Raw genomic sequence first — 144179 nt, forward strand, 5'->3', positions numbered from 1 at the left:
TACTTTGGTGAGCAGATACAGAAAGGTATATGGTTCCTTCATATTTATAGGATTTGAATACTGTAGGATTTGAACTTTTTTTGAACAGATTTCTCATGTCCTTTCAAATACCCCTGTCTGATACACTCTTCACAAGTCTTTAATTTGGGGAGTGGGGGGGGGGGGCGGGAATTACAAGGATCTTATCCCCCCCTCAATGTGCTCATACAACTCCCATTAGTGTTAATGGAAATTTTTCTCTAATCAAAGCTAGACTGGACCTTTTTTTGTCTCTGCTTTCCATTTTGGAGAGACCCTTTCAGCCTACAAGTTATTACAAATATAACAACAAATGGCTGTGTTACAAACCAACAACAAACATTAAAAACAAATTATGCCCTCAAAAACAGAAGAGTGCTTATTACCTATTTTGAGGGCATAATTTGTTTTTAATGTGTTTTAAACAGTGAGATTTATTTCACATGGGTGAGACTTATTTTCACATCAGTAATGTTACCAGACTTCAATTAAAATTTACTTTTAAAGTACTCTGTATAAAGGGTCTTGCATAAATTCAACCTCTCCTTAAGTAAGCCAGGCTAGCATAAAGAGAATTAAATGATTTCCTTTAGCCACTTATAAAGGATAACTGCTGGACTGTTAGCTTCACAGAATTCAAGTGCTTATATTAAACTACATCTTTAAAAGGTATCATAATTCCTTCTTTGCAATTACTTTCATTCTTTCCCTTATCTCAGTGCTTCTCAATCTTTTCCAAATCAGGATCCTTTTTTCTATACCAGGACCCACTTCTCATCCAGGTGAGATTTAGCTAGAATTCCTCCCTCCTTCTAATTTAGCATTATAGTAAAGACAGAGTTAATTGCAACCACCTGACACATGTCAATGACACCCAGGCTGAGATCCTGCCTTATCTTATGGCTTTAAAAAGATCAGGCTAACTGGGGTGAGAAAGAGAAATTGTGGAGCCCATCTCTCCCTGCTGACAGAAAATAGTCAGAAAGAGGGTGGTGGACTCTTCCAATCATGGGAAGGTGATTGCGGGGGGAGGAGAATTCCTTTCTTATATCATCCAGAAGCAGAGAGGGGTATAAAGAGAGTGGGCTGTTTCTTTTTTCCTCCCAGAAATTCTTGGGATATTGGTGGAAGCTTCATATTTGTTAGATACCTGATAGTCATGGTTGATGTGAAATATGGTATTTTCCAGTCAGGCCCCTGGACAGTGTCATGGTCACATGCACAATGCACCGTTAGCCCCTAGATTTTTTCTTAAGGTTAAAATTCAAGAAATTCAACAACTGTGCTCCCCCATGAGTTATCGATATCCAGTGAGGTGATAAATGAATTACAAAAGCAATTCCAGTCATGCTAAAACAGTTCAAACTTCATGTTGTTTGTTCATGTTAATTCTTTCGGTATGCAATTCTGCCTGCAAAGCAAAATTTATCACTTGAACATGGGTTATATTACATAGTTTGAAAAATTCTTGTTTTGCTGGATATTAAAATGGCATGGAAAACTGCAATCCTTTTGTAGCATCTATTGAACCAAACCCTAGTTTATGCACTTCCCCTCCAGAAATGCAAGGGGATTGGAAAAAAGCTCAGTGAAAACTGGGCATAGAGCATGGAAAGGGGTGGGGAATAGCAGTTGCACAGCACACTTTCGTCCATGGCAGGAAAGGAAAGTTTTTTTTTTTTCCAGAAGAAGCATGCGGAGATACAAATGGACCTGATTTCAGAGTGGTAACCATGTTAGTCTGTATCAGCAAAAAAAACCGAGGAGTACTTGTGGCACCTTAGAGACTAACACATTTATTTGAGTATAAGCTTTCGTGGGCTAAAACCCACTTCATCGGATGCATGCAGTGGAAAATACAGTAGGAAGATATATACACACAGAGAACATGAAAAAAATGGGTGTTGCCATACCAACTGAAACAAGACTAATCAATTAAGGTGAGCTATTATCAGCAGGAGGAAAAAAAACTTTTGTAGTGATAATCAGGATGCCCCATTTTAAACAGTTGACAAACAGGAGTAGCCATTGTCTGTGGCATTCTTCCTTCCTATCAGAATGGCTATTCACACAAAGGGGATTATGTAGCCTGGGAAACCACAAACATAGGAACCACTGCAATGGAGGGAAGGGACAGACAACACTGCAGAGAGATTATCACACTGCAAGGTATTTCTTTCTTCCCCATAAATCTCAGCCTCAGAGGCTGTGCCACCCACCTTGTCTATAAGCCTTTCGGATGCACAATGTGTCCCTGTAAGGAGTCTGAGGGATTGTCCAGTAAGGCACTATAGTCTACAAGATACTAGCAAATACACGAGAAAATACACTGCACAATCCTGCAGTGGAAGAGGAATTGGCCAGATGATCTAGCCAAACTTTCCCATCTCTAATTTTGATGAATCTAGGAAACAATTTGGCTCTTCCTTCAGGGCTGTGCTTTTTTTTTTTTTTTTTTTTTTTGAATAATGGAAATCTGTACTGTTAGGTACTGTATATTTTACATGGAAGTTGAAACTGAACATAATGCAATCCACTTAGGGCTTTATTAACTAAACCAATATGACTTTTATTGATGAATAGAACAAGGTCTTTGCAAAAAAGAAACCAGACATATAATTCTGACTTAAATAATATAGATAAAAGCAAAATGCTGAAAGTGGAGAATGTCACATAAAGATAAATGAAAACAACCCTCCTGTAAAGTCTATAACAGAAATCATAGCATTTATATCACATGCCACTCCCCACCACCTGCCCTCCCCCCACAAAAAATCTTCTTTAAAAAGCTGTGGATGGAGAAAAAGAAATAAAGACCCACAGCGGAAGAGAAAACCACTGATGAGCAATTCCTTCTTTTTTGAATTGTAACCAAAATGTGGTGGTAATAAAATGATCTTTCCTTTATTTTGTCTAAATACACTTTGCTATGCAGTTTTAGGAAAACCAGATGATGATTTTGACTCTATATCAGGAAGAAAAAGGGGATAAAAACCTCAAACTTGACCATGGTAAATTCATCAGGAGATCAGATTTTCTGAAATCATTAGCATTAACAGTCTGTGAATGGTGTCTTATACATAGATGCTATTTTTGGAACCTGAACGTTAGAAATAACAGTTTGATTTTCAGCCTTTATAAACAGAATTATGTAATTTCCTACAACCTACTAAAATGGATAATGAATATAGACTACAAACATTTCCTCATTCCCATGGTTAAATAAACTAAACAGGAAGCAGTGATTTAAGGGTGCTAATTTTAATCTTTTGGAACATAAAAGGCTGAACTAAAAGGCAGGTTTTAGTGGACCATTTGATAGTCAAATTATTCATGTGATCAGTTGAACTACAGTATGCTAGTAGGATGGTATAAAGGATCTGAAAACCTCAGCATTATCCCTCTTTATAATGTGGTTACTCATCATAGCTTTAATTGTATAAGAGCTGCCTTGAATTCGATGATTCGTAGGGGACAATGGGTGAGTGGCAGCTTTCCCTGTCCCAAATGTGTCTATAATTGATGGAGAAAGGTCTTCATAGATTGCACCACAAACACACACAATTTTTAGCTCAATTTCTCTCCTTCCATCCTTAGCAAACATTATAGATATTTATTGAACTGTTGTACTTTTTTATATCACACACATCTTATTTTTATATCTTCTTGATACAAATGTACTGTATTTCATATGATCTAAAATGAAGAACTATGATGTGTCTATCATATCAATTATCAACGAGAGATGGAAGATAAATTAATTTGACTAAGAGTTGTTAGTGCTAGATGTTTGAAGGTATGCTGAAGTTCAGTCTTCTTCCTATTTCATAGGATCTCTTTCTGCTGAAAGTTTCTCATTATAGTCCATATTGTGCTCAGTGCTGTCCAAGATCCGGATTGCTTCTTGCTATATGTAATAATGTAATGATTTCCAGAACCTGAGCTAGGAATGGCTGTTTTTATCTTTTCTTTTCACATTTACTGTTAGGTACTGAAACTCTCCAGTTATGTGAGTAGCTAACTGGAGATAAAGTATACCCACAAAACCTATGAATAGGATTACCAGCTTCTTTGGCAAAGTGATTCGGCCAGAAAATACAGTTATCACGGGTCCTATGGTCTTCTCCTTGCAAGACCATGTAAAGGACACTAAAGACCATGCCAGCCAATTGACTGAAGAAGCCCACACACATTGGTTCTATAGACTGTCATAAATATAAAGGGAAGGGTAACCACCTTTCTGTATACAGAACTATAAAATCCCTCCTGGCCAGAGGAAAAACGCTTTCACCTATAAAGGGTTAAGAAGCTAAGATAACCTCGCTGGCATCTGACCAAAATGACCAATGAGGAGACAAGATACTTTCAAAGCTGGAGGGGGGTGGGAACAAAGGGTCTGTCTGTCTGTCTGATGCTTTTGCTGGGACCAGATCAGGAATACTCTTCAGAACTCCTGTGAAAAGTTAGTAAGCAATCTAGCTAGAAATGCATTAGATTTTCTTTTGTTTAATGGCTGGCAAATAAGCTGTGCTGAATGGAATGTATATTCCTGTTTTTGTGTCTTTTTGTAACTTAAGGTTTTGCCTTCTCTGTGTTTTGAATCTGATTACCCTGTGAGGTATTTACCATCCTGATTTTACAGAGGTGATTCTTTTACCTTTTCTTTAATTAAAATTATTCTTTTAAGATCCTGATTGCTTTTTCATTGTTCTTAAGATTCAAGGGTTTGGGTCTGTGTTCACCTATGCAAATTGGTGAGGATTTTTATCAAGCCTTCCCCAGGAAAGGGGGTGTAAGGCTTGGGGTGATATTTTGGGGGGAAGACATCTCCAAGTGGGCTCTTTCCCTGTTCTTTGTTTAACACGCTTGGTGGTGGCAGCATAGGGTTCAAGGACAAGGCAAAGTTTGTACCTTGAGGAAGTTTTTAACCTAAGCTGGTAAGAATAAGCTTAGGGGGTCCTTCATGCAGGTCCCCACATCTGTACCCTAGAGTTCAGAGTGGGGAAGGAACCTTGACATAGACACTCTCTGGCCTAGGGGGAGAATCTCTCTCCCCTGTGCTTCTGTTCAGCTGGGTGCACACTCAGATTTTATACCCAAAACATTGCTGGTGAATTTTGAAAAATTGGATTTTGTGTTTAAATTCTCAACTATAATACTGAAGTGAGAACAAAGAGCAACTGGGGAAATACATTTTTATCCCTAACTTTGCACAAGCAATGTTTGTTGGTTTGTTTTATTTGTTTACTATTTTTGCAGTTGAACTTGCCACAGAGTTATTTAGATTTGTTTGTCTCCAGGGAGTCTAGAAGAAGGGATGTAATATTCTTCAATTCAAGACTCTCCCTAATAGATGCTAAAGGTAGAAGTCATGTTGCTTAGGTCATTCTCTGATGTAAAATATCACCTCTGACAGTAGTAGAGTCATTAATGAGTTTAGTGTAGAACATGCACACTGATTGACACTGCTGTAATATCATTTTCTGGCCTACTGCTATCCAGTGATGAAATTATTGGGGTGGGGGGGGGAAGACTAAAATATGGCATCCTTCTTTAATGCAGGGTGCCACCATCTTTGATCATATTTTTAGGGATATTCATTTCTGCATGAGATGCTTCAGAGTGACCTCAAAATATGGAATGATACCACAGGTTAGACTTGGTATTTCTTGTGAACTTGCCTTTTTTTCTGAAAGTAAATCTGAACATTCTAAAATGTACAGGTTTGGTAGATTTGCTATTTTAAAAGGAACAGCAAACAGCTGAAAGAGAATATACCACTCAAGTTGATGAAACAGGCTCAAAAGTAATCAATCTTGCAAAGAGTTGCAGTAGGTGTACTACCGATAAATAGTAGCTTGAAGTCTTTAAAGGTCATTTGCAATTCATATGGAAACCTATATCTGTATTCCATGTACCTTAAAAGGTTGTGTGCAACAAAGCAGAAAAAGAAATTATTTAAATCTGCTAAATGTGGTCCTCATACTACCTTCTGAGACAAAACATATGAAATCAGTGCCTATGGGATTCAAGTTGTTCTGTTGGCCATTATTTGCTTATTTCAAATGGACACTAAGTATTCCATATTTAAAATGTAAATTATTACCAACAATAGTATTTATGGCAGAAAAGAATCCTAGACAGCAGGCAGGTGATTTGAATTTCTAATAAGAAAATGTCCAGAGTGATATTTTGTCATTCTTTTGAGAATGCTTCTAAAGCTTGTGTCTTCTAAAAACAGAATTTGGTCCAATAAAAGATATTACCTCCTCCACCTTGTCTCTAAGTTGTCCATAGCCGGATTTCCCCAAAATATCACACTCCGCTGCCGTCACAAGTGTCAAGAAGTCAATGCTGGTAAATATTTAGATACCAAGGACATTATCTGGCCCTGCTGAGCTTTGCTCATTGAAGGATCAGGCAAAGGTTGATTTTTGAAGCCAGACAAGAACTATCCCAGTTCCCAGAATAAGTCAGAGCAGCCCTCAAACTGTTCGTTTTAGCACCTGGTTAACAAAGGCCACTAAGGGCTAATACAACAGCTATGTATAGGAGGAGTGCAGTTCATACTCTCTTGCCCTGGGAATGCTCCCTTTGCTTGGACCTGAGACAGAAACTAGTAGAGAGCTGTTGTACTGGCTCTGGATCAGATAAGCCAGATTTCTAGCTGCTTTGTGCTGATGTAGTGGGGCTCAGAATCTGGCCCTGCATTTTTGATTACAAGATTTACAAAAAATGAAAGTTTGAAAGTCTCACACATGTACATTACACAGACAACCCAGTGATCGTGACACAGACATAAATGCATGCCATATTTCAATTTATTTTGATAATTTGGTTTCATTATGTTTTAATTGAATAATACTTCAGCTAACACTTGAAAACTGAAATTCCTAATTTTATAGGAAGCCATCTCACAGTGGAGAAGTCTAAAGCTATCAACTAATTAAAAGAGAGTTTTGAATGTCAGGCATTATGTTAATGAAATTAATAACCTCTTTAACCTGCTCTTTTAGTATGGTATTGTGAACTGTGTCCAAAGCAGTGCAATAAAGTATACTGAATCTCTATAGTAGAGAAATATGTGTACATAATGATAATTCTTTTGTTCTTCTATCTCTACTGCAGAAATACTTCAGATGCCTGCCTTGAAGGTCAGATTTTTTTTAATGTTTACATTCATCAGTAAGGTGAAAGCAAAACTTGAGGGGGTTTATGACACTTAAAATCTTAAGAGTTTAAAGGTTTTATTTTTTTATGGCTCTTATCCTGCTTCCATGTTTATGGCTAAACTCCCTTTGATGTCAATGGGATAAAAATTGGTCCATATGTATTTTTTTGCTTTTCTCCCAAGTTTTTGTCTAATTTTCTTAGACTGAAAAGCTTTCCTGACCACGAAACTTCTCTGTTTTTTGAGTTTCATATCTACTTGTTCAAAATATATGTGTATATATAGAGAGAGTTCTCAGGTAGTCGTTTCAGGCAACAAGACAAAAATGTGCTTCTACTTGTTCATTCTGCTTGATTCTTCTCTTTTTTTCTAACTGGGCTTGATCTGAAGTCCATTGAAATCATGGAATTCAAGCCCATGGAGAAGACATATGTGGATGTCTAACAATGACACAGATTTCAGGAGGAAAACCCTCCAGATAGGATACTGTACAGAATCCCAGAAAGAAAGTGGTGTCACATTCTGTAAAAGGAGAAAAAAGTTTATAATCCCAACATGGGGCTAAAGTCATTGTTGGTGTAAAGGGTGATAGGAGTTGCATGATGGGGTTAAGTTAATCAGGAAATAGATATAAACACCAAAGTAATCCAAGTTGCACCAATCTTTAGATAATTGGTTGTACCCTATTGGAAATTACCCTAATTTCACTTAGTCGTGGTAGGATAGATCCTCAGATAGTGGAAATTATTGTAGCACCATTGAAGTCAATGACAAGTTATACTCGCTGAGGATCTGCCCTTTGGGTTTGTATAGATTAAGAACAGCATCTGAAAAAGGGTGTGTAATCAGTCCAAATAATGACATTCTGGGCTTGAATCAAGGGAGGTAATTCAACAGTGATGCAAGCAAAGCAGTCAAGTGACTAGGAGGAAGATATTGAATTAAGCTCCCCACCTCTTCCCACACACTCACTTGAACTTATATCCACTTCACCACAGACTTCCTTAATATTCTTGGAATCACAGGCAAAGTCCCACACAAAACCCACAGTATTGTGGGAAAGTCTGCTGTCAGAAACAGGTTTGAAATATTATGAAACAGATACCCTTTTATAAAACTTAAATATGTGGCATATATTGTAAGTGTAGGAATCGTACCCATAATTCTGTATTTTGTATAACATTAATTGATACTATGTTGTTCATGCACTTGCCTGATGTAACATTATTTTGTAGATGTTTCTTGAGTGAACATACTATTAATATTATACCTATATCATTATATAAACATTTTAAATCAGGCTTATGATAGAATATTTGCGATCTGTTATTCAAACGACAGTCACAATTTTATAAAATGGGTGCCCAAATTTAGGATTCTAAATCTTTATTAAGTGAATAAAGTGGCCTGATTTTCAATAAAAGTGAAATAAGTGGCCTGATTTTCAGAAGTGCTGAGCACACAGCAGCGCCTACTGAAGTCAGGCTCTTAAACTGTTTTCTATCTTTAGGCGCTCATTTATAAACTGGTTATAAATAAAAGGATGAAGGCCTGATTTTTTTTTTCAGAGACATTGAGCATCTATAGAACTCATTGCCTTTAACTGGAGTGGTAGGTTCTGAGCATCTTTGAAGATCTAGCCCTCATGTATATTCAGCATATTTTTTCTGTTAAATCAATAGAACATCAGCATCTCTTACGATCAGGTCCTTTTTAAGTCTGTTCTGTCCAGCTGATTCCCATTTGGATTTACATCCTTGAAAATGACAAATTCACACGTGTCATCTTGGTTTACACCCTTTCATGCTACTCCAAGCATTCACATTTTTGTTTTTAATTTCTAGTAAAATTTTTAAAGAACCACTTCCTCTGTTCTTGTCCCTACACCCCTGAATAAAGGATTAAGGAAAGGGAATCTAGAGATTTTAGTTCTGCTGTTGAATAATACATTCTAGTTTTGTCAAAAATGACATGGATAAGTCGAATTGGAATGGAAGAAAAACCCATGAAGAAAATATGTAAAATCCATAAAATCATAAATGCTCACCCCTACTTTTAATCTGCTTAACATCAAAATCCATGACAGGTGTAATACATGGCTCTAAAATTTGTCTTATGTCTTGTTCCTATGTCAGCTCCAATATGAGATAGTAATGAGATTACATCTCCCTCTACAAATATTTATGGGAATAAATTAGCTTTTACAAATGATTTAAAATTTTTTGGCTCCAAAATGTCTAACATGAAAAGACTGGAGGCAATTTTCTTTTTATAGATAGTTCAATTCACAGCAGAATGCAAAATTTCTTCTGTACACGTAAAAGAGTACTAAACACAATCATTAATTGCAAAGTAACAGACTATATATTAACAAAGTATTTTTCTTTCTGTTTTCCTTCCATATGCATTTCTCAAGTGCTGTCTCTCTGAATCAACACAAAGTTCCACTGCAGACCAGGTTGATCCTTACCCACCTTCTCAGAGAGTAGACAAAGCCCTAAGACTGCAATAGCCCCCTTGCTACTGCACACGGGAGAATAACTGCTGGACCTGCAAAAGTGCATGGTCTTACCCCACTGACATCAACAGGAGTTTTACCAGTGGGTGCAGGATCAAGATCTAATTGTAGATATACTAGGTCTGGGGTAGAGGGAGCGCTCTGGCTGGGATCCCCCAATCCTTTCCCTACCCTTCTACTGGTACAGACCCTTCATGACTGCAGAGAATGGTTTAAGATTTAACCTTAAATTAAAATATCTCACCGTACTTAGAGTTGCAAAATTGATATTCAAATTAGGATAAGGAGGAAATGTCTCATGTGATAGGTGCTTGTCAGAGGTGATGGACACCACATTGTGCAAAGTCCTAGTTCATGTGGCTTAGATCAGGCTTGACCCGGGCAATGGTCGCTGAAATCAAATCAACAAAATGCAAAGTTCAGACACGTAACAAAACCCTTTGGTTCTTAGGTGTTTCATCAACATCTCACTCCCCTGTGCTCTGGGAGGTTCTAAGTCTCACAGAGTGTGTCTACACAGCAATAAGAGCCCAGAGTTATGGGAACTCAAGTCAGTGAACCTTCAAGAATCCAGGGCTTGAACGTCTACACTGACTGCTGATCCAAGGCTGTGAATTTTTGAAGATGGGCCCCAATCTGGCATTCTAACATTGACACTGCAGTATGCAGGCCAGAATCCAACCAACCATATCCCAGATTTCCTGCCCTCCAGAAATGTGGCCACTCTAGCCCTTTGCTAGTGGTGCAGCGTAGGAAAACATGATTGTGCATCCTCTTGCCTGACAAGAAGTTTGAGCAGCCTGCCAACACTTCCTGCTGAGCAGTCATTTTGGTTCAAATGCTCCCATCAACTTGGAGGAGTCACCATATGAAGAACTTCCCTCTCTAGTTTTTTTTTACTCTTGTTTAAGGAAACAAGCAAGTTTCTGAAAGATATTGGTGGACATTCCAGTGGAGTTTTCTGAGCCACCTGAGAGAGCCAATGATGGAGGAGGATGACAACTGAGGACAGATGTGGCAGAGTCAAACTGGCTGATGCTGCTCATGACACTCAGTATAGTTGCTGATGCCCCCTATATAAACGGTGGCCCTCCTCCAGAAACACTGAGCACAGACTGGTGGGACCACATTGTTATGCAGACCTCTGTGGAATGGAATGAGACCACTTATGCAGGCTAGCACTGGCTCTAGAACTTTACAGGAAGAAAACTATATTTCTGGAGCTTTGTCAGCAGCTTGCCCTGACCCTCCAGCATCAAGACAAAAGCATGAGAGCAGCCATGCCAGTCCAGAAGAAGTTGTTATAACTGTCTGTAAGCTGGCTACTCCAGACTGCTACAGGTCCATTGCCAACAACTTTGGTGATGGAAATTGAAAGACTCCTCTATCATTTCAGGCATTCCTCAATTTGGAGGACATAACCATTCTTGTGGTTCCCAAATGGCAAAGAGAGGTTTTATTCCAACCTGCTGTGTATGCCACCAAAGTATTCATCTGTGTGGTGAGTTAACAACAGATTTACAAGTGGAGTGTCTGTTCAGCTACAGAGGTGGGCCTTAAAATATGTCCTTCTTTGAAATATGACTACCTATCTGGAGTTCCTGCTACAGGAAGAGTTTGCAAGTATCAGCACCCGGGTTTGGGTCAAAATTCATGAAAGAATCAACAAGGTGCTGTGTTAGGATTTGTGGCTTCCCACAGCTTCTAATACAGCCTGTTATGACTGCGTACAAACACACAGAACTCCACCAGCATCCCCTTTCCTTCTCCCTGGCACACTTCTTGACTGCATTCAATCCCCCAGACATATTTCAGACACATGATTTCATTGTCAGATATCATGTGGACTACGTTTAACTGAAATGGACTGAATTTGAACCTCCCCCTTCCGTAGCTGACTGTCTGTAGGTGACTCATTACACTATTGCATTGGTACGGAGAACCAAGCTTACAGGAAAGGCAATAAAAAGTTGTTGTTTTTTAAACAAACTGGCAAAAAAAAATTACTTTTCTAGTAAAGCTTCACTTTCAGAGGCTTGTTTCACTGTTAGTACGTCCCTGTCTCCATTTTGATTTCCACATGGTAGTGTTCAGGGGGAAGGGGACAGGAGAATGCCAAGGTGCAGGTGTTCAAACCACCATTCACAGATAAATGCTGCTACCTGGGCCTTGTAATAACTTTTTGAATTGGTAGCTCCTCAGGGGCAGCGGGGAGTGGGGGGTTCAGTTCCATCACCAATCACTTGGTGGCCTCATCCGGCACCTGCAGCTGACTTCCATGCCTTACACAATAGATTCACCTAAATCTGGCTCTGGTCTTGAGGCCATGCACTTCTTCTAGTCAGTGGCCATTGCACGCAGGAGAAGGTTCACTGTGTTGAAACTCAGTACTCTGAATTAAATGGAAGGGTTAAACACCAAACTTTACTTGAATAAAGGGGGTTGCATTCATTTCCTGGGAGTTGATTGGTGACTTGTGGGAAAGAAAGACAAAGAACACCGGCCAATGGGATTGTGGGATAACATTGGCAGACTCCCATGCAGGGCCGGTCCTAGACCAAATGGCACCCTCTCCATTTGTTAAACTTTTGAAATACCTTATTTTTATTGCATTTGTAGACCATTTTACAACATATGCATGCAAATTGTACATCAGATTTTTCCTTGTCCTATAAATTTGCACTCTAGGATCTGTAACTCTGTATTTAGTCATGGCATATATAAGCAAATGAGAAAAATTAATTTCCTCTACCCTTCTGGAAACTTTTTAATTTTAAAAATAACTGAAATGTACTAACATCAAGAAACTGAACTGTGTACCAACAGCGTTAGAAAGTTAACCCGAGTCCTTTATTTCACAAGTTCACTTTTCTCGCCTTTGCCCTTGCCAACTGAAGCACAGCGTCAGAGAGATTCAAAGACTGGCCAATGGCATTTTCAAGAGAGAAAATACCAAGCAATGTCAGTCTCTCATCAGCCATCATCAATTGAAGATATATTTCAATGAGCCTGAGTTTTGAAAAGCTCCACTCACCCCTTGCGACTGTGACTGGCAGTGTAAGCAGAATGCTCAAAGCTACCCACACATTAGGAAAAGTGTCCTTCAGCTCTGCATCATGAATTAATTGGAAAACTTGGAGTGGAGAGTGCTTCTCTTGTTGCAAAACAAATGGATGTTGGTCAATTTGCCATAGAGGTCTTTATCTTTGACATCTGAATATTCTCCATGTGTCAGCGTCTGGTGAAGATCCATACAATTGTTAAAGACTGTTCCCCTGTCCGCCTGCCACTTACTAAGGTCATACAATAAAACCAGGTCTTTTTATGGTACTTCATTAGTCCAAACTTTTCTTTGAGGACACTTGAGCAGTGAGAATGAGTGAGCAAACAATCTCCCTCTAGAATATTTCTTCCAAGCTTCCCATCACCTCATCTCTGTCCTGATATCCAAACTGTCTCTTCTTCTGATGAATATGAGTTTCCTTGAAGACCGGCTCAATTCCTAAGTCTTCCACCATTTCTTTGGCAGCAGTGATGGCATCTTCAAATCTGTTGTCTCTGATGAGAAGCTGCCTTGATTTCATTGTGGCCTACAAAGTAGTAGTGGTCACAATGTCCATCGACCTGAGTTTGTAGTGCTTTGCTTACAACATTTAATTGGAACAAGATATTGTGCCAAACCACAGTTGAGACCAGACATTTGAAGTCAGTGATCTGGTATGCCAGGCTTTGTGCCTCATGACTGATTCCAGCTTCAGCTTTACTCAACTGCACCAGTTCCAGTTCAGGGTATCATAAACCTCAGTCACTTGGTACCTCACTGGCCTTACACTGTCAATGCAGCTCTCCCAGCTAATGTCACTTTGTGGCTTCATGGTCAGATTGGTAACATTGTCCATGAGGATCTTCTCCCTGATAGTTGTTGATGAAAACAGAACCTATATCTTTTCAGTGCTCCGAAGACAGATACTGAATCTAAAGAAGATGACGCTGCATCTGACACAACCAGGTTGAGGGAATGGCAGCCACAAGGCAGGAAGAAAGCTCTTGGATTCAGCACACAGATCCTTGCCTGGATGCCGCTGTTTCTTCCCTTCGTGTTCGTGCCATTGTCATAGCCTTGGCCGCAGCACTCCTGAAGCTTTATTTTATTCTCATTAAAAATGTTCATAAACTGTTCTGTTACATCTTTTCCAGTAGTGGTCCACCAACCAGAAACAGGTAGTGTTCCTTTACTTGGATACAGCCATCCTCATTGTCAACAAAACTTACTGTAAATGACATCTTTGTTACCTGGGTTGCCTGCCCCTGAATCCGGTCCTGCTCCCAGGGCCTGAGTCTGGCATGGCTGCCTCCACGTTCCAAAATGATAGGGCTTGATCCCTGGGTCCCAGCTGGACTTGGGGCTCTGTTCCTCCACCAAGGTGGGGTCCTAGGTCTCTAGGTCAAAGCCTGACTCTGAGAGATTTGTATGTAGAAAGAATTGGGGGGTTGGAGGAGACGGGACACTAGGGCTAGATCCTGAGTCTGGGCCCAGGCTTACATGGCAGTGTAGACATGCCCTGAGTCACATCTACACTGCAGCTGGGAAAAGGCTTCCTAGCTCACGTAAACAGACAAGCTTGAGCTGTGCTTGAGCTAGCTTGTTAAAACTAGCAGAGTATCCAAGGAAGCAACTCAGGGTAGCTATCTGAGTACAAACCTGCCCAGAATCCTTGGCTACGTATTTGGGCAGCCTGAACCCTTCCTGTGCTACCCCTGAGCTACGTTGCAAGTTTTAGGATGCTAGAAGGAGTAGAGTTAGCCTATGTCTGTCTTCCCCATTGAGAAGCATGCTCCCAGCTACAGTGTAGATGTACCCTTAAAGGAACCCTGCTGTTAGTTCCTCTGGTAGAGAACTGTTGTTTTTTTGAAGTCCCAAACTCTTCTACCCCCTTTCTTTCTGTTTCTCCCTCTTTATAGTTGGGCTTGCCTTTATTAGCTGCAACAGCTGGGGGAGGGAGGGGGGGGTCTCTCCATCAATGACATTTCTCACAGCTGAGCTGGGTTGCAGTTGGTTTTGATGTCTTCAGGCAGCCTGTGTTTTGTGTGGCCCCTTGACAGCGCTGTGACCCTTGAGTTTTAAATTATATTCCAATAATAATTTGATTTAATCCTGCAATGTGCTGGTCACTCTGCCCTGATCTTCCACAACACTTGGGCACTTGCTTAAGTTTAAGCAAGTGAGTAATTGCATTTACTGAGTTCTTTATGGGGTTAGGGCAGAGTGCTCATCATCTTTCAGGATCAATTTCTTCATATTTAGAAAGTAGTCCACATTAGGGATCATTTGTGCACAGGTCAACATAACTGGTGTATCTCAGAGAAACATGGAAACCAGTTGAAATGATATGTACTTGAATTATGCATGTTTGAAACCTTCCTTTTTCTCTATATGTACATTTTCCTCATTTTTTCTATCCCTTGGTATAATAAGGGTATAGTGTTTTGTGAACCCCAGGGCATGTTATCTTACCAAAACTATGCTGCCCAAATAGGATACTTCATCAAACTAAAAGTTTATTATTAGTTCAAGCTGGCATCCTCAGAACTAGATTTAGAGTGATTTTAGGATAGACCTTTGATCTCTGCATCAGTGTTAATTTGTGACTAATAAAGTTGACAATCGATGCTGGCTGCTGCAAGGAGCAGCACCAGATTTGAAAGAAGCCAGCTGTTTGGAGGGGTATTACCAAAGACGAGTAAAAGAGTCAATGAATGTATAAAAAGAGTCCACTGCAAAATACTTCTTTACAGAGTGACATAAAGTCAGGTGCTAAGACTGTCTTTTTAAGACATTAATAATATACACAGACCTCTGTCTCTCTGGTTTGGTCCCTTTCAGGTCTTATCCATGCTATCTTTTGCTGGTTCCTTATCCTGAAGCAATAGAGAACTATTGAATGGTAGCTCAAACTCCTGGGAAGTTGTTACCTTCAAGTTTTGTTGGTGTTTGTTGTTGACAGAAACATGCTAAAAAGCATATATTAAAATAATTCAGGAAGCATATATTTGATCTGCGATTTTGGTAGGTAATTAGTGGATCAGATATCAACAAGTAGCGTGTAATTGTTAGCTATGAAAAGGATGCCGCAGACTGCACTGCCTACATCTTATATAAACTACATGCTAGTGATTACAATGAACATTGATGTATGGAGGATTGGACTTCCAAACAGTGTGTGAGTAGGAATCTTAGAGACATGGTGAGCATGAGAGCAAGACTCTGACATGATTATTAACTGATGTTTCACCTATTCTACCAATTTCTCCAGAGCATGTGTTTCATCTGTGATGTTCTGCTGAATGTCTTTTGTTTTGATCATTTCACCCTTTTGATAGCTGTTGAGCAGAAAAGGACTAAGGCTGTCAGTACACAAGCCACTGTGACGTCTAGAATTTATGGCTGAACTCTGCATCACAAATTTAACTTTAGTATTAACTATACAGATTTAGGTGGATTAAAAACTGCATGCGAGAGAGACACTTTTTAGTTTTCTCCAGAAAAGAGAAAATCAAAAGAGGGCGCTCTGGGCAGGCAGAACTAAAGCACTAATGAAATAAAACATCGATCAACATTGTCTTTCGGTTACCTGATATCGATTGCTATGACAACCAACAATGAGACATAATACAATGAAAGTGAAACTGAAGGGAGAACTAGCTAAAAAACATCTTGCATTCCAGGATCCTCTTGTTGTTTGCTGGATTTAGCAAGGAGGGAAGTTAGGGAAGGATAAAAAAAGAGGGTGGAAGAAGCAGCAAAGAGAGTTTGAGAAATGTTCTGTTTCTATATTGCATGTCTATCATTAAAATATACCCATATGCCTGAAAATCAGGCAAAGGATAGTCCTTTTAGGCTTGGATCCTAAATCAATTAAAAGGAAAATAAAACCCTTCTATGGGGCTATATGCTTGCTCATCTGGGTCCTCTGTGGATTAGTTTCTTGAAGCATCCTTTTAGCCTCTGGTCTTTCTAGGTAAGAGTTGAATTAAAACTTTGGGCAACAACTATAACATCAATGAACTTTGCTAAAATCACTTGTCTTTTTCACACAGGCACATATGAAAATGTCCCACCATCCTAGCTCTTTTTGCTACACCAAAATAAGAAGGCACTGCAAATTTCCCTTTAAATACATGGCAATAGTTCCATTATTCATGTTGAAGGGTTCCCCTCTTTCCAACAGGCTATTTGTGATAGGCCTTGCTCACTTGCTCCCAATAGGTCATATTTACCCATTGCATCTGCCAAGATTATCTGAGATCAGTGTCCCAGGTTCTAATTTTACTACAACTGGATATGGAAAATACAGATTAAGTGCAGCTGGTGACTGCTGTCGCTGAAGAATGGTTGTAATTAAACATGAATTGGATTTCAGATTATGCATTAGCTAAACTTTGATTAAATCTTCACACAAATGATTATTAATTGCACCACAGACCCTTCTTCAGCATTCTAGAAACTTGATTTGCTCACACCAGTTTGAAAGGCACAGCAGCTTCAATGTCTTTGCATGCTGTCATCCCCTAGGGCCTTCCATGCCACTTCCCCTGCATGCTGCTTCAACCCCTCTTTCTTCCAATGGCAACTTTATCAGGACCATAAGTCTTCACGGAAGGCTCCTTTGTTCCTTCCCATCCTTGTAGTAGGCAGTGGTACTGCCCATCATATTTTGTTATATTTTGGAGGCTTCTGTTGGAGTGACATTCTACAATTCAAGTATGTTTGAGAAGCTACACGATTGCAGCTGATTGGAAATTTTCCAATGGAATGTTTTTCCATCAGAAAAAGCAGATTCGTCAAAAGCTAAATAGTTCATGGAAATGTGTGACCTTTAATGAAAATTTGTTTAAAAAATGGTGGGGAAAGCATTTCAATAGTGTAATAACATTCCATTTTGGAATGGAATGTTTTGATTTTCCCTTTAAAAATGACTTTCCATTTAATTTTTCTATTGTAAAATGAGTCAATTTTGCCTAAACAAAGCAAATTGCAATTTTCCCATAATTTTCGATCACAGGAAATTTTAATTCTTTTGGTTCTGTTCTGGAACAGAAGACTTTTGAAATTATGAAACTTCCCTTGAAATAATAATAACAATTATTATTATTAATAATAATAATAAAAGCTGTTCCCACACAGTCTTATGTGGAATATAAGAGATTTGGTACTTTCCAGGTATACTACATACTCTCAGGTATCTCTGGTTGGTAAATTTCAAGAGCACAGAGTGAGAGGAACAGGACTACTGAAGATAAATCCTGCCACCAAAATGTAACATCTTCACTTCTGAACCTCCGAAAGTTTTACATTTGGTTCAGTTGAAGGAATAAGGGTTAAACTCATTTGCCCAACACAACATTAAATCAACTTGTAGCCATAATTTTAAAGATTAGTTTGAAGGATTTGATTATGTGGCGAGGGCCCTAAAATCTCTTTCTAAAAAGGATAAATTTCCAGGAATTATCAAGGAGCACTAAAAAGGACAAGGTTGAAATGTTTGAGAACTAGGTTTGCTCACATAATTTCCAGCTTATTGGTTTTCTGACTGGGGAGGACCTGGGGAATTCTTTGAAGAGCTGAATTATAAAAATTCCTAATCTAAAGGCAGACATAGACTCTATCTCTGTGGAAATTATTTACAAAATTCTCTTGAGAAAATTTAATGGCACCAGTTGGTGGAGTATGTGTTCTTGTTTTAAAATGGTGCCATCTTTGTAAAATGGAGAGAGTGCATTCTATAGGTGAGTTCCTACACAAACTGAATCCCATCTTTAATTCCCCTTGATGCTTATGAAAGCTTTGGTGCTACTGAAGCAAACCCACAAAAGAGGGCTTTTCTGTCATGCTGACATTAGAACCTTTTCTGTATTGCCTTTAAAACTTAAGGCAGTGGAATTCTTCTATGACCATACTCAATAGCACTTCTCAGGATGAGAGTCTGCAGACTATTTATCTCTTTGAGTCAGAGGGGGATTGAAATGCTTTGCTAAAATGTTAAATGTTCTGTTTGCTTCCTTTTAGCTTTTTAATTGTATTTGAAGTTATCCAAAGCCAACAGTGCCTGCCTGGGCTCTAAACTAGAAAATGCTAAAGGTGACACTCAAGGATATTGGCCAGAAGTCTGCCTTGCTCTAAAAGTGATTTAATCTGACTGGAGGAAATGCTCTGTATTCCAAATATCTCAGGATATTTTCTGTGAAATTTACATTTTCATTACTGTACAATTTAAAAGGAAAAATACAATAGCCAAAGTTTTGTGGACTCTACAAGACCAATGATTGGTGCTGGTTCTACTGGCAGGCTGTATAGGAGCAGTTACTCTATATATCTCCTAGATCTCTGATGGCATCCTGATTCTGGGGCATTGGTCAATCTGTTTTGGCATAAAGAGAAGCTAAATAAGTTGATGCTCTTTTAAAAAGGCAGCTATATCAATCTACACTCACAGACAACCTCAACCTCAGTATTTGCCCATGGAAAAGGACATAAATTGCAAGGTTTGGGGAAGGGTGCAAAAAAACCGAAATAAAACTGACTAAATATTTTCAAACTTGATGTTGTTGAGACCAGCTTTTCATCAACTTGTATTCTAAGTCAAACCATTTCCTTAGTTAAACATTTGGATTTGAAAAATCTGGTTATTATTTTTAAACTGCATTTTAATAATCAATCCTGTTGAAATAACTACTGATTGGCTTTATTTTGCTCCATGTGATTCTATTGCAGGAGACACTAGAAAGTGTTTTCTTTCCCTTTTAGATTGAAGGATGAACAATTGGAGATATCCATGATAACCAACCCACAAATGGCAGTTTTACTAATTACATGGTACCTTTGTCAAACCACTGAAAATTTTACAGATACTTGGTCACGTGTTTCTTTAATTAGCAACAAAATGCAAAATAAATGTTTAGGGCATTGCATTTTGTAGTCCTACAATATTTTAAGAAATATACAATGATTGCACACTGGGGCAGCCCTAATGGGACTGCCTCACACAGTGACAAACACATTTGTTGATAATAAACAGACTTATTCCATACCCGCACAATATTTATGTTCCAAAGAACACTCCTTGCTCCCCTTGGGATGTTGCAATAATAATCTTCTGAGTTCAAAGTACATTAAACAAAGAGGGTCCAGTTTTTATTCCAATGCGGTGTTACTTCAGTGGAGCTATTCCTGAATTACCTTGATGTAAGGAAAGATCAGCATCAGATCCAGGCTCTCTAACACTTTGTACATTTGGCCCCTAGACCTTGTGGGCAGCGAAGTCTTCTCTGCCAAGACAAAGCTTACTCCTCGCAGAACCCAAAGGTCTCACTCACAGATGAAACATTTCCTTTAAACACCTTTTCCCTAAAAAAGCCACAGCAGTCAGCCATGCCCTTTTACACTCTCTTTAGAGCAAGCCAGATAAGTGTTTTCTTTCCTCCAAAGTACCTTGCTGGTGAGGGGAACATTCAACACCATTACAATACCCAACAAAAAAGTGATAAGCCACTAGGACATTGATCTGAGTGTGGGAGGTACACTCATAAGCTTGAAAATGAAGTTGCACCATATAATACAATATATACGCCCTGCACAAACAGAAAAACACATTTATTCCTTAATGTTTAAGGACAAAAAAAAGCCCTGGGTGAAATGATAGAATGATTTTTTCCCCCCTAGTCAGATGCACAAATAGAAAAAAATGGTACAACAACAACAAAAAAGGATCATAATTATTTCTGAGTGGAAGGAGTGAGTTCATCTATCACTTATTATCTGAGGAGATTTAAGTAAAATTGGCTTCTGCATGCAAAACTTCAGTTTCATAGTTTGTTAGCTTCAGCAGTGCATACATAATACAAACAAAATCTGTTATTAAATGCAACCTTTGAGAATGAGATTTATGCGGTTATGGAAATAGGGCTTATGGACTTCTATTTATTGTATTCCAGTGTGCAGCTATACCCTGAAAAATGATTCTGTAGATATAGTGTTATAGGTTTCCATTGTTTCTCAGTGGCTTTCAGATTAAACTTGTTAACTTTACAAGTATTAAGATGTGGGTTGCTTTTAAACTCTGACACTCCAAACTCCATTTGGGATCTGAAAGACAATCTGTGGGCTTTGTGATTCATGCATTCTCACCAGAAATGGAGCTTCCATAACTGGAATTTCACTGTAGCCAAGAGTTTTAAAGTGATGAGTCAGGCTCCAAAAAGACATGAGAGTGGCTTAAAAATTATGAGACATAGAAGATTCCTCCCCCACCCCCCAATTTATTATTTATTTGTTTTCTGGTGTTTGGAGCCTTTAGAGTTCACATTTTTAAACTCTTCTCTGCCTTCACAAGACACACACACACACACACAAAGCTGAGATTCTCAAGTAGTAACATGATTCTAGAAGCTAGGGCTTAAAAAAAAACCCAGTAAATATTGTGACACTCACAATAAACCCGCAAGAGTTGCAACTCTGGCATTTATATAATTTTGCTAATGCACAAGTCAAGGTACACTCTTGCTGAATGTGTCTCGGTTCTGCAGTGCTAATGCAAGTAAAAGGTAAAAGAATGTCCAAAGTAAACAGATTACATATAATATATGAATAGATGAAACTGAGAGCAGATCCTTTGACTAAGAAGATACTAATTTCCACAGTTGTAATTCCAATCCTAATCTCATTTTAACCAATTACTGCAGGATTCATTGGTGTGTGTGAGAGTGGGGGCTGCACAGGGAAAGGCTCCATTACAGTCCAGGCATTCTGGCTTCCTATGCCTGTAATGGTGGTGTACTGAGCCTTTGTACAGAAGTGACCTGTGACAGAGTTCTGGGCAACAGACAGCACTCTGGTCACTGCAGTTCTAATTAATTACTCCACAGCAGACCTCATTAAGAAGAGCTGTGCCTAATTGATGGGCTGAGCAGAACTAAGATGCTAATTAGGCAGATGATACAAAAGGCATGGGAAGGAAGTGGGGAGAAAGTGGGGGTGTGAGTGTGAGGATGTGAGTATTGCCATTGCTTTATTGCTCTTCCCTACCTGCTCATGAACTGAGGGCTCCATAGGATGGTAGGTATAAGGCTATATAATGGTAGGTATAAGGCTATGTACAAAGGTGGTGTAAACTAAAGTTGTAAATAAACTGCATGGGGTGATTTGCTAGTGAAAAGACCTGAGAGCTGTGTGTGGACTTGAGCAGAGGCAGGAGCGTGCAGGTCCTGCCACATAGCCTCTATGGTGTGTGTGTGTGTGTGTGCATGCAGTTATTGGTCCTCTTTCTTCTTGGCAGCTGTGGGGAACATGAATGATGATTAGAGCAGATTAAAAAACAAATTTTTCATGTTGTTTTTGTCAAAAATGTACAAAAATCCCTTTAGTTTCTGTTGAAAATTTCCATGGGCTTTCAGAAAAAGATCTTTTGGGTTTTGGCCAAAAATGACATTTTTTTCAATAGAAAACGAATTTAAACCCATATTTCTACTGAAAAATAGCTTTGATGGTAAATGTTCCCCCAGACTCACTGACTACGCTACCTGCAGAGCTTGCCTTCAACAGCTTCTCTTCAGGCCTTATGCCCAGTCTTCCTCTCAGCAGCTGACACCACCATAGTCATAGAAACAGCTTTTAAACAATTCCACTGTTCCCATCTTAACCCCTCTGTATGCTCTACGTTCCAATGCAATACTTTCCTCCAGCCCCAGATGCAACAGCAGCAGCAGACCAAGAGAATGCTGAGGGTGCATGAGTAGCTGAATGATTCAGTGACTGGGACTAAATATGGATGACTGAGCATTGCTGGATATATACAGGGTCTGAATCTGATCTCATTTATGCCAGTTTTACACTGACAGAGTGCCATGGATTATGCTGTCCAAGAACATTGTTGTGAACCAAAAAGTTATATATGTACAATCACAAATCCCATCGAAGTGTGTGCTTGGATTTTAATAGAATGAATGCTCACAAATGCTGTTTGCTATATTCACCTTGCCCAATTTAAGAGACTTAGGCTATGTCTACACTACCACTTATGTCGCTCAGGGGTGTGAATATTCCACACATGCTGTCGTCCGTCCCCCCCGTCCCTCCCCGAGCAACATAAATTACTCTGGCATAAGCAGTAGTGTGCACCACTCTATGATGGCGGAATAACTTTTCCTCCTGACATAGCTACTGCCGCTCATTGGGGGTAGATTAATTATGTCAACAGGAGAGCTCTCTCTCCTGTCTGCATAGAGCAGCTTTATGAGAGACCTTAGAGCAGTGCATCTGCATTGGTACAGCTGCACTGCTGTAAGCTCTGTAGTGAACACATAGCCATAGTGTTCAAAAGCAAAGGTAGAGTTTAAATAGACACTTCTTTCTAAGTGCTACGAGAATCTGAATTATGTGGCATATTTAGTTGCTGAAATGTTAAGCCATTGAATTAGTTACTGCACCTTTGAATTTGAGGCTGCAAATGTGAGTAGCCATTCTGAATTCAGTCCATCACAGGCCATCAGACAGGAGAGAGACACTGTGTGCTTCCTTGTGGAGACTTTACTTTTGTTCATTCTTATTTATGTTGTTTTTTACATATAATACTTTAAATCAGAATTACCTTTATCAGTCTGATCTTTATGTACAAGAAAACATACATGTACACTTCTTCTGCAGCAAATTTCCTTTTCTTATTAAATCAGTACTTCCCTTGGGCCCCAGTAAGGGTCTGAACCAATAGGAGCTATACAAAAACACACAAAGACACAGTACCTGCCCCAGCTAGACTCATATTCAAGTGCTGGTATATCATTTTACTTTTCTGTAGAAATGGGAAGTTTCAAAACTTACCCTCATAATGAAAAATCTAAGAATTTCAAAGACATTAAAAACCTCCTTTTGTTCTGTGTTATTTAAGTGTATAGCAGGGGCTGAAGAAACTTACTGAGAGCTTCCCTTCTTATCCCACAAAAAGTGAGTTTGTTTGAAGGATAGTGCTGTTCATTATTGCAGCAAGTAAGTTGTACCACTTCTTTGTTGGGGATAAGTGGGGAAGTCAGCCGATATGTCTATATGATATAGCCAATGCAACTGATGAGGGAAGTAGTGAAGGATTGATGTGTGTGATCATTAGCTGAAATGTACAGTTGCAAATTACTCAGATTATAAAATCTGATTTCATATTTAAGGGATCTGATTCTGAAAATCTCACAATATTTTTTTTTCTGCTTTGGGTGTACATTGCTAATCTTTGGTAGCAAAGTAAGGCTGGGGATGTTAGTCTGATCTATTGAGAGTGAACGAGAAGGATTCTCTGGCAGTGGGAAATAAGTTGACTCCATTGATGGTTCATTTCTAATGTTGGGTTTCTTGTAAAGACAGGGCAGTTTTGGTTGTTGTCTGGATTCCACTGAACAAGCTTTTCACCCTTAACCCTCGTTTGTCTTGTCTTGTTTTGTTTTTTGTCTGTGAGAAATTGATAAGGCAAGAAAGTAGAACTGAGAAAGAAACTCATAAGTATTCAGCTGTTGATAGATAACAGACAAATCAAATATCCAATATAAACACTATCCATGAAACACAAAGGGTCCAGTTCAGCACACGTTTACCCAGGTGCAACTTCAGCTGAGGTGAGGAAAAGTTGCATCAAGTAACTGAAGACATGATTGGATCCTTATTAGTTATAGGATGGGCCAGAAAAAGAATTCTGAATCCAAACATCTCCAAACTTTTCAGACTGTTAGATGTTTACAGCTGGCATCAAGTGGAATAGATGAGCAATGGGCAAACAGAATGAGTGAGGAATGGGCAAACACATTTGGCCTAATCTCGAAATCCCTCAGATATTGTGGGTTCAAAAGAACACTCAAGCTCATATTGGGTTTGTGGTCTGACTGGAGGAGGGTCTGCCAAATAAAAGAGCAGAGAGAAAATTCAGGGAATTAGCAGAGTGACAAAATGAAGCAAAGAGTGGGCAAAGTGAATACATTCAGATGACCAGGTCGTCAAGTCCTGAATGAAAAGCAGTGGAAGATGATTTTTTATATGAAAACCTCACCAAGGAATCCCTTTATACAGATTACCTCCCCAGCCTTTGTCCCATCATCAACCTACTTGGGAAAAAGCCACCTCCAAACCTGGTGGATTCCATGAGCCATGTGGGAATCCAGCTCCATCATAAGGAAGCCACATACCCCTATACTGATTCTAACCTCCAATAGCCTCCATCCTTGCTCCTTTGTATTTAGGGTCTGTTGGAACCTTCCTTAACTGCAGCAGCTCTCAGCAATCCTGATGTGGTTGGAAGGGGACTATTGGTCAGTTAATATAGGTTAGAGCTGGAAGTAACTTTTCCAACTAACTTTAATGGGGCTGGAAGAGAATGATGTGTTTGTTTCCTTATCTGACTTTGCCCTGTCTCAGCTCCGCTCCACTCTGCTCAACTCCTTCCATCCCCATGCAGACTCTGGATTGTGCTGAAAGGGCTCTGTGAGTGATGAGGGGTGGAAGGGAAGGTGTCAGGGAGCCAAAGTGGAGAAAGGAACATCTGTGTAGAGGACCCCTGCACTGGTGGATCTAGGGGAGACTGACCTGGCCTAGAAAGACTGAAGCAAGAAAAAGGAGTAGGAAGAAACTGAGTAAAATATTGTATGTACTGTATATAGAAAGCACCTAATTGTCATCCTGGCTTTAGGGCTTGTTTTCCTATCCCAGTTACATAAAAGTAGGGTGAGGGGGGGAAGGGGGTTGAAAGACACTAAGTACTCTTTAGCAAGAAAAACACAGTTTTATAAAAAACAGGATTATCCATGGGAGGAAATATGAGTTTAAATTATAGAGAGGTGGAAAACAAGGTCTGAAAATTTAAACTTTTTTTTTTAACCAAAAATGTTGTGAGCGGTCTTTGTGCACTCCTAATATAAACTTCCCAACAGAGTTGCTACTGATGCACTAAGACAGGCTGATTGCTTTAGAACTGTTATGTTGCCACTACACATCTGAAGCACATGGAGAGTGCTACTCAGCTTTTCTCAAGGGTTTGAAATGAATAATTCCTATTAATTCACTATTATTAATGTTATTACCTTAGCACCTAATTGAATTCATGTCCTCATTGTGCGAGGCACTGTACAAACACATTTTAAGAGACAATCCCTGGCATAGAGAGCTTACAATTTAAATAGATAAGATAGATTTTTCACTTGAAGCTGGTAAAAAGACAACAGTAAAAAGTTTTGGGGAAATACTTTGATTTTTTTTTCAAAATGCTGAAATCTGATGAACATTGGCAACTACTGAAAAATGTCTACCAGCTTGATAGTGCCTCGAAAATCCCTGGAACAACTTGCTGTATGTGTTTAGAGAATTTTTTCCAAAGATTTTTCCTACACTCCTCCTCCCCCGATATCTAATGAATAAAATCACAAAGAAAATTGGAAACTTCTATCAGCTCTAATCTTCACCCTTGGCTCTTTCTCCTTGTCCTCTACACGTTTGAGAATACAATACTCTCTCTTAAGTGTCTAGATTTAATAATTTAATATCTCCATATGACTTTCCATAGTCTTCAATGCCACTGTCATTTATCTTCGTACATCAATCTAATCTGTTTTGCTTTCTGTGTTACTCTTGTCAGTGGTGTAACAGGGTAAAAAGAGTGGTCTTTATTTGCTGCTCTTAATTCCCTGGTATGAAGGGATGGTCTGGTGGATAAGTTACTTGGTTGGGACTGAAGATAGCTGAGGAGAGATTTGGCTTTCTTTGCCACAGACTATCTGTGTGACCTTGGACAGTCATCTGTGGTACTCAGACACCATGCTAAAGGGAGCTACAAAATACCCAAAATAAATGGATGTCAAGTGTTATGGTTACAAAATATTTTCCCCAAATTGCAGGGGTTACTACCCAGCAACTATTGCAGTTTTGCCAATTACAAATGTTCAAAAATCAAGAATCAGTTCATCAAAAGTCATGAGATTGGCTTAAAAATCACAAGATTTTTAAAATAAATATTAGATTCTTTTTATTTACCTTCTGGCTTTTGAAGGTTTTTACGGTTCACATTTTCAAGGGTTGGTTTTTTTTGTTTTTGTTTTTTCCCTGCAACAGTGAGGGCTAGACAATGCATAGCAACAGAGCAGGCAGATGAACCTGAACACAATAACTTCATTTAGAAAAGATATAGAATCGAGCTATATCCTGGAAATTGAGAGAATGGTGATTATGCCATAATGCTTGCAAGACATTTTAGTTTTCATATATTATGTGACAGCTGTATATACTTGTTCAAAAGAAAATGTTTTTCTAAGGATACATATTTATTTATGATTTTCTGTTTCAGAGCATGGAGAAATATCTTTAAACAGTGAGAAGAGGGGATAAAAGGCCAGGGAGCTAATGTGGTGCAAAATTATAGTGTTTGACAATATTCTACTAATGAACAGGGAAAAAACCCAACACCCTTCAAAAGACTTACAAAGGGACATTTCCTATCTATTCAAATTAGGATCATGTGAGGAATGATCAAGCTAGCTTTCCTACTGAGCACACAATTTGTTAAATGGAACAGATTGAAAATAACAGGGCATTTCACACAGGCATAGGGCATGCAGATCTATTCCAGACTAAATGGGATCACAAACAATTTGAAAATACCATGTCATACATTTTGTCATCCTGGCATACACACTATCACCCTGAGCAAGTTACACTATGCATTGTTAACTCAGTATAATGGCTTTCCCTTTTCCTGAATAATATTGAATATTTTATATTCCTAGAGGCTGAGGATCTCTATTTCCAATCACCAGAAAGTTGTCATATAACTTGGAAGCCTAGCAGCATTTTGTGGTGATGCCAATTTGGTAGGAAAGGAATATTTGCACCATGTGTTATTTACAAAAATAATCCAAACTGTCTGGATTCTTTTCTGCACCAGATTTAAAGCCTTGGGAAAATAACTGAAGCAAAATCAAATTACAAGAGCTAAATTTGTGAAAGTCATGCTCTTGAGAAATTAGAAAGCCCCAATGCTTCCCCTATTTCCCCCCTACTTGCTATAAGGGGTGTGATTGGCTACAGACTTTTCCCAAAAGTAAAGTACTCTCCACCTTGCACTGGCGGTCTCTGCTGGCTGACTTATTGTGGTGGAGTCAGGGTCCTGTCCACTCCTTGACCTTCTCTGCCCCATCCTCACCCACTTCTTCAGGGGTGGAGGAGTGCCAGAAACACAACCGCTGCTCGCTGTCCTCATGCCTGGACCAAGGATCTTGGGAAACCTAAGACAACCATGTTGGGATACTTAATTGACATCAGGTACAATCTGGTCCTCTGTCATGGGGCTTCTGTAGTAATGGCCTACTCTAAATGAATAAGAATGGCGGAATGTGGACCACCGAGTTTTGGTCTCACACAGTAAATGCTGCTACATTCACTGCTAATTGCACATTAACCTCCGCTACTCCTTTCCTTGGGAAGAGTATCTATTGCTGCAGCTACAGGAATGCATCATTACCTCTACTGGACTAGTTCAAATAAAACCTCCTGCACAGAATTCATCACCATGAGATATGAAGAATCACAATCCTAAAGAAGAGATTTGCAGAGAAGAATGGTTAGGCTAGGAGATGGGATTTCTGACATTCCAATCCAGGAACACTCAAAAAAGTAATCTTCATATAATGTCAGAATCTGTGACTCTTGATGGAAGTTAGTTTCCTCATTATGGTTTGAGTTTTGTGGGCATCTAGTACGCAAAGAGTTTCTTATATGTTCACTCCTATTCAGAATGCTGTCTGCAAGTAGAGTGCATGATGAACTGTCTCGAATTGCTGTGAAAAGTGATAAAACTTTATTACCTCACATCTAAAGTTAGTTAGGGAAGTCTGTCATAGCAAACTGAGAGAAAGACTGAAGTTAATGAGCTGCTTTCAGAATGATGGGCTTTTTTTGAAAGAAGCTGTTCTTCCACATAACAGTACCCTTGGAACAAAACAATCACAGAAGCTGCAGGAGGCATCATAATTAATAAAGGGCAACAACACAATGCTGATTAATCTAACATGATGATTCTGAACTGTAGAAAGTAGCAGCATGGGATTTCATTTACAAAGCCAGTCTATCATTTACTCTCCCCATAAAATTAGGAAGCATCAATCTCATCAGAATCTGAAATCATCTACCACTGCCAAAATCAAAATACTTCACAGCCATGCAATAAGGGTTCAATAGTCTTGCATAAACAAAAAGTAGAATAATTTGTTTTGGTTTTCCTCGTGCCTGTATTTTTCCCTTGTATCTGTTCGGGATTGATTGTATTGTTGCACCTGTTTCGTACCTCAATTTGGAACAAGGTTCTGATGAAATTGGCCCAAAGGATGAGCACCAAAGTGAGATTTAATGTTAAATTGGTTAAAAGTTACTGCCAAAATGCTCTGAACAAGCAGGACAGCAAAGTAAGAGCAGTTCCCAAACCAAGCATTTAACAGCAAGTGCTTTATCTAACATTTTATTTTATCCCACATGCTGCTGTCTGTGCCCAGTTGTTTCAAAGGACTGAATAGTTACTCAGAGATAAGAACAGATTTCATAAGAGAAAAAAACGTATTAAAACCATTCAATAAAGTGATGTCCCACTTATGTCTATGAATATCAGCCTTCTAATTATACATATATGTGGAAAATGAGAGAATGATTCATGTCCTTCTTGCTCACGGACACCACTTTTACTATTGCAACACTGACATTAGTTCTATCAATGAAACTATAGAGAAAAGTAAAATTCTGTGTTTTTTAATTCCATTTCATTTTATTCAAGCAAGAAATTTGGTGATGGGATGGGATAACACATGTTTTCCATTATTATTTGATAGTGGAATAGAATGTTAAAATGTAGCTCTATTATTATTTTGGAAGCTCTAGAGAGGAGAAAGACCCTCAGGACCCAAAAGGTCTGCCTCCTCAGAGGCCTGAGACACAAACAGCTTGTGGGAGCTTGACATGGAGACTGCTTGATGTGCTATGACTACCAGCTGCAAATGGCTTGCACTGGTCAGATGACAGGACAAAGGCAACAAAGTTATTTTGAGGTATGGTAAATTTTGTACTCTTTGTTGTTGTGTTAGGCAATTTACTTCTAATAATGTTTGACTAATACAAAGCCCACTGACTTAATGGAAGTCTTTCCATAGACTTCAGTGGGCTGTGGGTCATGCCCAAAGACCATATAATTCCAAAATACTATGGAGTTTTTTTGTATTCCAGCAGAAGATAAAAATGTGCTAAGGGTTAATTAAACTACTACATGTTAGAATGATGCGACGGCAACTCTCCCCCCATACATGTAGCAACTGAGGAAATAAGATACCTTGTGAGCCCCACCTTATAGTCCCTATCCAGGCAAAACTTGAAATAACTTTCACCCACAAGAAAAGGAAGTTAACTCACCCCCTTTTGTTTATGAAGCCTCCAAAGACCTCATGCTTTTGTAGAACACAGGGAATGTCAGATTGTAATAAAACATACACAGGCAGGTGACTCAGGCTCATGGATATTGGGGCTATAGAACTGTAGTGTAGATGCTTTGGCTTGGTCCAGAACCAGGGCTCTGGGACCCTCCCCCATCCCAGGGTCCAGAGCCCAGGTTTCTGTCCAAGGCCGTATGTCTACACTGCGATTTTATAGCCCCTCAGGTGGAGCTCCACAAACTCAAGTCAGCTGATGTGGGCCAGCCTCGTCATTTTATTAGTGTAGACATACCCTGTAGTGTCTGTTCCATATTACATAAACCAAATCATAGAATCATAGAATATCAGGGTTGGAAGGGACCTCAGGAGGTCATCTAGTCCAACCCCCTGCTCAAAGCAGGACCAATCCCCAATCAAATCATCCCAGCCAAGGCTTTGTCAAGCCTGACCTTAAAAACTTCCAAGGAAGGAGATTCTACCACCTGCCTAGGTAATGCATTCCAGTGTTTCACCACCCTCCTAGTGAAAAAGTTTTTCCTAATATCCAACCTAAACCTTCCCCACTGCAACTTGAGACCATTACTCCTTGTCCTGTCCTCTTCTACCACTGAGAATAGTCTAGAACCATCCTCTCTGGAACCACCTCTCAGGTAGTTGAAAGCAGCTATCAAATCCCCCCTCATTCTTCTCTTCTGCAGACTAAACAATCCCAGTTCCCTCAGCCTCTTCTCATAAGTCATGTGTTCCAGACCCCTAATCATTTTTGCTGTCCTTCTCTGGACTCTCTCCAATTTATCCACATCCTTCTTGTAGTGTGGGGCCCAAAACTGGACACAGTACTCCAGATGAGGCCTCACCAATGTCGAATAGAGGGGAACGATCACGTCCCTCGATCTGCTCGCTATGCCCCTACTTATACATCCCAAAATGCCATTGGCCTTCTTGGCAACAAGGGCACACTGCTGACTCATATCCAGCTTCTCGTCCACTGTAACCCCTAGGTCCTTTTCTGCAGAACTGCTGCCTAGCCATTCGGTCCCTACCACTTATCTCAAATGGGATGAGATAAGTGGTAACCTGAGTGTAGAATTTTCTTGTTTACATTCAGACCTCTTAAATAAAATTGATTTTAAGAAGTAATTTTGCATTTTTCTTGAATTTAAGTTTTAAAACATATTTCCTACACAATATTCCAGCTATAGTTTTGGTTTTGAGTTAGACATGGCACTGGAAAAAGCAGGGTTTTTTTCGATTTCGGTGTCACAGATAGCTAAGGTGACCAGATGTCCCGATTTTATAGGGACAGTCCCGATATTTGGGGCTTTTTCTTATATAGGTTCCTGTTACCTTTCACCCCCATCCTGCTTTTTCACACTTGCTGTCTGGTCACCCTACAGATAGCCAGTTCTGTGACACTTCTCTTAAAATATTTTTTGTTATGATTTTCACCGTACAGGTTGTATAAATCTCAAACTCAGTAAAACTCATGAGGTTTCTACCATTTTTGACCAAACTGTGGTAATTTTGGCATCATCAAATGTAAATCAGCAGCAAAGCTCTAGTCGTCACTTGGACCTGACTTCAGCAAAGTACTTAAGCATGTGCTTAAATTCACTTTAATGTAGCCCTATTTAGTGAAGAACTTAAATGTATGCTTATGTATAGGCTATGTCCCATTGAAGTAAATGGGGTTAAAGCCAATTCTTAAGTACTTTACTGAATAGAGATACATTTCAATTTATGCACATGTTAAAGTGTTTTCTGAAATAGTGCCAATATTACTACTTAAAGTCTTACATAGTAAGCATATTACAATGTATAGCATGTACAGAATTCTTACAGGGGAAAAACACTATGGAAAGTACAAAACAACTTCAAATTCAATAAATACTTTTCAAGTGTAAACCATTTCTTTGTAAATAGTAAATAAATAACCTTTAAGGAATACTGCATATTTCCCCATTTCTTCACAGACAAGATCAGTTCCCAGACTGCTACACTGGGCACCACAGTATGGGGAGGAGGTTAGCAGCCTCAATGGTGAAAGAACAGGTTAAGGGTTATTTAGAAAAGCAGGACATGCCCATCTAATGCATGCCAGATCTAATGCATCCAAGAGTGCTGAGGGAGTTGGCTGATCTGATTGCAGAGCCATTGGCCATTATCTTTGAAAACTCGTGGCGATCGGGGGAGGTCCCAGATGATTGGAAAAAAGGCAAAGATAGTGCCCATCTTTAAAAAAGGGAAGAAGGAGAATCTGGGGAACTACAGACTGGTCAGCCTCACCTCACCTCAACCTGGAAAAATCATGGAGCAGGTCCTTAAAGAATCCATTTTGAAGCAGTTGGAGGAGAGGAAGGTGACCAGGAACAGTCAACATGGATTCACCAATGGAAAGGCACGCCTGATCAACCTGATTGTCTTCTATGATGAGATAACTGGCTCTGTGGATATGAGGAAAGCGGTGGGGACATGATATATCTTGACTTTGGCAAGCTTTTGACATGGTCTCCCACAATATTCTTGCCAGCAAGTTAAAGTATGGATTGGATGAATGGACTATAAGATAGATAGAAAGCTGGTTATATCATCGGGCTCAATGGGTAGCGATCAATGATTCGATGTCTAGTTGGCAGCCAGTATCAAGCAGAGTGCACCACGGGTTGTTCCTGGGGCGGGCTTTGTTCAACATCTTCATTCATGATCTGGATGATGGGATTGCACCATCAGCAAGTTTGCAGATGACACTGCTGGGGGGAGAGGTAGATATGCTGGAGGGTAAGGATAGGGTCCAAAGTGACCTAGACAAATTGAAGGATTGGAGGAAAAGAAATCTGATGAGGTTCAACAAAGACAAGTGCAGAGTCCTGCACTTAGGAAGGAAGAATCCCATGCACTGCGACAGGCTGGGAACCGACTGGCTAAGCGGCAGTTCTGCAGAAAAGGACCTGGAGATTATAATGGATGAGAAGCTGGTTATGGGTCAACAGTGTGCTCTTGTTGCCAAGAAGGCTAACAGCATATTGGGCTGCATTAGTAGGAGCATTTCCAGCAGATCGACAGAAGTGATGATTCCCTTCTCTTTGGCACTCGTGAGGCCACATCTGGAGTATTGTGTCCAGTTTTGGGCCCCTCACCTCAGAAAGGATGTGGATAAATTGGAGAGAGTCCAGCAAAGCGCAACAAAAATTATTAGGGGGTAGGGGCACATGACTTATGAGGAGAGGCTGAGGGAAATGGGCATATGTAGTCTGCAGAAGAGAACAGTGAGGAGAGATTTGATAGCAGCCTTCAACTACCTGAAGAGGGGTTTCAGAAGGATGGAGCTAGGCTGTTCTCAGTGGTGGCAGATGAAAGAACAAGGAGCAATGGTCTTAGGTTGCAGTAGGGGAGGTCTAGGTTGGATATTTGGAAACACTATTTTACTAGGAGGGTGGTGAAGCATTGGAATGGGTTACCTAGGGAGGTGGTGGAATTTCCATCCTTCGAGGTTTTTAAGGCCCAGCTTAACAAAGCCCTGGCTGGGATGATTTAGTTGCTGTTGGTCCTGCTTTGAGCAGGGGGTTGGACTAGATGACCTCCTGAGATCCCTTCCAACCCTAATCTTCTATGACTCTATGATTTCTAAGACAGAGATAATACTTAACCATCTTTCTAAAATACTTTGGGAGCATCATATAAAGCGTACTATCTAAGGTTTTATTTTTATTTATTATTCCTTGAAGAACTATTTTTCACAAGTCAATTGCTTTTGTTCTGGAGCTGCACTAAAGAGTATCTGACACCTGACATTTTACATTCTATTGTGTTTCTCAATAAAGTATGGCCTAACTGTTGTTTAAAAAAAAACCAAAAAAACCCAAAACAGCTTCTAAAGAAAACATCTAGTAATCTAGGCACTTGGTGAAAAAGTTTAATTTCAATTCAGTCATTTCAAATTACATTATATTAACCCCCTGGAAAGTGGGGTTAAGGGTGAAAATATCAACAGACTTGCACCACAATGGCACTACTGGACTCATGGCAGGGTTCTAATTAATTAGTTTCTAATTACAGATGGTTCACACTAATAAAATTGACTCTAATCCAAGTGCTATCATGTTTCATAATTGTTCATACTTGTAATAATTGTACACCTCCTGCATTTTTTGAAGGTATTAATATTCACAATAGCCACTTTTAATTTTCAGTCACCTCTGTAATTATCCTGAGTAGTGGGAGGGTGTTTAACTGAATAATACAAACAAACAAAAAACCCTTATTTTAAAACAATATGTAAACTTAAAATGTATTTTACATAAATTTACAGAAGTAAGGACTGAGTTGAAGATGCCATTTTGTTTTTACTAACAGCGTTTCATATAGATATTGTGGTATACAGACTGTTTGCCACTAAAATGTTGCTATATAAAGTCAGAGTAATTAACATTATAGCAATATTGGATGTATTCTAAATCACACACAGAAATTCCTGTTCTCAGTCTAGCAATCTATTACTAATTATAGTTCACATCTCAAATATTGGGGTGACGCTAATTACTTTCAAATAATACATTTCTTCCTCAGTACTTCCATGAGGCCAAAAGGTCTAACAACATGACAGTAACATTTCTTGCAGTACTTGTGGCACCTTAGAGACTAACAAATTTAATTGCGCATAAGCTTTCATGAGCTACAGCACACTTCATCAGTTGCATGCAGTGGAAAATACAGTGTGGAGATTTATATACACAGAGAACATGAAACAATGAGTGTTACCATACACACTGTAATAGGAGTGATCAGGTAAGGTGAGCTATTACCAGCAGGAGAGAGAAAAAACCTTTTGTAGTGTTAACCAAGGTGGGCCATTTCCAGCAGTAGACAAGAACGTCTGAGGAACAGCAGGGGGGGAAATAGTTTTACTTTGTGTACTGACACATCCACTCCCAGTCTTTATTCAAGCCTAATTTAATGGTGTCCAGTTTGCAAATTAATTCCAATTCAGCAGTCTCTTGTTGGAGTCTGTTTTTGAAGTTTTTTTGTTGTAATATTGCCACTTTTAGGTCTGTAATCGAGTGACCAGAGAGATTGAAGTGTTCTCCGACTGGTTTTTGAATGTTATAATTCTTGACATCTGATTTGTGTCCATTTATTCTTTTATGTAGAGACTGTCTGGTTTGGCCAATGTACATGGCAGAGGGGCATTGCTGGCACATGATGACATATATCACATTGGTAGATGTGCAGGTGAACGAGCCTCTGATAGTGCGGCTGATGTGATTAAGCCCTATGATGGTGTCCCTTGAATAGCTATGTGGACACAGTTGGCAATGGGCTTTGTTGCAAGGATAGCTTCCTGGGTTAGTGTTTTTGTTGTGTGGTGTGTGGTTGCTGGTTAGTATTTGCTTCAGGCTGGGAGGCTGTCTGTAAGCAAGGACTGGCCTGTCTCCCAAGATCTGTAAGAGTGATGGGTCGTCCTTCAGGATAGGTTGTAGATCCTTGATGATGCGCTAGAGAGGTTGTAGTTGGGGGCTAAAGGTGACGGCTAGTAGCATTCCCATCAACCTCAGCCTGGACCAGTCCACACAAGAGATCCACTAGTCTGCAGTTTTGGCAATAAGCTTTCTGTTAGTCTCTAAGTACAAATCTGCTCCAGATTTCCAAAGAGTGGAATTTTCACTCCTGTTCCTGGGTTTCCTCTTTTCCTCTGCAGTAGTGAATTTTGGAGTGGATTTTCGAGGGAGTAATATTGAGGATTGCTTTTCTTTTTAACCCTTCAATACTACTTTGTCAAAATTGTTTGTTTCCATATTGACTTGCGGCTCCAATGCATCTATTTCCCACATTATTCCATGTTTCTCTCCCCTTTAATAATGGAATTGTAGGATGGGAAGGGACCTTGAGAGGTCATCTAGTCCAGTCCCCTATACTCATAGCAGGACTAAGTATTACCAGTGCTTAATAACCCTGACACTTAGGAAGTTTTTTGTAATGGCCAACCTAAATTGCTGTTGCTGCAATTTAAGCCCATTGCTTCTTGTCCTGTCCTCAGAGGTTAAGGAAAACATTTTCTCCCTCCTCATTGTAACAACCTTTTATGTACTTCAAAACCGTTATCATATCCTAGGGTGACCAGCTGTCCTGATTTTATAGGGACAGTCCTGATATTTGGGGCTTTGTCTTATATAGGCGCCTATAACCCCCAACCCGATTTTTCACACTTGCTGCCTGGTAAACCTATCATATCCCCTCTCAGTCTTCTCTTCTCCAGATTAATCAAACCCAATTTTTTTTCAAACTTCCATCATAGGTCATGTTTTCTAGACCTTTAATCATGTTTGTTGCTTTTCTCTGGACTTTCTCCCATTTGTCATCCTCTTTCCTGAAATGTGGTGCTCAGAACTGGACACAATACTCCAGCTGAGGCCTAATCAGTGCAGAGTAGAACGGAAGAATACGTCTAGTGTCTTGCTTATAACACTCCTGCTAATACATACCAGAATGATGGGGGTTTTTTTTGTTTGTTTGTTTTTGCAACAGTGTTACACTGTTGACTCATATTTAGTTTGTGGTACACTATGACCCCCATATCTCTTTCTGCAGTACTCCTTCCTAGGCAGTCATTTCTCATTTTGTATGTTTGCAGTTGATTGTTCCTTCCTAAGTGCAGTGCTTTGCATTTGTCCTTATTGAATTCATCCTATTTACTTTGGACTATTTCTCCAGTTTGTCCAGATCATTTTGAATTTTAATCTTACCTTCCAATGCATTTGCAACCCCTCCCAACTTGATATAATCTGCAAACTTTAAGTGTACTCTCTATGCCATTATCTAAATCATTGATGAAGATATTGAACACTATCGAACCCAGAACTGATCCCTGTGAGACCCCACTTGATATGCCATTCTATCTTGACTGTGAACCACTGATCACTACTCTCTGGGAATGGTTTTTCAACCAGCTATGCACCCATGTTATAGTAGCCCCATCTAGGTTGTATTTCCCTAGTTTGTTTATGAGAAGGTCATGTGAGACAGTATCAAAAGCCTTACTTAAGTCAAGATAGTGAAAGGCACAATTTATAGAAACCCCATTTTCTAAAGGGCTCGGTAGCATCCATTTAATAATTTAATTACTTTTTAGTGCAGATTACCTAGAAAATCAGTCTTTTCTTTGCATCCTCCTGCAGTTAAAGCATATGGGGGAATGCAGAAACATCCTTTGCTATGACAGGTTTCAGAGTAGCAGCCGTGTTAGTCTGTATTCGCAAAAAGAAAAGGAGTACTTGCGACACCTTAGAAACTAACAAATTTATTTGAGTGTAAGCTTTCGTGAGCTACAGCTCACTTCATCGGATGCGTTCAGTGGAAAATCTCCCCACTGTATTTACCACTGAATGCATCTGATGAAGTGAGCTGTAGCTCACAAAAGCTTATGCTCAAATAAATTTGTTAGTCTCTAAGGTGCTACAAGTACTCCTATCCTTTGCTATGTATTATATATGATGTAATCCTATATCTATTATACCCATATATGAGATTTTTTTGCTGCCTTTCTAACTGAGCAATAAGACCCAGGCACTGAATGCATTTTTATATCACTTGAGTATATTTACAAGACAGGCAGCTGAGGTCCAAGTGATTTCAGTCATCTGAGTGGTGAAATAATCGCCCAGGAAAAAAATTGCTCAGAGTCTCTGAATGCTATTGTGAAATAGAAATAATAAAAAAGAGAAAAAAATCATACCTATGTATTCAGCAGGAGTTATTGATTTGGATCTGACATCTCTGGCAGTAAATCAGAAAACTCCATTTGTATCTAACATGTTCTTTCTTTTCAGGAAGTTAGTTAATTCTCTATTGACAGTCTCAGGCAGAATGCCTTATTTCTATATCCCACTGGATAATGAAACTACAGTATGCAAATATAGCCCACAAGGATCCAGGCAACTTCAACAAAGAAAGGAAGACACAATGATTATTTGACTGTCACCAGAATTGAAGTAGGGAGATTAAGAAACGCTCTACTTTGACAAAATACATTTTATTTAAAGTCTTTGTCCCCAGCTGAAGTTCCCTGTGACTAAGCCAAGAAGTTAAAAGTTCACTCTTACCCTGTAGGGAAGAAACAGCCAAGTGATGCCATACATTCACTTCAATATGATTACAGATAAGGCTAATAGCTGGTCAATATTCTGAGCTGAAACCTCTTCTCTGGACTTAAAAGCATGGAGTGTGAATATTATGCGAATCCAATGATAATAAAATGACTTTCCCAGTTACGAACTGAGCATACTGCAAATAGTGAATGTGGTAAAATACTTGTGAATGATAGAGGCATCAGACATATTAAAGCATGTGTGTAGCTATTTGAGATCACTTCCCAGTTCTTGGCATAGTCCCATGGAACTGTTAGCCAAGCTAGTAACCCAATAAAATAAGCATGTTCTAGTCAAGCTGATGTCTTAACAAGAGCAAACAGAGCTATTCTTTTATTATTTTTTATTATTTTATTATTAACTGATGTAACTGACAACTTTTGTTACTCAGGACTGTTAGTCTCAGTGACTGGACTGTGCTGCACTTTTTTACAGTTGATAATTTTCTTGATTAAAAATCAGTCCACAGAACAGGAGATTCTTAGATAATCTTACTTTGTCCTGACCAGAGGCCAAGATTTAAACAACCAAACAAACTTAAGTGGAGGATCCTAAATTTACTGTTCTCAGAAACTTCCAATGATAGGAATTTCAGTCTCCCTAAATAACTTGTTCCAGTGCTTAACTATCCTTATAGTTAGAAAGCTTTCTTAAATGTGAAACTTATTTTTCCCGCTATAGTTATTGACCCATAATGAATGAGTGTACCAAACTTCAAAACTGTAGCCAAATGGACACTTGAGAGGTTAAAATCAGATCACAAAGAATGATGACCTTTTGGTGACCTTTAGTTGTAAAGTCAAACGTCAAATTATTTTTTTCTTGTTCTCAGTGGACAACAATCAAGCCATATGACCTATTTCAAGACATTAGCACAACAGAGACATAGAAAATAATTATGTCAATCGGTCAGTCACTCACACATTTTAAAAAGTATGAATTTAGACAGGATACTTATCTGGAATCATAAATGTGCTAGGTTGCTTAACACATAAATAAAAGATGTGATCCCTACTGCAAATAGCTATAACAAGAAGAAACAAATAATTGGGGTGAGGGAAGGGAAAGAGGAGAGTTATACCTGAAGAATATGAAAGAGAAGAGTGTGAAAAAGCTGTATTAATTATAAATGTCTGTCTATACACTGTTTGGTGGTTATTGTGTTGTTGGCTCAAGAGTAAATGAGGGTTAAATCAGTCTGTCTTAGCTTTGGTCTGTAGAAACCACAGTCAGTGGCTTTAGACAGCCCCTATTGCTGATATTTAAATAGACATTGTATGTGTGATTTGCTTTTAAGTTGACTTCCACCTGTGTAGACAGGATTTGTGATGATTGGACCTACAAATTTACTCCAATTGGGAGTTGAACTTGACCTCACCGTTTACAGTTAATAAAATGTTACAATCACATATATCAAGAAATGTTGATGGGCAGGGCCAGATTTAGGGGCAAGCAACCCAGCTGACCACTGGAGTTCTGGGCTTGGGGGCACCGGGCTTGGGGTGCTGGTTTTTGTTGTTAGCGACAAAAGGGAAAATAGAATGATTGAAGTAAAATGTTTCCAGTATTCTGTGTGTGGATTCATTTTTCACTAACCTCCGAGAATTTTCTGAACCTTTGTAGAATCTCATGGAACCTTCCAGACTTTCTGAAAATTACATTTTCCTTAAACTTCTTAGAATGTTGTCAGTCATGCCATTGCGGGTATATAAGGGGTGACGCATCAGCAGTCAGTCAGTGAAATATAAGAACCAAGTGAAGTGAAGTGAGAGCCCAGCTGCAATAATGTGAACCTTGTTTTATTGTGTAATTGTGAGTTTACTTGTGTTCTAAGACTTGAAGAAAGTAAGTAGAGACTAATAAAGGACATATTTAATGAGATGCCAGAGATATCTATCAATGCCCTATCTACTCAACAGTATACAAGAACTATTGTTACAGCGTTTGCCATGTTTAACACATAATATTTGATGACTTTTGAAGACTGCAGAACATAAACTTTTGCTCTCCCTAAGACAATCTGCTTTTCCTCCATAGAAAATAATAGACGCCCCGAAGAAGCCTTCAGGAGCTCAGTATAGGAAGAGAAAAGCTTAGTTGCAATCTAGTTGAAGCAAGGGGCAAATCTGATGGCAAAGTATCTGAAACTGAACAACACAGACTGGGCTTTAAGCAGTAGCAATCATCCCAGGGCAGAAAAAATTGAGGAGCGAAGTGTAAATGATGGAAGTCCTATTACTAAGGAATTAGCAGATTTACCTAAATATAAAGAATGGAAATATGAGGAAAGTGATGGAGAATTGTCCAGTTTTCCGGGCGGCCTAAAGGAGAGTGATGATAAAGAAGAACGTGGCTCACATGAAAAGGAAAGAAGGCCTAGCACTTTGTATTATCTCAGTCTGACTCCACTAAGACTTCTGGAAATATTTAATTCACGCTGGATGTGCTCTGAGGCTTGGCAAAGGCATCAGCATTGCCATGTGATAAGTCATCTCTGAGCCTGATGAGTCTTTTGAAATAATTACCTGCGAGTCTTAAGGGTCCAGCCAACCTACAAGCAAGGGTCTACCAGGTGACCTCAAGGCAGGTCTATCAGCTCCTAATGAAAGCAGCCACTTCAGTCTGTTCAATATCACTAACTTGTTGGAGATGTTACCTAGTAGGTCTGACAGACTGGCCCTGCTCCAGATGCAGCCTGAGCTTTTGCCTGCTCCAGCTCATGCCTGAACCTGTTCCAGCTCAAGCCAAGGCCAGCCATTCAGCTATCCTGAGAGTTTGAGCAGACTTCTCCTGTGGGCTTCAGATGACCTCCCTGGCATGTTCATCACTGAGATGACAAAGCTGGTCCACAACCTTCACGGTCAACTTGTCCTGCTTCATCTGGAGAATGCCTCTCTTCACTCACAAATCCTGGCAGCTCCAGCACCTCTAGTACTGCCAGATACAGTCCCTCTGGAACATGGCCTCAAGATTCCACTGCTGGAAAGATTTGATGGGAACTGCCAGAAGTTCTGTGGTTTTCTTAAGCAATGCTGCCTTTTGTTCTTGATGCATCTCATGATGTATATTGATGACCAGACCAAGGTGAGGCTTATCAGTTTTATTGACCAGTGAAGTCCCAGACTGGGCCTCTGTTTTAGAACAAGCAAGCCCAATTCTTACTAATATTGATAAATTAGTCCACATCTTTTCAGTAATATTCAGTTATCCTAACAGCATTCATACTGTTAATGCCATTTGGGCAGTTCCTCAGGCAAGGCCATCAGACCATCTTGGCATATGCTGCTCATTTTCAGCATCTGGTTGCCAATATGGCATGGAACAAGGCAGCCCAGATTGCCATTTCTGGCAGGGTCTGAACAATTATGTAAAATATGAATTGGTTTGGGTAGAAGCACCCACTATTTTGAACTTGTATCAAATTGTGCATCCGGATTGACAGTCTATCTCAGAGACACCAAGAAAAGAGGAGGACATACCTGCAACCATAGCCTAGCCCTGCTCCATTTTGGTCATCTTTATGGGCTGTTCTAAAGCCAGATCCTATGGAGACAGATGCAACATGAAGGCACATCATGAATCAAGAAAAGGATCGTCTGCAGCAGAATGGCCTTTGCCTACATTGTGGTAGACAAGGCCATTTGGCTACTGATTGTCCCCTTAAATCCAGGCCCTCTGCAAATCCAGGAAGGCATTTCAAGGCATTCTGGCTCAATGAAACCATGGAACTGAGTCCTACACACAAGCCCCCACTTCTTCCAAGGTGTATCTTTGCAGCCGTGAACAGTCACCCTCCCCATATTCAGGTCTTGCTCCTCCTCTGCATCCCAACTGCATCTCAGGTGAGCTGCACCCAGCTTGTGGAGTCTGGTTCTTCTAGTAATTTTATGAATGTAGGGTCACCAAAGCTAACCAATTGCAACGTGGAAGAAGCTCACTCAAGACCTAGTGGAGTTGATTGATGGTAGCATGCTGTTCTAGGGACTAGTCTCCCTTGAAAACACACTGCTCCAGGTCAAAATAGAAGACCATGAGGAAACTCTGCCATTTAATGTAATAAACTCGCTACGGTTCTCATTCATACAGTATTCCCTGGCTCTCAGTGCAAATATCTCTTGGAAGACACAAGGGAGATGATTTGAGTTGAGCTACTGCTGACAACTGTGGTTTGCTGACTCAGGTTCCCAGAAAATGAGAAGAGGCATGGTAAAGGTCACTGCCATCGGTGATCAGCAGCTTCAAGGGAGGCAACGGCTCGTTAATCCCTGCGAGATTTTGGTGATGTATTTGACAAAAGAAACGCTGACATCTTATCCCCATGTAGACCCTGTGACTACACCACAGGCCTCTAGCCAGGGGCCAAAATTCAATTCAGATGGATTTATTCTTTATCAGAAATAGAACTCCAGGCTTTAAGAGAATAACTTGACAAGAATTTGCAAACAATTTCATTTGTCCATCCATATCTGCTGGAGCCCTGATTTTGTTCATTAAAGAGAAAGGTGGTTCCTTGTATCTTTTTGTAGACTGTCACTATGCACTGAACAAAATCACTACAGAAAACAATAACCCTAGCCTTTGACAATGGGCTGTTAGACAGGGTCAGTTCCGCTAAGGCATTCACCAATTCAGTCTTACAATCTTGCTTGCAATAGGGAGGGAGACGAATGGAAAACCATATTTTGCACCTGTTATGGCCATTTTGAGTACACAGTTGTGCATTTCTGTCTCTCTCCACTGCTCCTGCCATGCCCCAGCACTTTGCCAGTGATATTCTTAGGGATGTTTTAGACCAGTGTGTGGTAATCTAGCTGGTTGACATCCTCAGCTTCTCAGAAAATCAACTCCTCAAGACCAGCACATCTGCCTAGTATTAAAACACCTCCAAGCAAATGTCCTGTATGGAAAACCCAAAAAGAGTGAGTTTGACCACCATTTTGTCAAATTCTTAGTTATGTCATTTTCCCTGACAGGATAGATAAGTTACCTGGGTTTTCTCATCTTTTATTGGCAAAAAGAAAAGGAGTACTTGTGGCACCTTAGAGACTAACCAATTTATTTGAGCATAACCTTTTGTGAGCTACAGCTCACTTCATCGGATGCATACTGTGAAAAGTATAGAAGATCTTTTTATACACACAAAGCATGAAAAAATGGGTGTTTACCACTACAAAAGGTTTTCTCTCCCCCCACCCCACTCTCCTGCTGGTAATAGCTTATCTAAAGTGATCACTCTCCTTACAATGTGTATGGTAATCAAGTTGGGCCATTTCCAGCACAAATCCGGGGTTTAACAAGAACGTCTGCGGGGGAGGGGGGTAGGAAAAAACAAGGGGAAATAGGTTACCTTGCATAATGACTTAGCCACTCCCAGTCTCTATTCAAGCCTAAGTTAATTGTATCCAATTTACAAATGAATTCCAATTCTTGTTAAACCCTGGATTTGTGCTGGAAATGGCCCACCTTGATTATCATACACATTGTAAGGAGAGTGATCACTTTAGATAAGCTATTACCAGCAGGAGACTGGGGTGGGGGGAGAGAAAACCTTTTGTAGTGGTAAACACCCATTTTTTCATGCTTTGTGTGTATAAAAAGATCTTCTATTCTTTCCACAGTATGCATCCGATGAAGTGAGCTGTAGGTCACGAAAGCTTATGCTCAAATAAATTGGTTACTCTCTAAGGTGCCACAAGTACTCCTTTTCTTTTTGCGAATACAGACTAACACGACTGTTACTCTGAAACCTGTCATCTTTTATTGGAAACTCTTCAAAAGTGGTGACCCCAATTACCCAGATTCTGCAGAAGAATACCAGAATCCCAGTCCACTTCTGATCAATATAAGGAAGCATTTAAACAGTGCCCATCTTGGAATATCTGGGCTGGCAATACCCTTTTTTGTCAAAGCAGATGCCTCTGATTATATGATCAGAGCAGTTCTGTCCCCATGGCAAGGGCCCCAGGGTTTGTTCCATCCTAATGCATTTTATTCTCCGAAACTGATGCCCATGCAACAAAACTATGAAATCGGTGACAAAGAACTGCTAGCCATCAAGGCCACTTTTCAAAAATGTTGACATCAATGGGAAGGCATACTTTTCCCAGTCCAAGTGTATAAGGATCACAAGAATCTAGAGTCCTTCTCTTTCCCTCCCCCTCCCCCACCCAGGTTTGACTTCACCCCGATTTATAGCCCAGTACCAGGAATAATAAACCTCACACTTAGTCCCAGAGGCGTGAGTACCAGGACAAAGAAGATGGGACTCCAGGACCTGTCAGTCTTGAAACCCTGTCATTTCACTAACCTAGTGGTGAACAACTTGCTGTCTCTCAAGAAGTCCCTCCTACCCCTTGATCCATTTACAGCAAAACTTATGTCAGCTGGTACAGACTTAGCCCCATCTTGAAATTCTCACTCAAGAATGAGATCCTCCTCTTTAAAGATGGACTCTCTGTCCCTGACAGTCAACCAGACTTAGCCATACTCTAAGTGAAAGTTCACCCCTGACTGGCCATTTCAGTCACTGGAAAACATTGAAGCTGGTCTCAAAATTTCAAGTAGTCAAAACAGAATTTGTTCATATAGAGTCCTACATAAACTCCTGTGACCCGTGTGCTCAAACAAAGACTGCCCATATGAAACCCCTGGGCACTTGGATGACCAGAGTTGAGATGGAGTTGGTAGTGGAAAAAATTTCCATGGACTTTAACAGTGACCTTCTCAATTCCAAGGGCCACAAGAATGTGCTAGTCATTGTCAACCTAATTACAAAAATGTTCCATTTGTGCCATGTCTTCAAATTCCCCCACTGGAGGTAACAGCCCAACTGTTTTTCAACCATGTACTCAAACTCCACGGTCTACCATGTAATGCTACCTCTGATTTAAGGATTGCATTTCATTTCACATTTCTGGTGAGAGTTGTTAAAGCTCTGGAATGTGGATTTGCATGTCTTCTCAGCTTATCACCCCTACACTAACAGATTGATGGAAGGAGAGAACCACATTCTTGAGCAATACCACTGTTACTTTATCAATTACCAGCAGAATGACTGGGGTTTTCCCCTCCCTTTTGCCAAATTCATGTACAACAACTCTGACCACAGATCAACAGTCCTTTTTTAAGATAACTACAGACTCTACTCCTGATTTCACCTATCCATGCCACAAGTCTCCTAAGAACCCACAGGCTCCAGCCTGGTTGAACACCTTCACTATGTCCAGGAGGAGTTGAAAGACCACCTGGAATTGACCAACAGGGATAATAAATGCTACTCCAATCTCTGTTGGCAGGGAAGTCCTCACATCACTATTTGAGATAAACTATGGCTTTCCAAGCAGCACCTTTGATCTACCCAACCTTACGAATGCTGGATTAGCAATACCTGGACCCATTTTGGGTCATCCAGCAGATCAACATTGTAGCCTTCAAATTCCAACTGCCCAAGACAATGAAAATACAATCAGTATTCCATGTTTCCTTGATGGAAAAAAGCAAATTAATTAGTTTAGCCACCACTGCCATCCATCCCGTTCCAGGTGAAGCGGATCTTAGAATCCAAAGTATGTGAAGGAAAACTCATTTATCTTGTCAAGTGGGAGGATTATGGTCTAACTGATCAGTTGGTGGAGCCAGATGCACCCGCTCTACTTTGAGTATTCCATCAGTCACATCCCGATAAACCAGGTCTGAGGACTTGTCGAAGGAATCTTTTTTCAGGGGTGGGGGTGTCACAGAGTGTCTCTCTCATTACTCAGTGTACTGCACTCCCTGTCTTGTTTCTCAAACTCTTAACCGCATACACACACCAGCTTGTTACCCTTTCACCATGTGTGTATTCTTCATGTTCATGGTATAACAGAATGCATAGAAGGCTTATAGAAGGAAGAGACTTCCACACAACCTTCTCTCCTCAACCCAGGGTCACCCTCTGTGCTTCCTCTGTTCCTGTTTCTCCCACTGATATCCTCTCAGTTACAGAGCCAATTGCATCATTAGCCCAACAGTTGCCACCCAAGTGTCAGTAATTCCCAACAGAGACTAATTAATTGGCTTCAGTGAAGCCTGCACTGTTCCCAGTCCTGCAGCATCCTTAGTGACCAGGGTTCTACTAATAGTGCCCTGTCACTGGGGGGTACTGTGATGAATAGTCTGAGCCTGATGAGTCATTTGAGGTAATTACCTATGAGGCCTACGGGTTTAGTCAGTTTGCAAGCAAGGGTCTAACTAGGCAATCTGAGGCATGTATATGGGGTCATAATGAAACAGCTACTCCAGTCTGCTCAGTGTGGCTACCTTGTTGCGGATGCTCCCTGTTATTTGGTAGTTCTGACAGACTGCCTTTAATGAGGTCTACAAACCCCATACTGAGCTTAGGCAGGAGGGGGTGAGGAGCCTCTCCTGTCTGCAGGCAAGCAGCTCAGCCACACCCACATGCAACTGCCAGTCATGGAGGCGGGCACTCACAGTTACACCCAATGGAGGAAATAAGGCCTAATATCAAGAAGGGAGTACAGAGGAGGAGGCAGAAAGGTCCAGGACAGTGTAGGGGCAACAGACATGTTCCAGGCTGTCCCACTAACCACAACTAAGCGACTGAGGCACACTTCCAGACTCCGTCAAAGTTCAGCATCAAAGAACCACCCTTACCAGGAGCAAACTAAGAGGGTCCCAGCGGGGGCAGCAATGATCCTCCATGGGACCCAGAATCTGTGACAACATGGTACCAGAAGTTGAGTTTGTGTGCAGTGGACCCTCTCTGCAGAAAAGGGAAGCTAGGAGAAAAATAAAACCTCCTCTTTTCTTTTCCTTCTACTTACACCAGAGAACTATGGAAGTGAATCAGCTCCTGCAATAGCTGGCAGACTCACGAGAGGGTAACCACGGCTTCACACTGGTCCCCAGCCCAGTGGGCAGTCTGTCTCACCCCACTCCTCATCAGAGAAGCCAGTGCAGCATATCGGGGACTGGATGACATGGCAGCCATATTAGACATGTTAGGTCTAGATGAAGAGTCCTACCATCAATGTTTCTGCCATGCACAACCTCAGGCAGTTGCCCAGAGGCTGAAGGACTGCTGCTGGTGATGGTTAAAACCAGAACCTCAAACAGAGCCCCAGGGAGCTGAACTCATAGTCCTAGAACAGTTCATACATATTCTTCCACCTGCTGATTGAGACCGGCTTTGCAGACACTGTCTGGTAAACCTTGCTGAGGCTACCTGCCTCATACAGGACTATTTTCAGAGTAGCAGCCGTGTTAGTCTGTATCCACAAAAAGAAAAGGAGTACTTGTGGAACCTTAGAGACGAACAAGTTTATTTCAGCATAAGCTTTCATGAGCTACAGCACACTTCATCGGATGCGTTCAGTGGAAAATACAGTGGGGAGATTTATATACACAGAGAACATGAAACAATGGGTGTTACCATACATACTGTAACGAGAGTGATCAGGTAAGTTGAGCTATTACCAGCAGGAGAGCCGGGGGGGCGGGGGGGGAGGAACCTTTTGAAGTGATCATCAAGGTGGGCCATTTCCAGCAGTAGACAAGAACGTCTGAGAAATAGTGGCCGGGGGTAGGGGGGAATAAACATGGGGAAATAGTTTTACTTTGTGTAATGACCCATCCACTCCCAGTCTCTATTCAAGCCTAAGTTAATTGTATCCAGTTTGCAAATTAATTCCAATTCAGCACTCTCTCGTTGGAGTCTGTTTTTGAAGTTTTTTTGTTGAAGAATTGCCCCTTTTAGGTCTGTAATCAAGTGACCAAAGAGATTGAAGTGTTCTCCAACTGGTTTTTGAATGTTATAATTCTTGACATCTGATTTGTGTCCATTTATTCTTTTATGTAGAGACTGTCTGGTTTGGCCAATGTACATGGCAGAGGGGCATTGCTGGCACATGATGACATATAGCACATTGGTAGATGTGCAGGTGAACGAGCCTCTGACAGTGTGGCTGATGTGATTAAGCCCTATGATGGTGTCCCCTGAATAGCTATGTGGACACAGTTGGCAACGGGCTTTGTTGCAAAGATAGGTTCCTGGGTTAATGGTTCTGTTGTGTGGTGTGTGGTTGCTGGTGAGTATTTGCTTCAGGTTGGGGGGCTGTCTGTAAGTAAGGATGGGCCTGTCTCCCAAGATCTGTGAGAGTGATGGGTCGTCCTTCAGGATAGGTTGTAGATCCTTGATGATGCACTGGAGAGGTTTTAGTTGGGGGCTGAAGGTGATGGCTCGTGGCGTTCTGTTATTTTCTTTGTTGGGCCTGTCCTATATTAGGTGACTTCTGGGTACTCTTCTGGCTCTGTCAATCTGTTTCTTCACTTCAGCAGGTGGGTATTATAGTTGTAAGAACCCTTGATAGAGATCTTGTAGGTGTTTGTCTCTGTCTGAGAGATTGGAGCAAATGTGGTTGTATCGTAGAGCTTGGCTGTAGAGAATGGATCATGTGGTGTGGTCTGGATGAAAGCTGGAGGCATGTAGGTAGGCATAGCGGTCAGTAGGTTTCCGGTATAGGGTGGTGTTTATACGACCATTGCTTATTAGCACCGTAGTGTCCAGGAAGTGGATCTCTTGTGTGGACTGGTCCAGGCTGAGGTTGATGGTGGGATGGAAATTGTTGAAATCATGGTGGAATTCCTCAAGGGCTTCTTTTCCATGGGTCCAGATGATGACGATGTCATCAATATAGCGCAAGTAGAGTAGGGGCGTTAGGGGACGAGAGCTGAGGAAGCGTTGTTCTAAGTCAGCCATAAAAATGTTGGCATGCTGTGGGGCCATGCGGGTACCCATAGCAGTGCCGCTGATTTGAAGGTATACATTGTCCCCAAATGTGAAATAGTTATGGGTGAGGACAAAGTCACAAAGTTCAGCCACCAGGTTTGCTGTGACATTATCGGGGATAGTGTTCCTGATGGCTTGTAGACCATCTTTGTGTGGAATGTTGGTGTAGAGGGCTTCTATATCCATAGTGGCTAGGATGGTGTTTTCAGGAAGATCACTGATGGATTGTAGTTTCCTCAGGAAGTCAGTGGTGTCTCGAAGATAGCTGGGAGTGCTGGTAGCATAGGGCCTGAGGAGGGAGTCTACATAGCCAGACAATCTGGCTGTCAGGGTGCCAATGCCTGAGATGATGGGGCGTCCAGGATATCCAGGTTTATGGATGACTGGTCAAGCCATTTGTGGGCCCTCTATGGAAGCCTTTAAGGGGCCTTCTATGCCACATATTTTTCTAACAAACCTTAGAACTACACTTGCAGAATAAAGTATTACTCGATGTAAGTAGACTCATTAAAATCAGCGTGTCTACTTGGGACAGTAAGGCCCTAAGGAAAAATACATCAATCCATGTATGTCCCATCATCTTAACCCTTCCCTCCCCAACACAGTTAATTCTTATCCCTTATATACATTTCCCTCTTATACATCCCTCTTATACATTTCTTCCTTTTCCAAAACTTTGTTCAGCTTCCTCTTTGATTGATGAACAATATTTACTTCCGTTGCTAACTCCAACACTTTTTCCCCATCACATTAATTCAAGGAATAAGGAGCATCTAGGAACATCAGGAATATTATTAATTGAAGGATCTTTCTGCTTAGCTCCTAAACAATTTTAGTAAAGGTATTCTGAGATCTGAATAAAATAGAGGGGGGGCAGGGAGGGAAACCTAATTACTGTCTCACTTTTTTCTGGGTAATTTGGTACATGTAGTCAGCTCACATTTGTATACAGAAGGATGGATTAAAGCATGTTTATTGGATCTTGAAACATAGGCTTCTGGTCAGATGGGTCGCAGCTGGAACTGTGCAGTAGAGACAGAATAACAGTGATAGTGCAATAAATAGTTAATGGGTTGGGATATTTTATTGGTACCAGAATCACTGATTCAGGAGTGGGAATGCAGTAAGAACATGCAGGTGGAAGCAAACTCAGCAGGATTCCCAAGTTAAATAGGATTTCAAGTTTATTTGGTGCAACCAAAATAACATTAATGAGATATGACTCTGGTCACATTCCCTTCATACAGTTTAAAAGTTCAAGCAAAACAAAATGAAAACACTATAAACAGAAAACATCTCATATGTCTTCAGAGCCCATTGTTCTAGCTTCCAATCACTAAATCCTTGTTCGTATCCCTGCAAGAAGCTCATCCCATTTGTATATCTCTGAGCTTAGCAAGGCCCAGTCATCCTGGATTACCTCAGGTGCAGTTAGGAAACTGGTATTTAATCCAAAAAAATCTTATTACCACATTTTAGTTGAGTAGGGCTTCTTCTTAGGTATTATTAGTTATGGGGGATACCCATGGCTCCAAGCCCACTTCACAGGGCAGTAAAAGATAGCTACATCCCATTATAAGGAAGGAATAAGATAAGGATCTATCTTGGCATCTTAGAAGGTAGAAATAGGGTCTCGGATAGGGAATGACAAAGGAAAAAATTGTTTTTGGAGGGCTCAGATTGTGGCAAAGGATTTGGGGGTATAAGAATTTGATGGATCTGGACCAAATAGCACCCAGATGGATTATTAGCATTATCATTGTATATCAGTGGTAGTCTGTGTAGGAATGTTTATTTTATTAAGACACAAAAGTAGAAATGTCATGCCCAATACTGTGGTTCAGTATATTAAAGATAATAAGACTAATTAGCTAAAGCTATGCTATTCATTCATCTCTGTGTTCAAGCTCTATAAATTATTGTCCATTTAAAAATGGAATGGATGTTTTCAACCTTTCTGCTTGCTTGTGTTCTCTGCAATACATTATTCTGACATTAAGAGCCACAGTGACATCATATAACCACCAGTCATATGTAATGAATATTAGGCCTTGAAATACAGCTTAATTTGTCTATGCTGTGCTGCTGATAAAAAGGCTTCAAAGGACTGATCCCAACCTACTCATGAAGGGCATCATATTGTATTAAAATGTCAAGTTTCTTATTTTTCATTTTGTACATTAAAGGAATTAGACATAGCAATTGTTCCCTCTGGGCTCATTGGTTTAAGAATTAATACCAGCAATAAACATAATGGTATTTCACAGGCATTACTATAATTTGTTTTTATGATCACTTCTATTGCCATTTTATAAAAAATAAAAAATATTAGTTTTTACAGAAGAGTTCAGATAATTGATTCTGTTTTCAATAATCATTACAGATGGAGAAACAAAGCTCCATGTATCATAATGATAATAATAACTAGCTCTTCTACAGTTGTTTTCATCCATAGATTTCAAAGTGCTTTTTAAAGGATCATTGTTGCCATTTTCCAGGTAGGGAAACTGAGCCACAGAAAGGGGGAAGTGAGTTACCCAGGATAACCTGGTAGGCTGGTGGTCAGCCCAGGGAGAGAATCCATTAGGCTCCACTGCCTTCAAGCAGGAAGGGTGCAGAAAGGTCTCACGTTAGATTGGATATGTGAGCAAATGAACTAAACTCCCCATGATCCTCTGTACATAAAATCCGCAGGATACTTTGTGCATGAACCAAAATGTTTTTATCCAAAATTCTAGGGAGTCTGTACTTTGGTTAAATTTAGCATGTGATCAAATTGTGAAATGTATATAATATTTTACCCTGTTGGCCCCTGGGGAATGTGTCCAGATGTCCAGGAAGGGACCACTTGCAATTGGTAATGAATACATGTTATTGCAAATGCGTTTGATGGTCAATAACAACCCACTGAGATGTTTTAGCTCGTTAGGAATTAGTTATTGTGCTTTTTCTCTAATAAGGATATGGTTGCAGATATCTTTAGCGTATTGATTAGAGATGCTGAAGCAGAGTTCCTGGGAGTGAGTTAGAAATGAATAGAATTGCTTCTCCAGTCTTCAAATCATTTTGGTAAATCATAGCCTTCCTTTCTGTATTGTGTTATGTTAATCTTTCACTAACAATCTTTGATTGATTAATTAATTGCAAGTGAGCATGATAATTTGACCTATGAAAGCAACAAACCTAAAAAATATTTGGAATATATATCTTGCTGGAACTTCATACTTCCCTTTACTTTGATACCGTTGCCTTATTTGGTGTGATTTTTGTACATGTGCTCAGAGCTTTTTGTATGTAAGTGCATTTTTATCGGTTGAAAAACAAAGTACTCAAAAGTCCAATTCAGGAAAGCAATTATGTGATTAACTACCATTGACTGCAATACATAAAGTTAAGCATGGGCATAAGTGAGCAAATTTTTTCGATCGGAGGCCTAACAAAGTTTGCTGTGTAGACATAGATAACATTCCTACTGAAATGTTGTGTCAGAATTTAATTGGAAAACTATAAAATCCTAGCATTCTTCAAATATTTTTCAATTATTCTGTTCTATAATGTCGGCACAGTTTTGTAAATATCACACAACAACTGATATGTCTAACTAAGAAGTAACTAGATGAGTCTGATTCTGCAAACTTTTTATTCCAGCTACTCAAGCAAGCAAAGATTATTCACTTAAGGCAGAGTTTGAAGGCTTGGGTCCTTACAAGCATAATTTGTTTGTAATTTAGTTTAGTGCTATACAGCTACAACTGAACATATTTTTTTTCCTTTAGCCAAATATGTTATGTACTAATGAGTGAACTTCAAAAAGTGCAGTTAGTTCAGTTTAGATTAAGCGTCTAAAAGTTCAGATACTTATCCAATGATCTTCCTAATGATGAGATTTCATTCCATCCATGCTGAGAGTCTCTGGATTAAGTTTAGAAATGTGAGCAAAAAGGGTGATGTCGTGGTGGGAGTCTGCTATAGACCACCGGACTAGGGGGATGAGGTGGACGAAGCTTTCTTCCAGCAACTAGCAGAAGTTACTAGATCACAGGCCCTGGTAATCATGGGGGACTTCAATCACCCTGATATCTGCTGGGAGAGCAATACAGCGGTGCACAGACAATCCAGGAAGTTTTTGGAAAGTGTAGGGGACAATTTCCTGGTGCAAGTGCTGGAGGAACCAACTAGGGGCAGAACTCTTCTTGACCTGCTGCTCACAAACCGGGAAGAATTAGTGGGGGAAGCAAAAGTGGATGGGAACCTGGGAGGCAGTGACCATGAGATGGTCGAGTTCAGGATCCTGACACGAGGAAGAAAGGAGAGCAGCAGAATATGGACCCTGGACTTCAGAAAGGCAGACTTTGACTCCCTCAGGGAACTGATGGGCAGGATTCCCTGGGAGAATAACATGAGGGAGAAAGGAGTCCAGGAGAGCTGGCTGTATTTTAAAGAATCCTTATTGAGGTTGCAGGAACAAACCATCCTGATGTGTGGAAAGAATAGTAAATATGGCAGGCTACCAGCTTGGCTTAACAGTGAAATCCTTGCTGATCTTAAACACAAAAAAGAAGCTTACAAGAAGTGGAAGATTGGACAAATGACCAGGGAGGAGTATAAAAATATTGCTAAGGCATGCAGGAGTGAAATCAGGAAGGCCAAATCACACCTGGAGTTGCAGCTAGCAAGAGATGTTAAGAGTAACAAGAAGGGTTTCTTCAGGTATGTTAGCAACAAGAAGAAGGTCAAGGAAAGTGTGGGCCCCTTACTGAATGAGGGAGGCAACCTAGTGACAGAGGATGTGGAAAAAGCTAATGTACTCAATGCTTTTTTTGCCTCTGTCTTCACGAACAAGATCAGCTCCCAGACTACTGCACTGGGCAGTACAGCATGAGGAGGAGGTGACCAGCCCTCTGTGGAAAAAGAAGTGGTTCGGGACTATTTAGAAAAGCTGGAAGTGCAGATGTGTCCTATGTGTCCTTGTGAAAATATGGTGCTCAGAATTTTCAGTACAATATATACCAAGGACAAGTGATAACTCTTACTAATACATTCACACATCTTAGCCATCTAAGGCACTGATCCTGCAATTGACTTTGCATAGGTATCCCCAGTATCTGGGTGAGCTCTTCATATTTCCCAGCAACTGGTTTCTGAATGAGGAAGGAAGCATCTTATGGGAAAGGAAGCAAACTGTGGCCTTAAACTTTCCCTCCCCACCACGTATTTTACTCTCCTGTTCACTTATTTGCCACGTTTGGAGGAAGCAACCCAACCTTCACTGGCCTTCTGAAGATGGTAGCTGGAGAAGGTCAGCATAATCAGGAAAATGAGTGGCACACCTGTTTTCTTCATTCTTTGCCAGGAACCCCAGGACTGAACTGCTGCTGCTGCTGGACTGGGCTTTACTGGTATCTAGGCCTGAAATATCCCAGACTGTACCACACAACCACCATGTTTAATTCTCATGCTATTACTGAATACTTGCTTAGCACATGAAGATGCTGACCAGGGGCCCTGGGAGCAGGATGGAACAAGCCTGTATCTTTCAGTGCCCCAAAGTAGCAAAAGGCTTCTGCTGTAATATTGTTGGAGGGAGAGTGACTACTGGCTCTCAAATAACATGGGAAAGGAAAATATACATATATGTCAGGTTGACAACTGTCATCTCTTGTTAGATCCCTGTAGGGACTGGTGGGTTGTTTTTTGTTTTTGTTACTAACAAGCAAAAAAACAAGAAGAATTAAGTGTTGATCTTGGCTTATTTCTTGTAAGTGTCAAAGCAAAAGACTGTGTCTTGGTCCGTTTTGTATAGGTATCAGGGGAAAGTGGTCCAGTGAACCATCTCAGGAAGCATGGCACAGAAAAAAAATGAACTGGTTGTGGAAGAAGTAGTTGAAGGGGGGCATGAAGACTGATGCCATTGGCAGGACTGACAGCAAGTCCAAGAAGCTTAAACTTGTTGTGGTAAAGAAGGGGGAGCCAGTGCAGGGGTTCTAAAAGTGGCACAGTATGGTTAAGAAAGAGGATAACATTAGCTGCATTTTACATATAGATTAAAGGAAGACCAGTGTGAGTGTCACAGAAACCAGAAAGCAAGAGGTCACATTAATCAAGATAGGAGATGATGACGGCAAAGTGAGAGTTTTAGCAAGGTGGACAAAAAGGAGATGATCACATATTAGAAATGCTGTGGAGAAAGAAACAGTAGGATTTGACATTAGATTGTCTGGGGTGGGGGAAAAGGGAGGAAGGAATCAAATATGGTCTCTGGACTATGACCTGAGTGACCATTAGGATGGGGTGTTAACTGTGCCAAGAGAAAGGAGGAAATGGAGAGAGGTTTGGAGGAAAGATCAGTTCTGTTTTGGCTGTGCAACATTTGAGTCACTCAGAAGGAGAAATCACAGGGACAAGCTGAGGTGCGGATTTGCGGGGATGGAGACAGGACAGGGGTGGCACTGTAGAACTGCAAATCAGCTACACAGGGAGAGCAGCTGAACTCATCTAAGTGGATGATGTCATTGAGTATTGACTATGATAAGAACTGTACCAGTAGAGACTGGCAGGATCACATTTTCAGTGAAACACCAGGGTTCATTATGGCTTGATACAATAAATACCAAATTTAATTCACACTGAAAGCATGTCCAGACCAAACTCATAGAGTTTTGTTCTTATTTACATAGACTGTTCAGTGAAAAGGAAATCAAGAAGGATCTTTGAACAGAAAGTGGATTATTTATGTTCTGTTGTCATGCAACAAATATTCACCCTGTAAACTGTATACAAACAGTCCATTTGGAAAATGATGCTAACACTGAAGCCATCTATGAAGGGCAAACACCTCTGTGACTTAGAATAACTTCTACAAAAAAGGGTATTCCTTGTCATACTAGAAAAGAGTGGTTTGATCCTACTCTGATTGAATGTGTATTCTACCAAATGTAATAAAGGTTCATACAGTAAATCTGGGCTCCCTTGTGGTAAGATTATAACCCTGATTCCCATGCAAAATTAAGTTTATTTGAACATGTTTTGTATCACAACAATTATTTGAATTCAACAATGTGCTTTATGCCACCTTGGTGATACTGTGTAATTGGGTGCACTCCATCCTCATCCTCTAATACTCCAGAAACCTTTGCCTCTCCAGTCAGTGGCAACGTTGGTGATAGGAGTATGAAAAACATTACTCGTCTGCAGTATAAGCTCACACAGCAAAGTATTTATAGTTGCTGGCCCTTGGGACATTTCCCCAAGAGTCTGGGAGGAACAGAGATCTCCCTTCCTTGGGATCTCAGGACATACTGGATTCAGGTAGGCCTAGTCCTCCCCCCTCACTTCCTTCCTGTCTTTTTATACCCTTCAGCTGATGGCTAATTGGTTCCTCAACCATCACAGCCAGATCAGCTAATTAGCTGCATATTCCCACTCATCCTTCTCTAGGGCAACGGATTTGTGCCCAAGTGATCAGAATGCTGGCTCACTTGTTACCTTTTAGCACTGTTCATGCTTATGCTTTTGTTTCCTGCCCCAAAATCAAGTAAAGGGACCTCTTACTACCTGTGGAGCGTGAGGAACCCTAGTGGGCCAGCCTGTATTCCACTTTGATTCCACGGCCCGCTGGGGATATCAGCTGATGGCTTCTTCATGGAGCTGTGAGCACGAGCATGTACCTGGCGCAGTTTACCCCTCTCCCCGACACCTGCTCCATTCTGTGACATGAGAAAGACCCTGGCACACATTTATCTCAAGTTTGCCATGTTGAAGCCCCTTTTCTAGCACCTTCATAACGTTCTCTTAAGGTTATGGCTGCACTTTTCCCCACACCTCCTAATTCATGCACACCCTTTCCATGCCCCATGAAGTCATGAGACCTCATCAACCTCTTCTGGTATTCACCAAAGTGGCCATCTATAAAACCAGGAGGAGGATGCTGGACAGGGAAGTACTCTGCGACTGTGGGGCCTATTTCCATTTCTCCTTCCAATCACACGTTTGGGCAGAGTTCCTCTGGGCAGCATCCACCAGCTCCCTAAACACCTTTGAGGAGCAATGGGTGCTGTCCAGGGTTCTCTGCTTGGTGTCCCCTCTGGATCCCTAATTTTGACCCTGTAATCCTCACGCTTTTTCCCATTTTATCATTTGTTGTCCTCCAAATTTATTTGAATCCTTGGTTTAGTAACTCCTCCCCTTCGCCTGGGGGAGGGGTCTTCAGAGATGGGTGGGCTTGTGCCCGCCCACCCCCAGAATGCAATAGGTGTTAGCTTCTAGCATTCTATCACATACTGTCTTTATCTTTAAATAGGTCCAAGTGAGAAAGACATAGTGTAATTTTTTAAATGTATTTTAGGAAACAGAAAATGAAAAAATATTCTTAGTTAGCTTTAAACTTTGCTCATTTATTCCAACACAGTCTGCTGCTTGACTAAATTAAGCATAATACTCTACAGAAATGTTCCAATCTACCACGTAATTACTTACTTAATATAACATACAATGAATGTATTCTTAATTAGTTTGCATCAAAAAACAGTCTTCTGGAATATATTACTATCCTAACAAAAGTGAAGGGCACCATATATTCAAAAAATCTGACATAGTTTGTGTGAAATAGTTTTGTAGGTTATAAGCAAACCTTTAAATTATAAAAGCACAAATACTCTCCATTCACATTCTCTCACGTGGTAGCATAAATAGTTTAGCTTTATTCCTGTTGCTAAGATTGGAATCCACTAAACTTTACTTTATTAAAATTCCCTTCTGCATGTACATTTAAAAATTAAGTTGTCTTTTATTAGCATTTTCTTCTTTAAACTGCCTGCATGATTCAGTCTAATGCACAAAATGGAGGAGTCTTAAATTAAGTCCAGAGGATTAGCACTTCTGAGTTAGAGCAAAGGCAATTTTAGCCTAGCTTATTCTTCATATTCGCTCAATTAACCTTGTAGAGCTTTAGAACAAAAGTCAGCGTGATGAGTGTCATTTAAATTGAAAAAATGCCATCTATCTATCAAGGTATTGACTTACATCAACCACTCCAAGCCAAGACCTGGATTTGAAATGAAGTGGACAAACTATGAGGCAATAGGAGTTAATTTTTTGGCATTTCAGAAACCTTATGTTACAGATTGCATGATGCTTGGCATTTGATAAGTACTTCCCACTCATCTGCAGAGGCAATAACACTTTATAGGCTGAATATCATTTGCAAAAATAAGTATTTTATATTTTACTGTGCCCTTGTTTGCTGGAGATAGACACCTTCGTTTAGTGAAGGATGTCACCAACAGTTCCTAACTGAACAGAATGTCGCTGTCATTACATTCAGGGCATTCATTTGTACAGATTGGGAAAAATGTTACCATTAAAGCATGGCACTGTAATTAACTTTCCATTCAAAATTCTAGCTTTCCAAGAGACTTTCCCTATATATCATTGCTGTTTAAACCAAATAAAGGACTTAACACAAATTAACTGAATGCTTTCAGTTTTCCAGATGCCACAATATGTTGCTCCAGCTATGCATGCAAAAACTATTTGCCTGGCTTGGTTGCCATCTGATCGCACTTACAGAGGAGATTGAATATACCAAGCATTTTGTTTTGGGTTGTTAAATATATATACAATCAGATGATGAGATGCTGGCTCCACTGAAGTCAAGAGTAAAACTCCAGTTGACTTCAACGGGGCCAGGATTTCAGCCTTTCCTTCCCCTTCACAAGCTTCACTCCATTTTGAGAAGGGAGACCTTAATCCATAAATTGCCTCAGAGCTCCTCCTTTCAAGCCCTTTCTTCTGGGGTACCAAGGAGGAATGGAAATGCCCCGCATTCACAGTATTGCTGAAGATATAGGCATGTTCTGATTGTTCACTGCAGAATAAGAAGATGGGGTGAATGTTTGATTTTGTTGCTAATAGTGTATGATGTAAAAATGAGGTAGCATTTTCTACAGGTTAAAAGACCTCATTGGGAGTCAGGAGACTTCCCACTTCCAACTCCGGCTTTCTCTATGGGTTTGGGCAAGTCATTTAAGTCTAAGTCTTTAAGTATTAACTAACTCTATGGTCCATTCTATGTGCCTTAGATTGGGCCCCCAGATTAAGCACCATAAATCAGCTCTTACTTTTAAAATTTAGACAGCTTGCCCATGTCTGTTTCCCCATCTGTATAATGAAGATAATACCATACCTTCCCAGGTATGGTGATCCAAACAAGTTCAAATCCTTGAATTAAAATATTCTACAAATTATGTTGCACTGATATTTTTCCTGCCCCATTTCAGAATGCAGTCTTTCTTCCCTTAAAAAAAAAGTTTATTTGAATTTGATTCTCATCTAAGTTCTAGGTGGCAGTGATAACACTAACCGTTACAGTGAAGACAATTTCTTCTATTTCACAACAGTTCCTCTTGATCTGCTTCATTCCTGACCTATGCAGTATTGTTGTAGCTGTGCTGGCCCCAGGATATTAGCGAGACAAGGTGGATGAGATAATCTTTTGTTGGACAAGCTTGTTTCACTTACCAACAGAAGTTGGTGCAATAAAAGATAGTACCATATCCTCCTTGTCTCTCATTCCTGACCTGTAATACTAGATTTGCAAAACTGCTGTAATAATATGTTACCTCAGGTACAGACTCTTGTTGGTCACCATTACATATGAAGATATTTTATCCATCCATCAACAGCAACAAAAACACTGGCCCTGGGGCAATTAAATGAATAGAAAACGTTAGTCTAGGTTAACTATTTTTCATGTACCTTTACAGAGAGATTTCATTATTTGAATCTGAACTAAGGACGAAACAACATCAAGTTTCAGAGTGAAATTTTGCAAAAAGTTTCAAAGCTTATCCAGAGCTTATCGAAATTTCTTTAGTCTGGGAATTGAACTGTATCATCCATTTACAAAAATATTCTTTATTGATGATTCCAGTATTTCATGATTTGGATCTGGTGGAAATAAAGCCACTATTGTCAGCTTCAAGGGGTTGAAAAATCATGAGACAGACCCACCTCAAAAGCCGGAGAATGGCCCAAACAATCATAAGATTTTTAAAAGATTAGATTATATTGTGGGGTTTTGGACTGTCTTTTGATTTTTGAACTTCCTACCCCATCCTCAGTGTGTGTGAGGGACAATTAGCATTGCCTACTTTCCCATATGTATTGGGAAAGGTGATTTTGGCCCCCTGCTGTAGGAGTTCTAACCCCCCAACAACTGCCCATCACCTGACTGGCAATTAATTCTGCCCTTAACCTCAAAATCAATTTTGTCCTCTAATCCCAGTATTAGATCAACCCTGTCACCCCTCCCCCACCACAGTTTTTCCTGGTTCTTCACTTTCCCTCTCCCAGGCCTAGTGGGGGAGGTCCCCTCTCCCTCTTTCAGGTTGCGGGTGGGAGAGCCCTAGGGGTTCTTCACTCCCTCCACTGCCCTTTCTCTGGCCAGGTGTTGTAGGTGAAAATTGGGGAGGAGCAGAGGCGCAATCCTAACCTGGTTGCTCACAGTAGGGTAGGGGGGCATAAGAGGGCAAAGCTACTCTGAGCTTCTAGGCTCTATAGCTACCATCTCCTCTCCTGTGAGAATGAGTTTGGGTTGCTGAGGGTGGAGGTGTGGGGAAAGAGCTCTTCCTGTATCAATTGGGTTAGTTGCTCAGTCACAGGAGAAGTCAAGCTGGTTAGGCAGTCAATAAGAGGGATTTCCCCTTACTAGAGGTCTGAAGTGTCTCACATCATAGTGAGACTTGCTCCAGCCCCTTATAAAATCCTGCCAGTCACAAAAACGTGGCAAGTTGGCAATACTGTAAACCATCTTAAGTAAGAATAGCTCCTTTCAGTATTTTCACTTCCAATCGCAGATGAAATTAGTAAATATAGAAACTGATTTTAACCTTTCCACATTTCAAAAAAAGATTAGAATAGATAGTGAGGGAGGAAAGTTTGGGCTAGTGTTTAACTTATGTGAAGGTTTGCAAGTCTCCAGTCCTAAACAGATCAACAGATTTATAGATCAAGTATACTTGGAATAATTGGAGTTCAGCTGGATAGTGATAACGTGGATACAAAATTTATCATTAATAATATAGATAGCTTTCATCAAGTCCTTCTTTGTTCTCCAGCTTGAAATGATCACTTGTAATAACCATGCCTTTTATTCTGAAAGAAGCATCAATATAATAATGAATATTCATTTTATGATGATGTTTTGACATGAGAACTACTTACATAAAAGCAAACAAGCATGTTTTGTGATTGCCTTATTAACAAAGGAACTGTTGTAAGTGTCTGAGGTACCTCTTTGTGTTTCCTTCATATCTGAAAATATTTGCAAATGTTAGTCCCTTCTTCCCAGAAGCAGCAAAGAAATAACTGAAGGGAGTTTCTGTTGACATGAAGTTCTTAGTTTGTTTAAGCAGGTAACTAATGGTTAGAAAAGAAGCACTTATTTACAGTAGCAAACTAAGGAGGTTCATTTTGTCAGAACATATCTAAGAAAGCATTAAAAAGTGGGAGGTAACATCTAAATCATAAGTAATAGGTCACAAGAGAAATACTCCCCATCATCAATGCTTTTGTTTTTAAGACTATATGGCTCCTAATTTTATTTTCTTCCAACCAATTTGTGTTCCGACATGCTTATTTTCAGACGCTGTGCTTCAGCATCGGCACTATACCCAGCCTTGGTAAAAACTTCACAAGTGTTCCTACCTATTATCAGACTTCTTTATCGTAACTAACTTAAACTCACACTGAAACAGCAATAATGACAAAAAACCAAGAAAACTATGTAAACAGTCTGAGAAACATTACGGTCAGGTAAATCTGAACACAGCAGACGGATACCTGGCAGTGCATGGTAGAGACAAATTATGATATTCAGTGCATGGAACTGGTATGTAAACATTCCCATGAACCCAGTTTATGAGATTTGTACTAATTTACTAATTAATTTGGTATGATTGATAACTTTAAGCTGTCTCTAAAATGAGCACTACCAACATGTTTCCTTGTGTGTTCATTTTTTCAGTTATATTTTTGAAGAAAATTTTTATCTCTTCAAACTAGGGCTTCAAATATTGTAGGCACTGCACTAAAATGGAGACACCCCTGGGAGAACTGTAAGCTATTGGTTAAACAAGATTCATAACTTTAACCTGAGGCAAAGAGTGAGAGTGTTCAAAACAGTAAGTTCCAAATTTTATAGGAGCAACTGAAGTTGAACCTGATAAGCAGCTTATTACAGATGAGAACAGGAGATTGGAACATTCTCCAGAGATGCAGCCAGCTGTTCGCTTAAGATTCAGACTCTACAAATGAGCCTCTCAATGCTTATTAGCTTTAGCAGGTGAGCTTGCTGTCTTCTACCCATCATGCTCACCTTTCAAGCTAGAAAAACAAGTCATTCAGACTTTACTCTTGAAACGAAGAGTCTAAAAATTTGTGCCTTCAAGCCTTTGGGGAAATTTATACTCCTGCCAAGGTGGGAGCAAACATAACCGCTGAGACTACTGTAAAAACTGACATGGGAATATGGGACTTGGCCTCATTTGGAATAGGATATTTTTATTTTACTTTTCAGTATGGGTCCCTGCATTGGCTGAATGCCACAGAATGAAAGAGACAAGAAAAGGGAGTTATGTGCAATTAGATTACCAAAAGGGCTTTCTTCTTAAAAATAAAAGACAGTAAGGGTCAAATTTTCAGAAGTGGCTGTTAATTCTGTGGTCACTGATTTGCTTGCCCTGGGCATTTTCACTCCTAACTTCCAGATCTGCTCACATGCACATATGGGGTTTGTGCTTCTGACTGGTTGTCTGCACAGAGGGTAATTTGGAGCAAGGTGGAAATTTGGCCCCTGAGAAAGAGGAAAGAACTTTGAACAGTCTACAGAAAGCAGAATAATGAAAATGAGATGAAAAAAATGATTCAGGCATCTAATGGTAAACACTAAGGACTTTCTAATCCATGAATAAGATGCATTATGTAATACAGTAGTTGTGATTTTATTACAAAATTAAATCAAAAGTAATACTGTAAAATTTTCAATTAAGATTTAAAATGCAAAGTTAGAACCCCCATGGACAACAGAAGGCCATTGGGTATGTAAAACTCTTTCTTGGTATTTATTATTCCATTGTTTCCCCAGCAAAATCTCACTCCCAGCCCTCCCTTCCCCTGTAATGTTAAGGTCATAACCTTGGTATAAGTAAGTCTCTTCCTTCTAATGTCTTACTGTAGACCCTGGTTCTCTTACAAAGGCAAAAAAGGCAGACCCATAAAATGAAGAATGCTTTGTCCCTGAAGGTAAGCTTCCAGTGTAGTTCAGAATGGGGATGATTGATCAAACAGATACAAACTGCTGTGCTAAATATGCCTATATTGACGTATCAGCTGTGCAAAAAAAAGTCCACAAAGCAATAGCTTTACGTAACACAAGTTAGACCAGGACTCATTGGAGTGTCACACTATGGGATTCCCCTTTAAGTGAGTTGGCTTAGCCCCACCTGTGACTAATTAGTGCCTCCCAGGTGAGCTGATCAAGGGCAGGGATCAGGTGATATCACCTGATCCATGGATAAAAGATCAACATGGCACTCAGTTAGGGACAGACAGTCCTGTAGGGAAAAGTTAGGATCCTGCAGATGACCCTGAGTCAGGGGAAGAGGCCTGGCAATGCTGGGGAAGAGCAGAAGCCTAAAGAGATTTGAGAACAGTTGCGTTTTGAAAATACTGTTGAGCCCAGTAAGGGTCTGAACAACCTGTATACTTGGGAGAAGATTTAATTTAAGTTGATATTTGAACTATGATAAAACAGCCCCTCAGAAGGGTGGTGTTTGGGTTACTGAAGAATGCATGCAAGATCTCTGGACTCTGTATCCAGTATATTTAAACCAAGTAAATGTAATCAAGAGGAATGAATCCTAGTCAAAGTTAAACATAAAGAAAAGCATTTTCATAACAGCCTTTTGAAAAACTGTCTGGGTCAAGATAGCTGAGAGGAAAGAAACACGAGTTTGCTCACAGGCGCCAAACAGATTTCTGAAAGGACAATACATGGAAAATTATTACTAAAACACAGATGCTGTTTTCCATCTCGCTCTCAGCCTTGAGAGACTCATCTCTGAAAAGCTTTTGTGAGATACATAAGTACTAATAACCTGGAGTTATTTTTATATGTATTTAAGTTATGCTAAAGATGCCCCCCAGCCCCGCTTTCAGCTTAACTAAATATCCAAATTAAAATATAACCCAGATAATGCACGGAGACCCTCACTTCTTCTGTAAAGCTATGGGAGACGGGGTGATGTCAGTCACCTCCAGGGCATCATTCTTCTAATTTCTTTCTCAGATGCATGGCTGTCTCCTTGTGGATCTGTGAGTCAAATCAAGGGAGGTGATGGCAAATGGATGGGTCAGGAGGGAGGAGGTGAGTTGACAGCAGGACTGGGAGGTGCAAGTGATTATACAAATTGTGGTTATTATTTAGAAATGGTAATATGGGTACAAGTTACATTACCTTATCTGTGGCCCCCAACTCCCCTTTTAAGGTGGATTCTGGGGCCAGCAGTGACCATGGGAACCAGAGTGATCAAGATCTCAAAGAGAATACAGTCTTCCATGGTGATGACCCCATATTTAAGATCTTGGGGACCTGTGGTTTTGGATGTAGGTCCTTCTCCCCCTGTTCATTCTAGAGAGAGGTACAAGTCTTGCACCCCTGAATCCCTTCTCCATTGATAGAATGATCAGAGAAAACTTTTGCAAGGAGATCCTGAGAGTTTTCAACCTTAACTCACCACACTCAAGTTCCTTTCCACAGAGATTTCTACACGTGGGGATACTCTGTGCCAGCGTTAGCCTTTTTTCATTCAATATTAAAACAGTTGTTCCTACATACACCACTTTCTGGATAGATACACAGAACTGGAAGGGGGGGTTGTTTTTCCTTTTTAGGATTTTCTGGTAATATAGGTCAATCATCAAAAATATCAGATACTTTCTACCATTGGTTTCACATAGAAATCTTAAAACAATTTTACAATATGACTTGCATCCACATATTGTAAAGAAAAAAATAAATTAGTGTTCAAATCCCGTGGAACATTCTCATAGTGGAAACTCATCTATGATGATTTAGAATAGAAGCCCCAAATTGTCTAAGTACTGAGGTGAGGAAATTTGAATTCCACATATAACAAGCCTTTGCTTAGAGTGAGATTCTTTCGTGAAATAAATTATTTTCCTGTAACGGGGGTCCATTGTAATTAAGTTTGTTAAGTATATATTCTTAATGTATTTGAAATATGTTACTTGGAAGTTTTAAATCAAATGAACATTACATTAAAGTGTAATGACTTTTTGAAGTACAATAAAGAGTTATACAGGTGTATTATTGTATTTTCTCCCTTTTTCATGGTTTAATCTCTTTACAGGTTTGGTTCAGAGGAGTAGATACTATACCTAGAAAGAAGATTTAGTCTGAATGGAAATTGTTAGGTAAAGAATACACAACTGTAGTCACCTCTTGCTATTTTCACCTGGGATAATTATTTTTGAAAACTCTTTTCAGTACAGCTAGATGTACTGTACCAAAACTTAATGTCATGAAGGACAGCTCCTTGATGGAGCTTTCTTTGTTGATTTCATTTATTTCTTCAATAAAGTCAGTGTCATTTTATGTTTTTTTCCCCTTAGAATAAAATTCTATTGTTGCTTAGCTGATTTCTTAGCCCAGTATTTAGGATGATCACTTAACATCCCAGTGAAGTGGAAGTGCAACTGAATAATAACTTAGCACCATGAATGTTTGGGTTTCTCTCTCAGAAAAAATGAAAAATAAAATTTAAAGACATCACAACCACAACTCCCACAGTGGGGGAAAAAGCAGACTTTTAGAGCCAAATATGTAAAGGGGCTGATTCTGGCACCTAAACTTATGCAGGTACAAAAAATGAAATCAACAAATTGTAGCTACACATAATAACATGTAAGATAAGTAAGCATCTGATTTATATATTGTGATGGGAATTTTGTATCTGCAGTTGATGCCTGTCTCAGATATGTGGGTATGAAATTGGATGATAGGTTTAAAAATCTGGCCCATAATTTTTGCTGACTGTTATCTGTTATACAGTTTTACATCTCATATGGTAGTAATTGTTCCACCACTGTGACAAAAAACATTGTGTCTTTCAATACCCTTTTACTAACTGTACAGTAAGTACCAATTCTGAAATAATATCCAATTAAAATATTGGATCTCTGTGGGTGATTGGTGGCACTGTATTTTTAAAAATGTAAGCAAACAATATATTTCAAATGACAATATATGACTATCTAAATAAGCTGGTTGAAAAAAGTTTAAAATATATTGCAAAATTTCATCAGTTTTTTTCCCTTATTATTTTATTAAAGTCTAAATGCAAAGGGCTGAATTACTTTTTCTGTCCCTGTACACGGGCAACAAGTTGTAAATCAGAGTCACATCAGCCTCCCAATATCAGCTTGATGTGAGAAGGAATGTATCCTGTGCTGACCATATACCCTGGTGCAAATTATGTCCCTGTGAAGGGATCAGCTCACTGCTTGGCACCTCCTTGTTGTTGAGCATAGTATGGCAGCTGTCTCTCAGGGGGCTGCAGCTGTTTCTCATGGTTACTTGAACCCAAAGCTTTGGTAACTATTTTGTTTTTGTTTTTTAGGCAGTGTCAGGAAATAAATTAGTGGGGGACACACTATCTCCATCTGATAAATGATTGTTACACACAAGAGTGCTTTCACTCAAAAATCCTTGTTTTTATTGAGTGCAAAGCACACATTTAAAATAGCAATAGTCTAGAGCACTTCAAAATATAGTTACTCAAAGTCTGAGGTGGTTTCAAATGGTGGCAGCAGCAGGTTTTTGGTGGCTAGCCTTTCTTCTAGCTGCTGGGGTTTTTTTGCTTATAGAAAATTTAAAGGTTTTTAAAGTGTGTGTGTATATATATATATATATATATATAGGTAACTTAAGACAGAGCATAATTTAAAGTAATTTTTAATAGGCTGGGGGGTTTTTTTAGCATCTACAAATAATTTATAATTTTTATTTATTAGCATAGCAGCTTCTAGAAAGAAACTTACCAACACAGAGACTTAGACCAAGGTCAGCGATTTACATTCTTCCCCCGCTTTTATGAATTTGTCCTTGTTAGTAACAGTGCAGCTGTTTTGTCTGCCTAAGCAAGGCCAAATTCTGTGTGGTGTTTTTGCTTCCAACTTATGGTGGCCAAGTACACAAAATGACTGTGGTTGTGTCAAGTCCAGTTTTCTTGTAACAGCCACCAGCTGCTCTGCTTGTGTAGTGGCATGTCACCTCCTCCTGTGACTTGACCCTCCAGCCAGGTCACTTCCAAGTCTCTCTCCTTCCAGGGTAGTCCCTAAACAAAAACAAGGGGTATTAATACAAACAAACTGACTCCGTGAGAGAGGGAGGGACCTTCAGATCAGTGTTATTGGGAAAGATCCGTCCTTCCATCAGCTCTTTCCCCAGGAACGCAAGTTAAAGGTCTGACAATGTCCCTTGTCTGCCCAAAAGTGATCTGTTCTGCTTTCCTTTTAACTCCTCCTCCAACCTGTGCATATCTTGCAGCTGTGGGAGGGCAGGACTGACTGAACCCAGAGCAGCTCCCTAGCCCCTGGTTGCCCAATGTGGGGTTTGTATACCCCATCACAGTCCCCGAGCATGCTGATGCACCTGCATTGACCATCTTATTGGGAGGTGGAACCAAAGCTCCACCCTGTCCCCATCCCTTCCCTCTAACTCTCTGCTTACACATGTGGGGATGTTGCAGTAGAACTGTAGAAGCTGCTTTCACAAAACCATGCTATTTCCCATAGGCTGGGTAGCTGGTGCAGAGAGTAAAAGAGCTTACTTTTCTGAATGTGGATGTAAGCCAGGCCAGTATCCAGTTATATTTTTGACAAGAAGTGGTATGAAAAATCAAATTCTGGAATATTTTCACAAACTATTTAGTCTTTTATTCATGGGCTTTAAAAGTGAATCTGGTGATCATGAAAAATTACCAAATTAACAGCAGCACCAAAAAAGTTGTATTCATCCACTGAAAGCATTCCTTATGGATAGTGGCAGTGTAGGCTTCCACACACAGTCCTACTAAACCACCTCAATCCTGACCTGAATGTACCATATACTGGATTTTAAAAAAAAAGTGTATTTCCATCTCCAGGGCCCATTCAGTATTTAGCCCATCTGCTAAATTTGCCAAGAAAGATCCACTGTGATGGTGGACTGGAGGACGTCCCAAAAGCATTCTCCCAACCAAGCTCAGATTTGAAGGAATTATAATTTGACCATTTAAAATATTAACAGATTGAAAACTGGTACACTAGTTCCCCACCCTGATGCAATAAGTGACTTACATGTAATTGTAAATGGCCAACTCTCAGCCTGGGATCAGCCATGGGCCTCTGAGTCTCTTGCCTCTGTGTCCCTATTGGAGCCCCCACCCCTGGGAAATCTCTCACAGGAGTTAAGATCATTCCCAGGTTTCTTTCTGAGTCCAATTGCTTCTAGTCCCTGGCAACACTCCCCAGTTCCAACATAGGTCAGTGGCTGGGAGTGCCCTTCCAGGGCCCCTTACCGTATCAGGCTTGTAGTGTCAGTCTGTCCCCCAAATGTTGGGAGAGGCTAGCCTGCAGCCTCTCCTCCTAGGCAAACTTGTGCCCTTCTTCTGTCATGCGTTTCACCTTTTTAAGCTTACCTTCTCCAGGTGGCACATGTTCTGAAGGTGAGCCTAATTGGCACTGCCTCTGTGCAGGGATGCTCATTAGCCTATCAGTGGGGTGGGTGCATGTCCCATCACATACCTCTCCTGCCAAGACCAGAAAGGTTTCTTGCTTGAGGGTCTCCCCAGTCCCAATCTTCCTGGAAAAAAATATTTGCATTTGTATGTTCTTTCCCTGCATTTGTACGCTCTTGTCCAGAAGATATAGGGCAGGAGTGGTATACACCAACACACAATCTGCGGCTTTGAGTTCTTCATGGAATTTACCCACCCAGAGTATGCATTCTCTGTGACTAGGAACTACCCAGCAGGCTGTGGACTCCCTCAGGTACTGATAGCCAGATCTTCTTTCTCAATAACAAGTATGCTCTTTCCCTGGGGAACAACTTTCTGCTTAAATATAGGATAGGGTGCTCTCTGCCCTCAAAGTCCTGGGAAAGCACCATTCTCAATCTGACATCAGAGGCATCCATGTAGGGTTGCTAGGTGTCCGGTTTTTAAACAGAACGCATGGTTGAAAAGGAACCCTGGTGGCTCTGGTCAGCACCTCTCATCCCCAGCCCCACCCCATAGCCTACACTCTCAGCTGGAGCCCTCACCTCTTCACGCACCCCAACCCCCTGCCCCAGCCTGGTGAAAATGAGTGAGGGTGGGGGAGATCGAGTGACAGAGAGATGGGGGATGGAACAAGTGGGGGCGGGGCCCCAGGAAGGGGTGGGGCAGGGTGTTCAGTTTTGTGCAATTAGAAAGTTGTCAACCCTGCATCCATGTAGAGAATGAACTCTGAGATGACGTCTGGGCTAGCGAGGACCAGCACCTGGCCCAGTTGTGGCTTCAGGATATTTAAAAATTTATCCCACCATTCATCCCACCAGATTTTTTGGTGTCTTTGCCTCCTAGTAGATCATTCAGAGACCTGCAATCAATGTAAAGCTGTGGATGAACAAGTGATAATATCATGCCAGGCCCAGGAAGTGGTATATCTGCCTTCTGATCTGGGGTGTGGGGCAGGAATTTGATCTGTGGACTTTATCTAACACTGGTTTCATGAGGACTCCTCCAACCCAATACTCTAACTAGTAGCCCTGGTTCTGTCTTCAGATAATTTTATGTCAAGTGTGTTCAGCCAGGGCTTCCGGAAAACAGTGTGTGAAGTCTCAGATCAAGTGTCCCAACTGGCTCTTCTGATTTGATGAAAAGATCTGATTTAACAGTACAGGCCCCATTTCCAGACAAGCCACAACCTCAGATCCTAGCTCAGGGGTCATTGGCTGGGGATCTATCAGGAGGACTTCCAGAGTCTTCCAGGACTTGTGCAAATTTACATGGTAAATCTTTTCCTCCTTCCTCTTTCCAGGTAGCTTGATCTCAGAATCTAACAGGCCCATTTGCCTAAGCATCTTGAATGGGTCCTGCCAGAAGGCCATCAGTTTCAACTCAGAAGATGGAAATAGTAACAGAACCCTGTCTCCAGGGTGCAAAGTTCATAAGCGGAACCCTCAGTTATACCCCTGTTCTTAATTCTGTTGAGCCTGGATGAGGTTCTTTTTTCCAAAAGTGCTCAAATTCTTAAGATGCTTTAGTAGGCAGATGATGAATTGGGTTATACTGAGCATGTTTGCATCTTGCTCCTCCCAACCTTCTCCCAGCACATCCAAGATTCCCCAGGGCTGACATCCATAGAGCAGTTTGAAGGGCAAGAATCCTATGGAGGCTTGGGGTACCTGTCACACAGCAAACAGCAGCAGTGGGAGGAGTTGGTTCCAGAGTCTAGGCTCAGTCCAAAAAAACCCCCACTTTCAACATCTTGTTAAATCTTTCCAAAGGCTATCTGTTTGTGGATGAAACACTGATGTTCTCAAGGCCTTGATTTTCAGAAGGGAGCATGCATCATCTAAAAGATGAAATTGGGGCCCTGATCAATCTGTATTTCCCACAGGAACCCTATCTGGGCCGAGTCTTACAAGCTTGGGCGCAATCGCTGTCACCTTAGCCAAAAGCAAGAGGATGGCTTCGGGGTAGTGAGTTACATAGTCCACCACTATGAGTATATACCAGTTTTACCAGGAGTTCTTTTTCTGAAGGCCCCACCTTGTCTATCCCTATTCTCTCAAATCGGGTTTCTACTAATGGCATTGGCTCAAGGGAGCCTTCAGGACATTCTTTGCTGCCACATAATGACACTCAGGACAGGAAGAGCAATACTCACACACCTCATGATACACCTCTGTCCAGAAAAAGCAAGCCAATGCCCCATCCAGAATCTTCTCACAGCCTAGATGTCTTACACATGGAACACATTGTATACTGGAGTAAGGCCTTAAGTCTCCATGTATACACTGCAATGTATACACGTTGTCTGTTCTGGGTTGATCATCTCACCCGCTAGACTTGCACCTGAATCTACAAGCCCCAGTACCTCCTTTTCTTGAACTCCTAGCAGGACCATCAATGTAGGGGGAATCCTCCTACATGACCTCTCTTCTGCCATCTAACCCTCTTTGTATTCATATTCCATGAATGGACACTCTTTCTTACAATGCCCCTGTTGCCCACAAGAGTCGAAGGTTATCAATTTCACCCTTGGGAGACAAGGGACATATTAAAAGATTTAATATATATTGGTATATGCACATTTGCCTATCAATGTGTTCAGAGGATTAGAACATATATAAATATGTATGTATTACCATCTACTGATCATATTTATAGCTCTGTGTTTCTTATATTTCATCGATGGTTCTAGTGGGTCAGCAGTCAGCATGTTACTCTTCGCGACTGTCAGCTATTCCTGAAATACTTTGCTTTCATCAGCTTTGGGCTCTGCAACACTGCTTTCTACTAAAACCATACAAAGAAATTCATTTAAAAAGATTTATAGAGAAAGCACCATATAACAATAGTTAATATCAAGCGAAAAATATCTTAATTGTCTTTCACTTTCCTTACCTCACTGCACATCTTACTGGAAAACACTGAATTTCAGTGCCAGGAAGTCTAATTTGATTGCGATGTTACCTGGCAATTCAGCATTACAACATGTCCTTGGTTAAAGTAACAGATTTGTAAAACCAGTCCAGAAACTTTATTATCACAACAGAGCATCAACCTCTTCCCTGCACATTTATCACAGAAGGAATGTTCAGAAACACTGGTGCATGAATCATTCTAGATTACCTATCTAGTACTTGAAAGCCTTGGTACAGAATAGCTGCAGTAGAGATTAGCTTGCTCTGGTCTCTGCTGAATTTACAAAGGCTATTCTACAAGAGAAAAGGAATTTCATTCAATAGATCCCTAGCTGTGAAAGGTGTCTTAAATCTGAGGGGGCCTCATACAGGCATATTTTATGAACATGCATTATAGGTCAAGTTAAATTTTGTAGTATTTTTTTCACATATTTTTTGGTATTTTGAACCTGTGAATTTATATACATTTATAAATTCTTCTGCCTACATATTCTGTCATTTTGAGACTACCAGCTTAATTAACCTTTGGAAGGTTTCAGAGTAGCAGCCATGTTAGTCTGTATTTGCAAAAAGAAAAGGAGGACTTGTGGCACCTTAGAGACTAACAAATGTACTTGAGCATAAGCTTTCATGAGCTACAGCTCACTTCATCGGATGCATTCAGTGGAAAATACAGTGGGGAGATTTATATACACCCATTGTTTCATGTTCTCTGTGTATATAAATCTCCCCACTGTATTTTCCACTGAATGCATCCAATGAAGTGAGCTGTAGCTCACGAAAGCTTATGCTCAAATACATTTGTTAGTCTCTAAGGTGCCACAAGTACTCTTTTTCTATTCAGAAGGTGTGAATGTTTGTCTTATATGTCTGTGTGAATGTGTTTATACACACTCACACAGAAATACATATACTCAATATGGCATTATATATATACATGCCACATGTGCCTATGTACTTAATGGTAGCACATGTTTCTACACAATCACATTGTGTGTTTATATATATACTTACCTCCATATCTACCTCCATACATAAATTTATATATATATTTGATATCTACCTCCATATTAGTATTCATATATATAGTATTACTCCTGAGGGAATTCTGCACCAAAAATTAAAAATTATGTGCACAATATTTTAAAATTCTGCAAATTTTATTTGTCAGTAAATAAACATGGCTCCAGCATGGCAGTGGGGAGCACAGGCCACTGGCTGCACTGAGGTGGGAGATCACCCCGAAGCCTCCATCTCTCCCGGTACAGGGACTTGGCAGTGAGGCTGCACCTGACCCTGACATAGTGCAAGGACTGGGCCTGCCCCAGAAACACCCCTCTGTGCCAGGTGCACCAGGTGTGGGTGGGCAGGCTCAGCCCAGCAGTATCCAAGCATGGAGGGGCTTAGTGTGGGGGGATCCAGGTATGGGGTGAAAGGTTTCTGTGGGGGCAATCTGGGAGGTTTCTGTGTGGGTGGCTCAGTGGGAGATCTGGATGCACAAAGGCTCGTTGGGGGTTCCAGGTGCAGGGGCAATGGGACTCTGCAGGGGATCCAGGTGAAGGTGGTTGGGGCTCAGCGGGTGGGGGGGAAGAGATGGGGCTCGGCAGTGGGGTCTGGGTGTGGGGGGAGTGGGTCTTGATGAGGTGGGGGTCCAGGTGAAGCTGGTTGAGGATCAGTGGGATGGGGGTCTGGGTGTGGGGAGCTCAGCAGAGGGGTCCAGGTTTATGGGGGTAGGGCTTCATAGGGCTTGCTTAACGGGGGAGCCCCAGGTGCTGCAGAAGGGATGCTGCATGCCGGGATCCCGCTTCCCCCCCAATTCCCCTATCCCCTTTTCTTCTCCATCCCCCTGCCTTCACTCCCACGTTCCCCTCCCCCACCCTATCCACACCCTTCCTTCCCCACTGCCTCTTCCCCCCAACCCGCACCCTCCTTCCCTCATTTTCCCCACCCCCTCCTTACCCGGCCCCACCACGGGCTCTCACCGTTGCACAGAAAACAGGAGGACTTCCAGCATACAGAAGGGTAGAACGCCTGGCACTAGGACACATGAGGTGACATTCAGCTGCAGAGTCAGCAGAGCCCAAATACAGCCTCCTTCAGCTGGGCAGCTCTGCACTTGCTCTGCACTTGCAGAGCAATCCTCTCCACCAAGAACTATGCCCAGGGTTGTCCCCCTCACTCCCCCATGCAACTTCCTTTTGCTTCCCTGCCATTTTCTGCACAGAAGCACAGGAATTCTACAGGAGGGTGCTGTTTTCTGTGGGCGCACAGTCCTGCAGAATTCCCCCAGGAGTCATATAGGCATATCTATTGAAGTAGAAATAAACATATATGCAAAATAAATATGAAACGGTATATCTATGTTTCTGTGTGATTGTGTATAAATACATGTGCTCTTAAATATGTAGGCGTATGTGATATACAATACAGATATAAAGTGGAAGCCTTGAAATTAATACCTGAGTTTTAAGAGCTAATATTTTAAACTCATATAATGGCATTTAAATATGTGTATATATTAAAGGCTGGCTTCTTTATTTTTGCCGTTGTTTAATATTTTCTTTTGATTTTTACACTGTGTTAGCTGCACTCTATCAGCAGGTATTTTCCCCTTGAATTTTATTGCACTGTATTTTTTTAGATAGTTGAGTTATTTTTAATGTATTTCTTTTTTAAAATACATCTCTTTAGAGAGAGTTAATGACTTATCTTTCTGTTTTAGTTGCTGCTTTAATATTATCCTCCTGTATACCTACCTGTGAAGACAATTGCAGTGATAAACTAGATTTTAAGTTTTTATAACTTTAAGCAGTTCCAGCTTAAATAATATGCTGCTGTGATTTTATTTATTCTGACTTATTAACATGCACCCAAATGCTCTTGGCACATGTACAATATGATCTAAGGTATGCAGTAAGAAATATGGTCAGTGTACAGCTCAAACTTTTCAAATGCCTTTTGTCTTCGTTCCATCTTTCCCTTTCTCACACCATTCTTGTCCACAAAAATGTGCAAATGCAAGTTAGTTTTTTTGAGGTTCTGCTGTTTATCACACATTTCTCTAGTTATAAATCGCCTTTGTAATATTTCTATAATTGTTTATTTTAACCAAATTCCAATTTAGAATTAGGAACAAATTTCTTCTAAAAATGAAACCAAGAATATATCAGACTTTGTTCTTTGTTCTTGGAGTCGGATAAAATTTGGAAAGATTATTTTATTCTACAACAGAATGTTAATTTACTCAAGTTCTTTATCCCCGCAAGCGTCCCCTTCCTTTAACTTGCCTACCCTCCCAGTCTATAGAAAGTTGGCTCACTTGTCTTTTCGGAAGACAGGGGAAATTTATTGCCTAAGGGAAAAATATGTTTAGTTTGCTACTCTGCAGACCCTGTCTCTCCCTCCATCTCATCAGAGGCTTAGCTTTTTACTGCTTTCAAGCTCTTTGGTTTGGATTTCCCAGCTGGATTTCCCTGAGATTACAAACTGGGATCTACCCCTCACCCTCTTGTAGTATCAGCCAGACTCTATTGTATTTAGTTGGAAAAGAGGGCCAAAGGTGTTAACGTAACCCAATCATTGTCTAACATTAAACAGTTTCAAACAAGGTTCAGGCTTAATACCATGGCAAACACATCATTAATAACCTTTAAACCTTCTATTAAAGGTATAGAAAAAAAAAGAAAAACCATTAAAGCATTTGTAATGTAAGGTATTAAGTAAAGCTTTCATTTTAACCTTGTTCCCTTTCCTTTTAGTTGAAGAGAGATTTTAGAAGGAAAAAAAACCTTTTCTGGCAGTCTTTTAGATGGCTCTAACAATGGTAATAACTGACTCTGAGGAAAACAGATGTTAGTTAAGATGGTCTGGAGCTGTTGTTGTAAACATCCAGTCGTGTTTCATAAGAAGACACAACAAGACAAACACACACAAAAGCGGAAAAGAAAAGAACAGCATAAGACAGAAAATGCAGCTTCTGTCTTTAGTGTTGAGTCTCAACTGCAACCTCACTGCTGGAGAAACACAGGCACAGCACACAGTGTGATCAGAAACTCTGAGCCCTGGCATATTTGTACCAGCATTGGTCTGTTTAGCACATTGCTTTTAGTTGCCTCTTTCTGGTCACAGGCTTAGAGCAGTTTTGCAAAAGATGCAGTTTTGGCCAGCTAAAACAGACTTATTGAACAGAAGGAAAAAAGGAGAGAGATAGGAAAGAGGTGAAGTAAGGTAGGGAAAGAAAAGACACATGGGGGGCAAAGGGGGAAGGTGAAAGAGAGAATGAGAGAGTGAGTCTCACATTCCTGGTTGTATATGGGATTCAACTGGTGAAGCTGGAGGTATCAGGTGTCATCTGGCTTCCTCTCTCTGGCCCAGTCCAGTCAGGACATATCTCAGGATTAGGATGAACAATTAGGAGATGGTGGCAGTGACAGCCCTGGTGGTGCAGCTTGCTCCAATAGCCAGTTTTTCCTCCCAAAAGTCTTGCTCTAAGGACCCCAAAAGGGAGTGGCGGATGGAATAGCCCATCTCCTCATTATGTTGTCTACCAATTGACAAACCAATTTTGGTTCCCTGATTTTTGGTTGCACACTTTTCTTGTTTACCAAACATGGTCTTAACACAGTCCTTGAGTTATATCAGTAGCTCCTTTTGCTTAGACGTATTCTGTCTGCCTTCCTTTCATACCTTTTCCCCATCAACAGGACTGGCCCTAAATCAAATGACATGCCAGGTGATTTGTTAAACTTTTGAATACCTTATTTTTTATTGCATTTGTAGCTCATTTCACAAATTTGGTGCACAATTTGCATTCATGATTCATCCCTGTCATATAAGATGATAAATTTGCATGCTAGGATCTGTAAATCTGTATTTATTCATGCCATAGATAAGCAAATAAAAAAATCATTTCCTCTAACCTTACAGAAGCTCTGAAACCTTAATTTTAAGAATAACTGAAATGTAATAACATCAAGAAATTGAACTGTGCACCAACATTGGGTGGACCAATATTAAATGGAGTTACAGTAGATGACAGCTTTAGAATGTTAACCCGGAGTCCTTTAGTTCAAAAGGTCGGTTTTCTCACCTTTGCTCTCGAGCACTGAAGCACAGCGTCAGAGAGATCCAAAGACTGGCCAATGGCATTTTCAAGTAATAAACTAGCAAGCAATGTCAGTCTCTCATCAGCCATCATCAATTCAAGATATGTTTTAAAGATCCTGAGCTTTGAAAAGCTGCGCTCACCACTCGCAACTTTGACCAGCAGCATGAGCAAAACCCTCAAAGCTATCCACACATTCGGATAAGTGTCCTTCAGCACTGCATCATGAATTAATTGGAAAACTTGGAGTGGAGAGTGGTTCCTGTGTTGCAAAATTTAACAGGTATTTTCCAATTTTACATAGATGCCTTTATCATTGATGTCTGAACATTCCCCATGTGCCAGTGTCCAGTGAAGGTCCATACAATTGTTCAAGAATGTTTCCCTGTCTGCCGGCATAAAGTCATACAAAAATTCCCAGGTCTTTTTGTGGTGCTTCATTTGTCCAAACCTTCCTTCGATGGAAACTTAAGCAGTGTCAACAAGCAAGCAAAAAAACCTCCCTCAGTTTTGCCCAGTCCGTTCAAAATTGTACGATCAATATCAGAAAAGTTTAGGATCACCAACCATAAAGCAGGAGCTGATGTATTAATTTGTGGTGTGCAATTTTTCTCATTGCTGTTTCTGTCATCATACGAGGCTGATTCTTCTTTATCATCTCCCTCCTTTATGCCACCAGGAAAACTAGACAATTCTATATCACTTTCCTCCTTTTTCCATTTCTTATCTTCAGGTAAATCTGCTAATTCCTTAGTAGTAAGACTTCAATCATTTATACTTCACTCCTCAATTTCTTCTGCACTGGGACAATTGCTGCTGCCTAAAGCCCAGGCTATGTTGTTCTGTTTCTGATATTTTCCCATCAAATTTTCCCCTTGCTGCAAACTAGATTGCAATTGAGCTTTTCACTTCCTATATTGAGCTCCTGAAGGCTTCTTCAGGGGCATCTTTTATTTTCTACGGGGGGGGAAACAGACAGTAACAGGGAGAACAAAAGTCTATGTTCTGCAGTCTTAGAAAGTCATTAAGCATTACATGTCAAGCATGGCAAAAGAAGTAACAGTATTTCTTTTATATTGTTGCGTAGACAGTGGTTTGATAGATATCCCTGGCATCTCATTAAATGTGTCCTTTATTAGTAGCTACTTACACTTTTCAAGTCTTAAAACACAAGTACACTTTCACAATTACCCTATAAAACAAGGTTCACAATATTGCAGCTGGGATCTCACTTCACTTCACATCACATCATTGTTATATTTCACTGACTGGCAATGCCCTGCCATACCTACAAGGGCATACAAGGTTCAAGGAAAATGAAGTTCTCAGGAAGCCTGAAGGTTCCACAAGATTCTAAAAAGGTCCAGAGCATTCTAGGAAGTTAGTGAAAAATTAATCCACATTCGGAATACCTGAAACATTTTTTTCAAGCATTCTATTTTCCCTTTTGCCCCCCCCTCCGCCCACAACTCTGGCACCCCAGGATGGGTTGCATGCCCCTAAATCCAGTCCTGACTCAATGATATTTGTTACCATTCACTGTGACATACTACTATTCCTCTTCAAGGTTTTCAAATGCCAGTAGTACACAGATGAAATTCAGTTCTACCTTTCATTCATCTCCAATGCTAACTGTACAGTTTTTGAACTGTCTCAATTATAAGTGGACTCCTTGGAACACAAACGTACTACAAGGACCATGTTTTACTGAAATCACTGTATACCAGAAGTCTTTACAGTTATTTACTTGGGCCTGGTCTACACTACGAGTTTATGTTGGATTTAGCAGCGTTAAATTGAATTAACTCTGAACCCACCCACACAACAAAGCCATTTTTTTGACAAAAAGGGCTCTTAAAACCAATTTCTGTACTCCTTCCTGGCCAGGGGATTAGAGTTGAAATCAACATTGCCGTTTCGAATTACGGTTAGTGTGGACACAATTCGAAGGTATTGGCCTCCAGGAGCTATCCCACAGTGCACCATTGTGACCACTTTGGATAGCACTCTGAACTTGGATGCACTGCCAGGTGTACAGGAAAAGTCCCGGGAAATTTTGAATCTCATTTCCTGTTTGTCCAGGAGAGCTCATCAGCACAGGTGACCATTCAGTCCCAGAATTGAAAAAGAGCTCCAGCATGTACCGAACAGGAGGTACTGGATCTGATCACTGTATGGGGAGACGTGCTATCAGAACTATGTTCCAAAAGATGAAATGCCAAAACATTTCAAAAAATCTCAGAGGCCATGAGGGACAGAGGGTACAGCAGGGACGCAACACATTGCCGTGTGAAACTTAAGGAGCTCAGACAAGCATACCAGAAAACCAAAGAATCAAACATACGCTCTGGGACAGAGCCCCAGACATGCCACTTCTATGCGGAGCTGCATGGAATTTTAGGTGGGGCCGCCACCACTACCCCACCCCTGTCCGTGAACTCCGATGATGGGGTACTCTCCGCCATGCCTGAGGATTTTGTGGACGGGGAAGATGAGGAGGAGGACGACGAGCTTGAGGAGAGCACACAGCACACCGTTCTCCCCGACAGCCAGGATCTTTTTCTCACCCTGACTGAAATACTGTCCCAACCCAACGAAGATGGAGAAGGGACCTCTGGTGAGTGTCTCTTTTTAAATATAATATATATTATAAAAGCAAGCGTTATTTAATGATTGAGTAGCCCTGAGGACTTGGGATGCATTCGTGGCCAGTACAGCTACTGGAAAAGTCTGTTAACGTGTCTGGGGATGGAGCGGAAATCCTCCAGGGACATCTCCATGAAGCTCTCCTGGAGGTACTCTAAAATCCTTTGCAGAAGGTTTCTGGGGAGAGCAGCCTTATTCCATCCTCCATGGTAGGACACTTTACCACGCCATGCTAGCAGCAAGTAATCTGGTATCATTGCATGACAAATGATACCAGATTGCAGCATATGGTCCCGGTGTTTGCTGGCATTCAAGCAACATCCGTTCTTTATCTTTCTGTGTTATCCTCAGGAGAATGATATCGTTCAGGGTAACCTGGTTGAAACAGGGAAATTTAATTAAGGGGAATTTCAGAGGTGGCCGTTCCTACTGGGCTGTTTGCCTGTGGCTGAAAAGAAATCCTCCCCACAGTTAGCCGAGCAGTGGAGGGGGGGCCATTGGCGCGGAGCTGTTTGTGTTTGGCTAGCAGGGATCTTCCCTGATACCAGCCACACGGTGGTGGGAGGGGTAAAGCGATCATCCCAGAGAATTGGATGGCAGGGGGGTTAGTTTGGTTTCTGTTGCTGCATGTTAACAGGAAAACCGCAGCACTAAATGGCCAACTCAACGTGCTTTGCTTGGTATGGGAGAGGAGGGCGCTGCTGTTATGAAGGTTGCAGAAGCCGAAAGACTATGGCTTACCATGGCCGCCTGCAAGTCAAATTCTGTTGCCTGGCACTGCGTGTGTGATCGAACACCAAAGCAGCAGGCACTCAATATAAGATGCAAAATGCGACCTTGTACCAAAATCACATGTGCTATGTAATGTGAATAGTGTTGTTCACCATGAAAGAGTATAGCCATTGTTCTGTAAAATGTATCTTTTTAAATACTTCACTCCCTTTTTTTCCTCCAGCAGCTGCAAAAGTTTCAAGCCTCCCTTCTCCATCCCAAAGGCTATCTCAGATAAGGCAGTGAAAAAAACGCACGCGCGATGAAATGTTCTCTGAGCTCATGCAGTCGTCCGACACTGACAGAGCTCAGCAGAATGTGTGGAGGGACACAATAGCAGAGTCCAAGAAAGTGGCCAATGAACGTGAGGAGAGGTGGTGGCAGGAAGATCAGAGGAGGCATGAGGCAATGCTGGGGCTACTGCAGGATCAAACGGACATGCTCTGGCGTCAGGTGGAGGTTCATGAATGGCAGCAGAATCACAGACTGCCGTTGCAGCCCCTGTTTAACCACCCTGCCTCCTCCCCAAGTTCCATAGCCTCCTCACCCAGACACCCAAGAACGCGGGGAGAGGGGTGGGAAGGCTCCGGGCACCCCAGTGGACAGCCCAAGCAACAGAAGGCTGGCATTCAACAAGTTTTAAAGTGGCCTTTTCCTTCCCTCCTACCCTCCTCCCACACCCCACCCTGGCTACCTTGTGAGTAATCTCCCTATTTTTATAATAAATTAATCAAGAATGCATGTTTTTTAAATGATAGTGACTTTATTTCCTTTGCAAGCAAGCTGTGATCGAACGGGGGAGGGCGGGTGGCTTACAGGGAATTTAGAGGGAACCAACGGGGCAGGTTTTCATCAAGGAGAAACAAACAGAAATGTCACACAGTACCTTGGCCAGTCATGAAATTGGTTTTCAAAGCTTCTCTGATGCTCAGCGCTTCCTGCTGTGCTCTTCTAACCGCCCTGGTGTCTGGCTGCACGTATTCAGTGGCCAGACAATTTGCCTCAACCTCCCACCTCACCATAAACGTCTCCCCCTTACTCTCACAGAGATTATGGAGCACACAGTAAGCAGCAATAACAATTGGAATATTGGTTTCGCTGAGGTCTGAGTGAGTCAGTAAACTGCGCCAGCGACCCTTTGAACGTCCAAATGCACCACCATTCTGCACTTGCTCAGCCTATAGTTGAACTGTTCCTTACTACTGTCCAGGGTGCTGTGTACAGCTTCATGAGCCAGGGCGTTAAGGGGTAGGCTGGGTCCCCAACCAAGGATAACTATAGGCATTTCAACATCCCCAACAGTTATTTTCTGGTCTGGGAAGTAAATCCCTTCCTGCAGCCGTTTAAACAGACCAGAGTTCCTGAAGACGCGAGCATCATGAACCTTTCCCGGCCATCCCACGTTGATGTGGGTGAAATGTCCCTTGTGATCCACCAGTGCTTGCAGCACCATTGAAAAGTACCCCTTGAGGTTTATGTACTGGCTGCCCTGGTGGTCCGGTCCCAAGAGAGGGATATGCGTTCTGTCTATAGCCCCACCACAGTTAGGAATCCCATAGCAGCAAAGCCATGTACTATGACCTGAGTCACTACATTTCCCAGAGTCACTACCTTTGATAGCAGCAGCTCAATAATTGTGTTGGCTACTTGCATCACAGCAACCCCCACAGTAGATTTGCCCACTCCAAATTGACTCCTGACTGACCGGTAGCTGTCTGGCATTGCAAGCTTCCACAGGGCTATTGCCACTCGCTTGTGAACTGTGAGGGCTGCTCTCATCTTGGTATTCTTGCACTTCAGGGCAGGGGAAAGCAAGTCACAAAGTTCCATGAAAATGCGCTTACGCATACAAAAGTTTCGGAGCCACTGGGAATCATCCCAAACCTGCAACACTATGCGGTCCCACAAGTCTGTGCTTGTTTCCTGGGCCCAGAATCGGCATTCCACAGCATGAGCCTGCGCCAGTAACACCATGATCTCCAAATTGCTGGAGACCATGGTTTTAAAGAAATCTGTGTTCATGTCCTCATCACCTTGCTGCCGTCGCCTCCTCACCTGGTTTTTCAGGTGCTGGTTCTGCATAAACCGCACAATAATGTGCGAGGTGTTTACAATGGTCATATGTGCTGCGGTGAGCTGAATGGGCTCCATGCTTGCTGTGCTATGGCGTCTGCTCAGGCACTCCAGGGAAAAGGGTGCAAAATGATTGTCTGCTGTTGCTTTCAGGGGGGGAGGGAGGGACGGTTGACTGATGACATTTACCATAACCACCCGTGACAAATTTTTGGCACCTATCAGGCATTGGGAGCTCAGCGCAGAATTCCAAGGGGCAGCGGGGACTGCGGGAACTGTGGGATAGCTACCCACAGTGCACCACTTGGAATGTCGATGCTTGCCACGGTACTGTGGATGCACACTGCCGAATTAATGTGCTTCGTGTGGACGCATGCACTCGACTTTATACAATCTGTTCCCAAAAATCAACTTCTGTAAAATCGGAGTACTTTTGTAGCATAGACATGGCCCTGAAGAGGAGACAAAATGAAGACAGGATGACAAGAAAAAGAAAATTAAAGGAATAGACGGTACTGGTCAAAGGATTTTACCTCGTCTTTCTTGGTCACCAGTGATCACCCATGCTATCTCTTCCAAACAAGAAATAATATTGCCATTACAAGGCAATTATTTGGTTACAACCTGAAACAAAACTACAGCTCATCTTATCTTATTTCCATTTATATGGCTACAAATTATGGGATATTAAAAAGCTTCAGTCTACCTAGTCCTGATACTTGCTTTAGACTCCTCAACCTCTCTGACCACTCAGTAAAAGATTTAAGGATCGAAATTTTGCAACAGGTTTCAGAGTAACAGCCGTGTTAGTCTGTATTCGCAAAAAGAAAAGGAGGACTTGTGGCACCTTAGAGACTAACCAATTTATTTGAGCATGAGCTTTCGTGAGCTACAGCTCACTTCATCGGATGCATACTGTGGAAATTGCAGAAGACATTATATACACAGACACCATGAAACAATACCTCCTCCCACCCCACTCTCCTGCTGGTAATAGCTTATCTAAAGTGATCATCAAGTTGGGCCATTTCCAGCACAAATCCAGGAGGGTGAGAAAACCTGGATTTGTGCTGGAAATGGCCCAACTTGATGATCACTTTAGATAAGCTATTACCAGCAGGAGAGTGGGGTGGGAGGAGGTATTGTTTCATGGTGTCTGTGTATATAATGTCTTCTGCAATTTCCACAGTATGCATCCGATGAAGTGAGCTGTAGCTCACGAAAGCTCATGCTCAAATAAATTGGTTAGTCTCTAAGGTGCCACAAGTCCCCCTTTTAATTTTGCAACAGAAAAGCTTCAAAAACAGACTCCAAGGAGAAACTGCTGAGCTTGAATTAATATGCAAACTAGATACCATTAACTTGGGTTTGAATAGAGACTGGGAATGGCTGGGTCATTACACACATTGAATCTATTTCCTTAAGTTAAGTATCCTCAAACCTTCTTGTCAACTGTCTAAATGGGCCATCTTGATTATCACTACAAAAGTTTTTTTCTCCTGCTGATAATAGCTCATCTTAACTAATCAGCCTCTCACAGTTTGTATGGTAACTTCCAACTTATCTTTATGTGTATATATATCTTACTATATGTTCCATTCTATGCATCAGATGAAGTGGGCTGTAGCTCTAATAAATTTGTTAATCTCTAAGGTGCCACATGTACTCCTGTTTTTTTTGCAGATACAGATCACCATGGCTGCTACTCTGAAACTTGCTTTAGACAGTTAGCCTTCAACAAAAAAATATGTCTATAAAATATTGTATTAAAATTCTCACACTTTTATTTTTAATTTCATTTCACAGTAATGATGCACGGTTTAGGAAACAGACCAGATTTCATTCACTTTATAGATCTAGCTGAAACATGAACTATAGACATTTATTATCTTGAATATGAAAGGTGTCAGTGTTATTTAGAGATTTTTAAATAAAGAGATTAGAAGAGTGTATTATCTGCCAGTATGTGTTATGAAATGTATTAGCCAACTGGTCCTAGGAGGGACAGGACAAGGACTAGGCTAGAAAAACTAGGGGTGAAATTGTGGCTGCATTTCAGCCAATGACAAAACTCCCATTGACTTCAATGAGGGCCAGCTAGGATTTCTTCCCTGATGCTTCTGACACAGTTCTGTGTGGGGAGATAAGGGTTAACCAGCAAGACTTCAAAACAGCTGAAGATCATTAGCCTCCCTGGGAAGGCAGCTTTGAGCACATTAGAGTAAATGGAAGCTAAGAGCATGGAGTTGGGAGTGGCTGGGGAACTGGATAAGAAAAGCTTTGCTTTGCAGGAAGGTAACTCTATTGAAGTCAGTATAAGGCTTTGTTATTTAGACTAGAGATTTCCAGCAATGCCTTGTGATTCTGAGCGTTCAACTAGGACACATACCCATCCTTCCTCTTTCTGAAAAAATTAAGCTCTATTAAGGTATGTTAAGTGAGTACTTACAAATGGAAACTCCCAATGTCACTAATTATTTTTGAAACTCAGGGCCCTAAGTGTTTTGAGACTGATTTTCGCTGCCTTTTTAAATGTTTTTGGTTGGCTCTGACTACAAAAGGGGTTTAAAAGACTGTGTCTGTCTGTGCCCTTCTTAAAGGTTTTACAACCACTCTGTCCCAAAGAGAGAAGCAGAGGGAGAGGAAATAGGCTTGGGAAGCCAGGTGAGTTTGGAGAGTAGTATTGTTGCCATGAATTCAAGGCCTGAGTGTGAAACACCAAAATGCAGCATGGTTGGAGTTCCCCTCTTCCCTTAGCACTGAAGGAAAGATGAGACAACATGTTTGATACTTAAAAATAAATAAGAAAATCCTGTAAAAATGTGAAGTTTGAAGAAATCCCCTGTTTAGGATGTGAATAAAGAATTGATATATCAAGAAAATGTTATGAATTTCCTAAATGCCACCATGCTACTGTAGCTTTCTCCTGGTCAAAAGGGGCAAGAGTGAAAATCTGTGACTTGGAGGGCCATTCAGTCCATCATTAAATACAACAGAGAGCTCCCATTCCAGAGATTTTCCTTACCATAGAACAAATAGTGCTATTTCTCCTCTTCCCCCCTGGGTATGCAACACGTTTCAAAATCACATGGTTGCAGGAGGCACAGTGAATGATGGGGAAAATGTAGTCCTGAAAAAAAGAGAAGTTAGGGTATTTTTATTCTGTTTATACTGCTCAATATGTGTTAAGAATATGTTGTATACCTTTCTCTATTGATCCTTAAAGCTGACAGTGAAAAAAATCAACTATCTACACACAGATCTTGTCTGTCTCCCCTAATTCACCCTGTTAGCCAATATAGCAAAATAATTATTTTGTGGCTTTTGAGTTAGGGTGCTTAAGTAGGCATGGCTTATCACAATTTAAATAACAAAAATCAGTCATTTAGTGAATCTTGATTTGCTGAGTAATCATGTTAGTGATTACATCATTACTAATATAGGGTATTGTCCCTCACCAGGTTTGTGGCATCTAAAGGTCAATGCACAGTTATTGGGGTTACTAATTGACTTTAATTTTTTATTGGTCTGCCAGAAAGTTGTAGTACATATACAGCATGCATGTCCTGTAAAAATGATTTAACTGTTGGCTCTATTTCAAAGGCTTTAAAGAAAACATTGTCTAGACAAAGAACTGCGGTAGAGTATAAAATGTTCCCGCAAGGTTACAGTTTCAGCTTAGGCTGTAATGAGAAACTTTCCATATAGTGTTACAAGCATGTCATAAAATAAATAGAAAGCAGAGTCAGAACATGTGATGCTGTCACCTGTGAAAAAGGTTGTGCAATTTTATTTTATTTGTACCATTTGTCTGTCTCTATATAAATTGAGAATGTACGAAGGAAACCTTCCACTGAAACTCACTATACTGTACTCCATTGATTCAAATATGTATGTAAAATATAAGCTGGTATAACTATATCAGTCTCAAAGCTAGTTTTATATAATTATCAGATTTTCCTTCCGCTTTTATTCTCAATACTTATTTACATTGCCATCAATAGAAGGAGAAAGCAGCTCTATTTGCATCCAATAACAGTTCTTCTCTTTGATTCAACTGGTAAAGTATGTTACATACTGATACATGCAACTACTGAATAAGTGCTACCATGGCTTAACACGTTTGTCTTTCTGCTTTGACGACAGTAAAATAGGATGGAATCACAAGAGGGCAGATTCGGATACTTCTATTTACACAGAATAAAAGTATATTTTATTTCAAAGGAAACATCAGTAACCAGAATTTAGCTCAATGTCACTTTGTTCTTATCAGGGACTGTTCTAAAATGGAATGATCAGAAATCTGTCGAGTTATATCAGCAATGCTGCTTGCCCAATTCACTTTTCATGCTTCTGTGTTATATTCAACATTGTTTCAGTATAGCAATTAGTTTGAAAAGGAAAATTACAAAATTGGTAATGGAAATTTTAGGCTTTCAGAGGAATCATACTTTCATACCTAGAATAATTTAATAATGGGGATACCACTATAGTCAGTGTAAACTCACATTTGGAGATGGAGTCCTAGATTTTATAGACGTAAAGGTTGAGATTTTCAAAGTAGTGCATGGAATTTAGCCACACATTTTCTATTTATTAAAGCAGAAGTTGTGAGATAAATCTCCCCTCTAGAGTCTAAGAAAAAGTATAGACGCCTAATACTGCAGTATGGTTTTTATAAGCGTCTGCGTTTATTTTACTAAGTCTTTTTATCCAAGATTACAGTTCAAAAATAGGAGATTTATATTAGCAAGTATTTTAGTGTGAGTCTTGTATAATTATAATACAGAGCTGTCAAAGCAGAACAAAATTGTACTTGGTAAACTTGGACCTAGCTTCAGGCAGTGAAGAAGCATTGCAAAAGAATCTCTAATTAAAAATGAGGTTTATTGCAGGGACCAAATTCTTAGTAAAAGGATGCATGTGCACCATCAATATTTATGGGGATTTAAAGATGCTTTTCCCATTCAGTCAAAAAGGTAATCCATTCATTTTTCTATTATTTTTAATATCTACTCAATACTAATTCCTATATAGTCTACAGAGGAAGATATTACTCATCCTTCGTGGCCACTTCTGTTGTTCTGTTCCTGTTTATGATGACATAAAAAGGTCCTTGGCAGTCAGTTATGTCACAATCATTGACTTTTGTAACTAGCAGGTACTGTATATGGACACTTGTCTGACATTGCTTAGTCTTTTGACCTCCTGTGACTGAGACCATTGTAACTGTGCATATGCATCTCTCTCTAAAGTTACCTTGTGCTCCCTCTCTCACATATTTTTCTGTTAATTCACCTGTGGTGTATTGTCTAAACCCTAGATTCTGACTGCTCTAACACAGGGAGTATCTTACTATGACTTCTTCTGTTTTGTATAGTGTTTAGACAGTAGGGCTGTAATGCACATTTGGATCCCTGAAGTGGCATCATCATAATAACTTTCAGATGAGGAACCTATGTTGTGTCCAGGTAAATCAGCACCTACCTGTTGAGTGTACACATTCTGGATTTGTTCATGCAAATACTGTTATGTTGCAGTATGTGTGCACATTTTGCCATTGAATTCAGGCAAAATTTGGCCAGCCATACTTCTGTCTGTTTTTTCATCCCAAAGTAGTGTCCAGTACCATGTTACACACAGGAATTAATTGTTATTAATTGGCATGCAAAATCAGACCAATGATCCATCCATTTTAAAGGACTGTGCAAGAAACCCTACAGAAGGGTACTATAACCTTCCTATAAGTAAAGTAAAGTTTTTCTTCTAACCCTCATAGATATTGACTTCTGCCCTAATAATATGTACTTTGTATATGCCACATATGTTACAGAAAAGCTATTTTAGAAATGTTCGAGATCATTTTGAAAAGATGATGGTACCGTGCTTTCGTATTCTTCTGCCTGTAGAGCCCAATGCCTTAATTATCATGGGTAATTAAAAAAAAAAATGTAAAAGCACCTAAGTGACTTAGGAGCCTGTCTCATTTTCAAAAATTACTTAAGCTTTTAAGAGTTAGACTTAGATGCCTACTTTTCTTTGTGGATCTAACATTTAGGTGCCACTGATCTTCAAAACCTCTGCTCAGCTGCAGTCTAACCTTGTAGCACCTCTGTTTCCACTGATAAAGTTTCCTACCTGTTTATGCTTCTGCGGGTGGGCATACATAAAGCCACCTAAATCTTGAGACCTCCAAGCTGCTTGTCACCTAAGCCCCAGCAGGGTTAACAAACTAGGTGTTCTCATGCCAATCTTGCTGGCATGGCCTGATCCGGTAGGCTCTCTCAGAGCACACGCACTTGCACAATAGCCCAGTGGTTAGAGTACTCTCCGGGGATGGGGAAGACCTATGTTTGAATTGCTGTTCTGCTGGATTTGAACCCAGGTCTTCCATGTGCGTGTACTAACAACTGAACTATAGAGTCATTCTCATTCTCTCTCTCTCTCTCTCTCGGTGATGTATATTTAGTGTTTCATACAAAGTGGAACTATGACAGGAGAGGTTGAGAGACACCACAATGCCTGTAACCTGCTGGTTAGAGTACTCAGATACATCATGGAATCTCTCTCTTCTAATAGTACAAAGCTCCCATTTCTGGCCTTGTAGTTTCACAAGCTATTGGACCTTATAGATGTCACTAGTCCAAGATTGATGATATCTGTTCTGTGCCTTAGTGCAATTTAATTTTCCTGGAGGAGAAAATGGATTTCTGCCTCTGGTGAGGAAATAAAGCAAAGCAACTGTTGTGACTGGTAGATTTTAAAATGTGTCAGGTCTTTTGAAGCTGTTTTGACATTCGGAATATCATCATAGTCCAAGCATAGATGGATTAATGAACATCAGGCGGGTCAAACATGCATGATAAATACAATTGATCACAGTTTTAACTCATCACATGGATATAACTTCCATATATTTGTGGGCATGTGTATATCAGCAGATATAATACAATAAATGCATACAATACGTTACATCCATAGCCAACTATTTAGGACCAGCGGTTCAAGACTAGTTACAAATATCTAAAATTCAAGCCCAGCTCTGCATAAATAGTTTTAATCATAGAATTTCAAGGTTGGAAGGGACCTCAGGAGGTCATCTAGTCCAACCCCCTGGCTCAAAGCAGAACCAATCCCCAATTTTTGCCCCAGCTCCCTAAATGGCCCTTTCAAGGATTGAACTCTCAACCTGTGGTTTAGCAGGCTAATGCTCAAACCACTGAGCTGTCCCTCCACACAATAAAGACTCTCTCTTAAGTTCAACTTTAAACTGTTACATTTTGACATAGCAATTTCCTGCTGTCTTTTCATATATCTAGCTCTGCTGTACCACTATACTTGATATTACACCATTACTGGAGCAGAATATGAACTCATAATAAGTTATAATGGGTTGAGGAGAAAGCCATGAAAATGAAGCTTGAAGCCATAGTACTACTATATCATCTTCTAGGCTAACTCAGTAATGAACAGGTTAGATATTTATTTTCCAGAATGGAACTAGATAGAAAAGACCACAGGATGTTCAAATGTAAACTTACTACTTGTTAGCATTTCTATGAGTTTTCCCTAGAGAAGGAAAATCCTCAAAAGTTCCAGTGTTTGGAACTCGCTGAAATAGTATCCATGTTTCAGATGTTTCTCAAAGATTTTCTGAATTATCAAAACATATTTTGTGGGAAATCTAATAACAGAGGCTTTCTCACAAGATTTCTGGCAATTCTACTTTTGTTCCTGGCTGAAAATACTTCAAGGACATTTTTTATCATGGTGCTTCAAGCACTTCCAGCTCTTTCTGAGAAGTGCAGAGGAGCATGAAAATAGGGGAAAAGCTGGCTATGTGAGTACTAAATACTTTAGGAAATTCTGAATTCATAAATAAAATATTATGATGGGGATGTGGATGCTTGAAGTTTTATATCTTCCCACCAATTCACCTAGGCCACCAGCTGGGATCTGTGTGGAACTAAACTCTGGATTTTCAGTTGTTTCAACATTCAGGCTTTGTGTTTCAGTTATGTTGCCCTCTACAGACTTGCCCACAGAGGGTCAGGCAAATAAAGCCAGGTAAAAGGGGTATAGGATAGGAATATCAGCATGCAGGTGCACGTGTGTGTGTGTGTGTGTGTGTACATTTTTAAGCAAACAGGTGCAATACTTACTGAACATTTGAGTTGGTCAAAGTTTAGTTGACTGAGAGTTGTGTGAAGTAGTACTGTCTTTGGTTTATTTTAAACCTGCTGCCTGTTAATTTCATGGGGTGACCCCTGTTTCTTGTGTTATCTGAAGGGGTCAATAACACTTTCTCTACACCTTTCATGATTTCATCAACCTCTATCGTATCCCCGTCTAGCCATCTCTTAAGAAGTAGTCTGCAGATTGGGGGGGAAAAAAAGAGAGAACCTCTGTCATATGATAAATACAATCTTTTCAGGGTAGTCCAGCAGGCAAGATATATTATTTCCATGAAAGAAGAAAATATAGATGTAAATTTCAAGTAAGATACAATGGAGTCAGAAAAGAGAAATGATATCTGCAGTAAATTTCTTTATGCACTACAATGTCAAGGAACGTCATATTTAGGACTTAATAAAATATTGCCAGCACCTTCAGTTTTCTGTCAATTTTCTGATCCATTTAAGATCAATTCCAATGTTTGGAATGGCTTATTATTTGTAAATATGTTCACCTTTTATCCATTTTAGATTTAAGTGTATAATTCTTTTTAAATGTTCATGATTATTTAGGAGATAAGTGTAGATTTTCAAAAGTGAAGTAAAGAAAGGAAATGGTGACTTTATTGCTATGCTCAATAGCTTTTTGAACTGTGGATCCAATTTCAGGGGATCTTATGCTAATTTTATTTCCCTGAAATTACAAATTAGTAGTTTCTTGGCTGATTAGGCATAAGATTTTCAAAGGGTAGGCTAAGGTGTGTATGGGATTTTTTTTTGGTATACACATAACTCTCTCACATTAGCAGGAGTTACAGATGTTCAGCAAGAAATAATAGATTTACAAATTCCCCATGCATTATTTGTTAATTCTTAGCCTTACTGAAATATTTTTTCCCTCGAAAGGACAAATACAATGCAGATTCTATTCTGCTTGGGCTATATTTTGAAATTCTCATTGAGCTGTTGGTTAGAAAAAAAACTCTACTGCCTTCAGAAGAAATGGAGCTATGATGCCAGGGAGCTGGGGAGCACAGAAAGATACATGCTGATCTTAAGGAAACAAATGGTTTTTAGGGCTGCCACCTCTCCAGTTCATTGCATGATAGCAGCAGCAAATCCTTCTCTTACCTCTCCCCCTGAATAAAGAATCCAGTGGACAATACTCAAAGACAAGGTACCCTATGATGTTTCTTGCCATCTCACAGGTTGTTCCTACATAGATGATCTGGGGCCTAGTTATTGTACTTCAGCCAAAACACAGGGCTTACATTTGCTAGGTGAATGGCAAATATGAAACTGGAACAATGGTTGGTTCATATCAATGTATGTGAACAGCTACTTAGCTTTTCATTTTAGTAATGTTTCAGCATTAGTATGTATGAGTAACAGAGACATGGATGTATACCTTTCTGTCTGTTCATGGTGTGTTGGGGTAAAAATATTGGCTCACTCAGGATAATACATAGTGCTAAGTACAATACCAGTGAGCTGGACACAATACTGTACATAGAATTATAATAGAACATGTTAGACAATAGGTGTGATGTGCACATGAAAATCACAAAAATGCAGTGTATGTAACCACAGGAATGCAAGAGGTGGGATGGTAGGAGAATTCCCCTATGGGTCAGTAGAATGATCTTCTTTCCCTATATGTGGGTAGCAAATTGGTCATCTGCCAGAAGAGATAAGGCTAGTTTAAAAAAAAAAAAAAATTGAAACTATTTTCAATGAAAAATCTCAAATGAAGAGAAACCGAACTGGGAAAAGTGGGGAAGGGAAGGAAGGAAAAAAATTAAACCGGACAAAATTGTTTCAATTTGAATTTTACATTGATTAATTACAAAATAGAAAAAAAAAGTGAAAATGTTGATATAATTCAAAAAGCTATTTTTTGTCAAAAACAAAGACATTTTAATGGAACACTTCAACCAGACCTGCATGAAAGGCATTCCCCCTCCTTACAACAGTTGAAGAGCTTTCTCATGCTTACTTTTCATTGGGTTTATAACATTTGTTTATTCTATGGTAACACTTAAAGGCCCCAATTAGGGTTTGAGGACTGATTCTGCTAGGCACATTACACGTGTGTACACAAACAAAAAAGATGGCCTGTGCCCTATAGATCCTATTTAACTCATTCTGTTAAACTGAAGTTGTCAGTTGTCCAGGTTTCTGTAATGCATCCATGCATGCTCCTAGAAGAAGCTGATTGCAATTTTGGGTAAGGAAGAAAATTTTCCCAAGAAGCTGGGCTTTGCTGTAGCCAGGACTGACCAGTCAGTTACCTCTTACAATTTTTTTTTTAAGTTATTTGGACTTCATTACTGTAACTGTTTTTGAACACAAGTCCTTTGTGGTAACAACCTATTGTTTAACCCCTCTTCATGCACAGAATCAAGAGGGGGAGTAGCCTGTGAGAAGCAGTGAATTATAGTGGGAGGGTGTCTGAGTTCACATACAGAATAAAAATACCTTTTCATTCAATTACAATTCTTCACACAATGAAAGGAGTGCTTGGGATCTTTGGCTTAGGGATGAATTTTTGTGGTTGGGGCTCATAGCAGTCTTTGGCTTCTTGGGGCCTTATATAGCCAGTTGATAAAGAATGTGTGTATAGTAGAACCTCAAAGATATGAACACCAGAGTTACGGACCGACCAGTCAACCGGACATCATGTGAAACTAGAAGTAACCAATCAGGTAGCATCGGGGGTGAGGGGGAGGGGGAAGCAAATACTGTACTGTGCCTGTATTGCATCCTAAAGGTAGGCACATCTGGGTTGCCTGTCCTCACCCTAGCTCCGTGCGCAGGGCACCCACTTACAGCTACAATAAGAGGGCTGAGCGTTACCAGACCAAGGCAGCAGGAGCCAGAAGAGCAGGAGCAGCGCTGGGGTCTGTGTCGCTTTCACCTTCTTTTTCCCCCCCGGAAGGGGGTGTGCCGGGGGGGGCAGTGTTTACACACGCACACACAGCTGGGAAGGACAGCTGGGGACAAGCTTGCAATCTGACCCAGGGAAAGAAGCTGCCTGCTGGAGCCGAGGAGGCAGCTCAGCTGCTGCAGAAGCCTGGCCTGAAGTGTCAGCTGCCAGATCTGGAGCCCGAACTGTGCTTTGTTCAGAGTTACAAATATTTCAGAGTTATGGACTATCTCCATTCCCAAGGTGTCCATAACTCTGAGGTTCTATTGTACTTAGATCTTCATTTTGCTATCAGGTAACAGATGAAGGAATTATTAATTCTGAATATTTTAATATAGTTATAGTTATTCACATAAGACCTAATCCTGCAAAAACCAACTAGTATTAGCATCTGAAGTGGTTATTGCAAGTAGTCACTTTTGAAATCAAAGGATCTATTTATGTTTTCAAGAATGGACCCTTAATCCATAACCAACTGCATGAAGTCTCCCCTGGTCTCTCAATTTTTCAGTAGTCACAGGAATCATTTTATACCAGTAAGATGGAAAATGAAAAACTAAAATGCTTACGCTTTTCAGGCTGACCAAACTTGTAATTTTGTCAAGGTTGCAGCTGAAAAGATGAAATATATAATGTATGATTCATTTAAAATATTGAGTGTGTTTCAACCAGACTCTTGATTTTTTTTTTTCATTCATGGCTTATTCTTGCAATCTAACATTTGACATTTTAAAAGTCTACTGGGTCCAATAAACAGAAAATCAATACACGGTTTAGTGCTTTTCCCCATATTTAGAGATGGATTTCAGCTGTTTAATTTATAATATTAATGAGACCATTTTTATCAGATTGCAAGAGAAGGGGATGATCTGCATTTTTATTTACTAAACAAATGAGTCCGAAATACCACTAGTTCTATTCAAATGAGCTGTCTGCTTCAGGAGAACAGTCCTATACTAAATATCTATCTGATCACAACAATAGTATAACATACACTCACTGGCCTTTGAAATGGGAAAGGGGAACTCCATATACAATACTCCTGGGGGGGACCCCATATACAATACTCAAAGAAAATAATTCCGAGTAATAGTTTGTGTTACAATCTGTCTAATTAAGATTCCATTAAGACAGGGGTGGGCAAACTAAGGTCCGCGGGCTGCTTCCGGCCTGTCAGATGTTTTTATCCGGCCCTCGAGCTCATGCCGGGGAGCGGTGTCGGGGGCTTGCCCAGCTCCGCTGCTCCTCTGGCCAGGAGGGATTTTAAAGGTGTTTACCCTTCCCTTTATATTTATGACAATCCCTTATAGAGCCCCCCCATGCTACACTCCATAGAGTCTCCCTCCCCCACCAGGCATTCATGGCCTGCCATACAATTTCCATACCCAAATGTGGCCCGCAGGCTAAAAAGTTTGCCCACCTTTGCGTTAAGAGAACACTTAAGCAAATCTAAGAGTTCATTTAAAGATTCTTTTCCCAAGTCTCAAAAAATATGATAGTTAAACATTAATTGCTATTTAAACATCCTGAAAGGATCAAGACCCATTTGCAAGTGAGTATCATTTTATATTATTTTTTCACAAAGAGACATAGACCATGACCTCATGAGTTGCTCAAGAAATCGCATGGTTGCCTGCCTGCCTGCAGCAACATTACACTGTAATCAAGTTGGTTAATATTTCTGTTGATAATACTGGAAGTCTTAGGAGTTCAGGTGTATCCCTGTCTTTTATTTTTAAGGTGCAAGTCTGTCCTTTGAAACTGGATCATCCTTGAACTTTTCTAATATTTCCTGGGGAATACTACAATTTTCAGTTGTAAACAGATGGCTTAGGAAGATAATAATGAAGACATTTTAAGGGTAACTCCAGCAGTGAGTGGGTTTAGAATGAGAAGTGAACTCTCATTTTATATATTTATTTAAAGGGGGGAGGGAGAGATTATCTCAATTTCAAGATACATATTATGGGACAGACTCTGGCTGTAAGATGTAATTTTCAAGTATGACTAAAGTAATTTAAACACATTCTTTTGTGGTTAGAGATTGTACAGTAGTCGAGTACCTTGAAGAATTTTGGCTATTTATCAAATCTAATATTTGAGTGCAATATTTTCATAGTTGTTCTGTAGCCATCAACGTTCAGGTTTCTCTAAGTGATGGATTGAGTAGACACGTCATTTGTGTTACCATTTTTCTCCTCTAAACACATGGGAAAAGGGTAATTACTTTGTTTTAAGTGAATCATCTGTTTACTTGAATTCTCCAAATAACTGTCACAGGCTTCTGCCCCAGGTGGCTATTGTGGGGTAGTGTATTCTTAAATAGGTTGAACACAATTTTATAAAATAGTATGAGATGCTTATACCTCTCCAACAAACATGTCTCTCACTCTCCCTCAGAGGCTTTAGAACTGATCACGCTCTAGAATAAGCAGATAAAACTCTACTTGAAATGGCCCAGATTCACTAGTGACATAAGTGTTGCTGTAAATTATGGGTTTGGAATGAGCTGATCAGAAAGTGGGTGTAAGTGGCACAGCGGTGTAACTCGGACTGGTGTGCCATTGGCTGGATGTAAAACCTACAGTGATTTGGTGTTCCCTAAGGGTATATGGGATGGATACAATGTACAGAATCCACTTAGTTGCTTTTCTTGCTACACACTTTTGTGCCTCAACCTACCATCAACCTCAGCCTGGACCAGTCCACACAAGAGGTCCACTTCCTAGACACCTACACTGCTAATAAGCGATGGTCACATAAACACCACCCTATAACAGAAACCTACTAACCACTATACTTACCTACATGCCTCCAGCTTTCATCCACACCACATGATCCATTGTCTACAGCCAAGCTCTAAGATACAATCGCATTTGCTCTGATCCCTCAGACAGAGACAAACACCTACAGAATCTCTATCAAATCTTCTTAAAACTGCTATACCCACCTGGTGAAGTGAAGAAATAGATTGACAGAGCCAGAAGGGTACCAAGAAGTCACCTATTACAAGACAGGCCCAACAAAGAAAGTAACAGAACGCCACTACCTGTCACCTACAGCCCCCAACTAAAACCTCTCCAGCGCATCATCAAGGATCTACAACCTATCCTGAAGGACGACCCATCAGTCTCACAGACCTTGAGAGACAGGCCAGTCCTCGCTTACAGACAGCCCCCCAACCTGAAGCAAATACTCACCAGCAACTACACACCACACAACAAAAACACCAATCCAGGAACCAAACCCTGCTACAAATCCTGGTGCCAACTATGTCCACATATCTATTCAAGGGACACCATCATAAGACCTAACCATATCAGCCACACCATCAAGGGCTCATTCACCTGTACATTTACCAATGCGATATATGCCGTCATGTGTCAGCAATGCCCCTCTGCCACGTACATTGGCCAAACCGGACAGTCTCTACCTAAAAGAATAAATGGACACACATCTGACATCAGGAATCGTAACGTTCAAAAACCAGTAGGAGAACACTTCAATCTCTCTGGTCACTCAATAACAGACCTGAAAGTGGCAATTCTTCAACAACAACAACTTCAAAAACTCCAGTGTGAAGCTGCAGAATTGGAATTAATTTCCAAACTTGATACCATCAAATTAGGCCTGAATAGAGACTGGGAGTAGTTGGGTCATTACAAAACCTAAACTTAATTTCCCCAATACTAATTTCTTCCTACTGTTGCTCACACCTTCTTTTCAACTGTCTGTAATGGGCCGCTCTCTTACAACTTCAAAAGTTATTTTTCCTCCCTTGGTATCCTCCTGTTAATTGATTTTATCTCATTAGACTGACCTCACAGTGGTAAAGCAACCCCCATCCTTTCATGTATGTCCTGCTCCTATATTTTCACTCCATGCATCTGATGAAGTGGGTTCTAACCCACGAAAGCTTATGCCCAAATAAATTTGTTAGTCTCTAAGGTGCCACAAGAACTCCTCATTATTTTTATGTAAATTAAAATGGCACTGGTTGAAAAATGGAGTGATGGGGTGTGTATCCCATACTGGTAATACATGGGTCAGTGTGGGTCTGAGAGGCCAGTTATACTACCTGGCTGCATCTGGAACAGTCTTAATTAAAAGATGAAGCTCAGATTGCGAAGGAGCTGTGGTGACTATAAACAAGGGAAGTGCAAAGTAGGGACTGCGGGGAGAGAAGGAAGAACTCTGTGGTCACTCTCTTGGTAGTAGAGAGACCAAAGAGAACAGGATGACTTCTGCAGAGTGAAGAGGAAGCCAAGAGATGGGAGTGGGAGGGAGATACCTGGAATACCCAGGATTGGAGCAAGGTTCTGTTGGTGATCCTGACACAAGGGCAGGAACTGTATTTCTGGAGCAGGCCTGGGAGGCTTTGATGGTAACAAACAGCCTATAAGAGGCTGCAGTAAAGGCTTGAAGAAAGGCTAATATTAAGGAGGAGTACAGGGAGACAGTGGGAAGATGTCTGATGGAGCAAACCTTGGCATCTCATTCTAGGGTCCCTGGACTAGACCCCTGTGTGAAGGGTGAGCCTGGATTCCCCTACCAGCCACTAGGAAAGTGGTGTGAAGCCCCCTGATACATGGGGCTACGGATTATTTAAAACCCTGACATCAGTTTGGAGTTAGTGGTTTTTTTTACATTTGAATTTGGTTAAAGGATTCCTGGGAGAAGCCCTGGGGCTGCTACTCTCAGAGGAGTGAAACAGAAAAGGTGCTCTGGAGCGGTAGAAAACATCCTATTGTAGAGGAGTGATGTGTGGGAAGCTGGTGGGAGGAGTGGCTACTTGGAAAGTCACCAGACTGGGAGGGCTGAGTTGCAAAAAGAGGCAGACCAATGTGGGACCGAAGCAACCATTGGCAGAGGGTGCTAGAGAAGAAAGCACTACTATTCCATGCCCAGGCATGAGGGGGCGCTCCAGCAGTGAGTAAACCTTTTATAAATGGGGAAACATATTTTTTGTAAAAACTTCTGAATGAAATGAAAAATCTTATTTAAGTTTTTCTTTCTTTAAATGAAAAACTTCATTTTGATTCAAATCAAATGGATTCAAATTTTTGTTTTGTTTTTTTATTCCCCTTCCCGACTGTAACAATATTTTTCTTTCTATTCCATTTGAATCCAAGTAAACACTTTTTTCATTTCAAATCATTTCGTGGGGGAAAAAATCTGGTAAGTCCACACAAATATTTCCATTTTGTTCTAAACTCTTTTTTTGCAGGAAAGTTTTCCTATTTTACAACTGGAAGGAAGGAAGTATAGTGTGGGAAGGATTTTTTCTTACATCATTCTTGCTAACATATATACACACCACACCATACCATATATTCCCAGGAATATCAAATTAAAATAGGGAAAGAAAGTGTAGGGAGTTCCCAAGCCTCAAAAACCCAAACCCCTGTGTTTTTCCCCCTTTCCATTTGAATCAAAATGACTTTTTTGTATTTATAAGTTTATGCTCAAATAAACTGGTTAGTCTCTAAGGTGCCACAAGTACTCCTTTTCTTTTTTCTTTTTTTGTATTTATAAACAATTCAATTTTTTTCAACCATTCAAAACAATTTTTTTCCCCAACACTTTTGCCAAAAAAATTGACAACTTCTATCAGTACAACAATTTTTGCACAATTCATAGGCATTTTTTGTTGCAGGTGGGGGGGTGAAAAATGTTGTACCAGCATTAGAAATGACTCATTTGGGCAGTTAATGTCAAATTTGTACACATTACACTACTCTGCCACTTATGCCAGTTTCAAGACCAGATAGTACCTGATGTGTAGCTTCCACTATAATTTGTCACCATTTAATTTGCCTAACGACTGTCATGGACCTTCTGAAGTGAGTCTAGATCAATGGGAAACAAGCCCACTTATGTGAGGGATAAATTTGGTCTTTAGTCTAGAGGCTGCTAAACTGTCAGGTTTTAAATAGACAATGTGAGAGAGGTAATATCTTTTTCTGGACCTACTTGCATGGTGAGAGAGACTAGCTTTCAAGCTACACAGAGCTCTTCTTCAGGTCTTGGCTACAGCACTGCAAACAGGTTTTGAATACTTGTTTCTACAAACTCTTACTTAAAGGTTTAAGTGACAAAGTTTACATTTAAATTAAAAATAAAAGAATTGCAGTAACAGGCTGGATTGCTCAAGGCAAATCAAGTGAAGAGTGTAAAGAGGAGAAACAGAGAGCTAAAGGCTTTTGTTCCACTGAAAGCATCTTGGAAACTTTTAGTTAGTTTTGGAATACATGTACAATACTAAGATTTTCCTTATACTTCTACTAAATCAGAACATATTGAGGTTTTCATAGTTTACTAGAAGGTCTATTAAAATACACACAAATGAAAAGATCAATCCTAAAGAAAATTTAATAAAGACACTTCAGCCTTTAACTGTAGCCAAAGAAAGTTTTGGCAAACTGAGTGTGTTTATCTTTTCTTTTAAAAAAAAACAAAAAAAAAAACATGGTTTTTGGGCCAATCTCATGGTTTTTGGGAGGATCTGACTCATGACTTTGAGGTTGGCAGTAGTGAGAGTGTATTTGTGCAACTGTCACACAGGGATTTGCGCCATCCCAGAGCAACTGGATCTGATTGTTAGCAATTGATTACTACCGGATCTGTTAATTGTGTTTGTCTGTTTATTTAATTCTGGTTTAGCGCAACTTCAGTAAAGTTACGTTATCTCAGCCAGATGAGGAGAGACCCAGTATTTCTTATTGTGATCTCAGTGCGCATTCTTTGAATTCAAAGTGTTAGATGCATAAGTGGCTCTGTGTGTTGGAAAGTCTACAGCACTTGCTTCCAAAGTTAGTGGTTCTGTTACCATGGCTATCAACTTTGACCAGTTTCCATGTGCCATTGCTCAGAGGGGCTCAGACTTGTGCAGGTGGTGATAATTAAGAACTTTATAATGGATTACAATTAAACTTTAAGTTTTATCAAGTGTTTCCAATTTCCTCCTGTGCAATATTCCTGCATGAGGCCTATTTACCACTAAACTCCCACTCATACACTATTTTGATGGCTTCATGTAAGTGGGATCTCAGTGCTGCATTGGCTTTGTGCAGGACCTTTCTGAATTGTTAAACTGTTCAATCTGACACTTAAAATTAAGATTTTTCTTATTTGAAAAGATACAGTCTTAAATGACATAGAAATCAATCTTCATTAAGGATTCTGAGTTTGTCACTTGTTTTTATAGATTTTTTTTTTTTCTTTTGAGGTATAAGAAAAATGAATCTGTCAGAAGTATTTTTATTTATGTTTAAACAAATCTGAACTGATTTTTTGTTCCAACCAATTTTGAAAAAAGAAGCCTCCATCTAAGAATTCTATCTGTAAGTGGTAGAGAAGAGATGGGACTTGGCTATAATGAATATAAAGAGCATTATTTATGAAGGCCACTGAACTCAGACAAGATCCAGTGATTTTCACTGGTTCTCTAACACACAGATTGACTAAGCAGAGGCTATAGTGCCTAATTTCACCACATAGGGTTTGCCTAAAAAATCCTGGCCTGGATTGCACAGACATGGAAAGGGCTGCTGTATGTACCTCAAATTCCAGTCAGGGAGGATTTTTTTTTTTTTTCAACCACAGTTATAAGCCTTTATAATGGAAACATTCTCCTGTTTAATTACATAACTGTTTGCATTTAGTATAACCTATAATAAATGTTCCAAGTTTCCATGAAACTTTAGTTAGCTTTAGTGGATTGTGATGAGGAACCTCCTCTACCCTGGTAACAGTAAATTGGCATGACCGTTCTGCAGAATTCCAGCGCCTCTGAATGTACTGTAATGTCTGCAGAAAACTAACCTTAAGCTCAGCCAGCTATACAGATAAACAAGAATTATTGTACTACAGCCTTAATAGTTCCCTTGAACATAATCTCTTCAAAATTGGAAAGAGCTGATCCCCCCCACTGAGTGACCTGTCTACTTATGTTTGTGATATCTGACCTATTTTTCACCACTTAGTTTTCCCTTGGTGCCAGACAACAATCTGAAGTCCTGCAAAACAATCCAAAGCCTTTCCAATAAAACACCTTTAATATAATGTATAAAAAATTCCACCAACACGTTCCTGAAGCTGGATCTATATATTGACCTATAAAATTGAGTCCTAGCAGCACTATAGGAATGGTCTCTCTGATTCAAACTTCCCGAGGATTTGATGGCAGCACCCAATAAACACCATTTTTTTTTCACATGCAGCTGTGGTAATCACGCATGTAAATACAATTCCCACTCTTGCACCTGCAAATACTATTTTGCATGGACAAATAATCTGTTTTATAACTACAACTAGTCCATAATTTTTCCAGGACCAACTATTGCACCTTCTTTGGACATATTTACAATAATCTACCTGAAAACAACACCAAACTGAGGCTTTGAAATTATGCTCAGCCCATTCCTCTGGTCTAGCCAAGACCCATTTGGCAGAACTGCCTAGGTGAGACATGGGGCAGATGGATATGACTAAAGTTGGTTTCCAATCTTGGCTCAGGTTTTGCTCTAATTTACCCTGCTAATCCTCTTCTTAGGGCTGTTATAAGATCTGAGGATTTTTGGAGCATAAGACATTCCAGCCATGGTCCTGCCCAACCTACAATGCCTCAAGATGTCCCCTAAGAGATGATGGTACAGAGCTGGCTCTACACTTCGCTGGGGATTCACTTGGGCTGGGGGAATCTCCATTGGGCCGTTGAAGTTACTTTTGCATGTACAAAGATAATTCTGGAGAATAACAAAGGGATTGAAATGTGGACCAGGTTCTGGCCCACACAACTGTACTCCTGAATTATTGGCATGTTTAAAGAGCAGGAACAGGAAAGAGGAACAAAATGTAAAACTTTTAAATGCTTCAATGACAGTTGACCAATTTTCACCAAGATTATTCATAGCCTAGAGCAGTATTTCTCAATGAGCAGTCCCTGAGATCTCCCTGACATAGTTTAGGAAAGCAGCAAGCCAGTCTCTGGTACCAAAAAGTTTGAGGAAACACTGGCCTGGGGTATCCTGTTGCTTCTGTCACTGCTCCTGGATTCAGGTAGCAGTAGTAAGTCCATAACACCCATCTGTAACTGACAAACAACTTAATCTTTCCTCTCTTGCAGTAGTTAGTTCTGGCATTGTCATGTTTAGCTGAGAGTGCTATTCCATCCAGCACACCATACAGCAACCCTTAATACTACTTTAATATACAGGTTTTCTTACATTTAATGAAAAACAACAATGAATTATGTCATGAAGGAACTAGGCACAGCTCTCAAATTGTAGTACAGCCTCAGCAACCTCAATAATTACTGCACATTAGCTAAAGGTTATGACATAGCCATTGCTGAAATATAATAACTATTTAGGAGGAAAATGTTTTCAGATTCAAATACCTTGCTCCTAATGGCTTTCTTTTTTTTTTCTATAAAAAGTGAAACTCAGAATGAAAGAAAAATGGACTTGGCAATTTTGAATTAGGATACTAGTTGTCGTCTCTAATGTGTAGAGCTCTGTGGAACTTTCCAAGTTCTATTTGAAAGGACTTTACAACACTTTTCAGGAGAACCAATTCCCATGGGTCTCCAAGCCATAAAGCTTGAAAATACTTGTATGCAGTTGAAGCTAGTTTCCCAGGGTCAAATTTTGAAGTATCTATCCCAAACATTTCTTATGGGTCCGCAACAGACAAAACATTCAGAAAACAGCGAATTGTTGGGTGTGTCAGCTTGACTTCAATGAAGCTATGACAGTTTACCCTAGCTTAGGATATGGCCCTTCATACCTGATTTGAGGGCTTAAGTGGGACTTAAGTTGTGCCTAGGTTTTGAGGTTGTATTCTGTGTAGGGGCAAGTTTCATTCGGAGTTTAAAAACAAACAAAATCCCACTGGTGCAATCCAGTTTATCAGGCTGGTTGACCATCTTGATGCTGACACTTACATGATGCTTGAAAATGTGCTGCTTCCCCCCTCCTCTGCTGGCCACATCCTTGAATAAAGAAACAAGGTAGGATATGCTCTGGATTTACACATGTGTATAAAAAAGATACAGGAACTTCAATAAATATGCAGAGAGTGGGATTTTCCTTGCACCGAACACAGTAAATACTCCTGTAAAAAGAGAGGAGAAAAATCTGTACCCCTGAAGAAAAATGAAAGACCATTTGTGCCTAATACATGGAAGAAAATATCTGCAAGTAACTAGTGAATGTTACCTGTGATACTATTTAAAAAACAAAAACAGCGTGAGCAATTTGCAGTGTGTGTGACTGTTTTCCAGCAAGAAATATGAGATTTGTTCAGTGTTATCAGTAATATGATAAGAATCAACATTGTACAGTAGCTGGTAGGATTTGTATGAGTGTGTAGTGTTTTTGTCAATACAGCAAAAAATTCTTATTGTGGCAATTTTCTCTACATTGGTTGTTCTCATATTGTATTTGTGGATTTTGTTTAGACTCTAATAAGAGAGAGAGATGTTAATATGATTCAGATCTCCTATTGTGCTAGCAATGTTCACATGACATTAGTAGGGTGCATAAAATTCAGTATTGGGACATGTTCATGTATGTAAAATATATTTGAATAAAGTTAAAGTTAATAATTCCCTGATGCTCTTACAATCACAATTAAATCAGTAGTAATACAATAGCTCCAATAGGGTAGGGGAGTTAAAATAAAGCTAAGAATGCATCCCACTAGTATTTTTCATTGAACTATAGGGGTAACACTCCAACTCAGCATGTAATCCTTATTCAGGAAAACACATTTTTAAGTCCAACTGAAATAAAAAGTTAAGCATTTCCATTACAGTCTTCATTTTTAAACATAGGTTCCAATGCTGAATCCACAAAACATAGCTACTGAAGAGCAGGATGTAACAAAAGTTGTACAGTACTATGAAGTCTGGTAGAAGGCTCTTGGGTGCTTTTCTCTCTGACCTCCCAGAGACTGGATGAGTAGTTTGAAGATTTGTCTTCCCTCTGCATTCTAGAATCAAGAGAGACCGCAGTAGGTCTTTCCATCTCTCTGCTATTGCAAGGTCATTCCCTTTTAATTATCTTCCATTTCAGTTTTAAAAGTACCAAGTGATAGGTTTTCCATTAGTTCCCTTAGGGGATTATCCACAGACTATGGTGTCAGTTCTTGCGAAGGCAAGGAAGGTGGTGGTGAAGGGAAACATTCTGTTTCCAATATTTTATAAGCTATAAAGTGCTTTAATTGCTAATATTTCAAAGTACAGAAATTTTAAAGGATTGACTGACTGACCATTTTCCCACACTCAAAAAAATATTCACCATCTAATGGGTCACATATAACACAAAGAATGAAACTGTGGACTCAGCATAACTGTAGACTCCTACTAAAAGCTTTTGAGTAGAGCATTTCCTCTGAGAGAGTTTTCTTTAGCCAGCTCCCATGACTCTTTTTACAGTCCCACCCTTGCCAGACATTATTTATAAAAAAGGCAGCAAGTAACCCTCTTTGTTCCATCAGGAATCTGTTCCAGATACTGAAAACAAGACAGTTTGATCTCTCTAGAGGAAACTTTTTTTTTTTTTTAAAGATAGTCTAGTTTAGGAAATATTCCCCAACTTCTTCATAAACTGATGAATGAGAGTGCATCTTACACTGTCATGCTGAGGAAGTATTTCCTGTATTCACTTTCATATTTCTTATCTGAATGCCATCCCATTGCTTCCATGTACAGCTTTTTTGATAATCCCACAATACTTCTCTACAAACTATAACTTTCAAATATTTGTAGACTCTGAAACTCTTCTGTTTAGTCATTTATGAGCCCGTTTACATATACATATGTATGTACCTCTTAGTGTTTCTTCCTGAGCTCCCTTCATGTGGACTAACTTTCTGGTAACCAATCAGGTGCCTAAAAATGAAAACCATACTCCTGGTGTAGTGTTCCCACAACATACAGAGGATACAGTTGTGCTCCCTGGGATAGCAAAGCTACTCTGTCAGCAAAGTATTTGTGATTCTTAGTTATTTAAACGCTGCAGCCTGTGCAAGTGGAGCTATGCAGGAATGCAGCACATAGGCTCCGGTACAGGAGTGAATTTCACCCTATGTGGCACTTGAACCCTATGGCTGGTGGTGTTGTCTTTGTTCTCCACATAGCATAAAGAGAGAGGGAGAACTTCCGTGACACAATTGGGTTCCAAATTACAATAGAGCTGGGTCAGAATTTCTGGATTAAATGTTGTGTTGGAAAATGTTGATTCCGCAGAACTGAAACTTTTAACAGAAATGTTCCCGTTCTGATAACTTTTCCTTGGGAATATTTTTTTTCAGTTCAGGACAGAATTTCTGGTCAGACAGCCCCACCCCCAGTTCTGTAGTCAATACACTGATGCTCAAAGCACCCATCTAGGATGTGGGAGACCCATGTTCAAGTCCCTGTTCTGCTTTATTCAGAGCACAGACTTGAACCTTGGTCTCCTCTATCCCAGGTGAGTACCCTAGCCACCAGACCGTTGGCTCTCATGGGGTGGGTCTTTCCAAATCTTTACTGTTGGAGCTGTTCTACTCTGTATAATTTTATATTGGACCAGAGAGAGAGACTGACTCTATAGCCTGCTGTTTAAGGAACTCGCCTAGGATCTCCTCTGAGAGAGGAAGTCTCTCCTCCAATGAATGTTTGTTTATAAAAGTGGAACAACTCCAAGAGGAGAACTTGAGGGAACTGCATCCCTGAATACCTAATAGTCTGGTGGCTAGGCCATTCACTTGGGAGGTGGGAAAATAGCAGAGCAGCCTCAAAGTTGGGTTTCCCACATGCCAAGGGAATGCACTAACCAACGGGCCACTGGCTATTCTGTGGTAGAGTTATCTTTTGTGAAATACTTTGCAAGGTCTTGGTTTCACCCTGATGCAGAAAGGTAACACTTTTGAAATGGCAAAAAGGTTTGCAGCATGGAAAAACATTTTCTGCACAGTTCTCCAAATATATTTATTAACTATGTATCTTAGACATACAAGGCCTAACTACTTTATTGCTGTTCTCCTTGCAGTATATAACAGTAACACTTTTTTGTCATTTGCTGGAAGGGAACAATACAGCCCACTTCTCAAATCATGGGTAAGGTATCTTTCAACTGCATTTCAGTGAGAACACTCCCTAGTTCACATGGACAACCATGACTCAAATGGAACAGCCCTGACTCAATATATATGTGCATTGGCAAGATCAGGGGTTAAACATGCTAGTGAAAAATTGTATATTATTTGCATGCTTTCTAGGGCCACAAAATAGGGGGGGGGGACCTGAAGCCAATGTCTTTGCAAGTATACTTTTACATTTTTTTTTTTATTCTTTTAACAGAATAAAAATAGCAAAGCAAAAATACGGGCTCAATTCCATCGGGGAATAGAAGCAAGAGACTTTAAAGTGCTAAAATATTTAAGCACCTCTCAAATTCTCCATAGCAATATAGCCTAACATTTTTCTTTGTTTGTGATGTCTCATGCAGTCTCCTCCTATTATAATTGCATCTTTGTAAATAAAGAGTTTCTGCAACAGTCCTATAGCTTTAAATGAGCTAGTTATTCCAAACTTTCCCCTATGATGTTTGTTAAATTTTCATGCCTACAGATTTTCACAAATGCAACAAAATTTAAACATTAATTCAAACAAACTTTTAGGCTGAAGCAAACAGAATGCATGGTAGGGCCACCCAAGCCAGACAAGTTGAAGGGTAGGAGTCAGACTAAAGGCAGTCCACCAAGCCTCCTGGTACAGAGTTGTGAGTCAGACTAACAAGCAGGTCATGCAAAAATATTTGTTATGGAAACAACCCAGAAACGAGATAACTCTGTCAAAGATTTCCAAATACAATCATAAACTATGGAGAACTTTGATCAGCAGGGCAAAAGGACAAATTAGTATTGGCCAACTAGCAAGTCCATGTGGCACTATGATGATGGAGAATGAAAGCTGCAAGGAAGTTCTTCATCTGAAATGGGGTATTTTCACAGATTAAAGTTAAGACAAGAATTGGGTGTTTGAATTTTAGCTAACTTGTGTCAGTTTACCTGTGATCTAAATCAGAGAAAAGGAAATCATGGGCCTAAGTATACTTGGGCTTTGTCTACACTAGGAAATTATTCTGATTTTACGGAAGTCGATTTTTGGGAACAGATTGTATAAAGTCGAGTGCATGCGTCCACACAAAGCACATTAATTCGGTGGTGTACGTCCACAGTACAGTGGCAAGCATGGACATTCTGAGTGGTGCACTGTGGGTAGCTATCCCAAAGTTCCCACAGTCCCCTTGGAATTCTGGGCTGAGTTCCCAATGCCTGATAGGTGCCAAAAATTTGTCCCGGGTGGTTATGGGTAAATGTAGTCAGTCAACCCTCCTCCATTAAAGCAATGGCAGACAATAATTTCTTCCCCTTTTCCCTGGATTACCCAAGCAGACACCATAGCACGGCAAGCGTGGAGCCTGTTCAGCTCACCGCAGCAGTTAGGACCATTGTAAACACCTCGCGCATTATCATGTAGTTTTATGCAGAACCAGCACCTGAAAAACCAGGCGAGGAGGCGACGGCAGCGCGGTGATGAGGACATGAACACAGATTTCTTTAAAACCATGTTCCCCCACAATTTGGAGATCATGGTGTTACTGGCGCAGGCTCATGCTGTGGAATGCCGATTCTGGGCCCGGGAAACAAGCACAGACTTGTGGGACCGCATAGAGTTGCAGATTTGGGATGATTCCCAGTGGCTCCAAAACTTTTGCATGCGTAAGCGCACTTTCATGGAACTTTGTGACTTGCTTTCCCCTGCCCTGAAGTGCAAGAATACCAAGATGAGAGCAGCCCTCACAGTTCACAAGCGAGTGGCAATAGCCCTGTGGAAGCTTGCAACGCCAGACAGCTACCGGTCAGTCAGGAGTCAATTTGGAGTGGGCAAATCTACTGTGGGGGTTGCTGTGATGCCAGTAGCCAACACAATTATTGAGCTGCTGCTATCAAAGGTAGTGACTCTGGGAAATGTAGTGACTCAGGTCATAGTAGATGGCTTTGCTGCTATGGGATTCCTAACTGTGGTGAGGGTAGAGACAGAACGCATATCCCTCTCTTGGGACCGGACCACCAGGGCAGCCAGTACATAAACCTCAAGGGGTACTTTTCAATGGTGCTGCAAGCACTGGTGGATCACAAGGGACATTTCACCCACATCAACGTGGGATGGCCGGGAAAGGTACATGATGCTCGCGTCTTCAGGAACTCTGGTCTGTTTAAACGGCTGCAGGAAGGGATTTACTTCCCAGACCAGAAAATAACTGTTGGGGATGTTGAAATGCCTATAGTTATCCTTGGTTGGGGACCCAGCCTACCCCTTAACGCCCTGGCTCATGAAGCTGTACACAGCACCCTGGACAGTAGTAAGGAACAGTTCAACTATAGGCTGAGCAAGTGCAGAATGGTGGTGCATTTGGACGTTCAAAGGGTCGCTGGCGCAGTTTACTGACTCACTGAGACCTCAGCGAAACCAATATTCCCATTGTTATTGCTGCTTGCTGTGTGCTCCACAATCTCTGTGAGAGTAAGGGGGAGACGTTTATGGCGAGGTGGGAGGTTGAGGCAAATTGTCTGGCCACTGAATACGTGCAGCCAGACACCAGGGCGGTTAGAAGAGCACAGCAGGAAGTGCTGAGCATCAGAGAAGCTTTGAAAACCAATTTCATGACTGGCCAAGGTACTGTGTGACATTTCTGTTTGATTCTCCTTGATGAAAACCTGCCCCGTTGGTTCCCTCTAAATTCCCTGTAAGCCACCCGCCCTCCCCCGTTCGATCACAGCTTGCTTGCAAAGGAAATAAAGTCACTATCATTTAAAAAACATGCATTCTTGATTAATTTATTATAAAAATAGAGAGATTACTCACAAGGTAGCCAGGGTGGGGTGTGGGAGGAGGGTAGGAGGGAAGGAAAAGGCCACTTTAAAACTTGTTGAATGCCAGCCTTCTGTTGCTTGGGCTGTCCACTGGGGTGCCCGGAGCCTTCCCACCCCTCTCCCCGCGTTCTTGGGCGTCTGGGTGAGGAGGCTATGGAACTTGGGGAGGAGGCAGGGTGGTTAAACAGGGGCTGCAACGGCAGTCTGTGATCCTGCTGCCGTTCATGAACCTCCACCTGACGCCAGAGCATGTCCGTTTGATCCTGCAGTAGCCCCAGCATTGCCTCATGCCTCCTCTGATCTTCCTGCCACCACCTCTCCTCACGTTCATTGGCCACTTTCTTGGACTCTGCTATTGTGTCCCTCCACACATTCTGCTGAGCTCTGTCAGTGTCGGACGACTGCATGAGCTCAGAGAACATTTCATCGCGCGTGCGTTTTTTTCACTGCCTTATCTGAGATAGCCTTTGGGATGGAGAAGGGAGGCTTGAAACTTTTGCAGCTGCTGGAGGAGAAAAAGGGAGTGAAGTATTTAAAAAGATACATTTTACAGAACAATGGCTATACTCTTTCATGGTGAACAACACTATTCACATTACATAGCACATGTGATTTTGGTACAAGGTCGCATTTTGCATCTTATATTGAGTGCCTGCTGCTTTGGTGTTTGATCACACACGCAGTGCCAGGCAACAGAATTTGACTTGCAGGCGGCCATGGTAAGCCATAGTCTTTCGGCTTCTGCAACCTTCATAACAGCAGCGCCCTCCTCTCCCATACCAAGCAAAGCACGTTGAGTTGGCCATTTAGTGCTGCGGTTTTCCTGTTAACATGCAGCAACAGAAACCAAACTAACCCCCCTGCCATCCAATTCTCTGGGATGATCGCTTTACCCCTCCCACCACTGTGTGGCTGGTATCAGGGAAGATCCCTGCTAGCCAAACACAAACAGCTCCGCGCCAATGGCCCCCCCTCCACTGCTCGGCTAACTGTGGGGAGGATTTCTTTTCAGCCACAGGCAAACAGCCCAGTAGGAACGGCCACCTCTGAAATTCCCCTTAATTAAATTCCCCTGTTTCAACCAGGTTACCCTGAACGATATCACTCTCCTGAGGATAACACAGAGAGATAAAGAACGGATGTTGCTTGAATGCCAGCAAACACCGGGACCATATGCTGCAATCTGGTATCATTTTTCATGCAATGATACCAGATTACTTGCTGCTAGCATGGCGTGGTAAAGTGTCCTACCATGGAGGATGGAATAAGGCTGCTCTCCCCAGAAACCTTCTGCAAAGGATTTTAGAGTACCTCCAGGAGAGCTTCATGGAGATGTCCCTGGAGGATTTCCGCTCCATCCCCAGACACGTTAACAGACTTTTCCAGTAGCTGTACTGGCCACGAATGCATCCCAAGTCCTCAGGGCTACTCAATCATTAAACGCTTGCTTTTATAATATATATTATATTTAAAAAGAGACACTCACCAGAGGTCCCTTCTCCATCTTCGTTGGGTTGGGACAGTATTTCAGTCAGGGTGAGAAAAAGATCCTGGCTGTCGGGGAGAACGGTGTGCTGTGTGCTCTCCTCAAGCTTGTCGTCGTCCTCCTCCTCCTCATCTTTCCCCATCCACAAAATCCTCGGGCATGGCGGAGAGTATCCCATCATCGGAGTCCACGGACAGGGGTGGGGTAGTGGTGGCGGCCCCCCCTAGAGTTATGTAGACAAAAATGGCTTCGTTGTGTGGACAGGTACAGAGCGAATTCGATTTAACGCTGCTAAATTTGAAAAACTTGTAGTGTAGACCAGGCCGTGGGCTGGACAAGGAAAATTGTCATTGGAAGGCATGATTATTTTGTACTCTGGAAGAGAGGATGACAAACAGCAGGATGGTGTTGGCTTATTATTGAGCTAGGAAGATACAAAAACACTGAAGGGATGGGAACCTGCTCACTCTGATGAACCATGTGGATATCATGATTCATTGTTGTGCCAACAAACGATAGCAACAAACAGGTCAAAGATTTTCTATGAAAGATTACAGATCTTGCCAAGAATGCTTTGTAAATATGACATTATCTTCATGAGAGACCTAAAAGCACAAATTGGTGAAGAGAATAGTGTATGGGCACACATTATTGACAGACATGGCATCCCAGGGTAGACTGGCAATGGAGAATACTTCGTTGAACTCTGTGACTTATGCAGTCTTTGCATTGGGCTTATCCTACTTCCACATAAGGACAAATATAAATTGACAAGGAGATCAAAAGATGAATTCACCCTTGATCATGTTGCCATTAGTAGGTGCTGGAGAAAATCATTGTTGCATGCCAAGGTCCATACAAGAGCTGATGTCGGAAGTGACATCATCTTGTTGTTGGTACAATCAAAATAAAACTAAATAAGATAACACCATGCAAGGCAGAGGACATGTATGATACTAAAAGTTAATAAATCCAGCAGTGAAGGCGCTTTCAAAGCTGCAACTTAGCAATAGATCTGAAGAGTTAAAAACACTGCCATTGTTCTTCTGTGACATCCATCAGTTTTATTTTGATGGCTCCAACCAAATATATGGAGTTCTTGCTGAAAAGAGGAAACCATTAAAGAAGAGACTTCAACAAGAATAAAACAGTGGTAAAAGAGCTATTCTGCAAGAAGAATATGCAGACAAAGAAAAGGAAGTTAAAAGATCACCCAGCAGAGATATGAGAGAATGTGTAGGCTATACTCAACCCACCAGAAACACTAACACATTGAGAGACGTGAAGAAATAGTGGACTTATATCACTACAAGTAATCACCTCTGAGGAAGTAACTAAGGTCATAAACTGACTGAAGAGTGGTAAAGCACCAGGCTATGATAAGATAGATGCTGAAATGTTAAAAGCAGTTAAAAGCGTTTATTTACACCCAAAAGAGATTCTATTTATCATGTTTGCAGAGCTCCAAGCACTTAAGCACAAACCTGATCCTAAGAGTTAGTCATCCACTCAGAGAACACACATGCACCGTTTGACCTGGGTATCTAATCATAACAGCTGGAATTTTTGACAGTCAGTGAGTACAATGAATGGTTTATTAATGTAATACAGATAAAGAAAGATTTACAGAAATCTAGCAAATAATTTTGAATGTCATGCATTTGAAGAAAAAAAAAATGTTCTCCTAGGCAACTCTCACCCAGAAACCAAGCGTAGGCCTAGTCTCTGCTTACTTTACTGCACTGATATAATACTCTCACTAGTCATGTGAGTAAAGTTTAATGCATACATATTTTTTGCAGGATTAGGGATATTGTTTTATCAAATGAATTGCAGGGTTTTGTGCCAGTCTCTAACATTTGGTGTACTTCAGTCTCTGTTCTGACTTTTCCTCTTGGTGTGTGCACAGTTTCGGGGAAGGGAAGATGCAGATTTCAGAGAGGATCTGTAACTGACTTCATATTCAACTCAACAATACTATTTTTAGGTGCAGCGCTGACTGCTTTACAATAATCCGAGTTATTTAAACCTCACCAAGGTTTATAATACAAGGCAGGTTTTGCTATTACTGTATCAACAAGTAAAAGGATATGCATTTTAATGTAGTTTTGAAGTTGTTAAAAGGAATAAGTCCATGATTGTATTGTAGGAATGGACTGAATACCTAATGTTTAGTGGTCAGCCAAATATCAAATAACTGGAAATGGAATTCACTCTACAGCGCCTTCTGAAGCTGAATAGGGGGAAGAAAGCACTGATGGTCACCTAATTTACATCTGATCTTTTATTCCAGTATGACAGAAGCAATAAAACAAATACCAAATATTGGCCAACTTCATTACACATATCCTACTAGATACTATCTTTCCCCATTATTTTAAAGTCCTTTCTATTACCATGTTCACACACTGAAAAAAGCAAGGCAGTTTTGTTAACGGAAATGTAAACAATCAATCATCATTAAAGCTTATTGTTCTTATTTTTATGAAGACTTTATGGCCATTAAGTCTGTGCCAAAATAAAACACAATGTTCTTGTTTTCACAAAGTAAAGCGATCTAATGAACTCTGAGAAGGTTAGACTTAATTTTAAATGCTCTTGCTAACAGATTTCTTGCTTGAGCCCTACAAAGCAATAGTAATCAGTCAGCAGTCACAGCTGCTACTCTGAAGTAAAGTTTGTTGATAGCAGCAAAACAATCATTTTAAAATCATTTTAAAGAGTGATGAATGAGAACAGTCTCTTTCCTAGAAACTATGAAAGATCTCATACTTGCAGTGTGGCAGGGTTCTTTAGCACACACCTTAGTGGACAAGTGAGTCCCATGGAGGGAAGGAGTTGAAAGGGTATCCCACAGTGACAGAGCCTAACATGAAATAGTGAACTGAAGAGAGAGACATTTGGAAATGCATAATAACCTACAGACTCATGGGATCTTCACCAGAGGCCATAAGGTAAAAAGGAGAAGCAATAGCAGAGCTCTGACAGAAGGGGACACTGGCATGTCCTAACTATTCAGCTTGATATTAGGTACTTTGTAGACTATTTGTATTTTGCTGACGTTTGGCCAATTCTAATTCAAGTTTTGGTCCATGCTAATGTAGGGCCTGGTAAATCAGAAATGACCTTTACTTGTGTGTACACTGACTTATGCATGCATTTTACCTGTGTACAAAGAATCTCTCATTTTCATGTGCAAAGGATAGAGTTCTGATATGAAAAATTCATTTGTCCAAAGAGCTTTTTCATATGTAAATCCTATCATTTGTACATAGAAGAGATGTCCTCTGCCATTTAGGCCCATATTGTCATGGTAGAAATGTCCACAGATGCCATATTGGACATGGAGATAAGTGAATTATTGGGATTGTAGGGGTAGATAAATTTCCAATGAAGATTAGAGATAAGATGCTGTAGTTGAATTACCTAGGCAGAAAGACTATTCTTTTCTTTGTTACCCATCTGAAATATTAAAGCACCTTCTTCTAAAACAAACAAAAAAACCCCTATTTTGTGCAGAAACATTTTTTCCCTTTTTTTCTCATCACTATTTCTAATATTTGACACCTACACACATTCCAAAATTACAGTATGATAGGACACTTGTAGAGAACAGTTATATAATTGTAGAAAGCTCTTCAGTTATGCTAGTATGCCTATAGTTTAAAAGGGAGTCAGACTCAAGAGGTGCTTATTGGTAGAAAGCAGTCAGTGAAGAGGTCCACCAGGAGCTTAGAGAGATGAGTGGGAGTGTAACCAAGCTGAAACTTAAAAGTTAAAATAAAAATCTTTAACATGCCTGGTCTTTTTGATGGAGGAAGCCTATGAAGATTGGTTAAAACTAAAGTATTATGTTGCTACTTTATACTGGAGAGAGACCTGAGAATCAAGAAAGGAGCTATTACATAGTAAAAGTAATAGTTTTTTGGGGGGGGAAACTACTGAGAGAGAGAGAGTTACAAAAATCAGTTCCTGAAGTAACAATGAATAAGAATTTTGTCAACCTGCCTAATTAAATACTGATGGCTATAAAAGACGTTCCTCAAGTAAAAAATATAGAGAAGAGAACTACTGAACTAATAAGATCCATAAAACTTGGTGTGGATTCTATTATGAGTTCAAGACTTTTTACAGCTTTAGAAAATGAAACAAATGTTCCATTGCACAAGAGTCAGAGAAAAGGATACCTAACATATGCAAATATGCTGCTATAACTGTACAAGGTTTGCCTGACCCTGGATTTTAAATATAAGCAGTGTATTCCTACTATTCTTATGACCATGGTATACGTTCCATGGTATTCAAATCCAAAAGAGAAATGTACCTTTGCGCACATGAGGTAGTATTGAAGGATGGGTATAGGTTCTGACATTCATCTTGATAATAGACTTGACACTTAGGATTATTCAGATTAAATAACTCTGAATTCTTTCTTGTCGTACTTGTCATATTTTATATATTAAAGGGAGACTTGAAAATCCCATTTTTATAGAAAAAGGTAGTACCTTTTTATGGTTACAATTAATACCTATACTAAAATTGAATATAGTTCAGTGGAAGAAAGAAACTATTTGTCTCTCTCTTCCTACCTGCTCCCATTTTGTTTACTTTTCACATTCTGACTGCACTTCATGTATAATTTGATGAATGTGGAGCTGCTCTGTAAATTTATGAATACTGTATGTTGACTTGATTATTGGGATGTTTCCTGTCCAAATATATTGATTTAGCTTAAGAGGGGGCTTTTGTGGGGCAGGAAGTGTCACAGTTCAGGGCAGCTGTATTTGCTCTCTGGTCCCTTAAGGGCACCTACTCTAAGCTCCTAGCTTCCTAACTGTCCGTTATCTTTGGTAGAGACCCAAGTCTCTTCTTCTTGACTGGGGTTTTATCATAATATAGACAGCTTACTGCTTACATTACGATATTCCCAGCAAGCCAGACTGCCTAAACAGGATGGCTTCTGTGCTTTGCTTTCTCTCCAGAGGTTATGAACAACATAAAGGCCCACATGTATAAGTTACCACACGGCTCTTTATAAACTAGCACATTTATTTTCAAAGTGAAAGCTTTAAAGATAAAACATTTAAACCACACAAGAACCTACTCACATCCTTAAAAGCTTAGCAGCCATCACCCCAACTCCAAGCTTGGGCTCTGGTAGGTGTCAATCCTTCAAAACCCGCAACTGGGTTGATCCCATGGTTAAAGGTTCATAACTGTCTCCGATTTAGAACCAGAACAACCATGAATAGTTCAGTCTTCCCTTTATATAGCTTGAGCCTTTCATCTTGGCTTCATGTATCGGGCGACCAACAGATAATGGCCACCTCCTCAGGGTGTTAGACAAAAGGTTAAGTTTTTGAATAACCAGAGGTGGAGAATTTGCATTTGCCTCTCCATAGATATTTCGCAGGAAATCAACTTAACACTGTGATGAGTTCCCCCGGGGTGCCACCTGGAACTGGGGTACCACTGAGCCCTCTGACCCACCAGCCTGGCCTCCCTCTCATACTGTGCTGCTGTGACAAATTGCAAAGCCCTTCAAGCTTGCACTTTCACCAGCATTCACACAGGTAGGGACATAGCTGCAGTTACATGCCATCTCTCTAACCACCAGCCTCCCAGCCTAGGAGCCCAGAGCAGTACTGTCCTGTCCTGGTCAAATCTAGACAGTATATAGGTTTAATACCCGGTCTGCCTCTCCCTCAGTATGAAGAGGACCATGCACACTTGTGGTAACCAAGCTGAGATTTTCCCCCAGACGCCTTAATCAAGCGCACACTGATTTGGATTAAAACAAAGTGTATTAACTACAAAAGGACAGATTTTTTTAAATTATAAGTGATAGCAAACAGATCTAAGCAGATTACCTAGTAAATAAACAAAACTGCAAACTGAACTTAACATACTAGATAGATAGGATATGAATTGGCAAATTCTCACCCTGAGTGATAAACAGGCTGGCAGACTCTTAAGGCACACACTTCCTTGGCTTTGCAGCTTGAGTTTCCCAGGTTTTTATACACAGACTAGAAATCCATTTTAGCCTGGGACCATCACTTCCTCCCTGTTCAGTCTTTATTCCTCAGGTGTTTCCAGATGTGTTGTTGTAGGGAGAATGAGGTCCCCCATGGATGTCATTTCCCCCCTTTTTTATCATCTTTCCACTTGCTGGAAAGTTCTTTTGCTGTGACCTGTGTGAAACAGTTCCCATTGTGTAGCGCTATCTCTGAGAGTTTTTTCTACTGTACGCAGTTCCTGGGGTAATCCTTGTGCTTGTGTGCATTTCCTCAGTTAGCCATTAACATTGTTTGGCCTTTTTACTGTTCTACCTGAAAAGCTGCTTCTGGGTGTTTTCAACCTCACAACATGTTTCAGTAACACATAGATTCATAGATATTTAGGTCAGAAGGGACAATTATGATCATCTAGTCTGACCTCCTGCACAATGCAGGCCACAGAATTTCACCCACCACTCCTGCAAAAAACCTCTCACCTGTGTCTGTGCTATTGAAGTCCTCAAATTGTGGTTTAAAGACTTCAAGGAGCAGAGAATCCTCCAGCAAATGACCCATGCCCCATGCTACAGAGGAAGGCGAAAAACCTCCAGGGCAGATTGGAAGAGGCCCTGGAGGAAAATTCCTTCCTGGCCCCAAATAGGGCGATCAGCTAAACCCTGAGCATATGGGCAAGATTCATCAGCCAGATACTACAGAAAATTATTTCCTGGGTAACTCAGATCCCACCCCATCTAATATCCCATCACAGGCCATTAGGCCTATTTACCATGAATATTTAATTACCAAAACCATGTTATCCCATCATACCATCTCCTCCATAAACTTATCAAGTTTAATCTTAAAGCCAGATAGATCTCTTGCCCCCACTGCTTTCCTTGGAAGGCTGTTCCAGAACTTCACTCCTCTGATGGTTAGAAACCTTCTAGTCTAAATTTCCTGGTGGCCAGTTTATATCCATTTGTTCTTGTGTCCACATTGGTACTGAGCTTAAATAATTCCTCTCCCTCTCCGGTATTTATCCTTCTGATATATTTATAGAGAGCAATCATATCTCCCCTCAACCTGCTTTTAGTTAGGCTAAACAAGCCAAGCTCCTTGAGTCTCCTTTCATAAGACAAGTTTTCAATTCCTCGGATCATCCTAGTAGCCCTTCTCTGTACCTGTTCCAGTTTGAATTCATCCTTCTTAAACATGGGAGACCAGAACTGCACACAGTATTTCAGATGAGGTCTCACCAGTGCCTTGTATAACGGTACTAAAACCTCCTTATCTCTACTGGAAATACCTCGCCTGATGCATCCCAAGACCGCATTAGCTTTTTTCACGGCCATATCACATTGGCGGCTCATAGTCATCCTATGATCAACCAATACTCCAAGGTCCTTCTCCTCCTCCGTTACTTCTAATTGATGCATCCCCAGCTTATAACTAAAATTCTTGTTGTTAATCCCTAAATGCATGACCTTACACTTCTCACTGTTAAATTTCATCCTATTACTATTACTCCAGTTTACAAGGTCATCCAGATCTTCCTGTAGGATATCCCGGTCCTTCTCTAAATTGGCAATACCTCCCAGCTTTGTATCATCCGCAAACTTTATTAGCACACTCCTACTTTTTGTGCTGAGGTCAGTAATAAAAAGATTGGTCCCAAAACCAATCCTTGAGGAACTCCACTGGTAACCTCCCTCTAGCCTGACAGTTCACCTTTCACTAGGACCCGTTGTAGTCTCCCCTTTAACCAATTCCTTATCCACCTTTCAATTTTCCTATTGATCCCAATCTTATCCAATTTAACGAATAATTCCCCATGTGGCACGGAATCAAACGCCTTACTGAAATCTAGGTAAATTAGATCCACCATGTTTCCTTTATCTAAAAAATCTGTTACTTTCTCACATACATAGCCTAACTTCACATATGACAACAGCACGTACAATCCAATGGGATATTAATGTCTAGCAGAGCAAGACTTTTAGTATGATACCTCCCCAGGCATACTTTGTACAAAACATATCCTAATTATATGACAGTGGTGAATCCTGGGATGCCAGGGTGTCACAAACGCTTGTTCCACAAGTCTGTTCTTGTCTGGCATGTTGTTCGACATAGTCCTCTGAAGCCCCAGGTCTCTCATCTGTTATATCTCCCACCTTGAGAAGTTACACACAATCCCAGCCCACAATAATACATAAACAATTCATTTTAAGACAGTGGACCCCCATGACACTTAAACTTAATTCAACAAGATTTCCCAAGGATATTGCAGGAAATTACCATATCTGTCACAACAGATAGGAAGGAAAAGAATGGCTCAAGGTGGCCACCTTTTTGCATACACTCATGGGTTGCCCAAACTGTTCGCTTTGAAGATTATCACTTCTCCAGCCAACCTACAGAACTAGTTTTGACGAGAAGGGTTAAGACCCACAAACACAAAAAGACAAAAGAACTGTAGCAGGATTTTTGAGAGAGTCTCTCTCTCTCTCCTCTCGAGAGTTAGGTAGCTGTTCAGGAGTTCCAGACTGAGAGACAGGACCTTGTCTGGGGTTTCTGAAGAAGCTAGGCTGCATTGGTTACCATTGGGGTGGCAAGACTTTTTAAATAAGATAGATATGCATATAGACTGTTTTTAAAATCCTCTTTTTTTAGCTAACGCTTTCTTCCTTCTGCAAAATAAACATGTATTTTAAGAAGGCTGTCTGTTTGGTATATTGCTGTCACAGACTCCCTAAGAGAACTTTTGCAAAAAGAAAAGGAGTACTTGTGGTACCTTACAGACTAACCAATTTATTTGAGCATAAGCTTTCGTGAGCTACAGCTCACTTCATCGGATGCATACTGTGGAAAGTATAGAAGATCTTTTTATACACACAAAGCATGAAAAAAATGGGTGTTTACCACTACAAAAGGTTTTCTCTCCCCCCACCCCACTCTCCTGCTGGTAATAGCTTATCTAAAGTGATCACTCTCCTTACAATGTGTATGCTAATCAAGGTGGGCCATTTCCAGCACAAATCCAGGGTTTAACAAGAACGTCGGGGGTGCGGGGGTGGGGTGGGGTGGGGTTGGAAAAAACAAGGGGAAATAGGCTTGAACAGAGACTGGGAGTGGCTAAGTCATTATGCAAGGTAACCTAAGTTAATTGTATCCAATTTTCAAATGAATTCCAATTCAACAGTCTCTCGCTGGAGTCTGGTTTTGAAGTTTTTTTGTTGTAATATCGCAACTTTCATGTCTGTAATCGTGTGACCAGAGAGATTGAAGTGTTCTCCGACTGGTTTCAACAATTTCCATCCCACCATCAACCTCAGCCTGGTCCAGTCCACACAAGAGATCCACTTCCTGGACACTACAGTGCTAATAAACAATGGTCACATAAACACCACCCTACACCGGAAACCTACTGACCGCTATTCCTACCTACATGCCTCCAGGTTTCACCCTGACCACACCACACGATCCATTGTCTACAGCCAAGCTCTGCGATACAACCGCATTTGCTCCAACCCCTCAGACAGAGACGAACACCTACAAGATCTCTATCAAGCATTCTTACAACTATAATACCCACCTGCGGAAGTGAAGAAACAGATTGATAGAGCCAGAAGAGTTCCCAGAAGTCACCTACTACAGGACAGGCCCAACAAAGAAAATAACAGAACGCCACTAGCCGTCACCTTCAGCCCCCAACTAAAACCTTTCCAGTGCATTATTAAGGATCTACAACCTATCCTGAAGGATGACCCAACACTCTCACAAATCTTGGGAGACAGGCTAGTCCTTGCTTACAGACAGCCCCCCAACCTGAAGCAAATACTCACCAGCAACCACATACCACACAACAGAACCACTAACCCAGGAACCTATCCTTACAACAAAGCCCGTTGCCAACTGTGTCCACATATCTATTCAGGGGACACCATCACAGGGCCTAATAACATCAGCCACACTATCAGAGGCTCGTTCACCTGCACATCCACCAATGTGATATATGCTATCATGTGCCAGCAATTCCCCTCTGCCATGTACATTGGTCAAACTGGACAGTCTCTACGTAAAAGAATAAATGGACAAAAATCAGATGTCAAGAATTATAACATTCATAAGCCAGTCAGAGAACACTTCAATCTCTCTGGTCACGTGATTAGACATGAAAGTTGCGATATTACAACAAAAAAAAACTTCAAAACCAGACTCCAGCGAGAGACTGTTGAATTGGAATTCATTTGCAAATTGGATACAATTACCTTAGGTTACCTTGCATAATGACTTAGTCACTCCCAGTCTCTATTCAAGCCTATTTCCCCTTGTTTTTTCCACCCTCTCCCCCCCCAAGACGTTCTTGTTAAACCCTGGATTTGTGCTGGAAATGGCCCACCTTGATTAGCATACACATTGTAAGGAGAGTGATCACTTTTTAGATAAGCTATTACCAGCAGGAGAGTGGGGTGGGGGGAGAGAAAACCTTTTGTAGTGGTAAACACCCATTTTTTTCATGCTTTGTGTGTATAAAAATCTCCTATACTTTCCACAGTATGCATCCGATGAAGTGAGCTGTAGCTCACGAAAGCTTATGCTCAAATAAATTGGTTAGTCTGTAAGGTGCCACAAGTACTCCTTTTCTTTTTGCGAATACAGACTAACACAGCTGTTACTCTGAAACCTAAGAGAACTTTGACACTAAACTGGGAGGAGAGGTAGATACGCTGGAGGGTAGGGATAGGATACAGAGGGACCTAGACAAATTAGAGGATTGGGCCAAAAGAAATCTGATGAGGTTCAACAAGGACAAGTGTAGAGTCCTGCACTTAGGACAGAAGAATCCCATGCGCTGCTACAGACTAGGGACCGAACGGCTCGGCAGCAGTTCTGCAGAAAAGGACCTAGGGGTTACAGTGGACAAGAAGCTGGATATGAGTCAACAGTGTGCCCTTGTTGCCAAGAAGGCCAATGGCATTTTGGGATGTATATGTAGGGGCACTGCCAGCAGATCAAGGGATGTGATCATTCCCCTCTATTCAACATTGGTGAGGCCTCATCTGGAGTACTGTGTCCAGTTTTGGTAGTCCCCACACTACAAGAAGGATGTGGAAAAATTGGAGAGAGTCCAGCAGAGGGCAACAAAAATGATTAGGGGACTGGAACACATGACTTATGAGGAGAGGCTGAGGGAACTGGGATTGTTTAGTCTGCGGAAGAGAAGAATGAGGGGGGATTTGATAGCTGCTTTCAACTACCTGAAAGGGGGTTCCAAAGAGGATGGATCTCGACTGTTCTCAGTGGTACCAGATGACAGAACAAGGAGTAATGGTCTCAAGTTGCAGTGGGGGAGGTTTAGGTTGGATATTAGGAAAAAAAATTTCACTAGGAGGGTGGTGAAACATTGGAATGCGTTACCTAGGGAAGTGGTGGAATCTCTTTCCTTAGATATTTTTAAGGTCAGGCTTGACAAAGCCCTGGCTGGGATGATTTAGTTGGGGATTGGTCCTGCTTTGAGTAGGGGGTTGGACTAGATGACCTCCTGAGGTCCCTTCCAACCCTGATATTCTATGAACTGCAGGTGCCAGCACTCACTCAGACCTGCAGGGTAAGAATGGTGTGTGTATATATACAGGGTGATGTAGCCCAAGGCCCAGTCTAAGAATGGGAGAATTCCACACAAGGATAGGTAAAGACATGAGCCTAACATCTGGGGGAGGTGTACTCACTGAAACCAGACATTGGACAGAGGTACAGCTAGCTCTGTAAACATAACAATTTAGACTGGTTCCCTGTACAGTCAGTTAGTTTCTCCTTGCTCAAAAGACCATTGAATATTTAGCAAAATAATAGAAAACTTTTATAATAAATTATAGAGATTTTAAAGAATATTTACCATTTAGAGTTTCTCTATTAGATATGGATTTTTTAAAAAAAATTGTCAACTTTAAAAAAAGAAAATGAAGTTGACTGTTTCACTTCAATCTTTCCAATTTGAAATATGTCCAGTACTGTGTCTTGCATCTGTGCCGAGTGAATGCATTATTGAATCATCACAAAATAAATCATTCCAGATGTGTTTTGTAATGATTTTCTGGTTACATGTAGCTATTTGCATGCACAGCTATCACACAAAGTAACAGCAGAGTAAACAGATATTTTAAACTTGTTTGAATTGAAACATTTTGTCTAAATTGACCCTTTTTCAGGAGCGGTTTTGATTTTGATAAATTTACATTTTCTGATGTAAAAATGTTTCTTCAGAAAATTCCTGACCAGCTCTAATTCAAACACATAAGTTCTGCATTTAGATATCATATAGTAGCTTTAGACGTATTTAACTTTGGTGCTGTGGTTAGAAATGTGACTATATAAAATGCCACCTGTGCTCTCAGTACCTTGTGTGTTCCCCCCTCCCCACATCACCTCTGCTTACTTTATTGTTCAAAATATGTTTTCGTTATCTTTTTTTTTTCTCCCAGTCAACACAGCTCTTGGAAAGTGAGCTAAATTCTCCCCTTACTCCTTCATAAAACCCAGAATTATTTACTAACGTCCAGTCATAGAATCCTTCACCAGCTAGGAAGACCACAGCTTGACTTTCAGCTCCTCAAATGATTTTGTTGAGCTTGAATAAGTTAAACAATATTACTTTTAAACTGAATGAGACAGTAGTGCAGACCATGGAATCTCCCAGACTTAATTTACATTCTCCAGAAACAGATCCCTCCAGCTTCATATGTAAAGTGTCTGATTCTCATTAACTCTAAGGCCCCTTTATGTACATTTATGCTCACTTCATGCCTCTTTCCATTCTGCCAGAGTGATGTAATTTAAGATGAGTTTAATGTAAATGAGAATCAGGCCCAAAGAAAATCGGCTACAACAGTTGCTGCTAAAGCTCTGACTTGATGAGCAAAAAAGGTGCATTTTTCAGTCATGTTTGCTCATTCAAGTTCGCACAACCTGACTGAAAAAAGTCCCATTGATGCTGATTAAGACACAGGATAACATATTTGGAGCAGAATTAGCCGGTCATGTTATGTTCTGTGTTTAACACTGGATGTACAAAGGATAACAAACAGTAAGAGATACAAAGAAGGAGGAGAAAGAAAGTGCAGAGCTTAATGGTTAGAAACCATTCAATTTAAATATAGATTGGCAATCATTAATGATCCTCTATAGCAGTGGTGGGCAACTTGCAGTCCATCAAGGTAATCTGACTGAGGGCCATGAGACATTTTGCTGATGTTGACTGTCCACAGGCGCAGCTCCCCGTGGCCGCGGTTCACCATTTCCAGCCAGTGGGAGCTGCGGGAAGCAGCGGGCCGCAGGATGTGTTGACCGCCTCTTCCCTCAGCTCCCATTGGATGGAAACAGCGAACTGCAGCCACTAGGAGCTGCAGGGGAGCTGTGCCTGTGGGCTGCCAATGTCAGCAAAATGTCTCGTGGCCCGTAATCAGATTACCCTGATGGGTTGCATGCAGGCCACAGGTTTCCTAGCACTGCTCTGTAGCTATTTTCAGTTGGTGATTTTCTTTAGGTTCTTTATGTTTACTAAACACAGATGCAGTGTATACATTAAAATAAAATACTATTGTTACCTCATATGTACCCAAAATAAAATATAGGTGACAGGTGAGCTTTGTTTCACTTCATCTAAATTTCATAAAAATTGGCCATATGTAAGACTGGTTAGAAAAGTATTGTCATCTCTGACTAGCTTTTTGTGTGTGTTTATTTCCCCTAAATCTGAAACTAAAATGAACCTGTCACAATGAAAAAGGCAGTTATGTCATTGGCAGACAATTTTCAATAATGTCCATAGGGCAAAAAGTTCATATTAGGATACAGAGAGAACATTCATAATTTCCCTAGCCTCTTCAGGTTTTGTAGGGGAAAACAAACAAGACAGCTCTCAGACCATCTTGGTTTCCTATTTTAAAATTTATGAACTCTTCACAAACGCAAAATTGAATTTTCTACTATTGTCTGTGCAGAACACACATCTGTGATTTCTGCTACTCATATTGTTATTTTGTCTCCTGTGAAATTACTGAGAGACTGTTTGACCCTTCTGGATTTGTGTCTCCTAGGCTTCCTTCCAGGTTGTTTCATAGTCTCATAAATCGAACTCTTTAGAAGCTACCTTAAAAAGGTATGACTTTCAAGAAGATTTATATTGCTCATTTGTGTTTCCATATCTTTGGCAGATAGATGATAGTTTGCCTGAGGTAAACAGACATAGAGACTGCAATAGATTCCTCCTAATTATTACAGGCAAACTAAACATATGTACAAAGAACATAAGGTAAATGTAAGCCATAAAAGAGAATTGACTGAGTTCATTTAAACCTTCTATTTTTCTCAGCAATAATATTAAACTTTCATTATGAAAACAGCAGGTGTAGAGCAAATTGTCTCCTTTTTAGCTTTTTCATTATTTTGTCCAACAACTATTCTATTATAATTTCATAATGCCTTTAAATCCACTTTCTCAGTACCTGAAAAGATGGTGGGTGAAGTCAGAGTAAAGAATTAAAGAATAATTGGGTGAGGTAATAGGGATCCTGCGTTATTCACATGATGAGTAAGAACTACTTGCGCAAATTAGTTTTTTTTTCAGGATCAGACCCCTAATCGATATGTAATATCAAGATTGTGAAAAATATGGCCTGCAATTTAAATCTGGCTCTTACAAGTAGGAAATGCTTTGCTTTGATGTGTTTAAAATTAGAGTTGTATGAGGACCCAGCATATTCAAGTAGCAGATTAGAGCACTGAGGAGATAAGATGGGTATTCCCGGAACCCAAATGAACCCAGTGCAAAATGAGATTGTCAAGCGATCCCAAAACCATATGATCACCTATAATAACAAAACCATGAGTTTAATGAAGAGAAGGTGAACATCAGTCAGTCAATCAAATCAATTATTTCCTGTTCAGAGCCTAATCCAGACGGTAATAATGAAGGTGACTCTAGAAGTTTAGCCATTCCTCTAGGAGCGCTTCAAATAGCTGTACAATTTTAATGAATCTGAAGAAAGCCTCTACATAAAGAATGTTCTAGGGATTATATTACTTACAAAATGTCTGAAATGACCATGGAATGAATACTGCCTATGCGTTCCCCTAATTATCATGTAAATAAAGTAAACGCTGATGTATACATGTGTAATATGGAAATATTTTTTTGAGTCAATTATTGTATGCATAAAGCAGCCCGATAAACATGCAGAATAGTTCCATGGAAACATTGAGTAATTCCAAAATTATTGGTCTTATTTAATAAATTTTGAGCTTCATAAGGACATGACAGACTGTAACAGATTGACTTCTAAATTTTTTTTACCCAAGACTTTATATAAGTTATCATGTTTCCCCCCAATGCTGCAGAATGCTACTAACTGGTTGATGAAGCAGGACTTGCAAACTTCAGATGGAATTCAAGTAAGTGAACAATTGGTATGCAAGCCCGAAAAGGAAAAGGTTACACTTTCCAGTGGAATAAACACTTTACTTCACCTACCTTGAACTTTGCTATTTAATTAGACCAGAGATGGAAGAATGCAATTTGGTTTATTCCAGCTTACATCTTCGAAAAAATGTCTGTATTAGTGAAGACCTTAGCTTTTAAAATTTTAAATTTCAGTAAATTTCATGGTTCTGAAACGTGTAGATTGAAAGCCCTAGAGAAGGAAGGACTCCTTTTATACATCAAAAATGTAATATCAGTACAATATCAATGCAAGGTATACTGTCAATATACCTCCGTCCATATTCTGGAGGGATCACTGTGACACTTCCTCTGAGAACCCAGGACTGAGAGTCATTTTGTTACCCCCCTGCCTCCAGTGAGAGACTTGTTTGTGCATGAGTGGGTATCAGCTCCCTGACACCTCCAGTCTGTTAGCCACCCAAACAATCTCCTCTGGACAATATCAGCCCTTACATTTTTCTTGTAGGTTAATGGTAGGTGCACTCCAGTCCCCAAACCCCTAGGGTTTAGCCTCTTATCCATTGTTATACCGGGCTTGCTGTCCCCAAGAGCACAACATACACCCCCTCTTGAATGATTCAACCCAGGGATCTGTTCTTATATTACACTACAGCACTGAGTTATTTTTATTGTAAAAAAACCCACATAATTTTATTATTAAAGATTTAAGAGCTAGTGAATGAGAGTAATGGGAACAGAAAGGTTACACTTAAAAAAAAAAAGTCACACTTTCTAGGGACTAGAAAGGCTAACCCGTCTAAACAAGTCTATCTCACCCAAATGTCCTTCACGATGCATCCGACCAGAGGAGGCTGAGAACTTGTTTTCATGAATGCAATCACAGCACCCAGTCACTTCCTCGGGTGCAGGATAAAGGAGTGTCTTTTTTGCCTTCCCTTTATATTCCTCAAAATTCATAGTCTGCCCCCAGAGATGGGGCAACCCATCTGGTTCACTCTCCAGTGGGCATGTTTCCTGTTGACTCAGAATGTAAATGGGGCTTCCATTGTGTTGGCTTACAGGGCTTAATTTATATGTCAACAGACTTACACATTTTACCTGTCTGGAAGAAACCTCTTTTTCTCTTTGTTTCTTCATATTCAAAACATATTTTCAGTACATATACTAAACTCCTTAAATATCATCTATATATACTGATCCTCATAATTGTTACAAGATGTAGGATACAAGCTTTTATTAGACACCTCACATGACATCAGTTATTGGTAAGTATCATGAAAATGGTGTGCTGTGTGTAGTGAGTTTGTCAGGTCTACTAGGATTTGCCGTTACACAATAGTGACCCCCTTTGATGGTTGTCACTGAGGGATCGTAGGGTCACAATCACCTCTAGTAATGAGAAGGTAGTTCAATCTCTTTTTCCATTTGTATTCACTCCTTGCCTTCTCTGCTGAGATTTATCTAATTAATGTCAAATGCACTGATGACTTGGTGATGTGGATAATTCTCTGTTGGAACTGGATTGCAACTGTCAATTCATTTAAATTAAGCCAACAAGTGTATATCAGATGGTAACAAATTTTGATCCTGCCTGGGCCTTACTTAAACTTCTGATATTCACTTAAAATGCTCTGTATCCCATTAACCAATCTCCCAGGAGTTACTTGATTCTGTTTAACTTTTTTCTCCACTAGTATATTTACATTTATTCAGAAACTAAATGGATATAGGTGACGTCATATTCTGCAGTTTCTGAAAACATCTGTTCTTTATAGGTTCTTATACTCCTTCATCACCAGAACTTCTGTGTACTTTTCAGTAGTGATGTGACTAGCATCGGTCCAATGTGGTTTATTGTCTCACTGTCTCCCCAGGAAGAGAATTGTGTGGGCAGAGTACATTTTTAATAAATGTACATGCTCCTATGTACATTTATTATGTCACGTGGAAGACACTTTGCTACCATAGTGGTGGTCCTAGATGTAAGGTCTGAAAACTGGTCTTTAAACAATTTAATGGAAAGGAGAAGGAAGTTGGGAAGGGGATGGGGGAAGGAAGGAAGTAATGGACAATGGACCCTGGTAATGCATTAGGACCCCAATTCAGCAAGGCACTTAAGCATGTGCTAAATCGCAGTCCCGATGCATTGCCTAAAGAAAGCTCATGAATACAAATATGCCAGAATTAGATCCAAACCTATTTGTTATATATCCAAGACAGCAAGTCATAGGAATTATCTGTGCTTAACAGGTTGAGGAAAAGCTCCACATGTTACACTAATGTTCTGATTTTGAGGGTCTTTTTTTTTTCTCACTAGCTTTGAGCCATACTGCAGGTACACCTGAGGTACATTTCCCTTTGGTTTTACTTTATTTGTTTTGTATGTGGCTTTGTCTTTGAATGACTTCAGTGGGAGATCACTATGGATTGAGGGGAGTATGGAGTCCTAAATTACACCCTGGCCCATGGACCATAATTAAACATGGGATTTGTTCTTCTGTGCCAAATGAGTTTGACAATCTTGCACCAGACCATGCTGCTTCTCACCTTTGATTTCATTCAACTGTTCCCCTTGGATTGGTTATTATAAAGGATTCATTTCTCGTGTCTTAGTCTTTGCCAGTTTTAAGATGTTCCAGAACAACTAATTTGGGGCTGGTCCTTTCTAATATAATAGTTCCTCCTTGCTAAACTATTAACTCCTTCCCCCCCCCCATTACCTTCTGGAATGAAGAACAGTCTTAAAGACCCTCCTCCACAGTGGTTTAAGTCAGTATGTTACCAACTAGAATTATCTGATTCAATCTAGATTTAAACAGAATGAAGTATATTTATTTGACAAAGCCCTGGCTGGGATGATTTAGTTGGGGTTGGCCATGCTTTGAGCAGGGGGTTGAACTAGATGACCTCCTGAGGTCTCTTCCAACCCTAATCTTCTATGATTCTATGAAGCTTCAACAGAAAAAGTGTGCAGAATAGCAAAGTGATTTTTATCTTTAAATGTAATGCTTATGTGTATGAAAATGTTCCGTGTGGTATCCCCTCAGGATTACAACAAGGAAAAAATATTAGATAGTAAGAAATCTTCAATGTGATTTAAGCTTTATAGAATTTCTGGTTCTTTCTGACCATATAAAAATATGGTCTGTCTTTCAAAATGCCACTCCCTCTCTTTTTTTCCACCCCCTCCTCCATCCCACTTCTTTCTAGTTGTTGACACTTGCTTGTAAACTGTTCACCTATCTTCTTTTTGCTGTTTTTGTTATTCCTAAGAAATACCCTGTGTCATAAATAGAAAGGGAAGGGTAAACCCCTTTAAAATCCCTCCTGGCCAGAGGAAATCTCCTCTCACCTGTAAAGGGTTAAGAAGCTAAAGGTAACCTCGCTGGCACCTGACCAAAATGACCAATGAGGAGACAAGATACTTTCAAAAGCTGGTAGGAGGGAGAGAAACAAAGGGTTTGTGTGTCTGTCTACATTTTGTCTTTGCCGGGGATAGACCAGGAATGAAGCCTTAGAACTTTTAGTAAGTAATCTAGCTAGGTATGTGTTAGATTATGATTTCTTTAAATGGCTGAGAAAAGAATTGTGCTGAATAGAATAACTATTTCTGTCTGTGTATCTTTTTTGTAACTTAAGGTTTTGCCTAGAGGTGTTCTCTATGTTTTGAATCTAATTACCCTGTAAGGTATTTACCATCCTGATTTTACAGGGGGGATTTCTTATTTCTAATTCTATTTTTATTAAAAGTCTTCTTGTAAGAAAACTGAATGCTTTTTCATTGTTTTCAGATCCAGGGGTTTGGGTCTGTGGTCACCTATGCAAATTGGTCCAACATTTCCCAGGAAAGGGAGGGTGCAAGTGTTGGGAGGATTGTTCATTGTTCTTAAGATCCAAGGGTCTGGGTCTGTAGTCACCTAGGCAAATTGGTGAGGCTTTTTACCAAACCTTGTCCAGGAAGTAGGGTGCAAGGTTTTTGGGGAGTATTTTGGGGGGAAAGACGTGTCCAAACAGCTCTTCCCCAGTAACCAGTATTTGTTTGGTGGTGGTAGCGGCCAATCCAAGGACAAAAGGGTGGAATATTTTGTACCTTGGGGAAGTTTTGACCTAAGCTGGTAAAGATAAGCTTAGGAGGTTTTTCATGCAGGTCCCCACATCTGTACCCTAGAGTTCAGAGTGGGGGAGGAACCTTGACACCCTGCCTTTCCTCAAATGCCTTATTAGTTTTACAAAATTCATGGATGATTTCTGCTAACCATTCCTGGCTAGCTGCTCTCAGCCTCCCTTTCTTTGGGCTTGTATAGTGGGATATAGTCAGCAACAAAGTACCTAAATCAGACAAAAGTATTGTAGTTCCTACTTATCTTTTGTATCATATCCACTGTTTTCTTTGAAATATTTGGGCCAGATCCTGACCCCCATGTTGGTGGCATAAAGAGGCTATACAGCTGACCTGACGAGGAGTCCATCAACATAGGACAGTCTCCAGGGGATTTAGAATTAGTGTCACCATTATAGTGGGATAGAAAATGATTTTCCCATCCCATTAACATTTTTGAGATTTCAGTTTTTTTTCTTGTTCCTCATCGGGATGAAATCAAGATCTTTTGAGGTATTTTACAAAAAACAGCTCCTGCTTCCTCATGAATAGCCAATAGCCTAGTGATCATAGCACTTAATTGAGATCTGCGAGACCCAGGTTCAAATCCCTGCTTTGTCTGATTCAAACCTGGCACTTGACCTTCCGTGTCCCAAATCCCAGATGTGTTTCCTAACGTCCAGGCTATTGGGTATTCCAGGGCATGTCTGTGTTACTCTTTCCTGTTGGAACTGTTCCACTGGCGAAAGTCTCACTTAATCTTTCCTATTGGAGCTGTTTCACTTTGTATAAATAATTATCTATTGGTGTAGGGACTTGAAACTGGGTCTCCCAAATCCAAATCCACTGGGTTATTGGCTACTTTCGTCTCTCTCTTATATGTTCTATCTGGTTTTGATTAGAAAGTCAATGCTGGGCCTGAGAATCACTTACTGATCAAATTTTTCGTAGAACCTAGTATGTTCCCACAAGAAGTTTAGATTTCAATTAATTGCCATTTTCTGATGGAAAAAACGTTTTGTCAGAAAATTCCTGAAAGTTCTAGTCGCTATACACCAGTTGTGCTGCAGTCATGTATGAGAATAGGTTCTGTTCATTTAAAAAAAAAAAGAAGAAGAAATTGTTCCATGTATGCCTGGAATTGCATGAATTCTGCAAATCTTGTCCACTAAAACTGTTAAAATGATTGAGAAGCTCCAGAGTCTATGGAGCTAGCTGCTGAAATTTGGTGCCCTGAAACAGTCAGGAATAAGAATATCATTAACTGTAGCAAGAACATACAGGAATGTAAAAACTACCATAATATAGGAGACCTACAGTCTGAGTTAGTCAGAAGGAAAACTGTGTGGGGATTGATATTTGGTGGGATTGCTGGCCCCTCTGTATACACATTATCCTGGCATTGAGAATTTCCCATCTAGGAGAATTATACAAGAATTACACAAGAGTTATTTCACTTGATTCATTTACTGTAGCTTAAGTGGGGAAGGGAATTTTTGGGTGCCTGTACTTACTCATGGTAATCACCACCTAGATGGAGATGTGGCAGTGCATGTGAGGGTGTTGCTGAGGTGCCCAGTGCAAGAAGTTATTGACCTCTGCAGAGGTGACCTCTCTGGAGGTATTTAGTGTTCTGTTATCTCTGAATTTACTCGTGTGGGGCAGGTTTATGATAGCTTATTTACTGAACTACTACAGTACTGATGATGTAACTGGTCAATGTGTTGTGTCCCCATCTGTGCCTGATTTACAGCCTATTTGAATCAGTTACAGCTCTCTGCAAGATACTGTACTCTTTAGTTCACGCTACAGAGACTCATGCTTTGAGTCCTCATTTCAGTTCTTGGTGTCAGCCAAGATGGCACCATATCATGGCAACCTAGCCTAGCTGTATTCAGTGTTTCAGTGTCTGCAATTGGTTTCTGCGTCTGTGTGTGAGACTAAACAGGATACGTATTACTGCATAATCTCCTGCAGTATACATGGCAACTTTAAACTTCCTTCCAAAGCTTATCCCTTCATTGCACAACTTTTGCATGGGGAGAGGGCAGGGACCTTGGTGAATTGAGTCAAAGGCTTTCCTTGCCACGTAGAATGCTCCTGGAAGAAAGCTTTGTGTCAGGAAGTGGAGGAAACAATGCCACTCTTGAGCCGGTGCTTCCTGCTTGGTTGTCTGCAAAGCACATAGGTAACTGGTGTTTGGCAAGGAGAGTAGAAGTCATGGGGAGTTCTAGCCTCAATCTTTCCCTTAAAAGGGGGGGCTGCCTAAATCCAAGTGGGTCCAATGAAGGTAAGCCCTTATAGATGATGATGGCAACCCCTAGTCCCTTAGGGCTAATGGAGACTGCCAGACAAAGAATCCATGATTAGCTGATATGGGCGCCTTACTCCCCTGGTGGAGCTAGCTAGGATGAAATATATTAGAATTGGCATTCAATATTTCAAAACTTGACTTCAAAATTAGAACTGAAGAATTATCTTTGATTTTTCTCATTGCAATCAGGTTTGTTGAGCAATCTGCATAACGATACTCATTATTGCTTGAATTTTTTACAATGGCTTTTTCCTCTATTGTGTGTTCTCTGCTAGTATAAACATATTTAATTCATCCTAAATGAGCTATTTGAAATAAATTGACAAAGAATGTGAATAGGAGAAATCTCATTTTTGTTTAACTAAACAGCAGAAGTATGTATATATATATATATATTTTAAGTTTCGCTGTGCATTAGCTCAGCTGCAACTTAAAAGCTGAATTAATTGATAGAGTGGTATTCCAGTATAAACGAGCAGTGTTTCCTGCATATGTTCAATGCCATTTTAAAAGCAACTGGATAAATTGGACTGAGCAGAATATCCTGCAGAGATGTTAACACTCCTGCTGCTCATCTCCTCCAGAAATGAAGTACCAACAATTCTTCATAAGTTTTCATTTACATGTTAGCTTCTATGCACAGTCTTCTTTTTCTGCCTAAACATTCAAATGGCTGAAATCACTTGACAGATTATTGCTGTCTCCCAGGTTTGTAGCTTTATTATTTATTCTGGGTTGTTTTCTGTTTCATGACGTATTTTATTACGAATGCCATTGCTTTAGTCAAATTCCTACCAAGCACACTGCTTGGAATAATAGTTATGTGCTATTTTGTTATAGATGTGGGGAAAAAGGATTTTAAGTGGCAGACTACTTTTAATGAAGAACTTTTAGAAAAAGGCTTTCAGTGTGGCCTTCGGATCATTTTTTCTTTTGCCAGCTGATCAACTCCGCAGCCGCACCTGTACATCTAACCTTGTATTTAGGCACTTACATCAGAGCCTCAGAAAATAAGTGCACTTATTTAACTTTAGGCACCCAATTTTGAAAATTATGGTGATGGTGTTTCTCCTGAAGTCTACTATTAACTGAAGTTGGCCCAAACATTGGGTAATTCTGAAATATTTTCTGCTAAGATAGGACCATATTCTGGCCCACCTATGAGCTTGTACATCAGCTACCCTTCCCTCTACAAGCTACCTCATTGCAGATAGCTGTGCTTTATCGGGTGGGGGGGGGAGAGTGGTGGTGGAGCCACAATGACCCTCCCATGCAGGTGTATGGGCAGTGGTTCGGGCTTTGGTTGCGTCCTTCAATGGACTGGGTAGCACAGTGGCATCAGTGCAATGAGAGCTGATGAAGGGAGAAACTGGATGGCACATATGGGGCTCTCTGGGTCACAAGCTGCTTCCTGGGCTGGTCTTGGGGAAGAACAGCAATGCAGAGAAGTTGATATGTTTTGAGCCCGTCTTTCACACATTTGGGTCAAGCTGAAATCAGGGATTCTGGGGAGGTTTTGTTTTGTTTTGTGTTGTTTTTTTTAAAGCCAGTTGCAATGTTTAGCTAAAAAAAAAAATCTATCTGAATACAGTAATTCTTCTCCTGGCATGAGAAATTCTCACTGCTATGTTAAGCTTTGTATTAGCGGCTGTGGAGTATTTCACAAAAATCCTCCCAATACTTAGGAACAAAGCTGTTGTTTTGGAGACAGCTCCAAATTAGCCTTGCCAGGCTCTAATGCTGCAGTGTTAATGAGACCAATATTTGGCATAACTTCAACTGAAACAAGAAATGCTAAGCTAAAGAAGCAGAAGTTTTTTGTTTTGTTTTTTTACCACAGAGATCTGTAAGATTAAATATTATATATGTTCTATTGATCCTTGGAGAATTTACACAAGTTATGGAGATTTGTCACTTCCTGTATTTATCTTGTTAATTTTGTAGCTTATTAAGGAATACTTTGACATTTTTGATTCACATGATGGCAATTTTGTCAGTTGCTCTCCATTTATTATGTCAATTATCATGGAGGAAAGAATTCTGGCTGTGTCCATTAAAACCACCTGGAATGTAATGAACACAAATATGGGGAAAGATCCAGGTTTGAATTCAGTGGTAAGCATCAGAGGCTGAAATTCCAATATAAACCTTGTGTAACCTGAAAATGTTAAACCTTACCCCACTCCCCCTCCTCAGCATGGGTAGGCAGCTGTCACAATGTTTGCTGGATAAAATGACTTTAAACTCTTTCACACCAAATGTTGAAGTACTGGTGACTCCTGTACACAGACATAGTTGATACAAGGACAGAATGGATATCAAATTATCATCTGTTTTTGTTTAAAATAGTGATAATAATATTGCTAACTGTACAAGCACACATTTTCTAGCAGTAAAAGAGGGTGTCCAGTATACAAGGTATGGTAATACAGTAAGTTATTGGTTACGGTAATGGTACATTCTGTTGCTATACAAGTTCTGTCAATAATTTATTTAAGCAGTTCATAACGTTTTGTCCATCTTTTTCTTAAATAGTTCATTTTAATATAATACCACCAGTAAGTTGTTCCAGTTCCTTGAATTCTTTCATAATTATTAACCATGTTTCTATAGCAGCTATCTGTTTCTTGCTCCATCAGGGTGAAAAGGTCTGCTCAGATGGATTTCACTGCAGGATCAAGGACACAGGGTCAGATTTTTAAAGGTATTTAGGTGCCTCGGTACTTTTGAAAAATCTTAGTTGCATCTTTAGGCATCTGAATATCTTTAAAAATCTGGCCTGTAGTGATGAAATACATATTTGGGTTCAGTCACAAGGATTCCAAATAGATATCTATCCCTGTTTAATTACAGTAAATTGGTCATTTTTCCTATCATTCTAACTATATTTAAGATATATTGTCTCCCACATACCTCTAGTAAATTTTTGTTTTGTTTTTTGTTTACATCACTCCTTACACCATGATATTACCTCCAGAATTTTATTGTACATTTTGCATTTACTGTGTTTTGTAGGTCTGGCATGTGAAGATATCCAGTCATAATTTTTAACTAGTATTCACTCCACGGGGACAGCTATTTATTATCCTCCTATCCACTGGAGAGACTTGTTGATTCATTTCCTTTTTTCAGCCTAGCCTCACATTATAAATATTGCAATGCAGTTCAGTACAAAGTTATATATGTAATGTGTTATGTTCAAGGCACACACACACACACACACACACACACACACACGACCTAAAAACATAAACATAATAGTATGTTGCAACCTTCCAGCAGGAATATTTATTTCTTAGAGTTCAGAGGGGCAACACACAAAAACCCCAAACAGAAAGAAAGGGCTTCTCCCTAATGCAGCTAGTCACAGCTCACCACAGTTTGCTTTATGCTGGCTCTTTCCAGAAGACCTCTGTAGACTAGACTTTCCTTCAGAACCCTTTAGCCTGCAAGCAGAACCAGAAAACACCCCTACTCTTATTGTGATAGTTCGCAATTCCAATACAGTCCTCAGTACACAACATAATGAATGAGGGTTTTAACCAGATTTCATTATTTTCAATTCTTTACATTGTTTACATGAACTTTACTTTCAATAGAGGTCTATCTTCAATTCTTATTATGATTTTGTAAAGATCTTAATACTAGCAAGATACAAAAATTCTCTCTGTCAATGTCTTTAAATATTCTGTTCATGCACATTTTATCTTTACATCTTTTTGTGAAATTAGGAACAAAGAGTGAAATCCTAGCCTCATTTAAGTCAATGACAAAATTACCATTTGCTTCAATGGGACAGGATTTCACCCAAACTGTTTTCAGTTGTAAGAGACCTCTACGTTTTATGTGGATGTCAAAATATGTAATAAAAAGTTCTCACATTTGGAGATTAATTTCTCAGATATAAACTACATATTTTATGATGAAGCTATATTTCTAAACCAATAGATCATAAATAATATATTTAACTATGCAGTTATTTTGGTATCTTAGATGCAGTATAAACCAGACTATTTTGTTTCATTTGGATATCTATTGCAAATTGGATCTTCTGGTCATTTGGTCATGAGACGCTTTCTACCTGAGGGGCAAATTAAAACACAGCATGATACATTGAAGAAAATACCACAAACAATATGTTTGTGAGTCCCTTATGGTAGATTCCTTAATTGCAGCATCTGTATCCCCTTTTTCAGTTTGTGCTGAACTCTATCTTCACTTAGCCTTATGTAGGGGCCTAATTCAGACAATACATTGGGAAGAAAAGTTTCAGCAGCAAAGAGCTTGGTGAACAGAAGGCCTTTTCAAAGATCTCATTAACCATCAGCAGGCTTAGGTGGAGTCATCCCAATGGCCATTTCATCTGTATATTCATCTAACTTTATAAATATTGCAAAAAGGACTGAGCTCTGTATTTGGATAAGATAGTTTCTGCAAGCATAATTTAAAAGTTTTAACTTTCCATTTAGGCACAGCCTAAAGCTACATTTAAAAATAGTAAATAAATATATATAAAATAACTACATCATAACACAAGAAGATTGATCTAGTTTTATCTTCTGTTCTTTTAAAGGAGAATAATTCCTGTAAATATTTGAGTGTGTTCTTAATAATTAATAACAAATAGTCCTTCAGGAAACCAAACTAAAGAATAGAGCTAGACAACATGTCTCTGGATAAAAGGCTAGAGCTTTACTTTCAGGCATAGCAAAATGAATAATATTGATTCTATAAAGCCATAGTAATGTGATGAAGGTCAGATATTGACCTTTAGAAGTTTGGAACAGCCCCAGTCTTCCTCCAAGAAATCCACTCTTTTAAACAGCTGCTTAAAGGAAATAGGGTGACCAGATGTCCTGATTTTATCAGGAAGTCCTGATATTCGGGGCTTTCTTTTATTATAGATGCCTATTATCTCGCACCCACTGACCTGATTTTTCACACTTGCTGTCTGGTACCCCCCAATAGGAAAGGAACCATTTATAAGTTATAATATCCACTGGAAGGATGCTCCTTGCAATTCCAAAGACAAGCTTGCTCTGCTGCTCAATGTGATTTTCATAGTGGTGGTTTGTGTGCATTTTTTTTAATGAACAAAACCTCAAAATTCTGGCAGAAAAAAAGGCAATGAGAAATAGAAACAAAATATGAAATATCACAAATGTATGGATTCAGAAATCAAAAGAGCCACTGGGATTCATAGGGCTGACTGACAAACTATTGCCAAGAGATATTAATATTGTCAATAGCATGTTATGATTTACCTTTAGCTACAATATCCCATTGAGAGATGAGCAGTATGTTGTAAGCTAGAACTAAGACTATATAAGCGATAAATAAATAAAACTTCATATAGGGCGAGTCACCGGGTGCATTGGCACCTTTAATGGAGTTCAGATTAAGCTATACCTAATTTATTTTCCAGATCATGCGACAGAACATGTGCTCACAGAGCTAAAAGAGGTAAGCTCTGTGCTTAGTTGTGAGGAAGAATTGCAGGGGGAAGGAGTTGCTAGTAGGGAAGGCTCAGTAGGAGGCCTCTAGAAAAGGCCAGGCAGGAGCCCGGTGTACAGCTCCATAAAGGAAGCTGGACAAACAGGCAGGAAGAGTGAGGGAAGAAATTCGTGCTCTCTCTTTTATGCTTTGTCACTCTTCTTTGTGTACTTTGATCATCAGTGAAAATTAATAATCTTGACCATTAAATTACCATCATTAGGTTTCAATGCCAACATTCCTAAGGATGAATGGAGACCCTGCACAGCCCTGAGCTATTGTTTCATGCCTTTAATATTAAGTTTGCAAACCTATGGGCTTTTCTTCAAATAAAAGCATAGACTGTGGACCCCACGCAAAAAATTACTGGTTTTATGAAACTGCTGCAAGGCAACTCAATTTGCTTTCTATATCTCCAGCTCATAGGACCCTCCCTCTAAACTTAATGTTCCCAGTTGGTCTTATGCGATAAAGTTGACTGAAGTACAATTATGCAGGCTTTGGTGCAGACCTAGATTCAGTGTCTGGTTTCTCTACCCCATGTCATGTACCAAGTTAGAAATAGAATTCCAGCATATAAAGATGTCATATAAAGATTTCAAAATATCTAGTTTAGCAGTCTAGTAATGTGGCCCTATCCTGATAATTTGGCCCCACCAGGCAGCAGATGAGGGCTGCCTTCAAGGCCATCCTATTCTGCAAACACACTGGGCCTATGTATAAGATGGAGAGTGAAGCTGATAAAGGGACACTTAGCAAGTGCAAATGAGTTCCACCCCTGTTGTATGCAGTGTTGCTGTAGCTATGTCAGTCACAGGATTTTCGAGAGACAAAGAGAGTGATCTAATATCTTTTTTCTTTTTTTTTCTTTTTTTTTTTTTTTTGGACTGTCTGTTGGTGAGTGACACAAGCTTTCAAGCTCGCACAGAGCTCTTCTTCCACCCCGACTGTCTTTCATTTTGAATCTGTTTCCCATCCTCCTTCGTGCATGGATTGCACAGGGAATGCAAGTTAGTTCCTCTGAGATAGACCTGCTCCTCAGCTAGCTCTTTTTATAACATATCTAATATGGTGGGGCCTCCTGCACCAACCAGAGGCTTCTGTCCATTTACATTTTATGAAGTGAGTGCCACACTGGGAGCTGCCCACCCATTTGTTATAAAGGGATAATGAGACAGAAGTTTCTGGAGAAATGGGGCTTCCTCTCCTAGGCTGTCACTTTTCATGATTCATGTGGACAAGGGGATGGGTCTTCAGGCCACACTGCCTCTTGGTCTCTTCCTTGGCTGTCTGTTACTGAAATAGAAAAGAATCTCTCAATACACAGTCCACCCAAGTGTTGAGGAGACACTAAGCATGCTTAATACTTTTTGATCTCGTGAAGGCTAGAATCACAGACTCTGCCCTTATAGACATAGGCTTTATGCCACTGTTTCCACGGGAGAAGGGATCCTTTAGAATACATACAGCCTCCACAACTTCTATCGATTCTGTAGCTGTGGATCCAGTTCTGCATTGGATAGGGCCTTATAAAAGCTGTTATGCTTGAATATGGTAGCAGATAGAACAGCTGCTAAACAAAACACAGTAAACCCATCACTCCTTCCCAGTTCCAAGTGTAGATTACGAATCCTAGGAAATTGGCCAAATGAGCCTTAACTGTGTCATTCCAAACAAATGTGGCTCATGAGAACAGAATAATCAAGGACAAGGAAAGACAGACTCAACTGTCTGTATTTAGCTAACCACTGAAATATTTGAGGCAAGATTGAGCAAATGGGATAAAATGATACAAAACAGATAATTGAATATAACTTGGGTAATACTCTCATGTTTCCATTGACTTCTGTTGGAGTTGTGGGAGATCAGAAACTATGAAAATCCGGTTCTAGATGTCTGTATCTGGGCAACTAATTTAGGCAATCAAGGTTAGTGGAGACTTTAGAGAAGGATTAGCTATTCTGGTGAACACTTTCTAAGGTATCATCATTTTTAAGAGCTATTGTATCTTTAAAAAGTGGAATCTTTCTCTATCTCCCTAAATTGGATTTTTTTTTTTAATTAGAGAATTGTATATCAGGTCTTTTTTGTTTTCCTTTGGGAAACACTAAGTATTTATTCAATCACTGTGCCTAAGTTCTCTGATCTCATGTATAAAATTCATATAATTTATCTTGCAGCTGTACTGTTAGTATTAAATACGGTATCTCATGTTTATAAAGTGCTTTGAGATAATCTGATAAAAGATTCTATGTAAGTGCGAAACATTCATATTCCTATTGAAATACAAACCAACAGGGTTTATTTAAGGTTTTCCATCACTGTGGACCCAATACAGCTGTTAGGTTTTTATGCTTAAACAACCGTTGCACAAATATAATCAGCTCCCATGCACCTAAATTACTAAAGCTAAGTCTATTTTCTTCAAATGACTGAGGGTAGTTTAACAAGGGAGAGCAGAACATACCACAGTTTATGGTACCTATTGACTAGGAAAGCTGCTCGAACTGTAACTTGTAATTTCTCTAATGAAATGTCATTAGAATTACGTAGAGATAAAATTTAAACATTGATTTTTTTTCTCCTTAGATTGCTGCTGCATTTTTTTTAAAAGGACTTACTAAACCATTGTTAAAAATAACCTGAGCCAGTGCAAGTGAGAATTTGTTACAAGAACAGACAAGGTGCTTTACTCAAGTACAATTAGAGTAATTAAAGTATGTTTCAAATCCTATAATCTAAGACACAAGGCAGCTGCACTTTCATTGCTCTGAGCACAGCCTTCTAAACAGGTATGAAGGCTTATTCAATTATTCAGCCTTTCAAGTGACATACACGCACACTTGCTCTCCCTGGAGCCTCTAGTTTGCGCACAGCCCCAGCCCTGCCCCCATTTGTCTGAACTCTGTGGATCATATCAGGCACTGAGTTCCACAGAGCCTCTGCACCATGACTTCTACCTGATATCCTTTTATTTTCAATCTGTTTCCATTCTCCCTGCTGCACGGATTGCACATGGACTAGGAATTACACAATCTGTAATCTTTTGCACTACATCTCTTCCTAGATGGTTAGCAAACTAGTTTATTATTTTGTATTTTATGGAACTTGTTACTGGCTTATATGTTATGTAAATGGTCTGTTTTCCTAATAGTATTGGGAATTAAAGTACTATATGGATGACGGGCTTAGTGGATAAAACATTGTAATTTAGTCCAGCTGTCATGTTAAAAAAAACAATAGATCCACAGTGCCATCTCATCCGGTCTAGTGTCACAAATTTTGTTGTATACTGATTAGTATTAGCTAGAATGGAAAGTGTACTTCAGCTTTAACTAAGGAGCAGCTGTTCTACAATATAGAGGGGGTCAAATTAATTTCAGACAGCCATCATTCTATTACTCAGTAAAAATGTGATTCACAATCTATTCCTATTAAGCATACAAACAGGTCATAATGTAATGGCAGATTAAAGTGTAATAGAATAGTATTGTCAGTTTTCACTCATCTTTGAAATTTGTCTTTTTGACTTGTTTTGAACTATCACTTTAAGATATTTACATTTGATACTGGAAGTAGGTGAGAGGATATTTACATTTTTGTAAGAAACCAACTTCTGCTTTTGATACTGGCTGAAAATATCCTGGGATCATTTAATAGTCAACTTAAAATGTGATTCAGATCTTGAATTTGAGATGTTTTATCCCTGAAGTGGAAAAGACTGCTTCTATTCACAGGATAGAAGTCAGAGTTTGAATGAGCATGGAAACTTAATAAGAGACTATACTGGCATAGATATGATGGCATAGCCCCATGATGTAGATGTAGCCATCGCTGACAGAAGGGGTAGGAAAACCACCGCCCTGAATGAAGTTAGCTGTCTACAGAAGCCCTCTTCCACCAACATGGCTGCAATCTGTGCTGGGGGTTTTGTCAAGATAGCAACTTTGGTCAGGGATGTTCTTTTTTAGTAGCTGTGCTGATATAACTTTTCAGTGTAGACTATGCCTTGCTCTCTGGTGAGACACGTTGGAAGAATCCTGCATTGCTGCTACCCATGTCATTCTATAGCAAAACTAAAGTCTCTGGCACTGTCATAAGCACTTATAAAATATTACCATGCATACGCTATCTGTTTAAATCCACTGCAACATACCTAGTGCAGGCAATTGAAAGTGGCATGGAAATATTTTGTTTGACAACTTAGCTATATGTAACTTTAATGTATTGAATGCCCCAAATCTAAATGTACTATATCTTGTTATTCCTGGTTTAAGGCCCCTGATATTGCAGCTAGAAGGCTCCTAATAAGTTCTCATGTTCCCAACATGCACTGAACTCTGACCTTACAAAATATATTGTATCATGAGGCCAGATGGTGGGGTGTTCTTACAGTATCACACACAGTTTTGCTTGTTACAAGTGTTTTGAACGAAAACTCTCTTGAACAGAATAATCACTATTTGTTCCAGCAGTATTCACCTTTTTCCAGTATAGGGAATATGTCTCAAACCACTAGAATCTTTCAAAACAGAGAAGATTTAAGTGTAACCTTTGATCTTGTATGCTTCTTTTCATGGAAAATATAATAACTGGAACATTGGTGAGGGTTGTGAGATGAACATCCCAAATATGTGGTATATTCTTAGGAATTTAAAAGAGACACAAGTCTGCCAACAATTGTCCCATTCCTTAATATAGCCATAACTGGTGGTACAGTAGGCAAGGGCACTTTTGTATCGTTGTTTTTTCTTTTATCAACTGACATCTCAGAACCACACTTCAGAAAGTACTTTGGTGATAATTCTGAAGATCTCTTACACCGAAGTGCATGAGCTCTGCCCCCGCCCCCCCTTTTTTTTTTTACATCAAGCATTCATTTGCCAGACTAGACAATAGTTGAAAATGCTTGAGAGAGGCTTAATCAGGCAGCTTGCCTACATTAATCAAACAGTTATTCTATAACTGGCCATGGTATCAGAATGTGAATGAGATTCCCCACGCTTTATTACTTGGATAAAATAGTAAAATAAAGAATGTCTCAAATCTAGCCTCTAGTAAAGAACTTTTGTTCTTTACTATTGTGACAAAGTTCCTGCTCTACCTTGGTGTTTCTTGTGCTTATTGGCGGATTTGCTCACCTTGGAGCTTCACGGCAGCCCTCAGCTTGGCCGTTTTTCTGAATTCACAGTCCAAGTCGACTCCTCCTGTGTCTGACCAGGAGTTGGGAGGATTTGGGGGGAACCTGGGCCCACACTCTACTCCGGGTTCCAGCCCAGGGCCCTGTGGAATGCAGCTGTCTAGAGTGCCTTCTGGAACAGCTGTGCGACAGCTACAACTCCCTGGGCTACTTCCCCATGGCCTCCTCCCAACACCTTCTTTATCCTCACCATTGGACCTTCGTCCTGGTGTCTGATAATGCTTGTACACCTCAGTCCTCCAACAGTCCACATTCACTCTCAGCTCCTAGTGCCTCTTTCTTCCAGCTCCTCACACGCACCCCACAAACTGAAGTGAGAACCTTTTAAAAACCAAGGTGTCCTGATTAGCCTGCCTTAATTGATTCTAGCAGCTTCTTGATTGGCTGCAGGTGTTCTAATCAGCCTGTCTTAATTGTCTCCAGAAGGTTCCTGTTTGTTCTGGAACCTTCCATGTTACCTTACCCAGGAAAAAGGGACCTACTTAGCCTGGGGCTAATATATCTGCCTTCTATTACTCTCCTATAGCCATCTGGCCTGACCCTGTCACACTATGCATAGGTTCATGAAATTTTTTTTAAAATGCCAATGCTAGAATATGGCATGGTAAGCTTCAGTGATGATCATTGTTT

This window comes from Natator depressus, chromosome 5 (genome assembly GCF_965152275.1).
Source record: "Natator depressus isolate rNatDep1 chromosome 5, rNatDep2.hap1, whole genome shotgun sequence".
In the NCBI taxonomy this organism is placed as follows: Eukaryota; Metazoa; Chordata; order Testudines; family Cheloniidae; genus Natator; species Natator depressus.